At 46.6% G+C, this 139,862-nt stretch overlaps 6 protein-coding genes and 1 pseudogene across 12 annotated transcripts; 5 read left to right on the forward strand and 2 right to left on the reverse strand.

Annotated features, from left to right (window-relative positions):
- The first annotated feature begins 26,937 nt into the window (after nt 1–26,937).
- On the forward strand, nt 26,938–66,904 carry DOK4 (docking protein 4). Of its 3 annotated transcripts, none has more exons than XM_082233514.1 (8): nt 26,938–27,325; nt 46,161–46,268; nt 48,435–48,549; nt 48,714–48,833; nt 51,612–51,801; nt 57,969–58,110; nt 59,420–59,543; nt 62,447–62,932. In XM_082233514.1, exons 1-8 carry the CDS (start codon nt 27,260–27,262, stop codon nt 62,518–62,520), a joined length of 939 nt encoding a protein of 312 aa, XP_082089640.1. In that variant the 5' UTR covers nt 26,938–27,259; the 3' UTR covers nt 62,521–62,932. The 3 variants fall into 3 exon arrangements, with proteins under 3 accessions (XP_082089640.1, XP_082089638.1, XP_082089639.1); XM_082233512.1 differs by having other exon boundaries at nt 26,939–27,325; nt 62,473–66,904; XM_082233513.1 differs by having other exon boundaries at nt 26,939–27,325; nt 57,972–58,110; nt 62,473–66,904.
- Nucleotides 66,905–67,908: 1,004 nt separating this feature from the next.
- Nucleotides 67,909–82,286, reverse strand: COQ9 (coenzyme Q9). The gene is made up of 9 exons (XM_082233517.1): nt 82,128–82,286; nt 80,407–80,578; nt 79,798–79,933; nt 78,962–79,104; nt 78,660–78,744; nt 76,959–77,063; nt 73,894–74,049; nt 69,763–69,816; nt 67,909–68,565 (listed from the first exon to the last, which is right to left on the reverse strand). Exons 1-9 carry the CDS (start codon nt 82,186–82,188, stop codon nt 68,530–68,532), a joined length of 948 nt encoding a protein of 315 aa, XP_082089643.1. The 5' UTR covers nt 82,189–82,286; the 3' UTR covers nt 67,909–68,529.
- A 468-nt stretch (nt 82,287–82,754) lies between these two features.
- CIAPIN1 (cytokine induced apoptosis inhibitor 1) lies at nt 82,755–92,124 on the forward strand. 2 transcript variants are annotated; one of them, XM_082233601.1, is made up of 9 exons: nt 82,755–82,912; nt 85,720–85,895; nt 86,500–86,652; nt 87,624–87,700; nt 88,094–88,256; nt 89,007–89,080; nt 89,315–89,430; nt 90,518–90,587; nt 91,440–92,124. In XM_082233601.1, the coding sequence occupies exons 2-9, from the start codon at nt 85,739–85,741 to the stop codon at nt 91,548–91,550; spliced, it is 921 nt and encodes a 306-aa protein (XP_082089727.1). In that variant the 5' UTR covers nt 82,755–82,912; nt 85,720–85,738; the 3' UTR covers nt 91,551–92,124. The 2 variants fall into 2 exon arrangements, with proteins under 2 accessions (XP_082089727.1, XP_082089728.1); XM_082233602.1 differs by lacking the exon at nt 82,755–82,912 and adding an exon at nt 83,180–83,320.
- A 144-nt stretch (nt 92,125–92,268) lies between these two features.
- On the forward strand, nt 92,269–94,242 carry LOC309538252 (protein S100-A6 pseudogene; annotated as a pseudogene). Its single transcript has one exon. The product of its transcript is annotated as a protein S100-A6 pseudogene (transcript).
- A 6,566-nt stretch (nt 94,243–100,808) lies between these two features.
- On the forward strand, nt 100,809–112,329 carry LOC309538195 (C-signal-like). 2 transcript variants are annotated; one of them, XM_082233529.1, is made up of 6 exons: nt 100,826–101,120; nt 103,470–103,521; nt 109,249–109,436; nt 109,751–109,909; nt 110,426–110,536; nt 112,083–112,329. In XM_082233529.1, exons 1-6 carry the CDS (start codon nt 100,974–100,976, stop codon nt 112,194–112,196), a joined length of 771 nt encoding a protein of 256 aa, XP_082089655.1. In that variant the 5' UTR covers nt 100,826–100,973; the 3' UTR covers nt 112,197–112,329. The 2 variants fall into 2 exon arrangements, with proteins under 2 accessions (XP_082089656.1, XP_082089655.1); XM_082233530.1 differs by lacking the exons at nt 110,426–110,536; nt 112,083–112,329 and adding an exon at nt 110,038–110,110 and having other exon boundaries at nt 100,809–101,120; nt 109,751–110,004.
- Nucleotides 112,330–113,519: 1,190 nt separating this feature from the next.
- On the reverse strand, nt 113,520–118,736 carry TMEM170A (transmembrane protein 170A). Of its 2 annotated transcripts, none has more exons than XM_082233534.1 (3): nt 118,512–118,736; nt 117,507–117,677; nt 113,520–116,299 (listed from the first exon to the last, which is right to left on the reverse strand). In XM_082233534.1, exons 1-3 carry the CDS (start codon nt 118,654–118,656, stop codon nt 116,169–116,171), a joined length of 447 nt encoding a protein of 148 aa, XP_082089660.1. In that variant the 5' UTR covers nt 118,657–118,736; the 3' UTR covers nt 113,520–116,168. The 2 variants fall into 2 exon arrangements, with proteins under 2 accessions (XP_082089660.1, XP_082089661.1); XM_082233535.1 differs by having other exon boundaries at nt 117,507–117,614; nt 118,512–118,674.
- A 591-nt stretch (nt 118,737–119,327) lies between these two features.
- CFDP1 (craniofacial development protein 1) lies at nt 119,328–135,883 on the forward strand. The gene is made up of 7 exons (XM_082233520.1): nt 119,328–119,479; nt 120,932–121,049; nt 121,603–121,834; nt 123,372–123,478; nt 127,190–127,291; nt 133,817–133,975; nt 135,158–135,883. The coding sequence occupies exons 1-7, from the start codon at nt 119,425–119,427 to the stop codon at nt 135,246–135,248; spliced, it is 864 nt and encodes a 287-aa protein (XP_082089646.1). The 5' UTR covers nt 119,328–119,424; the 3' UTR covers nt 135,249–135,883.
- Nucleotides 135,884–139,862: the final 3,979 nt, after the last annotated feature.

Genomic DNA, 139,862 nt, shown 5'->3' on the forward strand with positions numbered 1-139,862 from the left:
TTACAAAGATGTCTGCAACCGTGACATGAACGCTGGCAACATCCACCCCACCACGTGGGAATCCCTTGCAGATGACAACAGCACCTGGAGACAGTCAGGTGGTGTAGCTACAGCAGTGACCAGAGGAGAAATGAGCGCTAGGAGGAGCGCAGAAAGAAGAAATGCACTGGTGCATCTGCAACAGCATAACCGGACGTCTTTACCTGCCCCACCTATAATAAAACATGTCTCTCCCTTATCGGTCTCTACGGCAACAGCTGTTACAGGCGCTATAACGCTCTAACAGTTTGACTTCACCCCCAACGGCGCACTCCTCCATGGCATAGCTGTCAACGTTTCCCTTTTTTTAAGGGAAATTACCTTATTCCAAATAGGATTCCTCACAAGAAAAGGGAAAAGTTGACAGCTATGCTCCATTGTCTCCCGAAACAGATGCCAACCATTTGTGCCTTGCAGTATTTTGCAAGGCTTGCAATAGCAAAAATTACAGGTATGGTTCCTTATGACTCTATGCCTGTGTGTGTGTGCACGCGCGCGCGCACACACACACACACACACAGTATAAAAAATACAGGCAATGCCCATAAACATGACTACACCTCCAGGTTTCCATGGGCACGGCTATGTTTGTTTGCACATGGTAGCCAGTGTAAACATGGCAACTGAGTGAGGTCTCAGCAGACACCTGTGGCAACAACAGATAGATATACAGTGTGTGTGCCCCCCCCCACTGCCAACAAGTTAGCTAGCCTGATGGTCACTTTAAATCAGGTGTGGACAACCCTTGGCCCTCCAGATGTTGCTGAACTACAGTTGCCACCATTCCTATCCACTGGCGATACTTTCTGGGGCTGATTTCTTGGGATGCTTTACATTGTGGGTGCAAATGGGAGGCAGCTGAAATCTGAGTAGAGTTTTCTGCTGCGCATGTGACCATGCTTTCATATAAGGTCCATGGGGCCAACTGGGCCCAGTGGGCCTCCCCACTGGGCTGGAGAGGCTGTCTTGGTCAAGCCACGGCCATCCACCCTACACCTACCATTGCATATGATGCCAGGCATGGGGCAGATAAAGGGGCTTTTCTATCCGAAAATAGAGGTGATAGAATCTACCATCAGTAATTTGGGGGGGGGGTTGTAACTGAACAACTGCATTTGCTGATGGCTTTTTAGTGCTCTTGTCACTCTGCGTATATTACTGTTTTTCAATATGATGCTTGACTCAATTGTCTCCCTTTAAGGACAATATCTCATGTCTGTCACACTCAGTCTCAATGAGCAACAGTAACTTAAGCCCACTGACTACAGTGGACCTACTGCCTTATGACTTAGCTGGAGACCACCCTGAGCCTTTCAACATTTCAATGCCAAGCGGGGTTTCCTTCTCTCCTCCTCCATTTCCCTGTATGTCACATACAGGATGGTGTGAGAGGCCTCAATTTCCGAGAACATGCAGAGGGGATGCCACACCTACGAACTCTGTCCAAAGGCTACCATTTGATAGTGGCCTTTCCCCATTCCTCGGGCGCATAATTCTGGGTGGGGAATCTATTCTATGTGCTGTGCTGAAAAATTATCTTACAGTGGTTTTTGTCTTTTGGCCATTTGCCAACAGATAATAAGAAAATAAATGGCAATCTAAAGTTATTAACAAAGAGTAAACATTTTGGTGAAATTCTGATGGGGGGAGCGTTGCTGAGTTTTTGTTGGCACTCACCTTGCTTTTGTGCTGCCAGAGAGGGGTGTTTGTGAACATTCCTTTCTTTCATTCTGAAATTCATCCCACCAGCGCTGTGGGCTCTGTAGCCTTCCTGGCTGCCTACGCTTCAGTTAAAGCCCAGGGTAAGATGAGAGCCAGTCTGGTGTAGCGGTTAGAGTGTTAGACTGGGACCTGGGGGACGAGGGTTTGAATCCCCACTCGGCCATGAAGCTCACTGGGTGACTTTGGGGAGCCAGCCACTGACTCTCAACCTAACCTACCTCCCAGGTACTTGGAGATGCCACTAGGCTATGCCCCTCCCCCAGGGGTGTATCTCAACAGATAAACTTGAGCTGCCTTAAAAAAAAAAGACATTAAGTATAACAGCCACCCTACTTGCAAGCTTACTCTGGGGCAAAGCAGTCCATTCCAGAGCTGCCAATGGGCTGCCCCCAACTCCAGATGCTGGACAGCATGCGAAGGGTTAAGGGGAGAAATGCTTAGCCCAGTCTGCCTGTCACTCATTCTGGCCAGGCCTGTTTCTTTTCTCCCTGCACCCCCATCTGTCTGCATTAAAGTGACAGGCTCTTTCAACCCTGGGAGTCTGACACACACCCTCCCCAATGAGCTGGGGGAAGTAGTCAACCCCCCAATGGAGCCTGGCTTGAGGTTTCTGATGAAGGCCTTGCCCTTGATCCTATGCCTCTGCTTCCTCTTCCGCAGCAGCATTCCCTAACATGGTGACCCCTTGAGAGGTTTTGGCCTACATAGCCAGCTTGGTGTTGTGTAGAGCCCATGTGGTGTAGTGGTTAGAGGGTCTGACTAAGACCTGGGAGACGAGGGTTCAAATCCCTGCTCAGGCATGGAGCTCTCTGGGTGGCACTTGGGCCAGTCACAGTCTCTCAACCTAAGCTGCCTCGCAGGGCAGGAGAGGATAAATTGGGTAGAACCAAGCACGCCACCTTGAGCTCCTTGGAGGAAAGGAGAAATGCAACAAATAAATGAATACAACTCCCATCAGGCCCGGCCAGCATGACAATGTAATAAAGATTATGTCACGTTTAAAGGGAAGACGTATAAACATCCTGAAAGCAAATTAATGCTACACGTTGAAAAGGTAAAGGACCCCTGGACGGTTAAGTCCACTCCAAGGCAACTATGGGGTTGTGGCACTCATCTCGCTTTTCAGGCCCAGGGAGCTGGCGTTTGTCCACAGACAGCTTTCCGGGTCATGTGGCCAGCATGACTAAACCACATTTACCTTCCTGTCACAGCGGTACCTATTCTTAGCACATCCAAGCGGTACTTGCACTGGCGTGCTTTTCAACTGCGAGCTTTACAGGAGCTGGGACAGAGCAACGGGAGCTCACCCCGTCACGGGGATTCGAACCGCCAACCTTCCGATAGGCAAGCCCAAGGGGGTCAGTGGTTTAGACCAGTTGTACAGCCAGCCCATAAGCCAATCTGGAAAAATCCTCAATAAACAGGTCTTTCGGAGATGCCCAGAGTAAACAGTTGCATGATTTCCAAAATGGTGGATTTGCCTCACGCTGTCTTAGGGTATGGTTGCTGGCCAGGACACAGAACTACTTCTTCTTCTTCTTCTTCTTCTTCTTCTTCTTCTTCTTCTTCTTCTTCTTCTTCTTCTTCATAAACACCACCAAAAATCCCTTGTGAAAGCCTTCAAGATGAGGCTGTGTGTCAGGTCCTCATTCCTCAGCTTCCTATTGAAAAGGTTTTCCAGGATGTCACAAGCTGTTGGTGCTTTTCCTTTTGGGTCCTTACAGGATGTTGCCAGAAATAAATGTTTCAGGAAGCATCTCCATGCTTAGTAGGGAGCCTGGGGAAGGGGAGGGGTCACACACAAAAAACAGGCTTCCCAAGTTTCTGTCCCTGAGAGAGCTCTTCTGCTGTTAAGGCCTGCATAGAAGACAAGAGTTTTACAAAGTTAAGGCTTCCTTATCAGTGGCCACAGAAGATACCACAAGAAACTGGCGATATTATAAAATTAAACTTATTTTTAATTTTTTAGTGCTCAAGACATAGTGGGTTTGCAATGCGCAGCATCAAGATACCAGCAAATGATAATCTTGGCAGATCCTCCCCTTCTTATGTATTTGCAGCCATCCACTTTTCCATGTTCCAGAAACGACATAATTAAAGCTGTACAAGAAACCACAGGATGCTGCGATATCAAAGAGAAAGCAGAATAAAGAGTAACAATTAAAAAGAGGGATTGAAGGAGAGAACGTCTGGTCGGCGTGAAATGGTAGAGGAGTCAAATTTCAGTCAGCCGTCCCAAAACCATTCCAGAAACGATTCCACATACTACAACGGAGGTCAACCAGACTCCATTTTTAAAATGAATTCTCTACTGTTTGGCTACTAAACACCAAACAAACAAACAAAACCCAAAACCTCTATTAAAGGTACAGGAGTAGCCTCAGGCCCTGGGTCTGACAACCCTAATTAAAGGAGGTGGGGAAAGCAAGTTCCTGGCAACTTGTGATTTCACCAGCATGGCGTGGTGGTTGATAACACATATTCCTTCGTGGGCAAACTTCTGGAAGCCGCATGTCAGTGGTAGGTGGGGCTTGAGGTAAAAGTGGGTGGGGTGATATTTGTTTATTTATTGCACTGCACACATTATTCTGTATGACTTTTATCTGTGTACAGTTGGACATGCAAAAGCCAAAGGGTTAATACACACTCATTCAGCATGATTTTATCGTCCATCAAGATGCATTATCACAGTTCAGGGACACAGCCCAGCCATGCAAAAGCACTTCGAAAGGACACCAAGAAGGGCCAGTTACTGGGTGCCTAGTCTGGGAACAGGGACGTGGCTAGTACTGTGGTCTAAACTACAGAGCCTAGGGCTTGCCGATCAGAAGGTCGGCAGTTCGAATCCCCGTGATGGGGTGAGCTCCTGTTGCTTGGTCCATGCTCCTGCCAACCTAGCAGTTTGAAAGCACGTCAAAGTGCAAGTAGATAAATAGGTACTGCTCCGGCAGGAAGGTAAACGGCGTTTCTGTGCGCTGCTCTGGTTCGCCAGAAGTGGCTTAGTCGTGCTGGCCACATGACCGGAAGCTGTACCGGAAGGCCAGTAAAACGAGATGAGCGCCGCAACCCCAGAGTCGTCCGCGACCGGACTTAATGGTCAGGGGTCCCTTTACCCTTTACCTTTAGTCTGGGAACAGTCCCTAGGACTGGATAGAGAAGTCTGGATAGCTTCGTTTGTCCTCTGGAACAGAAGATCCTCTATACTTGGGTTAGAAAACGGATTCAAAACTGGTCATGGACATGAAGCTCACTGGGTGACCTCAGGCCACTTACTATCTCTCAGTCTAACCCACCTTGCAGGGTTGTTGTGAGGATAAAATGCGTGGAGACAAAACCATGTGTGCTGCCCTTAGCTTATTTATACTTAATAAACAAAGTAGCTGGTTTAGGAGAAGTTTTGACTCGAGAGAGCAGAGTGTCTTGACAGATTGTGGGAAGTCAGGGCCACAGCCTGCTAGATTTTGATGTGTCTCAGGTGGTAAACCCTGGTGAATCAAGGTGTGTGGGGAGGCGATTAACAAACAAATTCAGAACTCCACAGCTCAAATACCTGAGTAAGCAAAATATCTTAAAGCAGATAAAATATCCAGGTATTTAACCAACCCTGGACCAAGCTGGAGGTCTACAGGGCTGGTGCTGACACAGCATCCTCCTCCACCCTTTTTTCAAGATAAGTTTTCTAGTCCAGAAATGGAGGCCAAGCAGGTATGTCCTTACTGATAAGCAGGTAGGGTTGCGATGTGTCCTCTTTTTCCAGGACACATCCTCTTTTTCAGGGGTAACGTTTGAGACAAATTGCATTTATTTGCTTTGAATAGCCATCATAGTGTCCTCTTTTTTGCTCTTCAAAATATGGTATGTTGCCTTGCGGGTGCTCGTGTTGTCCTTATTTTTTTATTGTGAAATCGTTTTCAGATACTTCAAAGGAAGGGGTTCATAAGCAAATGCATGCATGAAGCAAAACTGCATGTGCTTCCCAATTGCAATGTGATTCCCAAATGCATGTGCTTACATGGAGGTAGAAGCAAATTCAACGCCAACTCTCCCAACTGTGATGATTTCACTGAGTTTAAAATGTGAAGCTGCACATGATCAGAGCTTACCCCTCCCATATCTTGATTGCCAAACCGATTTTTAAAATTATTAATTTTTTTTGCCCTAACCGCGAGAGCGGTTGTAGCACACGGCACAACAGTTGGAAGGTTTTGAGGAGACGAAGCAGAGAAACGTTTAGCGGGGGCTTTGCCACTGAAGTCTTCCCCGTGGTCGTCTAAAAGCCGGTATCTCTCTTTGTGTGGTTAATAAGGCCAGGAGATTCAGGGCCTAAAAAGACCGGACCCTGGGCCAATTTCTGCAAGCTGCGCAGCCCGTGCAGAGCCTCGAGGGACGGTGCAAGAGGCCCTTCCCGCGATGCCCCTGCCAACCCCCTCCCTGATGGCCCCGGACTGCTCCCTGTTCAGAGAATCCTGCCCGAGCTCGGCTGGGCATCCCCTTCTCCGCTGTGGGTGCCCAGGACAAGCGCCCCCCTCCTCCTTCCCTCTCCTTTGGCGCAGGCTTTGGAGAGCACAGGAGGCGCGGCGAGGCCAGGCGAGGGGCCCTCCCTTCTCCTCCGGGGCTGAGTCTCGACGTGTCTGGGACAGATTAGAGGCGAGCTGCGGAGCCGGGCGAGGCGGCGGCGGCTGCAGGCGGCGGAGCCCCAGAAGCAGCAGCGAGCGCACGCGCTGGCGCCGGGCTCGGCCGCTGCCCGCGCCCCTGAGCCAGGCCGGGCTTGCCACGCAGCGCGGGAGGAGGAGAGGCGCCCCGACTGCGCGCTCCGACGCCAGGGCGCACCACTGCGGGGACGCACTCCCGGAGCAGGGGCGCAGGTAAGCGCGGAGCTGCGGCTGTCCAGGAAAGGTGAGGAGGGGGGCCCGGGGTCTCCTCCCCGTCGCCGTCTTGCCCCCTCTCCAAAGGATGCTCTCCGGAGTCTTCACAGAAAGGTGGGGTGCTGTTTTCTCGCCCTCGCAGCCCGGATCCGGGACCTTCTAGCTCAGCTGCAAGCGATCAGAGGGATCAGTGATCCCCGAAGGGCTGGCAGGAGAGCCCCTCTTCCTGGAAACCGCGCGCATCGCTGCGCGTAATTCTCAAAAATCCTCCGTGCCGTGCGCTCTGTGTGCGTTTTGACAGGACTATAAAAAACTGGTCACCCCCAGCCGCAAAACATAACATGCACCCCACCTCTCCATGCCTTGTTTTTCTATCTTCTGCAACCCTCGTTTCCTCCATGGAGATCAGAGCGACAGTCTAGCTTCATAACAGCCCTGTGAGGTGGGTCATGAATACCCAGCATGGTTCCCGCCCCCGCCCCCCGCGTAGACAATGTCACTTTCCGAGTCCTATCATTTGTGAAATGGGTATCCTGGCAACTTTAGTAGCATCGTTTGTTTGTTTCTTATTTCATTTATTTGAAAGCATTTCTAAACTGCTTGATTTTTTTAATGAAACCTTGTAAGTGGTGTACAGAATGCAACATAAAAACAATATACAGCTCTTTTGAAAAAACAACACAGTATGATAAAAAACAGCTGGGGGAAATAAGAATTCAGGATTAGTTTATGGGTTTGGAGAAGGCTGGGCAAAAAATTCTTTTTACAAGCTGTCTGAAGCCATTTGAGGTGTAGAGTTTTGACACTTGAAATATGTATTGTTAGGACCCACTTTATTTTTGTGATTGTTGTTTTAAACTGTTTTTGAAATTGTGTTGTAACCTGCCCTGGGACCTTAGGGTGAAGGGCAGGTAATAACAATAATAACAACACCAACAGTAATGTATGGAAGTGGGAAGGGGCAATGGCATAAAAGGCTGTTTTTGAGTCATTGGTGTGATAATTTGTAGGGTGCGGTTCTATGAGTGAACTTTCCCCAGATGATCTAAGTGATTTTACAGGTCTACAGAGGTACATACAGTGGTACCTCGGGTTACATACGCTTCAGGTTACAGACTCTGCTAACCCAGAAATAGTGCTTCAGGTTAAGAACTTTGCTTCAGGATAAGAACAGAAATCTTGCTCCGGCGGCGCGGCTGCAGCAGGAGGCCCCATTAGCTAAAGTGGTGCTTCAGGTTAAGAACAGCTTCAGGTTAAGAACAGACCTCCGGAACAAATTAAGTACTTAACCCGAGGTACCACTGTACTGTCTTTCCTTGTTGCAGAGGGGTGAAATAGGCCACTTTGCTGAACTTGGGACACAGCGTAGATCCCCCAAAAAGATCAAGTAACAATAAATGAACAGGAGTTAGGAAATAACGCAAAACCACGTAGTGTTTTCTTTTGGAATAAATGAGTATGTTTTCAAGGTGGGCAGATGAACAGCCAAGTATCCATTTGCCCAGAGGCTTAGTATGGGCAGCAGACATGGCAGATCAGCACTGCTGCAACTTCTCATTATTTATTTAAAATATTTTTATATTGCCCTTTGTCTAATAGATTCCAGGACGGTGAGCAACACAATAAAATATGCAATAAAACCATAGCATGAGCAATGTAATGGGAGGCTACAGTTAAAATATACAACAGACAAAGCCATTACACATATTAAAATGTCTGAGAAGACGGTACTAACTTGGTACTTAAAAAACAAATATAGGTGGCAGGCAGGTTGGAAAAGCAAAGGACACTTCTAATAAAAAAGGCGATTGGAGAAGAGCTTCAGCAGAATATCTCATGACACAGGCAGGCTTATTGGTCGTGTCCCTGCGGCCTAACACAGCAGAGCACATTTGGCTTATTTGTTAGCAGTGAAAGAGAAAACAGGAGTGGTAGGATTTTGCTTTGCTTTGAGTGTTTCTAGATGAGGGCTTAATTTGGAAACGGGACATTGGCAGCCTTAAAAAAAAAGGTGCTGTTTTTTCCTGGAAATGGTAAATCTGAATGAAAGAGAGAAAGAAATATGGACTGACATTTTAATGCCAACGACATCAATCGAAAATCTTGCTTGCATACCGAGCACTGATTGCTCAATGAACACTTCTACAGGTGTCCTTTATTTTTTCAGTATAGTTGCAGTCACATTCAGATTTATTAGTAAGGTAAGCAAATACAGACTGTAGCCAAACAGAAACACAGGAACATACCGTAAATGATACATAAGAATCATACATAAAGATAAAAACTTGACCTATACAATAAATAAAACATACTTTTTTTGAGGGGGTCTTATATCACAAAGGAGGCCACATGGCCTTTGTCTGAGCAGCTTTCACTGCAAATTTAGATGTATTAGACATTACCTGTCAGAAGCGAACAACAGATATTTAATCTTATCACTATCACTGAGGGTAGCAACCACCACTAAAAAGATATTTTTGCCAGGGTGGTGCATACAGCTTACATTATAGCATATAGTGGATGGTGTCTTCTACAGTGGTACCTCGGGTTAAGAACTTAATTTGTTCCGGAGGTCCATTCTTAACCTGAAACTGTTCTTAATCTGAGGTACCACTTTAGCTAATGGGGCCTCCTGCTGCTGCCGTGCTGCCGCCGCCACACGATTTCTGTTCTCATCCTGAAGCAAAGTTCTTAACCCGAGGTACTATTTCTGGGTTAGCAGAGTCTGTAATCTGAAGCGTATGTAACCTGAAGTGTATATAACCCGAGGTACCACTGTATTGTATATGCAAAAGCACTGGTCCCTGGGAATTTTCTTGAACTGCTTCCAGAAAATTAAACTATAATCTGAAAACAACAGTACAGTAGTAGGCCCTCTGAGTAGTGAGAACTGGAAGTTCTGTTTTTGCTTAAAGCAATTTTATTGGGTTGTATCCAGAGTTAGTCATACTCAGAATAGACCCACTGCAATTAATGGAGATGACTAACATACAGTAGGTCTATTCATGTTGGGTTGTCTACTCTGAGTAAAAGTTAGAATCGCTGAATCATAGAATTGTCGAGTCGGAAGGGGGACATCTAGCCCAACCCTCTTCAAAGCAGGAACCGCAACTAAAGAATCCCTTTACAGATAGGTAGCCGTGTTGGTCTGCCATAGTCAAAATAAATTCCTTCCAGTAGCACCTTAAAGACCAACTAAGTTAGTTCTTGGTATGAGCTTTCGTGTGCATGCACACTTCTTCAGATACACTGAAACAGAAGTTGCCAGATCCTTCTATATAGTGAGAAGGTGGGGAGGGGCATTACTCAGAAGGGTGGTGGGAATGGGAGATTGGCAGATAGCTGAGACTGAGCCTAGGGCTTGCCGGTCAGAAGGTCGGCAGTTCGAATCCCGCAACGGGGTGAGCTCCCATTGTTTGGTCCCTGCTTCTGCCAACCTAGCAGTTTGAAAACACATCAAAGTCCAAGTAGATAAATAGGGACCGCTCCGGCGGAAAGGTAAACGGCGTTTCTGTGCGCTGCTCTGGTTCGCCAGAAGCGGCTTAGTCATGGTGGCCACATGACCTGGAAAAACTGTCTGCGGACAAACGTCAGCTCCCTCTGCTAGTAAAGCGAGATGAGCGCACAATCCCAGAGTCATCCGCAACTGGACCTTAAGGTCAGGGGTTCCTTTACCTTTACCTTAGCCATGATGGATATGCTCTGCCTTCACAATCAGAAGCAGCAATGCTGCAAACCACAGTGCCAGGGGGTGGGGAGGGCTCTTGTGCTCAAATCCTGCTTGTGGGCTTCTAGTCGAGCCATCTGGTTGGCCACTGGGAGAGCAGGATGCTGGACTTGATGGGCCATTGGCCTGATCCAGCAGGTTCTTCTTAGGTTCCTTCCTGGCTCTGTTGGCCCTGCTGGCTGGGCCTGTTGGGTGCTGCAGTTCAAAACATCAGGAGGGCACCGGGTTGGAGAAGGCTGGCCTGCCAACTTCTGAAAACAGTTTTAAGAGCCACTATTCAGTGTTACGTTTTACCACCACCACCAGTCTTGCTTCCCCAAGATCGGCAAGAGCCGTAGGTTTGAGAAAATGCTGAAAGTTCTGCTTGGGGATTCCTGGCTGCTTCACTGAACTTCCTTTCCTGGGGAAGATTCCTTGGGGAAAGTCTTGGCAGATGAAATTGATTAGACTTGTGTGATAGACATGTTAATTGTCACTAATTGTTGCGTCCTCTGCAAAGCAAGCCAGGAAATCAGTGGCTCCGGCTGCCTTGCATCTTGCTCTGGATCAGGCCAATGTTTTATTGTTCTCTGTTTTGCGTTTGTTTTATTTTAGTGGCTTTAATGGTGTGTTATATCTTTTTGGCCATGTTGTTGGTACCATGGTGTACCAACAGGAGGCGACTGCCTTGCTGAACTTAAGCAGGTCTGGGTCTGGTCAGTGCCTGGGAATGCCTTGAGTTCCCTGATGGAAGAAAGGCCGGATATAAATGTAACTAAATAAGTACATTTTAAGGCACCTCAAAGACTAATAATGGAAAGTCAGTACTGTATATTGTTTTTTAGAACAAACAGTGGATCTGTGAAGCATCCCATATCAGCCTAAAAATAAGCCAATGGGCACCCATATTGCCCCAGGGCACCCCAGAATCTGTGTTACGAAAAGCTGAATTCTTTGACTTGCACGACTTATAGAAATTGAGTATATTTCCCGATTTTTCTCTTACTTTTTATAATTCTGCTGGGAAATCCTTTGAGATCTCCTGAGTGGCAGAATCCATGTGTTTAGAAGAGGAGGGAAATGTGATTGTCCTTAAAGGGCTGCTATCAAAATTGCAGGCTTCTGTGTTTCCTTCAGTCTTGATTCTTTCCATCTACAGTGGGTCTGGGGGGGCGGCGGGGTGAGAGAAAGAGAGACAAAAAAAGATCCTTGTTTCAAAGCAAGCCCTAAAAGGGCATAGATTAAATTCCTTTCCACTTTGGGAGCTGTTCAGTCTATCTAAGGATCATTCTGGAAAGATGGAGTCCGGGGGGGGGGCCTTCCGGAGTCCTACGGCTGTCTATTTTTCACCCCCAAAACACCGATAAGATCCCACTGGCATGGCAGGCTGGGGCTTTGCATCTGGGAGACAACGAAGTGGGTGTGCGGTGGTAGCTCAGATAAGATTGACAGAGCTGCTCTGGGAAAGGGAACAGGAGATCTGCTGGCTTTTACTATCCCAAAGATAACATCGCAGGGGAGTAAGGAAGAGGAATGTGCTGCCCTCCGGCAGAGATAGCAGGGCTGCTGGTGGGGAGCAGATAAGATAAACTCCTCCTCCTTTGCTTTGTCTTACAGAGTTATTTGTTAACCCCGCAGGGCGTCTCTGCGAGAGTGCTTGTTCTGAAAACAATGTAAGAATGTGTGTGTACACACAAACACAGAGACCTGTGGCTGCTTTTAGCTACAGGTGAAGAGGAAGCTCAGGTGAAATCAAAGGCATCACATCCTCCTGCTCCTAGCAGAATATTTGGGGCTGGTTTTTACCCCCACCCTCCCACCCACCCACCCCGGCTCATCTGCATTTCATTGCACAGTTAAACGTGTAAGCCACCCTCTAGACATGTTGATCCAAAGGGCAGAGTGATAAATCTTGCGATTTCTAACCTTTTTGGTTCATACTTTAAAATCAAAGTAATGTGAATAACATTGTGTTTTAGTTGTTGTAACCCACCCTGGGGAGCTTAGAGTGGAGGGCAAGTAATTAATAATAATTATAATAGGTTTAAGCAATGCCCCCCAATATCTTCCACCCCAAATCACCAGCTATCAGGCTTTCGTTACACATGCATTTATGTGTCATGTAGGTACGTCTTCATAATTAGAATGCCCTGGACTAGTTTTGGACCAAATTTCTGAGTGGTGCAAAACTAGCTTAATCATTGGCAGGGGGCATTCAATGTGCCCCTGTTTCAGGGAAAGATGTACAAATGCCCAGTGCTTTGTTTTTGGGTGCGTTTTTTGTTTTTTTGTAATAATGTGAGTGTCTTGGACAACAGACGTACCTAATTTCAAGGCTCCAATAACTATGGCATAGTTATTTGTGGCTGTGACACTCTCCCCTTTCTCCAAGGGAAGCCGCTTGCCTGAGCCAGAGCAGAGCATATGCAGAGCCAATCCTGCTTATCTTTGGCTGGAGAAGTGCTTCATGTGCCCTCAGAGCATTCTCCCTGGGATATGTTTTTGCCAACTGGCTGTGAGACCATCGTGTGATGGCACGCAAGGGGGAAAGAGCCCTTCGGACGGGGATCTTTCCCAGGATAGGCAGTGATGTAGCTGTAACCTCTGCTTGCTGGGTTTGAGAAGGGCACTGTGGCCTGTGGGGGACCACCTGGGCAGTGTTTGAAGGGATGGGTTGGTTTGCTGGGCATCAAGAGCACACAGTTAAACTACGGAACTCCCTCCCACAGGAGGGGGTGATGGCCACCAACTGTAGTGGCTTTAAAAGAGGGTTGACAAATTCATGGAGGAGACGGCTGTCATTGGCTACTAGCTATGATGGCTATGCTCTGCCTCCACAACTGGAAGCAGCTTCTGAGTACTAGTTGCTAGAAACTGCAGGAAAGAATTGTGCACTTGTGTTCAGGTCCTGCTTGCTAGTTTCTCACCAGTGTGAGACCAGGATGTTTAACTAGATGGGCCTCTGGCCTAATCCATTAGCCTCTTTTTGTGTTCTTATGTTAAGAGCTGATAGAACAGTTGCGGGCAAAATAGATATTTAATTTACACAAACTACAGTGGTACTTCTGGTTGTGAACGGGATCCGTTCCGGAGCCCCGTTCGCAACATGAGCAGAATGCAACCCGCGTCTGTGCGTGCGCAGGTCGCAATTCGCCGCTTCTGCACCGCGTCTGTGCATGCGCGAGCGGCGAAACCCGGAAGTAACCCTTTCCAGTACTTCCGGGTCGCCGCAGGACACAACCTGAAAAGACGTAATCTGAACCGAACGTAATAAGAGGTATGACTGTAACATTGTTAGCCTGGCGGCACCACTACTCTAAACCATGGTCCCAGCTGAAATCAGGCAGGCACCTACAATTGTGATATTTCCTTGACTGCTGAAAACATTTTGCCAAGCATTTTCAGAGAATTAATTTGATTCACTGTTGGTCCTTTTGTTCTGTCTATTGTGGTTTTATAATTTTATGACGGTCTCATGATTTCATTATACACCACCATGAAATTGTTTTGTTGTTTTTGAGTTTGTTGTTTATAAACCTGTCCATTTGTAGAGGTATATTGTACTGGGTGCTGTCCCAGAGCATCAAATTTCCTGGTGCTCTGGCCTCATCTAGGCACCTTTCTTGGAGCAAGAGAGATGCCGCTTCAACTTCTGGGTACCTTTTTTAATCACATAGGTTATGGCCACAAACGTAAGTGATTGGTGTTGAGATTAATGCTTGTGCTCTGGACTGCTGCTCCTCTTGACTGGTAAACACTAGCAGGGAGGGAACAACTGGCTGAGCCAGGGGGGTGGTTCCTCAGGGTTCGTTTTTTATCTCCCATGCTGTTTAACATCTACAAGAAACCACTGAGTGGGGTCACCCATCGTTTTGGAGTTTGTTTTCTTGCCTCAGTAATGGACTGGATAAGAGCCAATAAACTGAATCTCAATCCAGATAAGACCGAGACACTGTTAGTGGGCGGTTCCCTAGACTGGATGGCTGGGAGGTTGCCTGCTTTTGATGGGGCTACACTTCCTCTGAAGGAGCGGATACAGAGCTTGGGGAAACTCCTGGATCCTTTGCTGTCACTTGAGGCTTAGGTGGTCTTGGTGGTGCTGAGTGTCTTCCATCAGCTTCAGCTGGTGGCCCACCTGAATGGACATATTTATGGATGATGGGGCCATCAGTAGCTACTAGTGATGATGACCTCAAGGATCAAAGACTGCTGCGCAGGGTGTGTTTGTGTGGTGTGCAGGTAAACAGCAGGAGGGCTTGAACAGAGAACTGGTTGGACGCTAGTAGCAGGATGCTAGGCCAGGAGGACATTTTGGAGATGGTTTCCAAATCACGATAATGAGGGTCCATGGAAAAGAGATTGCAACCACTGTGCTCCTCCCCCAGCCCTGCTGCTGCTAAGAGCTAAGCTATGGTTTGGTGTATGTAGTGTGTCGCTTGAACCCAGGCTCATGGTTTGTTTCCTCCAGACAAACACCATAAGGTGTAAACTCAAGAACAAACCTTTCAGCTCAACAGTTTTGACGGTAGGCAGACAAACCACGAGCCGAGTTCAGAGGACACGCTAAGCCAAACCATGAGTTTAGCTCACCTTAGTGCAGCGGAAGCACTAAGGGGCAGGAGCAAAGCAGCCGCAGTCGCCTCCTCAAGAACTTTCATGCTCAGCACATTCATGCTAAACCATTAGGGCTAGTCTACCCATGAGGTGTGGCGAGGTGGTTGTCTCTAGTGGCAAACATCTCGGGCTGCCCCTGTAAACCATAGCTTGGTTTACTATTACATGACTGCCAGCCATGTGTCTGATCCGACAGGGCTTATGTCTTACATGCACTTGTAAGTGACCTGAGTTTCCAATTTATATATAAGCAAAGCAGCCTAGGAATCGGGGAGCAGGTAGTTTTAGCTAACATGGCGCACGATAGTGTGAAGTTAATGTAAAGTCCTGAAATAAAAAAGAAAATGGTATTCCAGATTATTTATTTAATAGACCATTGTTATGCCTGTTCAGCATATGATAAGACATGGAAGTGGGAGCACAATAGTTCCTTTGGCTGGAGAAGCAGAGCATATAATACATAGATATAGATTATATAAATAAATCTTAGTCTAGCCTGAGGAGAAGGTGACCCTTAGAAGGTACACCTGACACTTTGTATAACTCCTGTTCCTTTCAAGAGACCTTCCTGATTAATTTTGCGCTGTTCCCGACACAGCATCAGATTACAGAACTGTACAAAAAACATGTTCCAAAGCTGGATTTTTGCACCAGACCAACCCCTTGCGGGGGATGTAGTTTTAAAGGAGACCCGAGAATCCCAGCCCTGACCCTGAGGTCAACCTAGGACAGACATCTCTGGATGCAGGCTTAGAGGGAGGCCTGATATTTGTGTGTGTGTGTTGTGTCTGTGTATTTTGTCCTGGAGTCTGCAGGCAAAGAGAGGAGTGTTTGGCTTTGGAGTGAATCTGTTAGTTTTTGTACGATTATCGCCGCATGAATTATTTAACTTGGAGACTCTGCAACTCATTGTACAAAAAGAGGCTCCAGCTGGGCTGACGCCTTTGGTGTGTTGATGGAGGCGGCATAGAAAATCACACAAGGGGGCGGAGAGGTGATTGTTTTCAGGCAGGGTGTGTGGAATTGCTCTCTGACTCCTAAAGAGACTTTGGTTCAGAGATGATCAGAGCAGCGTGGGGAGGGTGAAGCAGCGGGATGGAGGGAGCCTGAGTTTGTTCTCAGAATGCATCAATTCAAGGTCATCTGCTGGAACTGAGAGGCAGCGGGTTTCTCCAAGAGAGCCCTTGGCTGGAGTCTCTGGGATTTGCGAGGGAAAGCTTTGAGCTTCTGAGGCTGGGATTTGATCTAGTGATCTACTCGGGAGAGACTTGAGTTCTTATAGATTCATAGAATTGTGGAGTTGCGAGGGACCTCAAGAGCCATCTAGTCCAACCTTCTTCAGTGTCTTCAGTCTTCTGCCAGCCAGCCAGCTGTGCCCTTTTCCAAGAGGCTCCATTACATTATCCCCCCACCCACCCAGCTTTCAGTTCCCTACTGGCACTCAGCGATCTGTTTCCTCTGAGCATACAGCATCCTCACTGGCCTGTTTTATGGCCTCTTTAGGTTTGTTTCCTGAAGGGTTATTTTAAATTTTATTTAATGCATGCAAATCTTGGGGCATCCCCAGAGCATGTTGATACCTCCCTCTTGGTTCTCAGTAGCCCTATTTTGGCTACAGTTCTGTCTGCACTCAGCCCTGAAGTTTGCTATTAAAAGGCAAACATCATCCCCTCTGATTGGCAGGTAGTTTCAGCCCTCTGGATTGGCTGTGCTTAGTCGAACCACTGGGTGCCTGCCTTTCTACCTCTTTCTAGTTGCTGCACTTGATATTCATGTTCAAGCCTTTGTCTCGGCGCTTTCGTTCTCATGCAGCACCCTTGGGTGGCTGCCATTGCTCCAGAACAACAGGAGGGCCCACCAGCGGGGTTCCCCAAAGCAGGCACATCAGTTTGTGAGCCCCTGCCTTTTTAATTCCCTACAAATCGCCCAAAGCAGGAGTCCATGGGGCCCCTCCTCAAGTACCTCCTGCAGAGTTGCCTGTGAAAAATCACAGCAAACATCCCCTCCAAAATCCAGATGCACAAGGAAGGGTTTGCTTTTTCTGCTCAGTTTCTGTTTGCTTGGAGAGTTCAAAGGGCTTCCCGTATCCTGTGTCTGTGAATCCCAACAACCCTGTAAGACAGTTTAGTCTTATTAGTATCCGGCTGCTGACTGACAGAGGGGGGGGTATCTTGCCTGTGGCCCCGTAGGAGTGATTTCAGGACAAATCTGAGATATCAATGGGAAAGAGGATGATCCTGGCTGTTGGCTCAGGCTGAAGTCCCAGCCAGTCCAGCATCCTCTTCTCACAGTGGCCCAACATGGTTGGTGCTTAAAGTCCTAAAGGACTCAGGCCCCAAATAACTGAAAGACCACCTCCTTCCCTACAGGCCCTCTCAGGGGCTGAGATTGGCAGATGGGACGCTCTTGGTAGTTCCTCTGCCCTGGAAGGCTTGGTGGGGCAGTGGTCCGGGGGCGAGGGCCTTCTCTGTGGTGGTCCCTAAAGATGAGGAACTCCCCACAGAGGTCCATCTGGTGCCTTCATTGTACAGCTTCCAGAGAATGCTGAAGATGCGCCTCTTTACAGATGCACCTTTTGACACTTGAGGCGTATGTTTTTAGGACCCACCTTGTTTTTTATGGTAGTTTAGATTAGTAAATTGCTTAGATTGGTTTTTGATGCTGTAACCTGCCCTGGGATCTTAGGTTGAAGGGCGGAAGGTAATAAATGAATAAATAATAACAATCTCAACAACAACTCCCACTGGGAAACCCACGAGCAGGACCTGAGCGCAACAGTGCTCTTCTGCTTGTGATTTCCAGTAACCGGACATACTGCCTCCGACAGGGGAAGTAGCACACATCCATCACAACTCTGTCCAGTCACTGATATAGTCTTATCCTCTCTGAAATTGTCTAATCCCTCTTTCCAGCTGTCAAAGTTGGCCGTAGCAGATTCCATTGTGTGTGTGTGTTTGTGTATGTGCGTGTGACAAAGGCCTTCCTTTTCTCTGTCCTGAATCTTCCAGCTAGGGATGTTCTGACTGAATAAGGTTCCTCACGCCACCCCCACAGCCCCTCCAACGCCTGGACGACTTTTCGTTTCTGGGCCTGGTGATTTGGCTCTCTGCAGGCATTCCATCTGGCAAGGCAAATCCCTCTTTTTTTCTTTAGAGGGCGAGTTTCCAACCACAAGTGTCCTTAGTTTCCCGAACGCTGTGTGGGGCCCTGGCTGCTCACTACTAGACACTGCTGTTTTGGACGGCTGCCGGTGGCTCTTGCAAGAGATGCCTTTCCAGCGTTCCTCCTCTCTGGAGCCGAACAATGAAATCTGGAGCTCTGACCTCATTGCTTTCCTGCTCACTTTTGGATCAGTGCAAGTTGGTTTGGGGGAGGCCAGTGTCAGAAAATGCCCCTTTTTGAGGCATTGCCCTGCGATAATTTGTAGGATGTCATGCTATGAATATTTTATTTTATTTTATCAATTGATTGCATTTATATCCCAAAGGACTTAAGGTGGCATACATGGTTTTTTCCCCCTCCTCATTTAATCCCCACAACAACTCTGTGAGGTAGGTTAGGCTGAGAGACAGTAACTTGTCCCAAGATCACACCCACTTAGTGTCCAAGTGGGGATTTGAACCCATATCTCTCCCAGGTCCTAGTCTGACACTTTAACCACTACACCACACTGGCTCTCTAATATTAGAGTAAAGTTTCCCCACATGATCCAAGTGATCTTACAGGTATACTGTACAGTGACAGGCAGTCTTTCAGGTAACCTGAGGACCATTATGGTGGATCAATGAATGGGTGAAGGGCTGATTCTGACAAGCGCTTGCACTCCACTTTCTCTGCATATGGTTCTGCTAAGCGTGATTTAATGAGTCTAGGATCCAGCTCACGAGACCACCCAGACAAACGCTGGAAGGAGAAAACACATTATGACATTAACATTGGTGTGTGCATACTTGCAGAAACCAGGGAAGAAAAGTCATTGCACAAATATGAACCATTCCACTGGAGCCTGAGGGATTCCAGTCAGTGGGGATTGACTGGAAAGAGAGCTGGAGTAGCCTCTGCAGTGGCAGGGCTGATGGGAGTTGTAGTCTGAAAAATCTGGAATGGTACTGGTTTGGGGAAAAACTGGGTGAGAGTGATGGAAGAGCACCCCTTTCTGCTTGACAAGAGCCCCCCATTTTATCTATCTCCCTGGGTCCCACCCCATAGCTACCCAAATTGATTGCCACTTTTAAAAGAGAACAACCTGGATGCTGGGAAAAATTATTTCTAGGCACCAGCAACAACTAGCATCGGAGTCATCTTGTTGTCAGATTTCTTTACAGTTCAGCCCAGACAGAGCTGAGGAAATCTTTCACTGTTAGGTTCCAGCATAAGATCTTAAGACGTTCTGCCACAGAGTCTGAAAAGTCCACTGTGGTTTTCATCTGATTTCTCAAAAAGAGCTTTTGGTTATGGCTAAAGCTGTGGTTTGCTGGCATGCAGGGCTCAGGATGCTTTCAGAGAAGTGAGCATTGGGACCTTCTTGTTCCTCTCTGCCATCTCTTCCCTTTTCGCCTTGCCTGTACCTCCATGATCACGCTGTCCCTGCTCCAGTGGCGTAGCGTGGGGGTGCAGGGGGGGCCGGCTGCACCGGGCGCAACATCTGGGGGGCGCGCTCGCCGCCTCCGGAGTCGCCGAAGAGCCTCGGGCGCAGGCGGTAGCAGAGCCCCATGTCTCGCGGAACCAACGAGCTGGCAGCGGCTCTCAGCGCTCGCCGCGGTCCCCGCGCGTCAGGGCCGCGGAGGGCACGCCAGGCAGCCCCTCCTCACAGCCCCGCCGCCGCCGCTGCTGGGCCATGTTGCATTTTCCTCGCCTCTCTGCTCTCCTCCTCCTCCGGGCAAGCAGTGTCGTTTGGGCGGCAGCGCCAGCAGCAACTCGCCTCAGATCACCTGACACGGACCCGCTGCCGCTGCCGTGGCTACCTTACCGTAAATACCCCAGCCCAGGCAGCAGCAAGAAGAAGCTGGCAGCGGCGGCAGGTTAGGGGTTAGGGGGCGCAAATTACTTGCCTTGCCCCGGGTGCTGACAACCCACGCTACGCCGCTGCCCTGCTCCGCATTTCTCACACCCTGCCATCTCTGTGCTGCTACTGCACCTTTGGTGTAGACACCCAGCTGCTTCTGTGTAGTACCTGCTGGGTTCCAGCTCCTATGTACGTGGTTGGAATTAAGGAGCAGGGTGTTGCTCTGCACCAGAGAGCCTCACCCACACCTGCACAATTAGGGTTTGCGGTGTTATTGCAGGAACTGATGGAAGTGGTCTCCTGACCTATGATTTGGGTCCAAACATATTTTGGGCTGGCAAACTATCTATCTATCTATCTATCTATTGCATTTATAGCCCACCTTTCTCTCCAAGGAGCTCAAGGTGATGTACTATTTATTTATTGCATTTATAGCCCACCTTGCTCTCCAAGGTACATGGTTCTCCCCCTCCTATTCAATCCCCACAACAACCTTGTGAGGCTGAGAGGCAGCGACTGGCCCAGGGTCACCCAGGGAGCTCCATGGCCAAGTGGGGATTTAAACCCTGGTCTCCCAGATCCTAATCTGTCACTCTAACCGCTACACCACACTGATTCTCACTCTAAGTCAGGCTGTATTTGCACCTTTTGAGTTTTGAATGAGGGGCAGCAAATAAGGAGCTAGGAGAACCTTGTCTGGTTGCAGGGGTATAACGAAATTCTTCCCTTCCATTTCTCCACCTCTCCTCCATTGGCAGAGAATTTTGCTAACAAATCAGAGCCAGGAGCAAACTCCCATCCTCCCCTCTGCTAATGTTCTTGGTGCTCTTGTCAAATAGGTGTGCAATCTTGCTGTGTGACTGTCAGGGACACCTGCGGTGCCTGCAACTTTGCTCCTGACACCAGACAAACTCCCTCTAATGCTTCTCCTCCTCTTCTTTTGTTAAAATAATCTGTTTTATTTCTATAAAGAGTTATTGCCCGTTTATAAGGAGCCCCTCATTTGGTTGCCAGTGGCTAGTGAGAATCACCTTCAGGGAAGTGTGGAAATGCTTTAATTTCCTTTTCTTCTTTTAAAAAGTGGTTTAACAACCAATCCCTCTTAAAAAGAACTTTGGGAATTGTAGCCCTGGGAGGGGGAGGGGAGTCTCCTCACAACTCCCAGCATCCTTAATAAATCACCTCTCCCAAAATTCTTTGGGGGAAGCCATGACTGTTGGAAGTGGTATTGTAGCGCTTTAAATGTCTGGTGTGGTTGTGGTCTAAGGCAGGGAAGACCTGAGTTGAAGTTCCTCACTCTGGGATGAAACGGACCTTGAGCCAGTTACTCTCTCCTAACCTCAAGGCTGTACCCCCAACCATTACACAGAGTGAGGCAGACACTTCAGGGGCCTGTATGGTGCAGTGATTAGAGTGTCCGGCGGACATGGGAGACCCGGGTTCAAATCCCTTTGAGCTCCTTGGAGGAAAAGGGGCTATAAATGCAACGAATAAATAATAATTAATAAATGGCGAGAGGCAAAGCAGCAGCGACTTGCCCCATACATATGGACCTCAGTTGGAGGTCAAAGTTGTGCCTACCTCACCTCACACCCCCTAAGCTAGCTGGCTATTCTAGGATCATGTCCTGTCACCACAAGTTTGAAGTAAGTTTTAAGATTTTGTCTTCAAAATGCATCTGATACCATTTTATCTTTTACCTCAGGCATCAAAATATCCTGGGTGGACCAGCCCAGTCTAATGTACCTTGTAAGGTTGTTTGGGGGATAAAATGGGGTAGAGAACTGTGTATGCCAGCCTTGGAGGAGGTGTGGCATATAAGTGTGATAAATAAGGCTGACACCACCCACACTGTCATTTCTGCTCTAGACTGGTTTGGGTTTCCACTCTTAACTTCCAGTGCAGACTAGGCTTTCTCTAGGAGAGATTTGAATGACTCCTTTCATGGAGAAGCTTGACCACTAATCGCTCTCCATTTTTAGCAGGGATTTCAGGCTGTGTGGGTCTCTGGGCATTTCCTATCTCTGTGGCTATGTGTGGCAATCAATTTTTATCACAAGACGACTGTGCTAGCTGGACCCCCTCTTTGTAAACTGGCCTTCCGCAGCCTAGTGCCTTTCCCTACGTTTTGGACTACAGTTCCCACCAGGTTGCAGGGAGGCCTTTTTAAATAAGAGGAGGGTGTTTGTTTGTTGTATGTGCAAGAGAACATATTGCTGTGTTCGTTTTTTAAGCTAAGAGAGGGAATCAGGCAGGTTTTTCCACCGAACAATTTTCTTCCCATCCTATGTATAGAGTGAGGAGTGGATAAGTCAATTCATGGAATCATCGAGTTGGAAGGGACCCCCAAAGGTAATCCAGTCCAACCCACTGTTATGCAAGAATCACTGACAGATGGTCATCCAACCTCTGTTTAAAAACCTCCGAGGAAGGAGAGTCTGCCACTTTCCAAAATCATCTGTTTCACTGTTGACAGCTCTTCCCATCAGAAACTCCATCTTAAGGTTTAAATTTACTCCCTAAGAGGGATCCTTTTAACAAGTGCATTTTTTACTCCTCTTCAGCTTTTAAGCATACAGTGGAAGGGGGTGTAGAGGCAGGGGGACAAGGCTGCCAGGGAGCAGGACTGGACTATTTTATTTTATTTTTACTTGTTGCTGAGTTTGCCCTCATCTATTCCACATTAGGGACCTGGGTCCTCTGAGATGGAAAAGAATGCTGTCAACAAGGGTGGAGAGGGAATAGGGTGGCGCTGGCATGGAAACCACCATCCCTGCCCTCGCAACAGGAACCCCCATGTGGCTGGCAAGAGGGCCTGACACTAATGGCCTGAGATGGCTAAGAATATTTGGGTGCTTCCAGATTGGGCTTGGATTTGCAAAGGAGACTGAGATGTTGCAAGCAGCCAGTTAGTTTTGCAACAGGTGTTTGTTTGTGTCCCCCCCCCCGAAAGGATTTGTCTGGATTAAGCAGGTGGGGGATACAGGCTGGCATTTTGATGCCAACAATGTTGTCTGGACGTTGCAAAACACTTCCATTCATTTAGAGCTCCCCTCCCACAAGAAGCACGCTTTATGGTTATGACTGCCCAGAACTGGAGGAGCAGAGTGGTGTTCTTGTCCCTTTTGTTCCATCCTCCCTCTAAGCCTAAACCCTTTGAAACAGACCTTGCCTGGTAAGCTACAGGGGGGTAGGGGTGAGGGTTAGGGTTAGGCAGTAAGTTCTTCTCATATGGAAGGAGTGGTACTGCCTTCTTGTTATTATTAGGTTGGTTTTGTTAATTATAAAAATATATTTTCAAAAATGGAGAGTAAATATAAGGAAAGAAAATGATATATGGAACAACATAGCAAAACAAGCAAAAAACAAAAAAACCCTCTATAGTACAATGAATAAATTAAAGAGAAAATATTGTCATTTACATTGTTCTTCCAGAAATGTAAAAACGAGGCCCACCTCTCAGTAAGTTTGTTTTCCTCATTGCTAAGTATTGCGTTGCTCTCATTTGTAAGTTTTATCATTAAGACCATTAAATGTATTTTAACAGTGTGTCTGAACATAGCCAGGTGAATTTTGCCTGTTTTCTTGTTTGTTTGCAGGGGAGGGGGGTTTCTGAGGAGGTGGTATGCTGCCTGTTTTTTGGGGAGGGAGGGTTGTCTAAACGTTGTTTCCTTGGGGGAGAGACTGTTTTGCCTTTTTGTGGATAGTTTGTGGATAGTTTTACTCAATTCCATGAGCAAGCTTTTGTCTTTGTGACTTGGGAGGTCCCCACAGCCGCCATTTTGTGCTGGTGCCCAGGGCGGTTTCTGCTTTTGCCAAATGCACACCCCAGAAAGGATGGGGAACCCATGGTATATTCTGTTACATGCCCTGAGAGTTCCTGCCATTTGCTTGAAGTGATGCTAGAGGAATTGCCAGATGATTTTGCAAACATCCTCTCTGTTTCTTTCCCCTTCCATCTTGGTATATTTTTATCAGGCTGTTGCAGTGGAAGGGTGGAGGGCCAATACTCCATTGATGCAGTTGAAACACCTGCAGGTTTTGTTTCCTCTTCTCTTTGAACTGTTTCCATCCTGCTAAATGAACTTGTAACTCAGAACTGGTGCCTGAGCTTGCACATTTCCTCCTCCCTCCTAGTCCATTTTCCTTCTGTGATGTGTCTCTTTGGAATATAAGCCTGAGTACAGGATCCTTCTTGATTTAGTGAGCTGTAAGTCACTGTAGAGAGAAGGGACGCGGGTGGCGCTGTGGGCTAAAGCCTCAACGCCTAGGGCTTGCCGATCGAAAGGTCGGCGGTTCGAATCCCCGCGGCGGGGTGCGCTCCCGCTGCTCGGTCCCAGCGCCTGCCCACCTAGCAGTTCGAAAGCACCCCCGGGGGCAAGTAGATAAATAGGTACCGCTTACCAGCGGGAAGGTAAACGGCGTTCCGTGTGCGGCTCTGGCTCGCCAGAGCAGCGTTGTCACGCTGGCCACGTGACCCGGAAGTGTCCCCGGACAGCGCTGGCCCCCGGCCAATAAATGTGAGATGGGCGCACAAACCCCAGAGTCTGCCAAGACTGGCCCGTTCGGGCAGGGGTACCTTTACCTTTACCTTTACCTTTAAGTCACTGTAGAAGTGGCTAAAGAGTGGGGTAAAAGTTCTTTAAATAAGGTGGCCTGCTTTTCCCTTCCGTTTGCAATAAGGAGGTGTGATTTCAAGGGTTCCCGGAGGGTGGAATGAAGCATTTGTGCAAACTGGGTGGAGATTCTGTGCAGCCACTGTGGAGATGCTTGTTATCCGTAGAATAAACCTTGTTGTTTCGCATTTATGCTGTCTGCTTCTCGCAAATGGCAATATTTCAGGAGTGGTTTGCCTAAGGCCACTCAGTGACTGCTTCATGGCTGAGATGAGATTGGCAAGAAAGCCCTTGCAGATCCTTGAAAAGGTCAGCAGGCCTAGAGAGGAAGCGGAGGCATCTCAGCTCCTTCTGGTGGAGCCCTAAGGTCCTTGTTGCCTCCTGGTGTAAATTTGCATTCTTAAAAAACAAACCCCAATCAGCCAGGGAGCCACCCTGCATGTTGCTGAATTACAGTTCTTAGTCACTGGCCCTGCTGTCCAGGGCTGATGGGAGTTCAGAGACCAACAGCATCTAGAAGGGTTCAGGTTAGCCACCGCTGCCTTGTAGGTTCACTGTTAGGACAAACAAGAAGCAGCAGTGCTGCTTGCTCTGAGCTGGGGGTGGGTGGGCTCAGGCCAGGAAATAAATCCAACATCAAGCACAATCCGCCCAGATCTGCCCACACATCCTTGGCGTCCGGGACTGTGTCTGTGCTGGAGCCAGCAATAAAATTCCAGCACCCAGCGCAACATCCTGGGGCTTAGCAATTCAGGGTGGTCATTGTGGTCTCTCTGTGTGTTTGTGTGTGACCTCAGAGCCCCACCTTTCTGAGTGGGCAGCAATGTTTCTGTTGCTTATCAGACGGGAATCCTAACGTGTCTGTGTGATGTGCCTGTCCATGAAATGGGAAGGCTGACTCAGCAAGCCGGCGAGTCCTGTGCATTTCCTGCCTAAGGCTTAGCTGCCGACTCAGCTGTAGGTTGAGTGGTTCAGAAACAAAGAGCAGCAACAAAGTGCAAAGCTTTTGCTAGAGTTTGCTGGTCAGAGAAGGTGTGCGGCGGAATTGGAGGCGTAAAAAAGCCCTGCAGGGTCAGACAAAAAGCCCATTTAGTCCAGTATTCTTTCTCACAGTGCCTGACCAGATGCCCATTAGGGGAAACCTGCAAGTAGGATTCGAGCACATGAGCATCCTGGGATTTAGTTGATGGGCCTGGTAAAAGTAGTGGGAGTTTCAACTTTCAATTGTAAAGCCTTCTAATGCCCTGCTTATAAAGGTAAAGGTAAAGGGACCCCTGACCATTAGGTCCAGTCGTGACTGACTCTGGGGTTGCGGCGCTCATCTCACTTTACTGGCCGAGGGAGCCAGCGTACAGCTTCCGAGTCATGTGGCCAGCATGACTAAGCCGCTTCTGGCGAACCAGAGCAGCGCACGGAAACGCTGTTTACCTTCCCGCTGGAGTGGTACCTATTTATCTACTTGCACTTTGACATGCTTTCGAACTGCTAGGTTAGCAGGAGCAGGGATCGAGCAACGGGAGCTCACCCCGTCGCGGGGATTCGAACCGCCGACCTTCTGATCGGCAAGTCCTAGGCTCAGTGGTTTAACCCACAGCACCACCCGTGTCCCTGCTTATAACCTGCTTCAGATTTGGTCTAGCCCATACCAGGGATGGGGAACCTGTGCCCCCCCCCAGGTGTTGCTAGACTCTAACACCCACCCATTAGCCTGGACCAGAAAGAGCAATGGTAAGGAAGAATGGGAGTTGTAGTCCAACAGCATCTGGAATTCTGGATTTTTTTAAATGGTATAATTTGGGGCAGGGGAGGGGGGCACTTGGGAGGACTTCACCCCAACTGACAGCTCAGGTGGGTGAGAACTGAGCAGTGTCTGTGCTTCAGATTGCCGTTGGCAACCTGGCCATGAGAGACCTGGGTCCCAGGAGAGTAGAAAGCAGCAGTGGAGCAAGCAAAATAGGTTTGCCCCTACGAAGCAGCTGTCTTGTGTGAATGTGGCTACAGAAGACAGCAGCATTCTGCTGGAAACTGGCTTCCCAATTCACATTCAAAGGCCCGTCTGGTCAGGCAGAATTAAAAACTCAAAACAAGTAGAAGAATCCCTTTTAATTGCACCTTTTGAAATTATAGACTTAGTAGAGTACATTCTCTCTCTCTCTCTCTCTCTCTCTCTCTCTCTCTCTTTCTCTAAGAAAATGCATTCTTGCCTGATTCCCAAGCTCAGTGCAAGCATCTCCTTTGTGAATTTAGGATCAAAGTATCTCGTGGGTTAAAAGCTGGACCGTTCCAATTTTTTTTTCTCAATTGACTGCACAAGCCACCTTGGATTCTCCTGAATGGTTTAGCCGAGGTGGGGGGGGGAGGAGGGGAGAGGACAGGAAAGAGGGAGGGGGGAAGCGGAGCAAGAGAAAGATGTCACAATCTCTAATCTATCTGTCATTTTTATTTTTCAGCAGCTGGAGAGGAGCTCCCGACTAGAACAATGCTGGAGAGGAAGGGAGGGGAGAGGGCCGGAGTGGCAGCCCAAGTCTGAAAACAGGTGAACAGCAGTGGCAGCAGCAGCGGAGGAAGAGTGGAGGGGAAGGAAGAGATTTGTCACCGCTGCTGCGGGGGAGGCGAGCCAGCCCCACCGGGAAGAGCCTCCTCCTCCTCTCGGCTGCGCGGAGGTGGATCCTGGCTGGGCAGCAGCTGAGCCATGGCTACGAATTTCAACGACATTGTCAAACAGGGATATGTGAAAATGAAGAGCAGGAAATTGGGGGTAAGTGCCGGCAGATGCCGCCTTGTTGTTTCCGAGTGGGCTCTGTCTGGCTGGCGTCCTTTGTAGGCATGCGGGCAGGTGCAAATTGCGCAAAAAACCCCGGTGCTTTTGTGTGGAAGAATTCTGGCTAGAGCAGCATAGCTCTCTCTCTCTCTCTCTGCCTCTGCTCTAGGCATCCCTCCTGCATGGACCTTCCTCCCCACAGGCTCTGCCTGAGTCCTGGTAACAGAGGTGTCAGTTGCTGGTCATTTCTGGCGTTGCCTTGGTGGACGTGGCGACCCCAGAGTTGATGGATTGGGTGGGTTTTGCAAGGGCTTGGGTGGGTGGTGGTCTGTATTTTGTGCCATGGGGATTTCCTTGACAGCTGGTTGCAGATCTTGAAGCTGATAAAAGAAACAGCAACTCTTTGCCTTTGTGTGCGTGTGAATATAGTACGGATTGACTCTGCCTGGCTACAGTGGACAGGTTGTGTTCTCCTGTTTCAGATGCTTCTGTGGCACTCCCTTCCCCAGAGACTCCTCTGAGCCTGTGGCTGAGCAGCTTATGCAAGTGCAGTTAGAATTCTTTTTCTCTCAGCTGGGTTTTGGTCGCTGGGCAAAATCAGCACAATCAGCAGCAGGGCTTCATTATTTATTTTTTGCTTTGATTGTTTTTGGTGTTTGGTGTTTTTTTTAAAAAGCTGTGTGATTTTAGCTGACATTTTTAACCATTTTGCTCCTGCCTTTGGAAAGAGGAGGGCTAGGATTCAGCAGGGGTAGGGAGAGGGAAATTGTTGGAAAGAGGCATTGAGATTTTCCTCATTCCATCTGGACTGCTTAGCTGCAGAGTCATGTTGTGGATACTTTCTCCGTGAGCACCTCTGGCCCATATGAGGAGGACCAACTCGGATACTGGGTCTGGCTCTTCCTTTGAGCACAGCCACCCCCAACAAGATTTCTCTCCCCTTCACTCCTGGGTTCTTGATGCAGACCTAGACTTGCTCCAGGCACAGTTGCATCTATGGATCTTGGCTTCTAGGGTGTGTCTTTCCTGGGCCTCTGAGATATCCCTGCTTGCAACAGGGGCATCTCGAACACAGAACAAGCATTGATCTCCCCTTTCTCTTTTCCAGCCGTCTTCTATCGGCAGGGTGACTAAACTCCACGCTAGAGATTTCTGGATTGCACATGAAAGAAATCCACATTTCCTCCTTGGAATAAATATTTTCTGAAGGGGCATTGAACTGATCCTCTGTATGCAACATGAAGGGATTTCTTTACTTGGATTTTGAAATATGGTTATGAGAAGGATTCTTTTGAAGCACCTTTCTTCAGCCTTGGGTCCCCAGATGTTGTGCGCATCCTCTCATCCCTGACCGCTGGCATGATGGGAGTTGGTACCCAACAACATCTGTAGAGACCAAGGCTGGGGAGAAGACTGCAAGGATGCAGAAAGCCTGGGAGTGGATTTCCAAAGGACGGAAGTTGTCGGACAGGAGGCACCTGGGTTTGGTGGCCTTGGGCAAGCCTCTCTGTTTCAAGTTTTCCATCTCTCATTTTGGCAGCCTGCAACTGAAGGTTATTGTGAGGGTTAATAGTAGCTGTTGCCTGCTGTGAGCCTGGGAGGATAATGATCCACTTATGGGTGTGTTTCTGTTTAATGACAGGATTGCTGTGTGGGCCTCCACTGGGTGTCCTGGCCAGTCCCAGCTATTGCATCACAATCTCTCCCAGGGAGCATCTTGGGGCTGAACCTGTGAAACTTTGATGTGCATGTACATGTGTGTGTGTAAATGTTTTGCTTCCACAAAGCTTTTAAAACAAGTTGGGTGGGCATGTACCTTCAGATGTTGTAGAACTTGCATCATCGCTAACCCTTGTCCATGCTCACCATGAGAGCCAGTGTGGCGTAGTGGTGCTGGACTATGACCCAGGAGACCGGGGTGCAAATTCTCACTCACCCATGAAGCTCACCAGCTGTGATCGTGGGCCAGTCATGATCTCCTAGCCTAACCTACCTCACAGGACTGTTGTGAAGATACCACAGTGGTGTGGAGAACTGTGCATGCCACCTTGAGCTCCTTAGAGGAACGTTGGGATAGAAATGTAAATATAAATAAAACATGGCTGATGGGAATTGGGAGTCCCTCAGACCTGCTTCTCCATCCTTGCTTTAAAACATGCTGTTGTCATCTCACTGATACCCTCCTCCTCTTCTTCATTTGCCTTTATTCTGCATGCTGTTGTGGTAAAAGAACCAGGATGGGTGTGTATCCTGAGTCTTATGACTCTGTTCCATTGGAGTAACTGATTCTTGGAATGGACTGGGTCCCTTAAAATAAAGAGGCACCTTTCAGTAAAGGCAGAAAGAACAGATTTGAGACTGAGCTGCTGCTCCATATAGAAGACTCTGCCTAAGGCTAATCATTGCAGAAGCAAAATGAGAGCTCTGTTCTTTTGTAGCACCCTTGGAGAGCCTTGCCCTCAATAAGGTCAACACTTGCATCATAAGGACACAAGACAAGTCTGCTGGATCAGGCCCATCTCTTCCAGCATCCTCTTCTCACAATGGCCAACCAGATGCCTGTGGGAAGCCTGCAGGCCGGACATGAGCACAATGAGCTGCAATTCCCAGTGACTGTTATTCACAGGCACAGTGCCTCCAACAGTGGAGGTTGAACATAGCCATTGTGGCTCATAGCCATCGATAGCCTTCTCCTACATGTATCTGCCCAATCCTCTTTTAAAGCCATCTAAGTTTGTGGCCATCATTGCTTCTCATGGGGGTGAATTCTATGGTTTAGCTCTGTGCTGTGTGAAGGACTTTCTTTTATGTGCCCTGAATCTTCCAGCATTCAGCTTCATTGGATATCTATCAACGCTAACCTCCCCTGTATTGAGTGGGGAAGGTCTGTTTTGGGCTTTCCTTGAGTTTGCTTGAATGCAAGTAGAACCCTCCATCAGATGGGAGATCCATGATAAAGCTGGGCTGCCAGTCCCATGGCGCAGTCTGCTTGCATTCAGCCACAGTGAGTAAAAAGTCCTCTGCAGACCTTTCCTGTGCAACACATGGAAAAGTCTATGACTGATGGGGGGCTGAGGGTGTGAGGGCTGTGCATGTGTCCCTGCCCCTCTCCACACTTGGAACATTTTCATGCATTGCAGGAGAGCTGTGTTTAGAAATTATTTGTTGCCATGTAGGTGCAAGGAGAGCGGGGAAGGTGTTGTGCAAACTGTGCACCAGACTCAAGGAGGCCAACAAAGCCTTCATGTACATGCCCATCTTGGCTTAAGCCCATGTGTGATTCCACACTCAACCCCTTCCCAAATTTAAGATATATTCATAGAATTGTGGAGTTGGAAGGGACCACGAGTGTCATCTAGCCCAACCTCCTGCAAGGCAACCTTCTTTTGTCCAACATGGGGCTCAAACCCACGACCCTGTTTTAAGAGTCTCAAGCTTTACTGACTGAGCTAGTCTATATTGCTGCATCCTGTGTTCTTACTGGCTTTAAAAGAGCCTTAGAAAAAATTGTGACTACCTGCCATGGTGGCTGCGTTCTAGCTCTGCTGTCAGGGGCAGGATGCTGGGAATAGCAAGTGGGTCCTCAGGGTCTGCTTGTGAGCTTTCCATAAACATCCGGTTGGCTACTGTGATTATGCTGGTCCAGATAAGCCTTTGGCCGAATCCAGGAGACTCTTCTTGTGTTCTCAGATGGCCCGATAACAGTGGTGGCGAAACTATGACATGCGTGCCAGAGGGGACACTCAGAGCCCTCTCTGTGGGCTCATGTGCCGTTGCCCCAGCTCAGAGCCAGCAGAAGGCGAGGGCGGCGTGTCGGGTTCTCAGCTTAACTTGGGCAGCCGGAGAGCCATGTGAGTGGCAGGTCGGTGCAGGAAACTGCGAGGCGGGAGCAGGATGCAAGGTTGAGGCTCTACACACCCTCCGGCCAGGGCCAATGAAAGGTGCCAGGCAGGGGAGCATGGCATCGTTGGTTCCAGCGCCAGGTAGCCAGACAGAGCTGCCTCCGCCCCATCCTCGTCGCCCCTCATCCGGCACTGGGGCTTCGGACCCCACCAGCCCCGCTGCACCATGGTCGTCTCCCACTTGCTGAAGTATTTCTTCACCGAACTCAACCACAGCCAAATGCAGTGGTACACCCTGTGCTAGCACGTGGGGCAGCCCCCAGGGCCTTTTCAGGGGACGGCATGATGAGCGGGGGGGTGCCTCTCTGCATGCGCTCACAGGGCCATGCCAAGAACACTTGCTTGCCCAGGCTGGAGTTTAAAAGCAGGGAATTCCCATCGACGTGAAGATCTTGTGAAAATCAAAATGAAATCCTTAAAGTGTGGAATTCCTTGCCAAATAATTTTAAATCAGTGAAAGTGCTTGGGATTGTTTCATTGTATCATTGAAAGCTCTGTTATTCTGTTTTTCTTTTAAGACAAAAGATGCCTCGTGTTCTCTTCCCCTCCCACCCAGGTTTTTTGCTGGCCACAAAGGACACTTTTATTCTGGTAGATTTTTGTAGCATGTGGCACATCAGGTTTTTATGTTCAGGTCCTGATACTGCCTACTTGGCTGCTTTGTTTTATATCAGTGGTAGTGGTGTGTTTGTAAGCTGTTGCAAGCTGCCCTGAGTGGTGGCTTTGCCATGAGGAGAGCAGGACAGAAATGTTTTAAGGAAGAAATATAGTAAAATAGCCAGCTCAGTGGAGGGGGGAAGATCTGCTGATGTTGTATTCAACCTCCAGGTTCAGAAGCCTCTTAGTACCAGCTGCCGTGAACCAGCAAAAGGAGAAGGATGTTTCCTTCAGACCTTGTGTGGGGGCTTCCTGGAGGTGTCTGGCTGGCCACTCTAGGGGAGACTGGCCCATTAGAACACCCCACCAACCACAGCTAGCTCCCACCTGCTTCCCGTCTCATTTTCAACCAGTTTGAGAGGTGGCAGTGCCTGCCAACTTCTTCCTTCTCCTCTGTCCCCATGCTAAACCTTGTTGAACTCAGCAGGAAGGTGAGAAAACTAGAATCAGTTGCCTCCGGCACCACCTACTTTTGGCCTCCCTGCCTTCTGCCCTACCAGTCCCACCAATGGACTTAGATGGACCTTTGGGTCTGGTTCCACATGGCTCCTCTTGCCTCCATCTGTTTTCCTGTTTTGGCGAGGCTTTCTGGAGAGCACCTGCTCTGGAAGAGCATTTGCGGACCAGTGTACTTGTGCTTGGACATCCCTCCTATCCCCACCCTTGCTTGAAGGATGCCAAGTTGGCCAGGACTCTGTTTGCCTACCAGCTGGAAGTGGCCACGCTAGGCTCACTTGGCATCGGAGCGCAGCGTTTTCCATCACAGCCCAGCTCCGGTTTGCGCAGCTCCTCTCCGGGGAGCCCGTTGAGAGCAGTGGCATGGCCCAGGGCCCTGTTGCCAAAGCAGCACCCTCCCTCCTCCCTGACTCTTGCATGACTTCTCCGAAAGCCCCGCTCTGCTCCAGCAGCCTCCATGCCCCCGAGGGCTCTGCTCCAATTTGAGGACATTTAAATTGGAGCTCTGGCTTCAGGCAGAGGACGTGGAAGTTTGTTGACTGCACAGAGAGGGGAGGAGGTTTCTTTGCCTCTACTTCTGCTGCTGTAGCGGCTTCTTTTTCCTTATTAAATAGGGAGGTGGGGGCTGTAGGAGAGTTCATAGCCTAGAATTAATGAGTGGGTCAGTGGGGGAATTTCGAATAATGATTGGGTATTGCTGTAGGTCTAGAGCAGGGGTCTGCAACCCGCGGCTCTGGAGCCGCATGTGGCTCTTTTACACCTTTGCCGCGGCTCCGGGACGGATACTAGTGAGGGGAGGAGGCGCATTGTGCGCCCCGACACTCCCCACTGTGGCGGGTGCTGTACTGGCTGTGACGTCGCATGGGGGCGGCGTGCGTTAGTCACGCACCGTCCCGACGTCACCTTCCCGCCCACCCGCTACATTGTAAGGGGCATGTACACTGGTCACTGCATTGAAAGGGGGCATGTACGCTGGTCACTGTTTTGAAGGGGAGTGAAGAACACACACAAAAGGTAACTTGTTAATTTAACGTTTATTTCTATGAGGAGGAGTAATTCTGAGGGGTCAAACAAAGAAATAATAAAAAAGTGACAAAAAAGTTATTTTTATAATGACGAGTTTTGCGGCTCCCAGTTTTTTTTTCCTTCGGAAACAGGTCCAAGTGGCTCTTTTTGTCTTAAAGGTTGCAAACCCCTGGTCTAGAGTAGCTATCTTTGTCTTGAAGGTGACTGGGAGAAGCCACGGAGACCACATAACGCTGGTTCTGAAAGACCTACATTGGCTCCTGGTATGTTTCTGAGCATGATTCAAAGTATTGGTGCTGACCTTGAAAGCCCTAAACGGCTTCGGCCTAGTGTATCTGAAGGAATGTCTCCACCCCCATCGTTCAGCCCGGACACTGAGGTCCAGCACTGCGGGCCTTCTGACAGTTCCCTCACTGTGAGAAGTGAGGTTACAAGCAACCAGGCAGAGGGCCTTATTGGTAGTGGCGCCCTCCCTGCAGAACGCCCTCCCATCAGATGTCAAGGAAATAAACAACTATCTGACTTTTAGAAGACATCTGAAGGCAGCCCTGTTTAGGGAAGCTTTTAGTGTCTAATGTTTTACCACTTTATTGTTATTATTATCATTAATTCTGTTGCGAGCCGCCCAGAGTGGCTGGGGAAACCCAGCCAGATGGGCGGGGTAAAGGTAAAGGGACCCCTGATCATTAGGTCCAGTCGTGACTGACTCTGGGGTTGCGGCTCTCATCTCGTTTTATTGGCCGAGGGAGCCGGCGTACAGCTGGTCATGTGGCCAGCATGATTAAGCCGCTTCTGGCGAACCAGAGCAGCACACGGAAACGCTGTTTACCTGGAGTGGTACCTATTTATCTACTTGCACTTTGACGTGCTTTTGAACTGCTAGGTTGACAGGAGTAGGGACCGAGCAACGGGAGCTCACCCCGTCGCGGGGATTTGAACCGCCAACCTTCTGATCGGCAAGTCCTAGGCTCTGTGGTTTAACCCACAGCACCACCCGCATCCATTACTATTATTATTATTATTATTATTATTATTATTATTATTATTATTAATTAAGGCCCTCTGTGTTCATCCCTCTGAGAGCTGCATGCTGCCAGTCTCTCTCTCACACACACATGTACAGTACCCACTTTCCACACATGTAGACAACACACATGTATGCAGGCACACATCAAACAGGCTCTCTCTCCTCAATCTCACCCCACCATCATCATTTGTATGCCGCTTTCCAACGAATTAATAAAGAGCTATAAATCATATATATAATCAATCCATACAAAAGCTGCAGCAAAACATGTCTCTCCTGCATTGGTCTCTACAAGCCACAGCAGGCCATGCACAGCCTTATAACCGCTTGACCTCACCCCCAAAGGCGCACTCCTCTATCATCTCCCGAGACAAGACAGATGCCAACCAACCAACCTAACAATATTGTGTAAAGCCGTACCAAAAAGCTAACCTAATTTATAAGCTTAAAATTAAATAGGAGAGAGAATAATGTCCAACAAAGAAATAAAATGATATTAAAATCACTGTTCATAAATAATCCACATAATCTCACAGCAGTTAGCTTGCACGCATTGCATGGTAGCCACGCACCTTACTGGTGGCAGCCTTCCCGGCACACTTGGCACACACAGAATCATTGAATCGTTGAGTTGGAAGGATCCCAAGGAGTCATCTAGTCCAGTCCTCTGCAGTGCAGGAGTCACAACTAAAGATTCCCTGACAGCTAGCCTTCCAACCTCTTTTCATTTTTATTTTTTTTAAAGCTCCAGTAAAGGAGATTCCACCACCTTCCGAGAGAGCCTGTTCCACTGTCAGTTTATTCTGTCAGAAAGTTATTCTATACAACATGCACACCGGCTACGCATGCAAGCCATGTGCACAGGCACACAGCACACACTCACTCATAAATAACACACCGCACACGCAGGCATGCGCCACCTCTCCTCTCAGTGCTGTGAAGTGGTGCTTGGCTGTGTGGAGAGGTTTAAATCTTTGCTTTCAGGCCTCCACGATGAGGAGACTCTAGTGTAATGGATAGCCTTGCTGGAGCTTCACACACATCCCACAGTATCTGTTGTTGTTGTTGTTGTCTGAGAGTGGAGCCTCTGAAACACACAGAAAAATATATATTAAAACTAAAATAAGTATTTAATAAATTCCTTAAATATTCACCTGTGATGTTACAAGTGCTGACTAGGTGGCCTGACTTCCAACATTGCATTTCTCAGTAACAGTAAAGAGATAGAGAAATGATTTTCTTAGGGAAAACATTTATATTGGCTGCCAGAACTAAATAAGAATGATGCATTTACTGCATGATGAAAAGATTGTCTGGAAGTCTTCCACTTTGCTGATCACTGAAAAGTTCTTCAGAAACGATGCATGAAAATGTCAAGGCCTGATACTCACAGCCATATTATTTCAGGGCTTTCCTTCTTCTTCTCTGCAGACCTGTGAGTGGGCCTGACTTGCCCAAGGCAACCTTCATGGATGAGCAAGTATTTGACCCTGGTGTGCTGGCTGCCCGGGGCTGATGGGAATTGTAGTTTCAAATAGCTAGTAGGACCAGGTTGGTGAAGGCTGCACTATCCCTTAAGATCCACTGCAATATCTACTTTATTTCTTATTACAGCCTTTTGGTTTACCTGCCAGAGCCCTGGTGGGTGGAATCCTTGTTGAGGAGCAAATCCAGACGGAAAATGGTGGCTTATGACTTGGAACCAAATACTTAAGCGCACCTCTTGAACTATACCTTCATATACAAGTACACATCCATATCTGAGTCACTGCAGATCAGGGTTTCTAACATAGAGAGCCAAAACTGGCCAGGTTTGGCCAGAAAGCTGGTCAGCAGCTTCCATTTAACGTTCATGTGAGGAACCCGGGAGACCAAGAGGAAAGCCATTCGTACAAAGCTGGCCATAGCAGAGAATTTATTTTTGTTGCTCTGCTGTTGTTGTCGTCACTTTTTTCTTGCCATGGCAACTCTAGAGGAAGTTACCACCCCCAGCCCCAACCCCCACATACGGTACATACATTAAAAACAAGTGGGGGAAAATATATCAAAAACATACCACCCATTCTAAAAGCCCAATTTTATCCACTAATTTCAAAACTGCACTGGTTTTGGGGGTGGGGGCATTCTGGGAATCCCTGAGCAACGCCAGCTATGAAGCTGCTAAGGTAGTTCATAAGTTCATTGGTAAAAATGAATGGATACCAGCTGGAAATAGGGTAACAGGCAAACTTTGCAGTTTCAAAGCTTTTAGCTGTGTTTACTAAATACAAGTAAAGCAAAGCAAGCTAAATTAGATTGCTGTCAAGGGCTTCAGAAAGTTTCCCAGCGTAGATTGAAAATTTTCCAATCAGATTGTCATATACAAATTTCTCAAATTCGCATAGGGAAATTCAATCCCCCCCCCTTAAAAAATCTGCATTACTGCCTTTGAGGGAATGTATGGGGACAGTTGTGCAAATATCTACATAATGTCTTTTGTTGGGGGTTTGAAATCTGGCATCTCCCCCCCACCCCACCCCCAATTCCTCTGTGCAACTTTTTGTCAGCGAATATGGCTGTGGAAAGAAGGCTGGGATTCATTAAAAGAAAATGTGTGCATGTACATAGGGATGGGGTGGGGGATGGAACAGGCATGCATGGACAGCAAGATAGGAACGGAGGCCCTCGCCATGCCTGATCTTCATTCTGGTTATTGCAATCCATATCTGTGTAGGCCATAGCTGGCCCCGGGCATTTTTCTGCCTGAGACAAAGGGCATGATGCCTCTCTGCCCCACTTTCCACATACAGAAGCCCACTGGACAGGCTGTTAAATCTTATTTATTTCAATTAAGTTTGTATTAGTTTTCAAAAAGTTCAGTTGCAGCATATTATCAAACAAACAAGCAAACAAACGGTAATAATAAATAATAACCAGATCAGATACTCTGTATTGTGCCAAGGGAAATTTATCACAGCATTCAGCTTACATTCCATCTCTAAATGTATTAGCCACATTTGTTCATAAACAGGAGGAGATTCTTGACCGTATTGCTCCTTACCTGAGAAAGAGATATTAGAAGTCGGACCAAAACCATCTTTCTTACTTAGGCCCTCCTGGTGATTCACATCTCTGGTGGGGGATGTGCTGAAGCACAATTTTGGGCTGTAGATTTTAGGGAACTACAGTGGTACCTCCGGTTACGTACTTAATTCGTTCCGGAGGTCCGTTCTTAACCTGAAACTGTTCTTAACCTGAAGCACCACTTTAGCTAATGGGGCCTCCTGTTGCCGTCGCGCCGCCAGAGCACGATTTCTGTTCTCATCCTGAAGCAAAGTTCTTAACCTGAAGCACTATTTCTGGGTTAGCGGAGTCTATAACCTGAAGCGTATGTAACCTGAAGCATATGTAACCTGAGGTACCACTGTAAAACAAAATCTTAATGTTCCAACCTCCCAATTGGCACTTTTTTGATGGAGGCTAACCTAAACTTGATAATACCATTATTATTGATGGCAGCTAGAATGACTTGTGCACTTTAAAATTTAATTCCAGCACTAGTGAAGGGACTTGGATGGTCACACTTAGCAAACATAATTGTACCTGTATGCCTCACTTGTGCACTGGCTAAAAAAGAGGAAATAATTCTCTGCAAAAGAGGGCATAATGGGAATCAGATTTACATAACATTTGCATACATTGACTTGTATGCACAGATTAATAGCGGATGGCGGATGGTGTGGAGGGGCAGCTTGACCTCGCTTGACCTCTGGGTGGTTGTGTCGCTGCTGCTTCCTGGGAGGTAGAAGGGGGAGGCAAGCACTACCCTTCCTCTACCTCCTCTCAAGCAGCCGCAACATGGCCACCCAGAGGTCAGGTGACATAGATAAACATTTAGGAATAATGTCTATAATTTAAATAGTAATGCAGTACATCTCACTGTAGTGTGGAAGACACTGACTCGGTGACCAATGTGTCTGATGTCCAGGGAATGATTGTATAGTAGGACACATGGCCACCCTCAAAGGGACGGATTCCTCCACTGTACAGGGGGCAGCAGATACAGTGGTACCTCTGGTTAAGAACTTAATTTGTTCTGGAGGTCCACTCTTAACCTGAAACTGTTCTTAACCTGAGGTACCACTTTAGCTTATGGGGCCTGCTGCGCCACCACTGCACAATTTCTGTTCTCATCCTGAAGCAAAGTTCCTAACCCGAGGTACTATTTCTGGGTTAGCGGAGTCTGTAATCTGAAGCGTATGTAACCTGAAGCGTCTGTAACACGAGGTACCACTGTATAGCTTAGGAGATACAGTAGGGCAGGCTACGTTGTGCACACAGTTGTGCCCTCCAGGAGAGGAGAACAACAAGGGGGCTCAGGAGGAATGGCCAGTAAGTGGTCGCTCTTCCCCCTGACCCCTTAGCATTGGCTGTCTGAAGTTACCACAGCCAGTGTGGTGTAGTGGTTAAGAGCGGTAGACTTGTAATCTGGGGAACGGGGTTCGCGTCCCCGCTCCTCCACATGCAGCTGCTGGGTGACCTTGGGCTAGTCACACTTCTCTGAAGTCTCTCAGCCCCACTCACCTCACAGAGTGTTTGTTGTGGGGGAGGAAGGGAAAGGAGAATGTTAGCCGCTTTGAGACTCCTTCGGGTAGTGATAAAGCAGGATATCAAATCCAAATGCTTCTTATTATTATTCTTACCAATGGTAGGGCTGGCCCTGATCTTTCACAAATGAATGCATCAGTGTTTTCTTTTTGCAAGGCATCATTTGGCAGAGATAGCTATTTGCATCCAGCTCTTTTTTTTTCCAGGGGGAGGAAACCTAACATGGGGCTCCAGCCCCAAATCATCTTCTTCTGCCCACCTAGCAGACAAGAAAATAGCCCTTGGTCTTCCAAACTTTATCTCTTTCTGCAACCCTCAAAAACTGTATTTCTTTATGAATAGCAGTCCAATCAAGTATTTTTTTTATATTTAATCTCATTGGTTTCAACAAGACAGAGAGCTAAGCATGTGCTGTTTTACAGGAGGGATTCAGCTGCATAATGGGAATTTAGGTTTGCACAATTAAAGGGGATTAAAGCTTCCTGATGGAACAAATCCACTTAAGAAGAAGAAGAAAATGGGCAGGGGAAAACACTAAAAAAAAGCTGCAGGGGGAGATAATTATGGACATGGGAAGACGTCTGATGTCCCTGCAAACAAATCAGAACAAATGCTCCAGAAAGAGTGGGCATCATATTAATAATAATAATAATAATAATAATAATAATAATAATAATAATAATAAAAATTAAATTTATATACCGCTGTATACCCGCAGGTCTCAGGGCGGTTCACAGGATAAGGATGGTTCTATAATAGTAGGGAAGAGAGAGAGCAGAGTCTGATTGTGGACCACCCTCCGCTTTAGCTTTATTTAGATAACAGGTGAAAAGGAACCACTAGCACCGTGAACACCTCCCTCGTTCTCTTAGAATGGCAAATGGCGCCCACCTGAGAGGTGACAGAACTGAGTTTCCAGTGAGTTCCGGCTGAAAAAAAGCCCTGCTTGCAACATTGTGGTGGGGATTAAGTGAGGAGCAGGGAGAACCGTGTATGCCACCTCGAGTTTCTTGCAGGAAAAGGTGGGTCGGGAAAGCGATAGATAAATAAATACTAAATAAATAAATATTAAACTGCGAGAATCTTGCATTCTGAGGCGAGTAAGACCAGGAAATAGCCAGAGCTGCTCAGCTTCCTGCATGGCCCTGTCCACATCATGCTCCTTTGTGGTGATGACATGTGGGGGGGGGGTAGGGACTTTGCCTGTAGCCCCACCAAGCCTCACAGGCGGCAGGTGCTATAGGCTTTGAAGCCCCTGTCTGGACCTGCCTCCATGGTGGAGACGCTTCCTTTGAAGAGCAGGCCCTCCTTTGAAAGCGCCAGGGATGTGCTGGAGGTGGACCGTGTGGAACGTGCGTTCAGGAAGCCACGCTACATGCCAAGCAGGCGCTGGGCTCCCAGGGGGCTCGTTAGGTATCTGCCACAACAGCAGAGGAACATTGCTCTCCCCTCTTCAAGGCAGCCCAGCAAACGCAGCCATTTTGCACAGGGCTTCCTCCCTGTGGAAGACAGCGTTGGCTGACATCCGCCATGGTTGCCCCTGCTCCGGAATGTTTTGCAGGAGGAACAACGACCCTTGTGTGCTGGGCTAGCTGGTCAGCCAAAATGTCTAGAGCTTCACAGCGGAGAGTAGTTGGGGCGGAGGCATTTTCCTCGTTAAGAATCCAGGCCAGCCAATGTGAGGTGGTGCATAATTAATGTATGGAATTAATTGCCTCAAGTAGTAGCCTCTGCCTGAGGGCCAGTCCAAGCATTGTGAGGCTCCCTCATCTGTACTGCAGAAAGGTAGTTGTCAGGGTACTGCCATCGGAACAGGGTAGGGAAGCAGAGGGGCAGTTGGGTTACAGGGAACCTCCGAAAATTTTGCGAAGCGGTTCCTCTTCCTGTGGTGAGGAAAGCCACACCTCCAGTGGGGAAGAGGGGAAAGGACCAGAGAATGTGCTGGGAGTCTCAGCACTGCTCCTGGCCAAGCCGGCCAGAAGGGAAGCACGCCCCTTCCATCGCCCACCCTGCGCAGAGGTGTAAAACGCAAAGAAGGAAGGAAAAGGCTGGGGGTGACGAAGCTCTTACGTTGGGGGAGGTCCCGGAAACAACCACTCCCGGATTCTGCTCGCAATTGAGGCAGACTTGAACTTGTGGCTCTACACTGTAAATAGTTTTGCACCAAAATAAAACCTGTAAAAGACAGGTCGGAGTCCTGACTGGTTACTCATGAGCAGCCACCATTGCCATCTGACAGTAGTAATGTTACTTTTCTGGGAGAAAATGCTTCTTCATGAGGCGCATCATTAAACTACGGAACTCCCTCCCACAGGAGGCAGTGATTGGAGCCAGCCTAGATGGATTTGAGGATCAGAGGAATTCATGGAGGAGAGGGCTATCGATAGCTACTAGCCACAATGGCTGTGCTCTGCCTCCACAGTCAGAGACGGCAGTGCTTCTGAATGCCAGTTGCTGGAAGCTGCAGGCAGGGGGAGGGCTCTTGTGCCCAGGTCCTGCTTGCAGGTTTCCCACAGGCATCTGTTTGGCTACTGTGAGAGCAGAATGCTGGACTTTGTGGGCCGTTGGTCTGATCCAGCAGGCTCTTATGTTCTCAGTGTAGATATCGCCGAGCCTAATGCATTTGCTTGGTATAAAGCAGGGTACGAGCTTCATTCCTGTTCCTCCCCCTCCACCCCCTTTTGCCTGGCGCTGCAGTTGCTGGAGGAGACAGATCCCCATTAGCCTGCCTCTTAAACTGCAGGAGAGCTGGGGCTGTGCACTGTATAAATTCATGCTAATAACACAAGAGAAGGAAGGTGGGAGGTGGGAGAAAAGAGGCCAGCACGGAGCAAGGAGGTGGCCAAGGCCAGACTGCCTTTCCCACCCTGCAAATCGTGTGGTGGGCTGAGTCTGGGCAGGATCAGGTGTGCAGCAAAGGGCCCTGGAACCACCCAGGGCAGGTGACCCGCTAGATAGAAATGGGAAAGGGGGTGGGTGAGGCCCTCTGAGGTGCCCACACCACTGCTGCAGCCCATCACTGCTCCTTCTGCTGGTAATTAAGTGGCAGCGCTGTAATTAACACTGGCGTTGTGACAGGTAGGGGAGTCCCAAGGGAGGCAGGAGGGCAGGAAGGGAGCTGTTAGGCAGGAGCTGTTTTTCCTTCTCTGCTCCCCCCACCCCAGCTGCTGGGAAGGACTTGCTCATTTGGAGGCAGCCCCTTCCTCTCTCTCTCTCCCAGAAGAGCAGCAGCATTGCTGTGCTGGTGCAGAGAGAAAATGGGATTCGTCGGCAGCACAGCAGCGATTTCCCCAGATATGCCACTGCAGAGATGGAAAGGGCTTCTTGCTCTGGTTGCATCCTTGGCTCCCATTAGCTGATGGGGATGATGGTGCCGGAGGCCAATTTGGGGGACCTCACCTGCTTGTAGGGCCTCTCAAACATGCTGGATCGTTGGCCGGCCACTCTCCTTCCCTGGCTGCATTCTCTGGGCCACATCACTGCTCTGTGGAATGATATCTGAGGTGTAAAATGCAGCAGAGCCCACAAACGCTCTGCCCAGGAATACTCAGAGTCAGAACAGAAATTTAAAAAGCAGGCAACACACCTTTGAGAGCCTTTCTCTTAACCTTGAGCAACTGCAACCAACCCCACAGCCCCAGGGCTCTGGTTGTTGGTTCACTGGGCAGATGGGCCCCTGGCATCCCTTGTTAGAAATTGACCACTGATCATACTGCTCTCTCCATGGTGTGGACTGGTGAGCAGGCAAAGGCCCTGTCCAGGGCAGAGTTGCTAGTACAGGCTGACATCCTTCCCTTGGAGGGCAGCCATTTACCCAAAGATGGCATCATTTGCTGTTCAGCGTGACTGTGGCCATGCAAGGTTAACTTGCTTGACTTCGTGGTGTCGGTTCCAGAAAAATGCATGTGTGAGTAGAGGCCAAACCGTGATTCTTGAGCTGCTCCAGAGTCTCTGCGCAGGGCTGTAGGTTTACCTTAGCTTGGCAAAATTGCACATAATAAATGCAGAATGGGATGTTGGCCACTGCATTCCACTATCCAATAATTTCAAGCCACCTCCCACTATTGGAAGCTATTTTGACATTAATTAATTAATTATAATAATTACTACTATTATTTAGTCAGTGAGGCAGAGTATTGTACAGAGCAGTGATGTCATGGCATGCTTTTCCCAACCTCAGTGCTTCCAGATGTTGTTCTCATACAGGTCCCATCAGCCGCAGCCAGCATCTGGAGGCCCCCAGGCTGGGAGAGGCTGAATTAGATGGTCCAAGGAAGACACTGAGGGGAGGAAAGACGGCACTGGGAGGTCTGAACATCTGGGGATGTCTACATCCACACTTAACCAGGAGTCTGATCTTAGAGGGACATTTTTAGTGAATGCTAAGACATGCACTTTACATGGGAGCTGCCTTTGAAGAAAGTGGAAACATATTTGGGGGCAAAGTGTGGCTGCCAGAGGTGCTGGCTATAGCAAGTTGATCGAATTACATTATGATTCCAGTCTTAGTCCTGACCAGCTACATTAAATTGAGCCTGGGAAACAAATTAATAACCAATGTGTTCTTGTTGTTTTGAAAATGCTTTCCCATTTAAAACAAAAAACACACTGAAACACCCCAGGTTGCTTACATCCTATAGGCTTGGCCTTTATTGTATCTCTCCCTCCATGCAAAGTCCACTTCAGGGGCCCCTTTCTAAGTCCCCATCAGGTGTGACTTGGGTCTTTCACAGTGGTGGTGTTCATAGTTTGAACAGCTTTCATAGGGTTAGGGTTAGGTGACTCTGTTGTGGCTTTTTGCATTTTGAGAGCAAGCAAATATTATCTGATTTCAGCCTCTGCTGGGCACTGCTTCTGCTTTGTTTAATTTTACAATTTTACTGAATATTCATTTATTGCATGTTTCAAAGGTGACCCTGACTCCATATTTAAAAGAAGTATAAATGCTATGACTAAATTCACAAAGTCTGCAGCAGTCACCTCAGTGTATCTCTGAGAGGAATCTTTGCAGACGCACACAGTTTTGGTAGGACAGCTCTCCAGAGCTGTGCCTCTCAGTCTTCTCTCTGCTGAGTCCAGCTCCTTGCTGTTGTCTCGTGTGTGGGATGACTGTTCCCTTTATTCCTTCCTCCGGCTCCTAGGCCCCAGTCTAATTAGTCTGCATCTGCCATCTGCTGACTTGGAGACCTGAACCACTGGCAATCTGTATCCAGCCATCATTCACCGGGGTTGTCCTTTGTTGTGAGCTCTGCCTCAGGGTCTGCTGTCCCCCAGGACAAACCTTCAGATCCCCTTCCTGTTGGGAATGAGGCTTCTCCTGGGCTCATGACTTCCTCCAGAGCCTTTGTTGTCTTCCCTCTTCTTCCACGCTGGCTGGCCTTCGTCCTTATCTCCACACTTGCCCAGCCTGAGCGTCACCTCTTCCTCCCTCACGCACCTTGCCTCTGAAACATCTCTCCTTCCCCTTTGTCCAGATGGACAGTAATGCTTCCAATGCAGGCATCAGAGGCTTAGGCCGCATATGCACCAATTAGGTAAAGCACTATGATACCACTTTAAACCATCATGGCTCCCCCCCAAAGAATTCTGGGAAGTGTAGTTTGTTAAGCGGCTGAGAGTTCTTAGGAGATGCTTATTCCTCTTCTAGAGCAACAATTTCTAGAGATCCCTGGTAAGAAGACGTATTGATTATTATTGATTATTAAACCATTCTGAGTACTGTAGCTCTGTGGAAAGGAGTAGGGGTCTCCTAAGGATTCTTGGAGCTGTCATTTCTTAAGGGTGCTGAAAATTGTTGGGAAACCTTTGTTTCCCTCCCAAAGTTACAATTCTCAAAGTTTCCTAGGAAAACTGTTAAAGCACTCTGAACATTATTTTCAGGAGAGGTTAAATTCCAGAGTCCACTAGAGGATGGTGCAGTGCACTGTGTTATTTTGTTTTTATGGCAGGGTGTATGGAAGATTTGGTGGTATTCATTCTCTGTGCATTGTTACTTCATATATTTGACAGGTTTTGGAAATATTTGACTGATCAGTGAACTAGTTTTAATCTAACAAATGCCAGCACTGATTTTGGGTGCCTTCGGGCTGTCACAATGCCTTCAACAATAAACCAGCTCTGTTCTTTATAGGAACAATCTGCAGCAGAGAGGTGGTCATTCATAATGTATCACCTGTATCTTCTGCAGTCTGTGACTAGTTCCTCATTAACTAGTACTAGATGCAATTGCAACAATATTCACTTTATTGGGTATCAATGGATTGCATGGGACCCCCAAAAGCACCTTTTTATTGCACATTCATGATGATTTCTGCTCATGATGCTATCAGGGCAGTCACACGTGACCCCACTTTCAATACTGTTTGCTCCAGCAAATGTTTTGGGGCAAAGATCCTGCTTCATTTAAGTGTGGAGCCAGTGTGGTGTAGTGGTTAAGAGCGGTAGTCTCGTAATCTGGGGAACCGGGTTCGCGTCTCCGCTCCTTCACATGCAGCTGCTGGGTGACCTTGGGCCACTCACACTTCTTTGAAGTCTCTCAGCCCCACTCACCTCACAGAGTGTTTGTTGTGGGGGAGGAAGGGAAAGGAGATTGTTAGCCGCTTTGAGACTCCTTAAAGGGAGTGAAAGGCGGGATATCAAAACCAAACTCTTCTTCTTCTTCTTCATTTCCAATCGGAGCATGTGCTGTATTTTCCTGCTGAAATCCCATTATCGTTTGGACCAGAGAGGTTCTCGGTTTGGGGGTGGGGGTTGTCCTGCTTTTGTTCTGCTGTAGCCCCTCAAGGTGGCAATAATGCAGTGGCACTGGGAAAGTATTGCAGAATGTCTACAGAGGAGAATAAATGCACCACATGCCCTATTATTGCGTTGATAATATGTTGCCAAACACAACCACAATAAAACTCTAACGATCCTTTGGAGGTAAAATGGAGGGGAGGCTGATGCATATGCCCTCCCTCCCTATTTTATCCTCACCACAACTCTGTGAGCTAGGTTAGCTTAAGGCTGAGAGTCTGTCATTGGCCCAAGGTCACCCAGTGAGCTTCCTGACCAAGTTGACAACACAGGGAGGGTCGGGCTGATTCACTTGTGTTCATGTAGGTGGGTGTTTTATCCTTTGGATGAGCAGGCCCCCTTCCCCTGGTGTTTACTTTCCTTCCTTCCTTCTCCCTCCCAGATTTACCGGCGTTGTTGGCTCGTCTTCCGCAAATCTTCCAGCAAAGGCCCTCAGCGGCTGGAGAAATATCCGGACGAGAAGTCGGTGTGTTTGCGAGGATGTCCAAAGGTTAGCCCCAGTTTCTGATGTGATGGTGCTGTTGCTGCTCCGTGGGGGGAAAGGGGCTGGATAGAGCCTTGTGGGCAGAGGGATAGCTAATACCACAGAAGATAGAATCCGGATTCAGGATGGCCTTAATGGATTGAAGAATTGGCCCAAACTAACACTATGAATTTCAATAGGGCAAATGTAAAGTTTTACACTTAGGCAGAAATAATCAGATGCGCAAATACAAGATGTGGGGCACCTGCTTGCCAGTAGTACATGTGAAAAGGAGCTAGGGGTCTTAGTAGAGCACAAGCTTAACATCAGTCAACAGTATGATGCAGCAGCAAAAAAAGGCTATTCTAGACTGCATCAAATCTAGTAAGAGTACTGCTCTAGTCTGCCTTGGTTAGACCCCACCTGAAGTTCTGTGTCCAGTTTTGGGCACCACAATTTAAGAAGGATATTGGCAAACTAGAACATGTGCAGAAGAAGGTGACCAGGAGGCTCAAGGGTCTGGAAATCAAGCCTTAGGAGGAGCCTTTGAGGGAGCTGGGGATGTTTAGCCTGCAGAAGTGGAGACTGAGAGATGATAGGATACCCATCACCAAACATCTAAAGGTCTGTCGCATGGAAGATGGAGCAAGCTTGCTTTCTGCTACCCCAGAGGGTAGGACCCAAACCAATGGATTCAAATGACAAGAAAATGAAGTTCTGATTATGCTTTAGGAATAACTTTTTGATGGTAAGAGCTGTTTGACAGTGGGATTGACTGCTTTGGAAGGTGGTGGACTCGCTTTCATTGGAAGTTTGCAAGCAGGGTTTAGGTGGCCTGACAGGGATTCTTGAGCTGTGCTTTCTGCATTGCAGGGAGTTGGACTGGATGACCTTTGGGCTCCCTTCCAACTCTACAATTCTGATTCTTGGTCAGCATCTCGTACTTTCCTCCTTCCCCTTTGGGGAGGCTGGGGGGTGGGCAACCTCCTACGCAGAGCCAGCTTGCAGTTTGCCTGCTCTAGTGATGAAGATTGGCCACCGTTTCCTAGTTCAGCGACATTCTCATTATCCTTAAATGCTTCCCCAGGGCACTCTTGTGGTCTGTGTGACATTGCGTGCTGGAAAAAACGTCCCTGCCCAAGGGAGTCATTGTGGCAAAAATAAACCTGTTTATGTTCTAGAAGCAGAACACAGTCCTCCTGCTTGAGTTCTCTCGCTGGCCATCCTTTCCACTCTTTCACCCAACCTCCTGGGCCTTCCTCTCCTCACCACCTTAGTCACCCAGTGCAAGACCCAGTTCCACCACTCATATGCCCTGCTGCCCATCTCAATGCTCTAAGGCTCCTGGAAAATGGAGGTGAACAGCCAGGGCACCTGCACAGCTCTCTGGACCAATGAATGCCCCTCCCCTCAACAATGACATCCTTCTCTCTTTACGCAGGGTACCCAAGGAGGTCTAGGCTGCTTGAGACACTTCTGAGTTGCCATATCCCACCTCTTTAAGGGGAATTGCTGTCTCAGAGTCCTCTGTCCAGAGAGTCTCTTTTCCATCCACCAGCATAAATGAGTAACTTCTGGAATTGCTGGTGAACGAAGCCACCCTCCCCATTGGCTTCTCCCTACAAAACAGCTTTTGCTCTCCCATCTAAGCTGCTGCACAACTCCCTGTACAGGAGTTGGGAAGTATTCTTTTGAGCATTAGGGGTGGGCAACATTTTTCAGGCCAAAGGCAAGCTTTCGGGGTCCCCAAGTCAGTGGTGGGGCCAGAGATTAAAAAAAAGAGGATGGAGCAAAACTTGCAGTTTGGAAAGTGCTGGGGAAACGCATTGAAAAGTGCACCACGCATTCCAGCATTGCGTTAAGTCAGAGGTCTATATGTGCTTGCACACACACACACCCTCCAGCTAGCTAAGCAAGAGGCATTATCACAGTTCAAGAACAAATTCCCAGCCAAGCGAAATCACTCTAGGAGAGTGTGAAGCAGGAGCAGGGGGCTAGGGAGACTCCTGAAGGCTTTATAAAGAGTCCTGGATGGCCGCATTGAGACCTGGGGCCCAAGTTTCCCCCCTCCTGCTCAGCATGGAGCTGCCCCGGTGTTCTTGGGTGGAGAGCCAGGGATCCCTTTCCTCTTCTCTGCAGACAAAGGTAGGCTGTAGGGAGGTGCTCCCCTTAAGGCGTGTGGCTCTCCTGCAGGTCACTGAGATAAGCAACGTGAAATGCATCACGAGGCTACCAAAGGAGACTAAGCGGCAGGCCGTGGCCATCATCTTCACCGACGACTCGGCTCGGACGTTCACCTGTGAATCTGGTAGGAGCCCCGCTGCGGGATTTATGGGGGTGTTTGTGAGCAGCAGCGTGCGGGCACATTCTACGAGGCTGCAATCCACTGGCAAGTGTATGTGTGTTGTGCTGAACTAAATGGCAATGGGGCTGAATGCTGGACACTAACTGAGGGCGCTTCCCATCTTGCAGAGCTGGAGGCTGAGGAGTGGTACAAAACTCTGTCCATCGAGTGCCTGGGGGCACGGCTCAACGACATCAGCCTGGGAGAGCCAGATCTGCTGGCACCTGGAGTGCAGTGTGAGCAGACAGGTAAGGGGGCACGCTGTCCTGAATCTGCTATGGTGGTGGGGTGGCCGGGGAATGAGGGTGGTGGAAGGACTGACTGGAGAAACAAATGGCCTGTTATTATTTATTGATCTTATTAGCCGTTCTTTTTCTCTCTCTCTTTTTCCCCCTCCCAAAAGTAACTTGAAGCAATAAAGACATAACCCATACTTTGAAACCAGCCCAAAATGAAACACAGGAAGATCTAAAACTCATCCACATTTTTTTAAAGGCAGGACTGAAAAATCTCACCTGTCGTAGGAGGCCCCAGATAACCGAAAGCCTGGGGGAAAGTCTGGGGCGGGGGTCGGCAACCTGCGGCTCCAGAGCCGCATGCGGCTCTTTAAAGCCTTTGCTGCGGCTCCGGGGTGGGGGCGGGGGCGAGGGGAGGGAGCGAGGGAAGGAGGCGAGGGCGCGAGGGAAGGAGGCGAGGGTCGAGGGGAGGGCGCGAGGGAAGGAGGCGAGAGGCGGGCGTGAGGGAAGGAGGCGAGGGGTGGGGTCGAGGGGAGGGCGCGAGGGAAGGAGGCGAGAGGCGGGCGTGAGGGAAGGAGGCGAGGGGTGGGGTCGAGGGGAGGGCGCGAGGGAAGGAGGAGGCGGAGGAGTTAGTTGCCTGAAGCCACTGTTCAAAACTGGTCACTGTTTTGAAGGGGAGTGAAGAACACACACTCAAAAAAAGGTAACTTGTTAATTTAATGTTTATTATGTTTACTGATTTGTGCTTTGTGACTGTTTGAGGTGGGGTTTTTTTCTTGGGAGGCTGGGCGGCGCGAAGAGAGGGAGGCTTGTGGTAGCGTCGGGGCTTGTCTCTAGCAAAGTAAGTCCTCGCTATTTGGTCACATGCGCAGCATTGTGGCTTCGGAGCTCCAACACTTGCTTTGCCGGCTGCTTTCAAAAGCGTCGGAATCAGCTGTGCTGTTGCTGGGTAACCGGATCGTCCCAGCAGCCATCTTATCTGCCCATGTGGTCTTCTGAGGCGGCCGCCATCTTACTATAGGAAATTCCACGTGGGAGTTAGTTGCCTGAAGCCCCTTTTTAAACTTAAGCAGGGGGAAGTTTGGTGAATTGTTTTCCTTAACGTTATGCAACAGCTTATTGCTGGTCTTTGTCGTCCCGCCTTTGTAAGCAGGCTGCATTGAAAGGGGGCATATACACTGGTCACTGTTTTGAAGGGGAGTGAAGAACACACACTCAAAAAAAGGAAACTTGTTAATTTAATGTTTATTTATATGAGGAGGAGTAATTCTGAGGGGTCAAACAAAGAAATAATAAAAAGTGTCAAAAAAGGTATTTTTATAATGACGAATGCCTCATTATTATATATTATTTACATCAGGCACTGATTATGATTTATGGTACACTGGGGCCCTGATTAATTTTCTATGGCATTTTGGGGCATTGGTTATTGGGCATAGCAAGTTGTGGTCGCGTGGAATTTGTGCTTTGTGACCGTTTGAAGTGGGGGTTTTTTCTTGGGAGGCTGGGCGGCGCGAAGAGAGGGATTATTTTTATAATGACGAGGATGACATTGGGCCCTCATTATTAATTATTATTTACATCAGGCACTGATTATGATTTATGGTTCACTGGGGCCCTGGTTAATTTTCTTTGGCATTTTGTGGCATTGATTATGCAGTCGCGGTCGCGTGGAATTCCACGTAGAGTTAGTTGCCTGAAGCCCCTTTTTAGTTGCTTGAAGCAGGGGAAAGTTTGGTGAAAGTTTGGTGAATTGCTGCCAAGGAGTGTGGTGGAGTCTCCTTCTTTGGAGGTCTTTAAGCAGAGGCTTGACAACCATATCTCAGGAGTGCTCTGATGGTGTTTCCTGCTTGGCAGGGGGTTGGACTCGATGGCCCTTGTGGTCTCTTCCACATATGTATGTGAGCAGGTCTTCTCCAACATGAACTATATTAAAAACAAACACCGATCACGCCTCACAGATGACAGCTTGCAAGCCTGTGTGAAAATGAAGGTGACGTCTTACAGCCCTGATGTGCAGACACTGAGCACTGGGGTTCAGGAGCAAAAGTCCCATTAACCTGGTTACCTGGTTGTAAATTAAATATTTTAATTAGCTATTAATTTGTCCTTTTTTCTTGAGATTGACAGCTGACTGCACGATCCTGTATATATAGCATTAAGGCCAGAAACAATATATGCAGTGTTATATTTGTTTTAAATGTTGCAATGTTTTTGCGGCTCCCAGTTGTTGTTGTTTTTTTCGGAAACGGGTCCAAGTGGCTCTTTTTGTCTTAAAGGTTGCAGACCCCTGGTCTGGGGGGAAAGAAATGTATTTACCTAGTGCCTAAAGATATGCAATGGTGCCACCAGGTGAGCCCCTCTAGGGGAGAGCATTCCACAGGCAGGGAGCCAGGCATGGCAGTGCAGAGAGCAGCTTCTTGAGATGGGCATTGCAGGCACTGCTGCCCAGGGCAAGAGCAGCGATACCTGGAGGAAGCCCTGGACACTGAGCCAGGGCATGGGGATGCAGCAAACAGCAGCCCTGTCGAAGTGTGGGACCTCTGTGCGGTGTTGGGGTTTAAGCTGCAGATTGTGGCCAGGGAGTACATGGCGAGGCTACATTTAGGCTTAGGAGGCAGCTAATTGGAGCCACAAACATCGAGCCCAAGAGGTGGCAGACTGGTGAGTTTTGCTGTTGCTCAAGCAAAATCTTGGGAAGGAGACAGATTGGAGGGTGGCAAAGGGGTGGTGTGAAGCAGAGAAGGTGCCAGCAAGCCTGGCTCAGCAGCGCCCCTTTCTCCCCCGCAGATCGCTTCAACGTCTTCCTCCTGCCCTGCCCCAACCTGGACATCTACGGCGAGTGCAAGTTGCAGATCACACACGAGAACATTTATCTCTGGGACATGCACAACCCCCGCGTCAAGCTCGTCTCCTGGCCCCTGTGCTCGCTGCGACGCTACGGGCGAGATGCCACGCGGTTCACCTTTGAGGCTGGCCGGTATGCATGCAGGGACGTGTGACCCAGAGGGCTTGCAGCGCCGTGCTGGTTGTGGGAGTGTGTGTGTTCTGAAACTTGGGAATAATTTAAAGTATCAGTCCAGCTCTGCACAGTGGCCATCACCACTGAGAATTGGCGCTGTGAAGCACATCACATTAGATGACTTAGGGCCATCCACAGTATTTCAGCTTAACCTACCTGTAAGGAAAGATCTGAAGATTTTTGTGAAAGAGGCGGGATTTCTTATTTATTTGTTTCTTTTCAAGGTTTGTACCCCATGCTATAGCAAAAAGAGGCTCCCAGAATTGCTTGCAGATCAACAAAATGGAAGGCTTTTGCAATCTGAAAGGCAGGATACAAAAGGAAAGAGGCCAGGGAGGGAGAAGAGGAAAAGAAAATCCAGGCACCACTCCTTACAAAGTTCTTATAATGACCTGCTGAGACTGAAACCAGTCAGAAATGGATGTAAGGCGGTAGCAGTCATAAAAATGAGGCAGACAGCGGATTGTTACCACATGTAGTTCTCTGGAGCTGCTAAGGGCATGCTTATTTCAGTTAGGGTTGTTGCTGGGCTTTGCAACTGGGTGGGAATGATGAGGCAGATGAGAGATGCAGTCCGAAACATCTGGATTGGGGAAGGCTGCTTTGGGGCCTAAGAAAAACCCAAAGAGCAGTCCTCTTTCCCTTCAAATTGCCTCCACCCACTAGGCCACAGCCACTGGAAAGGGAAGGGAACTGGCCACAGGGAAGGCTGGAGGGCACTGAGGGGCTGGTTGGGCAGCATTGGGAGTGGGTCAGGCCTTCCCATGATTTCAGCTTTCCCCAAGGATTTTCTGAGAGGGAAATCCCCAAAACACTGAATCTATTCCAAAGCCATTTTCCAAGCTGATGTTTTCCACATGGATATTTTACTGGTATATAATCAAGATCTCCATAAAGCCTCGGGAGAGGCTGGCAGGACTTACTGTACTAAAAGGAAAGCAGGGGGAAAGGGAAAAAGTCAAGTCTGTGTGGATTCCCCCACCCCAAAGTGCACAGTGGAGGCTGGTCCATTTGGATGAATGGGGCATTGCCTCAGCAACCTCCATCTCCCTTCAGCCAGCCCCCACCTGCCTGCCTCCTTACCTACACAGAGCTACAATATCCAGAGTTCCTTGGGAAGAGGGGTTGACCATTAATCCATTCCGAGAACTGTAGCTCTGTGAGGGGAATAGAGGTCCCCTAAAGGATGGACAGATAGACAGCATGTGCACCAGCCCTGTGACCCTGTGTGTGCTGGGCATACCCACTGCAACCATCCACCCTGGACTTCCCACGATGAACAGGAAGCTCTGAAGAGATGTTCTCTGTGGTCTTGGATGAACACACTGAAGTCTGAACCACAACCAGGAAGCCCACCTTGAAAAGCCTTCTAAGCACATTCATCCAAACACACATAGCCCCTTCAGAACTTCCTGATGCTTCAGCTCAGAGGTGCAGTGGGCACATTCCATTCCCCACGTTGTGCCTCCCACATGCTTTCTGAATGCATGTAGAGAGGGCTTGTTCTTCCACATCCTCTCTACTCCCTTAGCCATGCCAATTGACTGGATGGTGTGGCAGAAGATCCAGGTTTAAGCCCTGGCTTCTCTAAGTGGGATGGGAAAGATCTGAAACACAAGAGAGCTGTTGCCAGTAAGTGCCAGCAATACTGATCTAGACAGGGCCAATGTGTAAAGCAGATTCCTATGTCCCCAAAGCCCCATATGGACTTTGCTTCCCAGAAGTGCTCTGTGCAGCCAGACAGAAATCCATATGGATGGATTTTCACATGCAGTGATTGTGGGTGGGTGGGGCAGGGGGAACAGCCCTGCAGTCCCCACTACAGCCATTCAATGAAGCCCAGTAATTTGCTCATCTCACTCCATGGCAGGATTTTAAACCCCAAAAAGCCTTTTCCCAGAAACTCTCGGACTTTTCCCTACCTTGTGAACTTTGCAAATTGATTTAGACCATCCCAGTCTGCACCTCTTAGCGACTCCAGCTAATTACCATCTACAAAGGAAAGAAATTTGATCTTTCCCTTTTATCCCAGACCTTCACTGACTCATTATGCCTGGCTTTTATAGAGAGATTAGAGGAACTCTTCCAACAAGCCCCGTCCCACCCTGCTCTGAGGCTGTGGAACAGCCTGTTCTGACAATAAAGCTGTTTGTTTCTTTGGCAGGGTAGTGGGGGAGAAGGGGAATAACCCACCCACTATACTATAAGGATGAAAAACTCCCAAGCCAGGCAGAGGTCCCATTCACCTCTTTCTTTCCCAGTGTGGGAGGATCTCAGATCTTTGCCATAGAGGAATAATTCACAACCCGTTCAAAAGATTTATCCAGGTGCAATACTATTGCATCAGAGTGCCTCCAGACTCTTGGGACTTTGCAGCAGAGGCATAGCATGGGTGGGGGCTGCAGCCCCGGGCACAATTTTTTTTGGGGGGGGGCACAAACAGGCTCCCCCACAGCAGGCTCCTTCATTGGAGCCTGGCTTAGAGTGATTCATCAAGAATCACAAAACAGAGAAACCAGTAGGAGAACACTTCAATCTCCCAGGACATTCTATACAAGATCTCAAAGTAGCTGTTTTACTACAAAGGAATTTCAGAAATAGACTGGAAAGAGAAGCTGCTGAATTGCAACTCATTACCAAACTTAAAACCATGGAGAGACCTGGTCTGAACAAAGACATTGGATTCTTATCCCATTATACACAATTAAGCCATTTCTCACCTTCTCACCCCTTGCCTTTTCCTGTAAGACCTATTACAGTCGTTAAGAGTCGTCAACAGGCTCATCTCAGCTATCTGCCAATCTCCCATTCCCACCACCCTTCTGAGTAATACCCCTCCCCACCTTCTCACTATATAGAAGGGTCTGGCAACTTCTGTTTCAGTGTATCTGAAGAAGTGTGCATGCACACGAAAGCTCATACCAAGAACTAACTTAGTTGGTCTTTAAGGTGCTACTGGAAGGAATTTTTTTATTTAGGCTTGCATGTTTAAAATAGATTAAAGTGTTCCGTCACCCTAGCACAATAAATCCACTAAAAAAGCGGGGGTGGGGCGAAGAAAATCAATGCAGCCTGCAGGATCAGGCCATTGGCCCATCTAGTCCAGCATCCTGTTCCCACAGTGGCCAACCAGATGCCTGTGAGAAATCCACAAGCAGGATTTGTGTACAAGAGCCCTCTTCCCTCCTAGGTTTCCAGCAGCTGGTATCAGACATGCAGCCATTAACAGTGGAGGAAGTCCACCATTGTGGCCAGTAGCCACTGATAGCCTTTTCCTCCGTGAATTTGTCCCATCCTCTTTTAAAGCCACCCAAATTGGTGGCCATTACTGCCTCCTGCAGGAGTGAGTTCCATAGTTTAACATTGTGCTGCATGAAGACGTAGTTCGTCTTATCTGCTGTGAATCTGGATGTCCACGAATTCTAGTGTTATGAGACAGGAAGGAAAACTTTTCTCTACCCGCTTTCTCCATGCCATGCATAATTTTATAAACATCTGCCTGGTCAAAAACAGTCTTTGCGCTGTTTGGAAAGTGATGGGGAAGTGCATTGAATGGTGTGGGGAGAATGGTTTTTACACTGGAAAGGCGTGTAAAAACCCCACAAGCAAATCAGAATGAATATTCATTTTCATATAACCTCGCCGCAAACAAATCAGAAGGAAAGCTCAAAAAAGGTTCGATATAATCTAATCTCTAAATAAGCTTTGTGCAAGCAAATCAGGATGAGTGCTCAATAAAGAGGTTGTCTGGAGAGGCCTTCAGACTCCCTGGGCACCTTTGGGCAAATGCTAGGCTGCAGTTCTTTGCACATACAGCTCAGTGGAACTGTTTGCCTCAGAGCAAGCCATACTGTGTGCCGATGTCAATGCTAATCATGCTTAGCCCAAGCCACACAGTTTGCAAATCTGCTTCTAATCATATTTGCAAATGGTTGTTTGATGCTGATTATCGTTAGGGAAGATGCTGGGGCAGATGTAGTGCTAACTATAAAGGTAAAGGTAAAGGTACCCCTGCCCGAGCGGGCCAGTCTTGACAGACTCTGGGGTTTGTGCGCCCATCTCACATCTATAGGCCGGGGGCCAGCGCTGTCCGGAGACACTTCCGGGTCACGTGGCCAGCGTGACAAAGCTGCATCTGGCGAGCCAGCGCAGCACACGGAACGCCGTTTACCTTCCCGCTGGTAAGCGGTACCTATTTATCTACTTGCACCCAGAGGTGCTTTCGAACTGCTAGGTTGGCAGGCGCTGGGACCGAGCAGCGGGAGCGCACCCCGCCGCGGGGATTCGAACCGCCGACCTTTCGATCGGCAAGCCCTAGGCGCTGAGGCTTTTACCCACAGCGCCACCCGCGTCCCTCATAGTGCTAACTATAGTTAGCTCCAAAACAGAAGAGGAGCAATGCTTTCACAAGAGGGGCCAGGATCAAAGGAGCAACTGAGCGAGCCTGCAAGATGCTCCCAGTCTCCCAGCCTTGGTGGAAACAGCACCAGGCTCGAAAAGAGGATGGACTCTGCTATCACCAGTCTATATAAACAATCCCAAATCAACTTCAAAAAAAAAATTCAGCTGTCCTTGGTTCTTCAAATAGCCTGTGGCCCATTTTGCATGAAACACCAAGGCATGGTTTAGTATGGATGGGCAAAGGTGTGGACTTCTTCAAAGGAGATTGCAGCCAGATTGTTGGTTCCTCCCTGGCCATTTTTGCTGCTGCTGCATTGCACCAAACCATTGTTGGATTAGCCTGAGTTCAAGCTTGTGTTGTCTGAACACACACTTGTGGTTTAGCTCTCTCTGGCCAAAGTATGAGCTGTAACCAAAGTGTGTCGTGTGGTTTACAGCTCGTTTGTCAGGGAGAACTGGACCTGAGCCCAGATTCAAACAATATGCTAAGCAAAACCATGGTTTAGCTTAGTTTAGCTTGGCAGCAGAATGACCAAGGAGGAGCTGAGTAGGTTCAATTTCCTAGCTGAGAGCCTGCCCATTTGTGCAATCTATCGTCTGGCTTCTAAGTCCGAGTTCTAAGAAGTAACAACAAATGAATTGTTTTAGTTACAGTTTCAAAAAGCAGTGTTTGCTATGGGATTGTGTTTGGATTACAGTGGATATAGGGTGGCCTTGTGTCCTAGTTTAGAGGACAGTCCTCTATTTAGAGGCATCCTCTACTTGCATGACTACCTGGTCCAAGTCCAGTTTTATGATGAGAGAACCAGAGAGACCAGTAACCCCCTGGTCTGCAGACTAAGCAGATCACCAGGTCACTGTCTTCCACAGTAGGGTGAGATGAAATGTATTTCTGCTTAATTCTACCTTTGCATGTAAAAGTCAGTATGTGCCATTCCTGTGGCCTCTTTTCTGGGGGTGCATTAGTGGGCAACTTCATTGCAGCCTGTGTGTGTTACACTGGGCCACAACTCCATGCTCCACACACGTCATATGGGTAAGGAATGGATTGTAGCCCTGTCAGAGTTGATGAGCTGGTGGAAGCAGGCAGGCGTGGACCAGTTGCTTGGGCTCAGAAGGCACTTTGTATGAAGGACCTTTTGGTTGCAGGCACCAGACGTCAGCAGAGCACAGGAGAGCTCTGGCAAGCTACCACAGTCTCACAAGCCCTTGAAGCGCATCCCTTGGCTCCTTCCATACTTGAAATCTTTCCATTCTGCCTGGTCATTACAAGAACTCTGTAACTAAGAAATAGCTCCTAAGTGTTTTTCCTCCTCCCTCCCAATCCCTCTTCCTTTTGTGTCATGTCTTTTTGATTGCAAGCCTGAAGACAGAGCCTCTCTTAGCACTGGCATTTGTAAGCAGCTCCGCAATCCTTTTCCATCTGAAGAGTGGGATTGAAAAACTGTAAGCAAACTCAAAAACAAAACAAAAAGCAAAATGTATTTGTGAAGCTCTTATACTGGATTTTCAAGTGGGGCAGAGAGAAAGGGATGTAAGCATACACGTTTGTGAAGTCCATGCAGGAGTGAAGTGTAAACGGTGCAAGGGTGAGTTTGGGAGACGGGAAAACTACAGTATGAACAGCACCAATGGGGTGGAAGCAGCCGGTATGAGGTTTGTGCACCCCTTCACTGGGGTTCCGCTTTTGACCTCTTGCTCTCTGTCGCCGCCCTTTTGCTTAGCAGGATGTGTGATGCCGGCGAAGGCCTGTATACCTTTCAGACCCAGGAGGGTGAGCAGATCTACCAGAGGGTCCACAGCGCCACCTTAGCCATTGCTGAACAGCACAAGCGCGTCCTTCTGGAGATGGAGAAGAATGTGAGGGTGAGCTCATGGCTGGAGGGGAGGTGGATGTGGGATGTCGGGGGGCTTTCATCGCCTCTAGCCATCCCTTGGCCCTGGGGATATGGAAGTGGGTGTCTCCAAAACAGCTGGTGCTTTGCAAGAACAGACCTGTACACATTCAGCATGCTCCAGCACAGAGGCAAGTGTGAAAGGGAGGTTGGCTGGTTTGTTTATTTTATTTTGGAGCATTTGTGCTTGCCCCTCGGCCACACAGGCTCCCAGAGCAGTTTCTGTACAATCCCTACCCGTGTGCTTAACAAGCTAAACGAATGAAGGGAAAGGAAGAGGAAAATCCAAATCAAAACTCAGGCACCAATTTCTAAACAGTTCCAGGAACTGGATGAAAGCTGATGGAACAAGCCGCCCTCTTCCCATCTCTCCCCACTGAGGCAGCTTGGTGGAATGGCTGCCCCCTGGTGACCGTTGAAGGGAGAGGAGGCCTGGTGGGGCTAGCTGCTTCCCAGCTCTCCACTGCAGGAATGGTTGCCCCCAGGCGGCAGTTGAGGGGATGCCTGGAGAGATTCCTTGACTCTTGTGACGCCTTTAAAACACTTAAGTTCGCCCACACACTTAAGTTCAGTTAGTCTACATTCACCCCATGCATTAAAGCAGTATCCTGCCTCTCTAAACAGCTGCCGTTTGTTGAGGGTGCTGAGAATGGTTAGGAGACCCTTATTCCCCTCTCAGAGCTACAATTCCCAGACAGTTCCTTTGAACAGGGATTGATTGTTAAGCTACTCTGAGAATTATAGCTCTGGGAGGGGATCAAGGGTGTCCTAGCAACCCACTTCCCTTTTTACAAACTACAGCTCTCAGAATTCTTGTGGGGGGAGCCATGGCAGTTTAAAGCTGTCCCATAGTGCCTTCAGTGTACGGTGACTTTGCCAGCCTGATGCCCTCCAGATGTAAAAGGTAAAAGGACCCCTGGACTACAAATCCCATGAGCTGGTGCAAATTGCAGTCCAAAACAACTGGAGGGGCCAGCTTGGCAAGACTGTGCCCCCACCCCTGGGGTCTTGTGAGGCTTTGACAGGGGCGGCACCTTTCCATTTTGCCTCAGGCAGCAAAACGGGATGGGCTGTCCCTGCATAAAACGTATGCAAGATAATTGGGTTCTGGACCACCTTCCAGACTCCAGAAATTTGTACCAGCTTCCACTCTCTGCCAGTGTTGGCCCTATTGTTATCTCAACTCTTCCCAGACTGCAGCATTCCTTACCTGCCATTCTATCTCTCCCCTGTTCACAACTCTGATTCCTAAAATCTACACTCCCCCTCCTCTTTTCCAGCTGTTGAACAAGGGCACAGAACATTACTCCTACCCCTGCACACCAACCACCATGTTGCCACGCAGTGCCTACTGGCACCACATCACCGGCTCACAGAACATCGCCGAATCCTCAAACTACAGTGGTGAGTTTCTGCTCTGCAAGGGGGGTGGAGCGGATCTGAGCTTCCCCCAGAATTCAATTGTCCTGTTGTCTCCCACCCACACCTCCAAAATCTATAGGCACTTTGTGTTTCTGGCTTTGGGGTGGGGGTGCAGGGAGTCAGCCACTTCTCCTTATCTCTCCCCCATCCATCCCCAAAAGAAAATCTCTCCAAATCCAGCTCCTGCATTGGCTCCAACAAGGACCTCGTTGCATTACGTCTCTGTTCTAAAGATTTCCAGGGTGTGCTAACAGAGCTGCAGCTGATGTTCAGGGTTTGCGATTCAAATTTGGTACAGTTGCTGCTGGGTGGGTGGGTGTGTAAAAGAAAATGGATTTGCAGACCAAATCTAGCCTTTCAGCTGCCAACTGGCGATCCCTGGATTAAAGCTGCCCCTTTAAAAAAAGTTAAGATCTCGTTTTCCTGAGATCTTACAAAATCGCTGGTAGTTGGAGTTTCACTTTTTTGAAAAGGGCTCTACATGTGTCATGTTGAATCAGAGCCTGCTTCCCTTGCTTTCAAGGAACTTAAACTTCTTTCCTCCAGGGCTCTTCATCATGCAAAACCGCACAATAATTTTGCTTCTGGTGGTGATCTGGAGTAGATCCTGAAATCTGTAACGCTGAGCTTAGACCTTTTTGTAAATAGGTTTTCACTGAAAGGCAGCTTTGCTTTAATCATCCTGCACCTTTTAAAACTTTAAAGGTATTAACTGGTGCCATTTTTAAAATTAGCTCTGATTAACATTTTTAATTTTATATGGGTTATTTTATGTTAATCACTCTGGGCTCTGTTTCGGTGGAAGGGCAGGATATGAAGCTAAGAAAGCAGAGAGGTAAAATAAGGCTGCAATCTTGGTTGACCTGTGGCTTTCCAGATGTTCCCAGGATACAACACACATCATCCCTAACTATTGGCCACGGTGGCTTTGGGGGCTGGCTACCCCGGCCACACAGGCGTACCTGCGAATAAGTCCTGCCAGATTCTGAGTGGCTCACCTCAGTAGAGACGTGTAGGATTGCACACTAAGCCATGTTTCTTATTTAAGTCATTTATAGCCTGCTTAGTATTGATAGATAGGAAAGCACTTCCAAGTATAAGTATGCCGCAGACACAATTTCAACAATTTAGGAAAAAATGATAACTGAAGAGCATAGATAAATGATACAGCATAGTATCCATTCATTGATCCATTTCATTTGTAGCTCACCACCTTCTCCGAGTTTCTCAAGCTTGGCATACATGATTCTCTGCCTCCTCATTTAATCTCCCAACAATAATCCTATGAGGTGGGTCAGGCTGAGGGAAGACAGTGGCTGGCTCAAGATCGCCCAGTGACGTTCATGGCCAAATGATTTTTTTGTGGATTTAGGATGCCTCTACATATCAGAAAGCTGACAGGGCAACCCTCATTTAATGTCATGTTTTGATGCTGCTCTGCAGTCAATTACGTTAGATATTGTATTGGCATCTTAAAACACCATGGCCACAATCCAAAGAAAGTTAAGCACTTTTAAGCCCTATTGATTTGCACAGGGGGCCTTGAGCTCATCTCTAAATCTCTCTCTTGAAATCAATGGGACTGAAAAAAAGTGCTTCAACTTTGGCAAGATTGTGCCCAGTGGATTTGTGTCTTTATTTGGGATGTTTCTGTGCCGTCCTTCAGCCAAAACGGTGCTCTATCTTGTGGGTCGATTCATCTATGACATAGTGCTTCTCTAGCCCACAATTCCCTGGACAGTTTTACAAGTGTACACCATAATTCTTTTAGAATATCAGAATACACCAACAAAAAGGAATCCAAGATGGCCTGTGTTTAAACCAGGCTTTGCCAACCTGGCTGCCTCCAGCTGCTTTGGACTGCAACTCCCATCAGCCCCAGATAGCATGGCTGAAACAGTCGGAGGGCACCAGGTTGACTAAGTCTGGTTAAAATGACAATATAATGAGTAATCATAAAAACTGAAAGTTATGTAGCGCATGAAGAAGCATTCTGAATGCCTCAGATCCACTGAAATGAATGAACCTAAGTTAGTCACCCCTGCTAATTTGACTGGGTCTCCTCTGAATAGGACTAACATTATCTGCATCTCAGATACTTTTGCAATGAGCCTGTAAGATAAGTCAATATTCATGGCAGAGCTGAGATTCAAGCCAGGGGTTCTGGGGTCACAGCTTACGCTATGTCAAATAGCCTGACCTGTCAGTCAAATTGAAACCCCTGTGTCAGAACATACATGGGTTTGTTGATCAGATTCACTTCCACCATCATTTGCTGTACAAATCTAGGGCACAACTTGGGCTAGGAATGCTTTGTGCGGTTCTGTTAGCCTCATCTGAAAGAGGATGTTGCAGAGTTTTAGAAAATGAACAGAGAGAGAAGGGCAACTAACATTATGAAGGGAATGGAGCAACTCATCTATGAGGAAAGTTTACAATACCTGGGGCTTTTTTTCAGTAAGGACAAAAATGAATAGCGAAGGGAACATGATAGAAGTGTGTGAAAAAGTGGACAAAGGGAAACTGAATGTTGAAAGAACTTCTTCACATAGCTCATAGTTAACCTATGGAACTCACTCCCACAGGAGGCAGTGATGGCCACCAACTTAGATGGCTTTAAAGGAGCATTGGGCACATTGATGGAGGAGGAGGCTATTGATGGTACTTGTTGTGATAGCTATCCTCTGCCTCCACAGTCAGTGCCAGCGATGCTTCTGCATCCCAGTTGCTGGAAGCCACAGGAGAGGTATTTGCTCCTGCCTTTGAATCCTGCTTGCAGATCAGCCGCTGTGAGGACAGGATGCTGGAGGAGATGGGCCGTGGGCCTGATCCAGCAGGCTCTTCTTGTGTCCTTCTTCTTAACGCCAATGCATTTCTCCAAACAGAGACGAGGTCTGCTCTCTGCCCACAGGTGACTCGTACTCGGGGCCCCAGGCCAGCTCAGAGACTGACCTCTTGAACCGTTTCATCTTGTTGAAGCCAAACGCTCCCAAAAGCGGGAAGAACGACAGCAAAGACTCCAGCTCGGCTTCACAGTGATGCAGCCCTGGATGGAGGGAGAGACCCGGGCAGAGGGCCAGCTCAGCCCACAAGTGCTGTTGCTCAGCACCGAAGATTTTGTGGTCCAGTGCCTGCTCCCGCCTTTCCGGAAAGGGTTTGGGGACAGCTTTTCAGCTACGGGGGGAGAGTCCGACGTTTGCACAGAGGCTGCCCCCATGGAGGATGTTCACAGCAGAGGATCTGAGCCCTGTCAGCCTGGAAGGAACTTCAGCCAAGCAGGCAAACTCCTACCAGGCCTGGGATGGAAGGAAGAGCCTGGATGTCAGGGGGAGGACTAGCTATATATTGTTAAAACTATTTTAAATATATAATATTGCTTGTGCATATTCTATATATCAAGAGATTCCCCCACCCCCCACAGGAATGCACATTTCTTAGCCATCCTGGCGAGATTTTTAAACGGACGGCGGGGTGGGTTGCCCTTTCCCTCTCTTCCGTTGGGACCGCGGCTACGAGTCCAAAGGGGAGAACTTTCAGGCGGACGGAAAAAAGTCTTCCCGAATGGTAGCCAAAGCACCAGGTTGTGCAGCAGAGGAAAAAAAGCCACATGGGTCTCCTTGTGGCAGGTGGGGCTTGTTGCTGCTGACCCAGGACTTTCTGCAGAACAGCCTGGCAAAATCTTCTCTCGCTGGACTTCGGGAGGCCAGAAAACAACCCTTCCGTGCCACAGCAGTCCTTTTGCTGGCGACAGAAGTGTTTGTCCCTGAAAAAAATAATGATTTCATAGAATTGTGGAGTTTGAAGGGACCACCCCCGAGGGTCATCTAGTCCAACCCCCTATGATCTTTGGGAAGATTTGCAGATCTAAGAAAACAGAGCTTAGTTTCCACTTCTTTGAAAGGCTGACCAACACAGTTGACCTTTGTGGCAACGTCTCATGAGAAGGAGCTGCCACTTTCCTTTCCAGGTTGTGACTTCTGCACAAGCGTCCTTCCGAGGGATGCACAGGTGTGCTCTCTCTCTCTCTCTATCTCAGTGTGGGCTGCTTGCTTGGAGCAGGCAAGGCCCGGAAGGTCTGCACTGGGCAGGCAGTGATGGTGTTTCACTCAGTCTGTGCACATGTCGGCTGTTCCTTGTGGATATTTATTGACAGCTCATTGCCTGCAAGGGGTGGGCTCACCATCCTTTTCCAACGTGGGTGCTAGATTATAGAGCCTCCCCCAGACAAGGGCAGTTCCCAATGGATGTTTGCGGGTGGCGGGGCTGAAATAATTTGGGGCTGCCTTGTTTACCATTGGCTTGTCTTTGCTACATTCCACTAGGAAAGCTTCTCTCGCCCTTAGTTCCACCCCCAGTGATCTGCCCCAGTCTTCACCAACCCGGTGCCCTCCGGATGATTTGGACTACAACTTCCATCAGGCTGTGCTAACTGGGCCTGATGGAAGCTGTAGTGAAGGCTGGCCTGCCCACAAAGCAAAGTTAAGCTTTCTGGTAGGTTTTACATCCTAAAGGGCCCCACCTTCCACACAACCTGTCCCCCACCAAGTGTTCTCTACAAAATGGAAATCAGTTCAAATCTTCACTTGACTGGCTGCAGACAATCAAATGGTCGTCAAGGCCTTTGCTTTCCCAAGGCTCCCCTCACCCACCCGCTGGGGGAAGCAGCTCCTTTCTCTGTCCTGGAAACAGCAGCAGTAGCATTGAAGGTAGGCAGCCATGGGGTTGCCAACTTTTCGACTAGCCCTTGCTGTTCTGCCCTGGATAGCAACTTGATCTGCAGGGCTTAGCTCGTGATGGTGCTTCCGTCAAGGCTTTAAAGTGCTTCACTTGCTGACATCTCTAGAGCAGGCTGGTGACAGGAGTGCACCAGTTGGCAACCCAGTTTCCCGTCCTCCAATCCTGCCGTTCAAAAGGCCCAATGCCAACCTCTGGAACAGAGTTTATTCTTTACCTTCCCACCTCTTTTGTCCCTAGTATTTCCCAACTACCCCAATATCCCTCAAAAAACCCACCTACCCGTCCTGGCCCAGTTAGAAATTTAAAGCGGAATTAGTGAAACACTTTCACAGAGTGGCTGGTTTTATTCCTATGCTGAAATTTTTTAAAGAAGCAATTGATTTTCTAGTTTTACTATTTATTGAATAACTTTGAGAAGGGCTATCTTCTTTTTATTGTAGTACAAACCTTGGTATTGTGTTGTTTTGTGTTGTTGTTGGGTTCCCCTCCCCCCACCCGCCACCCTGTTTAAATAGCACTGGAGTTAACATCTTACAATCTTGTGCTCTGCGTGTGTAAATAACTGTATTTTTGGATCTTGTCTGTACCTGAAAGCGGGAAAGATCTCCCAGGACACCTGTGAATTGGACCAGCAAATGTCCAAGCAGCCTTGCTTCAACAGCACTCCCAATTCAAAGTAGGCCAAAGTACCAGTAGGGCAGGGAAGTTGGATGAGAGACCCACAGAACTTGGGATCACTGGAGATATTCGCCCGTAGTATCGATATGTCCTGGAAGCCTTCTAACCGAGAGCTCAGTTTTGTTGGTAACCGCTATTCCCAGTGACTGGCCCATTACATAGGGAACTGCCTTTTACTGAGTCCATCTAGCTCAGTATTGTCAACACTGGCTGGCAGCAGCACTCTAAGCTTTCAGGTGGGAGACATTCCAAGCCTATCAGGTATTTCTGGACTAAAACTCCTTGGTCAAGCTGGCTGAGGCTGATGGGAGAAAGAAGAACAGCAGGAGGCTCCCAGGCTGTAGCTTTTTTCTAAGCATAGTTCTCCCTGAGATTTGCTGGATTCCTAACCTCAGCACAGTTTGGGGTCCTTTCTCTGATGAGAATGCATTTTCATTTGATTCCAGTGGTTTGGGTCCTCCTCTCTGGAGCAGCAGAAAACAAGCTTGTTCTGTCTTCCATGGGACAGCCATTTTGATATTCTGAACCCCAATCCAGAGCCTCTCACTCACCTCCCTGCTTTTATCTGTCTCCTGCTCTCTTTTACATCTGCTCACTTCTTCCAAACCTGCTTCCAAAATAGCATCCCTCTCTTCACGCTGGGAAAATGCTTTGCAAAAAAACATTGCCAGCATAGAGAATGTGTTCCATGTGTGCAGAGGAACTACTGAGTTCAGAGGTGGGGAACCTTTTTTCTCTCTCCTTTTACCGCAAGGGCCACATTCAGTTCTGGGCAACCATCCCAAGGGCCACATGCCAGCATTGGGCAGGACCAGAGGCAAAATAGAGCAACAAATGAAAAAGTTTACCTTAATAAAGAACACTAGTTTCTACACAGTCTGTCTTCCATTCTGGTAAATAAAAGACACCATCAATGTTCAAGGGGACATTCCAGCTAGGCAAAAACACTCAGGGTGAGATACAGAGTCAATGAGGGAAGTGGGCTGGGGAGAGTCCAGAAGGCCAGGTATAGAGATGTGATGATCATGGAGCTATACAGAACCCAGATCCTAATTATTAGCAAAATACACACATCACATGTCTTGCAAGTTGAGGAGATGCATGGATGCATGTTTATGAATGGGGGGGAGAGAAAATGTCTGCCCCCAACCAGCCCACTTTTGCCTCTTGTTCTGCCCACTACCAGTGTGTGTGTCTCCCAATTATTCGCCACAGAAATGAGCCATTAACCCCAAAAATGTTCCCCACCCATGGCTTAAACTAGCCTTTCCCAAACCCGGAACTCTCCAGTCTTTTTGGACTACAACTCCCATCAGCTCCAGCTTTATATGACCACACTGGCTGATGGGAATTGCAGTCTAGAGCATACAGGGCGCAGCAGCTTGGCAAAGGCAGGCCTGTTTCATTACTAAGATGTTCGTATCATTAGAGGCACCTTGCAGATACTTAGGAAACAGCCCTGTCCTCCTGCCACAGGCCACATTGGCCCTCTACTGGGCAACTCCTCCCCCATAGAATTTGGGCATGTAAATCTGAAGACCCAACTCTGCTAGCCCTTTTCCTCTTGGAAAAGCCTTGGGAGGGGCAGCCAAAACAGCCTGGCCTTTCCAGCATGAGGAGTCTGGAGTAGCAGGGAGCCAAGGGGGAAGAGTGGCAGAGCCAGGCAGCTCTGTTAAGGACTGTCAGTAGGGGGCAGGGGGCAGTTATCCCAGAAATTAGTTAGTATCCTATGGAGGAGGATGTGGCGTTAAGGCTGGGACATGCAAATGCTTGGACAGGCTGTGAATAGAGATGAGGTTGGCTCAGGATTATTTGATGCACAGATTGTGGGTTGGGGGGGTGAGGGCGTGGGGGGTTGCCAAACATGTTTTGGTTGTTTTGTTTTTTAAAATGGAACTGCTTGGTCAATAAACAAACATTACTCCCTATTCCAGTCTCAGATTATTATTATTATCATCATACAATTATACCATATTTACTCAGATGTAATGCACACCTTTTTTGGCCAGATTACGTCGTGAAAATTAGGGTGCATTAGATTCGATGGCGCATTGTATTATACAAAAGACGATAACAGTTTAGAGAGAATGATACAATGGGGTGTGAATGAGAGGGTGTTGACCCTTTGAAACCATACAGTTGCTTCAGTTTCTCAAGGACAAAGGGATGCCAATACACTAGCACCTCAGCCCCTTAAATGTCTGGCTAAGATGATTGACTTGTGTCTCTGTTATGAGTTGGCTATGAAATCACTGTGATGATTTTGCTTGATGAGCTCCATAAGCAACCAAAGGCTTTCATTGTTAATTGTCTAGAATTTCCAGCCTTAAAAATGTGACACGCATTAGAGCTGGGAAGGGACACAGAACCAGAAGCAGTTTTGGTTTGAATCAGAATGCAGGGAGATAGAAGTTTTTTTAACCAGGCTTGAAGAAGCCTGTGAGCTCTCTAGGACTCTTGGGGTTTTATTTTATTGATTAGATGTATATCCCATCCTTCCTCCAAGGAGCTCAAAGTGGCATTGTTCCCCCACATCCCTATAAAATCCCCCACAACAACCCTGTGAGGGAGGCTAGGCCAAGAAACAGTGACTGGCCAAAGGCCACCCAATGAGCTTCATGGCAGAGTAGGGGGGGAAAAGAACTGACTCAAGTAAAATTAAGCCTTGAGTCCAACACAACTAGATTAACATAACCGGCAGCTGAATTGCCTCCCTTGATGTTCGAAGTGACTTGAGGCAACATTCTGTGACCGCTCATTCATTCACGCAGGGCATGAAAATGTGTATGCATGTTTCAGTTCTTCCCAAAATAGCAAAAGTTGCATTTGTTGTACCATTACTGTGGATCTTCTGAAATCTCAGATGATACTATTTATGCCAAAAGACTGAATGAATCTCAGAATGAAGAAGCTGCAAACTCTCACACAGAAGGCAGTTTGAATTTTTATTATTATTAATTTACAGACGTGTCAGTGTCCAGGAACAGCAAAAAGTATACATTTGCAGTAGAACTCTGATGGCTATTCGATAGCTGGGCTTTCAAGCTACAGTTGCCATCAGCTTTCATGCAAATACTCCTGGAAGAAAACTGAAAGCAGTGACAAAACATCAACAGAAGCCTACAGTGATGATGTGATCCTTCCTGAGCAGAAATGTATTGAGAGTTGGAGCAGAACCACACAATTTGGCACAGTGCTGGCCATGTCTCCCAATGATGCAGCAACCTCTGAGTCAGACACATAGATAGCAAATGCGGGGGTGAATGAAAGCAAGACACTTTTGGTTACCAACTTTCATTCACATCATCTTCTAAAAATGGACCCTAATTTGTTAGTTTTTACTAACTGGGTCAAGTATCAGGAGCGGCATCATCACCAGAAAACCAGGTTGTGACATTTACACAGCCCAGGAAAAAAGGTTCTCACACTAGGCTGACAACCTTTAATGTGTGTTTTAATAGTACTAGAAAAATCGTGGAAAAAGTTTAAACTTCTTGCGATGGGATTCCTCCTCTTTTTGGGTCTTGGAACTCCCTCTCCCAACTCCTCCATCTTATCGACGTTGGTTCAGTCCTGTGAGATTCCTTATCTGTTTGGTTCACAAATAATATGTCATTAAATATAAGGCCAATGAGAAAATTACTAGCTGCAAAGAGGCAGCATAGGAATATGTCACTGCTCCTTATGACTGGGAAAGGTAACTCTAGCGTGCTGTGGTTTACAAATGGTGTTACAGGGAAGGAGTCCCTCAATGAGAATAAGATCAATAAGGTGAGCAAACTTTTCTGGAAAAAAGCTTGCTCCCACCCCTTAACAAAATTTCTCTGAAACATGCACCATGTGTTTCAGGGCATGTTCCCATTCACTTAGGATGGAAAGTGAGGCCCAAATAGGTCTGGTCAGTACTCTGGAGGACATGAACATGTTGCACCAAAACATACACCAGAACCCTGCATAACACACACAGATAGCTTGGCAGGAAAGTGGACTGGGAAGATAAAAATTTGAAGGCAACAGCTTTCAAGGAAGGGCATTGGGCAGCAACAGATTATAGAGAGAATTCCTACACTTCTTGTGATTGCTCACTAACTAAGCAATTTAACATTTTAAACTGGATTCATTTAACAAAATGTATATGCTGCAGGATTTGTAATAAACCTCTTAAGCGGTTTAACAATATATAAAACAAAACACTGAAATTATCTGTAAAAACAGTTATTTAAAATAGAATTAAAATCAACTATAGCAAAAAATATAAAATACATGTTGATATTCTACATGGGTGAACAGGCTTACCTAAACAAACATGTTATACGCAGGCACTGAAGGGTATAGGGAAGGTGCCTGCCTAATACAAATAGGCAGGGAATTCCAAAGTTTAGGTGCTGCCACACTAAAAACCAATTTATTACAAATGCAGCTCATGTATTATGTGGCCTCTGTAACAGCTCCAGTTCTGCAGATTGAAACAGCTGAGTAGGCATATATGAGTAAGGCGATCCTGCAAGTAATTTGATCCCAAGCTGGCTTTATATACCTCTGTTGTTTGAAGGATTCTTGAGTAATGAAAAACATTGTGTGCAAACGCATCCATACAGATTAACCTGGGAAATTCTGCAAGTAAGACTACCTCGCAGATCCTCTCTTTTTTTAAAAAAAAAAAATCATACAAGCAACCATTTCCCTTTGCATTCCTCCACATCCATTATTGCATGCATAATTTCCCAGGGGGGAAGCTGTTTGGTATGCAACAACCTGAGGAAATCCTGTTTCTGGCATTACTTACAGTGACAGCAGCACCCATCAGTCCCTGGACAAGGGCTTCTCCTGTTGCCTGCACCTAGGAAACAAAACACAGGCACTGAAATCTTCTGCTTTGTGCTGGTTTTGCATTGGTGGACCAGCCCAATATGGAAAGGCGCTAGCTCAGTAGCAGAGCATCTGCTTTGCATGTTGAGTGAGCCATGCTCAGTTTCTGACAGGGCTGAGAAAGAGTCCTGTCTGACTCAGCATAAGGCTGCTTCCTAAGAGTTATTCTACAGTGATAGAGCTGACAGCAAGTACATGCTATTTGGCCGGCAGTATCTGTAGAAACCTGAAACAGCACTACAGTGACATACAATCTTAGGATCTCAGCAGAATCCAAAGACCTGCACGTATACAGCAAACACCAGGCACAACTGGAACAAACGCAATTGATTAACATCACAGCAGCAGCTCCAACACTAACAAAAGACTTGCTTAGAAATCTCCAGGAAGATTTTCTAAGCAAATTAGTCCGATTTAATTCAGAGACCAATAAAGTGTATCGCACTGAGTGCCACTTCTTCTCCTTAATGTGAATAATTAACTTACATTCTCCACCAGGGCCTGTATGAGAGCGAAGCATTGCAAAGTTATGAGAAGCTGCACAGATGGATTGACTGCAACTATGTGGGTGATAATATAATGGTTCTTTGCAATGCTATCACCACAGCACGTAGGCAGGACCTAGTATGTGCCACCAGAGCCCTTTTCATATGTTGCACAGATGGGGGTAGTGCTAGACTTTGCCCGGCAATCTGTGTACCTGTCTGAAAAAAGGTTCCGACTTTGTCAGCAAAATGCTGCATGTTTTTAATGCAGGGGTTAGAATCTTTGGCCATTTCCCCCCAAACTACACCTACATGCCCCCTCACATCTGATATCCTATGCAATGTCAGGTGCAGGTGGGTAGAGACCTGGCTGCCAATGCACATTAAGGAGTCTTAAAATGCACTCCTAATTGGAAGGCAAAGCAGGTTTCAGCTCAGCCAAAGGGGGACCTACGACCTGGCAGCTGCTTAATTACATGTGACCCTCCAAACACTGCAGGTCTACTCTTGTTCTCTTTGCCATCCCTCTGGGTATCACTTCCCCATATATGTCAGGTGTATGTGTGTGGGAGAGAAACAGAGAAAAAGAGACAGTGTGTGCCCGGGGAAAATACCATAAATGGGACAGAGCCAAAATAGAAAGAGCAATGAAAAGGGTGAGGGAGAAAAAGACTGTGACAAACAATTAGTTCCAACCTGTGTTAATGGAGGGGGTGGGAAACAGAAGAAAGCTGAAACAGAGAGTGATGGAGGAGAGAGGGGGAGACCTATTAAATCCTGTGATGCTGCAAATTCCACTCACTTTGGCTCTGGCCCCTAACAAACTAGCCCTGAGGAAATGCACCCTCAGCAAACAGGATAATGGTTCCCTAACCCTGGACTAAGGGATGGGGAACTGGTGGACTGGACTTGGTCTGCCAGAGCTTCTTCATCTGTGTATCCCAGACTCCAGGGTCTCTCTTCTCACTTTAAGTCTCTCACATTCCCCTTGCTGCAATATAGTCACAGCCACAAGGTGAACCAGATAGACAGGACAAGAGCCCTGCAGGCAGGCAGGCAGGCACACCAACAAAATGAGACACCTGAGAATAATGACTAGACTGGAACATCTTTCCAAAAGGCACTCTAGCTACAGCACTCTGTTGCCATGCCTCTGACCTCACATGCATGCCTTCCACTCTCTCTCTCTCCTTCATCTCTCTTGCTCTCACCATGATCAAACTGCAGCCACGAGAAAAAATGAGGGAGATGGAAAGAGAAGGCAGAGAGAGCTGGAGGCAGGCAGATAGGTACACAGGGAATTCTCATAAGATAACAGCATGTGGAGATTGAATCAGTGCCATCTGAGAAGTGCCTGCCAGCCTCCAGCACTCTCATCTTTCTGATGGATTGTGGAGAGGAGAATGAGAGAGAAACTTCAGGTAGGCTTTGGCCCATCCACTTTAGCTGCCACCATGAGTTTATATACATGAATGGTTGTATCCACCTATGTTTTACTTAGAGCTGAAATTAATGGACTCTAGTTAGTCACTTCCATTAATTTCAATGAGTCTACCCAAACCTGTCATAGGACCTCAGGACTGTGCGCATGTTCTTGTGGAACACCCAGGAAAGTCTGAGGATTCTGGAGGCTAGATTGGTGCACTGGGCAGAGAGGAGTGAGCCAACAGCCAAACAAAATGGTTGGTTTGGGGCTATAAAAGGCACAGTTCCCTTCCCCACACCCATCTCCCCAAATCTGAATCAATGAAAACTTGTTTCTAGAATTCCCAGTAGCTCTACACAGAACACTCTGTGACAGCAGCTAAGCATTAAATCTCCTAAATTAGACTAAGAATACAATTTAGCATTCATAAGATGTAACAATCAATTAAAAAGATATTCTGAACCCAAATCCTAATTATTTGCAAAATATGTGTGTCATAAATGTTTAGAGGTATGTGAATGGATGGATGTGTGACTAGTTGTATGTTTGCAAATGGGGGAGATCATAGAATAGAATAGAATCATAGAATCATAGAGTTGGAATAGACCACAAGGGCCATCGAGTCCAACCCCCTGCCAAGCAGGAAACACCATCAGAGTACTCCTGACATATGGTTGTCAAGCCTCTGCTTAAAGACCTCCAAAGTAGGAGACTCCACCACACTCCTTGGCAGCAAATTCCACTGTCGAACAGCTCTTACTGTCCGGAAGTTCTTCCTAATGTTTAGGTGGAATCTTCTTTCTTGTAGTTTGGATCCATTGCTCCGTGTCCGCTTCTCTGGAGCAGCAGAAAGCAACCTTTCTCCCTCCTCTATATGACATCCTTTTATATATTTGAACATGGCTATCATATCACCCCTTAACCTACTCTTCTCCAGGCTAAACATGCCCAGCTCCCTTAGCCGTTCCTCATAAGGCATCGTTTCCAGGCCTTTGACCATTTTGGTTGCCCTCCTCTGGACACGTTCCAGTTTGTCAGTGTCCTTCTTGAACTGTGGTGCCCAGAACTGGACACAGTACTCCAGGTGAGGTCTGACCAGAGCAGAATACAGTGGCACTATTACTTCCCTTGATCTAGATGCTATATTCCTATTGATGCAGCCCAGAATTGCATTGGCTTTTTTAGCTGCCGCGTCACACTGTTGGCTCATGTCAAGGTTGTGGTCAACCAAGACTCCTAGATCCTTTTCACATGTACTGCTCTCAAGCCAGGTGTCACCCATCTTGTATTTGTGCCTCTCATTTTTTTTGCCCAAGTGCAATACTTTACATTTCTCCCTGTTAAAGTTCATCTTGTTTGTTTTGGCCCAGTTCTCTAATCTGTCAAGGTCGTTTTGAAGTGTGATCCTGTCCTCTGGGGTGTTAGCCACCCCTCCCAGTTTGGTGTCATCCGCAAATTTGTTAGCCCACTTCTGACTCTTGTCCTCCCCACTTTCTCCCCAAGTGAATGAGTCCTTAACCCCATAAAAGTTCCACACCTATGGCTTAAACTGGCCTTTTCCCAACCTGGTGCCCTACAACTCCCATCAGCTCCAGCATTATATGACCAAGCTGGCTGGGGCTTATGAGCATTGTACAGTGGTACCTCAGGTTAAGTACTTAATTCGTTCCAGAGGTCCGTTCTTAACCTGAAACTGTTCTTAACCTGAAGCACACATATCTGAGGAGCTGAAGGACCCTTTAACGGTCCTCCTCCAGCTTCAACAGGTTTTTTGTTTGTTTGTTTAAGTAATCGCCCAGGACGATATCTACCTTTACCTCCCCACCCCTATTTTATGTTGTTATCTCAATGTATATCATGCTATGGCCACACGGCTAATGCAATAAAAATAAACATGGAAAATAAACAACCTGAAGCACCACTTTAGCTAATGGGGCCTCATGCTGCCGCAGCACCGCTGGAACACGATTTCTGTTCTCATCCTGAAGCAAAGTTCTTAACCTGAGGTACTATTTCTGGGTTAGCGGAGTCTGTAACCTGAAGCATATGTAACCCGAGGTACCACTGTAGTCCAAAAAAATTGAGGACAGCAGTTCACATGTGCCACAGAAGACTGTGCTGTTTATAAATGGATTACCTGCTTAGCTGTGTGTCCCATGTTCATGGCATCAGCTATTCTGTTTTGTAAGAAGGACCAAGTCTCCTCAAAGTCAGGAGAGGAGTCCTGAATCATCACTAGCTCTGTAGTGTTGTAAATGCCAGCAAGCACTGCTCGACGAGTGTACCAGTTTATCTGTAAGGGTAGAAACCAAGAGACAAAGTTACATGAGTACCTGTAAGAAATTAAGACTTCACAGACAATACCAATATGAAACTATCCCATCCATGACCAGTAGTAGCACTTGAACCCTGCATTATTATTTTTAAACCTAGATTTCTGTGACAAGTGAACCCAAATTATTCACCAAGAATTGCTGGATTCTGCAATGAGTTCTTTTGGGAGCTGCCCAGAGTGGCTGGGGCAAAGCTTTCAGATGGGCAGCATATTATTATTATTATTATTATTATTATTATTATTATTATTATTATAACGCAGCAAATGTAGAACTGTGTGATTATTTTGCACTAAAGCATTACTCCTTCCTTGGACTGACAGATGAAAGATTCTAGTATGTAAATGGGACCCAGCAGATTTTCATGGGTCTCTATTGCACAGCCCATTTATTTCTACAGAATACTGGATCACAGCCCAGTGCAAAATCTCTCTATTCACCATCCTAGCTTTAAAAACACCACCAACCACCACTGCTGAGCTGAAAAACAAACTGGCCTTGCTCCATGTTAGCCTAGTAACTAGCCCCAAAGCACAAAGTTCAGTCAAACTACCTGGTAAACCAGCCGCATGAAACCCCATGGACAATAAATGTTGAAGCTGTCACAATATTCTGTCTTTTTATTGCAACATACAAGGATTGCAATCCTATATCCATTTATATGGAAGCATATTGCATTGAACTTGGTGGTACTTACTTCTGTATACATATGTTCAGGATTTCACTTGAACAATTAAACAACCCTCTGAAAATAATTCAGCACATACCTTCTAGTAGAATAGAAATTTTGCCCAAGAAATCACCCCAGTACCTGTCTATCAAGCATGTAAACCAGGGATTAACACAAAAAATACACAAAGGACAGCCGGGATCCTCCAGATCAGCAAAGTAGAGATTATTATTGAACCAGCATTTGTTTGGGGCATTTATCAGTTCACAGGTTACATAAAACTATGTTAGGCACACCACAGCTGAGAACCAATTACTATCTCATTCAGCCTGTCGAAACTTCAAAAAACACGTTACTCAAAATCCATTATAACAAACGACATTCTCCTATTTCTTTTTATCATTTCTCGAACTGTCGTTAACCAAAGTGGAAAATTGGATTCTTTTGCAACTACCTAATGAACATATCTGGTGTCATCCACAATAGTTGCAATGAAGTCCTGCCAGCAACGCAAAGGCACTATTCCAGTTTCCAAGAAAGCTCAGGGGGAGGGGGAGAGGGAAGAAAATTAAGCACTATTTGTAAGGCTGAATATTTTAACAAGTTCATCCACAATTTGCATACTCCAAAAAGAACCTTAGTTTCCTGGTGTGAGCACTGTCTTTTATTTGGCTTTCTGGTTTATTCCTTTAATTTGTCTGTGTGCTACTTATTTGTCACTGCAGTGGCTGCTATTTTATCCTCACACAAGTTTATTAAAGTCATTCATTAACAAGACCCACTAAGCTTTTCCTACCCCTTACTTATGTAAATGCAATAGGTCAAGTAATTCATTAATTGCTTTAATTAAGATATAATTTACTTTGCTATTATTTCCTGCCGGAAAGTTGATGGCTCTCATAAGCCCTGGGTATTTTTAGGGAGCTGCTTACGAGTTTTCAAAGAACATCCATCACTTTCTGTTGTCCCTGCTGGAGGTGGGATACTGAGCAGCAGAACTGTGGCAAATGGCCAGTTCAACTCTCTGTGTGTGTCACTTAAATAAATACATTCCACTTTGTTTCTTTCTATAAAAGGAAAACAACTTTATAATTAAAAAACCTTACACAGTACTGTCAGCTAATATTCTGTCAGTTTCAAATATATCCAGTTCTAGAAGTGCTTTCTGCTTTGATTTGGTCGTTTTAGTTTGCATTATTATGTTTCTTTTAATAGTTTTTATAAGGCTTTATTTTCTCACCTTAGGTGTCTTCAAAAAAGGTGATATATAAACATTATAACTTAAGTCTGGTTTTTGTTTTAATTTGCTGACAGCATGACTGGGCACACCACTAAGCAGAGGGCCAGTGAGAGCCCAGTCACCCATTATCCTTACCTGGCCAGACACACTTGGATGAGCTGCATATTTAATTTTAGCTTATGCAGACTGACAATATGTACAAGGTGCTTGCAACTCTATGCCCAACCGCATGGCCTCTTGAGCCCTGCCCTTATTGCTTTAGTAAAACTAGCAGAGGGGATCTGATTAGCTGGGTGTGATTAATGAGCAGCAGCAGTGCAGCCACTTCTAAAGAAGCCAGCTCTCGACCTGCTGGTTTAGTCTGAGCTAACTACCAACCAATAACAAATACCCACTTTTAAGGAAGGTAGTGGAGAGTCGTGGCAGGGCAGCTGAAGGCACTCTTGGCTTATATGGATTATCTAGTCCTGTTTCAATCTGGGTTCAGGTCTGGTCATGGGACTGAACTGGCCTTAGTCACCCTGATGGATGATCTTTATTGAGAACCGAACAAAGGGAGTGCAACTTTCCTCCTTCTCAATCTTGCTGCAGCTTTTGATACCACTGACCATGGTATCATCCTAGATCAGCTCCATGGTATGAGTATGGGGGGACCCTGTGTTACAACGGTTCTGATCCTACCTACAGGGCTTTTTGGACCCTTGGGACTTAGAGTTGTATCCTCCTTGTGTCCTCCTTTTTCAGTGAGTGACTGTTGCTAATGCAATAAAGAGGGACCATCACACCCACAAGCTCTTTGGAAGACAAAATCCTGAAAGCTTTTTAGCACTGCAAGTGTTTGAACTGCATAATTTTCCCAAGCACAACCCAGAATGTATTTATCGTGCAAGGCAGAACATTTGAAGCTTTCCTGTTGCTCCCCAAAGCCCTATCAACATCTGTGTCTTGCTCAGACTTACATCGGTGGACTGGTCTCCTGCATAGTGCCACATGTCATCCACCATGCTCGTCAGGAGGTTTAGGCTGGCTGGGATATTGTGCGGCAGCAACAGCACACTAATAGCCTAGGGAGAAGGAAAAGCCAGATAAATTAATGAGGCAAGGAGAAACACTCTTCACCACACTTTCCTCCCCTCTTTTCTATACACCTTGTTTTCATCTGCAGCAGGAGTAATCCAACATCATGTTTTTGGACGTCTAATCAACCCCAGATAGCATAGCCAATGGTCAGGGGTGAGGGGAGCCGTAATTCAGCAACAACTGGAGGGCACCATGTTTGCTATACTAGTCTTCCCAGTACTGATTCCTTGCCATTTCTGCATACATGATAGCTTCAACTCCACTGCCTCTGCCCATTTTATGGGCCAGAAAACATTGGTAATGCTTTTTATTACCATAAGAACCTAGCAATGGCAGCCACCAGAGCCCTAAAGCAATTCACAGAGAAATCCAGTTCAAACTTTGATACCAGGGGCAATCTAACTCAAGCTTGAATTTCCTATCATACTTGAATAGGAAAAATAAGTTATGGATGTTTGCTATTTTGTGATTCCAAGAAGATGACTGCTACTAAAGGCCCTTAGGATCTGAAAAAGTGAAAGGAATTGCTTCCCCACCCCGCACTCCGGTCAGGTTACCATCTCTCACCCTAATCAACATGACAGCACTGTTGACTGGATAAACAGAGAGAGGTATAAGAAGCTGGGGAAGGAGATGAGGACAGAGGGTGAAGAAAGAGCCATTGAGAGTGGAGGGGGCCCTCTTTCCATCCTCTGGACCCCCTGGGAAGCTCAATAAAGCTGTTGTATCTGGAACTGGGTGTGGAGAGTGGAGCTGAATGGGACACAGCTATGGGGAGCCTGAGGAAGTATCATCCACTTTGGACCCACCCGCTGGTCAATTTAATCAAAAAATTCAACAACTTTGGTCGGCTCTCACGCATGTTCATTTCATCAAATATGGCCCTCTTTGAAAAAAGTTTGGGCGCCCCTGGTGATATCTGCTGTTTCCAGGAACTCTTCTCATAGTGAGACTTTTGTGGGTAAGCTGAATTTGTTTGGTCCCTGGATGAGAACTCGGAGGCTGAGAGGGGACAGTGTGTCAGAAGGGAAATGAACTGATACTGATTTTTACATATTAGAACCTTTGTATTAATGTAACATTTTTATATGTAACTGTGTATTTTTTTGAAATATTTTGTTTAAGTTGTCGCTTCAGTTTTCTGTACACCACTTAGAAATATTTTAAATATATTAAGTGGCACATAAATTAAATAATCAATCACTCTTCCTTTACGGAATTTGGGGTGACAACAGCAAGGGTGATCTGCAACTCAATGTTGTAGCATATCCCTGCCCTCCATAACAAGTACTTCTGTTCAAGGTTCCATCCATCCTAGGATAGCAGCCTAGTAGTGCTACTCATGCCTCCAGGGGGAGAGGGACAGCTGTTCAGGAAGGGAAATGGGGTGGGGAAGACACATTATTTCCCCTCCACTCTTCCAATACCTCCCCAATATGTGGAAATCCCTACTTTAACTTCAACCACCTAGCTTCCCAGGGAATTATAAGAAATATACCAATTCTGCTATACAAAGCAATGAACATAGGTGACACTCTAAGGGATATCCCATGCTTTCAAAAATAATGTTAGGTTTGTACCTGGGGCCATTTTTCAATATATGGAATCAACATTCTCAGCCTGGCCTCCAAAGCATCCTTCAGAAACTGGTCTGTCTTCTTCTTCCTTTAAAAGGAAAAGAGAATTTATTGTGATTTTATTCTTTAATCAAAAATTGGTAGCAAGATGCATTAGGGAAACTACCTCACAAGTGCCCTCCTTGTGACCAGATTCCACGGTTAGGCTTTCTGTGTCAACATACAATTGTCACCTGTTGTGTTTCTGCCTGAAATGGTGGCACAATAACTAACCTCCCACAGCAGCAGGGGTGACCAGTACTCACTCTGCTTGACCGAGCTGCACCAGTTTGTGTTGTTCCTCTAAAAGTTCAGTCAGCTTGGAGTTACACTGTGCTACAAAGTGCAGGATCAATTCGCTGCCATCATTGTGAAAGAGCCCTGCTGCAGCAACAGAGAGACCCAGTGACTAAAAGGAAGAAGGGAAACAGGTTGAACAGGTAAATTACCCAGGAGCCAGAAAGCAGGCAATACTGTTCTACAGCCTGTTTGGTACGAGCATTCCAAGCAAAGCAACAATGCTGTGGCCAACACTGTCATTCTACATTATGGCCCTATCTCATGTGAAGAGTAGCTTTCATGCTGCTGCTAAGACAGCTCTGCTCTACACTGTAGGTTTTTGAGGACCCTACAGCTAATCCCTCTGCATTGGAACGATATCATCCAAAAACATCCTCCAAATTACTGTTTTCCATCTGCAGAAAGTAGAAACATAGATTCCTAGAATGTAGGAGCCCTCAAGGCAAGACTTACGTCATGTCTTGCATGTGCTTTGTGGGTAAAGACCCATTGTGGCCAACAAACTTTAAAATGGGTTAATTGCAATGGCTCCCCACAAGGCAACTCTCAGAGTTATAGCTCTGCAAAGTTTTAAGTTCTTTGTCGCAAACCTCTCAGCACCCACATAAAATAAGAATTGTTCTAGGACCACAACAGTTAAAAACTTACTAAGGCTGTAACTCTAACTCCTCTTACTTGAGTTTAAGCCCCACTGAATTCAACAGAATTTACTTCTGAGTAGACATGGTTAGCATTGCTGTGTATAGCACCTCATGCAGATGCTCCCTGCACCTCTTAGCACACCAGTCCTCTTAATAGCTACCTTGGCTCCCTCTGCAATAGCATCTGCTGTCCAGCCATGAGTGGGGACAAACTCCAGAGCTGCTGTCAGGATTTGATGCTGCAGCTGTTCCTCACTTTCATAGCCCTCTGATTCTTCACCTCCCTGATCCGTGTAACTACGAGAATAAAAATACAAAGTTACACCCTCAAATACCAAGGAGTCTCCCATTTTGGTCTTCCATATCGCTTTTCCATTGCCTTCATAATTCCTGCAAACTTAAAAGCTGCCCAGAGTTTCCTGTGCTCAAACTTTTGCTTGCTCAGTGTACACAATGCTGGTCTGTTAACATTTACAAGGGCACTGATGCCTCCTCTGATAAATCCAGGGATCTGCTCATCACAAGATCAGTATGGATTTTGTGGGGGCAGTAAGAGAAGACACACTGCAATGCTGCTCACGTCATCCTGGGATTACAGGCATAGGAAGGAGATGCCAGCTTCAAAAGAACTCACAGTAACATGCCTCCCCAGGGATGCAGAAATATCACACCCTGATTGCAATACAAAGCATTACGCCAGAACTTCTTGTGCGTTTGTGGGAAATGAGACCTCTCAGAGCTTTAAGTGGTGGTGGGAGCATGCAGGTTACCTGGGGTGTAAGTGTGGATGCTCTTGATCATGCTGCTCCCCCACTGGCTCTGACTCCAAATGCTGCTGGGTGGAAGACTGTGGGGGCTGTTGTTTCTGCTCATCTGATGCTCTCCGCAGCACAGCTGCAGACTGAATGGCACGTTGCACTGGGTATAGCTGGCGTCTGAAGACTGAAACAGAAACCAGTTCAGTAAGACAAACTATCGTCTTTATTAACCACATCAACTTCATTTTTGACGTACAGTTATAAAAATTTAGAATCAAAGCAACCCAATGAGACTAGCCATTGAGATAGGAATGCCTGGTACCAAGAGAGAATAGCTTATTCAAGGCTACCTTCTAAATTTGCAAGGATGAGCAGAGATTTGGACCTAAACTAAGCCTGTATATGCTCTAGTCCTCTCAAAAGGGCTGGGTTCTGTTTGTACAACACATCACTGATACTTCAAACAAGTATTACCTTTGAAAGCCTCTTTCCTAACATGCCAAAAGAAGTTAGCCAATGCAAGTGGCATGTTAGCCAATAATTGCCCCATACCCAGATTACACTGGCAATTATCTATATGTTTGTCAGTCCAGGCAAATATGCTTTTTATTTGATTGTTGCAGAAGGACATATTTCTGTTCAATGAAATTGAACAAGTGAATGTGCTGAGCTGCCTTATGCCACTGCAAAAGTCTGGGTTAAACAAATAATCATTTGATTGTGAGTATGCAAGAAACTTGGTTGATTGGTTAGCTTTGTTGGCATGTCCATCAGGCTCCTTCGGTGTAAGTTCCTGCTCCTTGGTGAACAGATCAGTAGACATTTGGATAATGCATATATGTAGACACAGATATTCATCTGAAGCCATACTCCCAAGAAATCATATTAAAGCTGGTATTTGCATCATAGACCCTTTAGAAACTCAGAATTAAACTTGCCCAGGATGTCAAAATCTTACCCTTCCTCCAAATTCAAGAGGCGTGAGGAATGGCTGCAGTAAACTCAGGGAATTGCATCCTGCACACCTTGATGAAGTGGTGTGTTAGACTAGAGCTGTGTTCAAATCCCCACGCAGCTATGAAGCCCACTGGGTGATCTTGGAGGCCAGTCACTACCTCACAGGGCTGTTGTGGGGATTTGAATGAGGAGGGGAAGAAAACCATGCATGCCACCTTAAGCTCCTTTGTGGGGAGGGGAAGGTGGGATATAATTGCAACAAATAAATATGAATAAATGAAACAAATAATAGCGGTAACAATAATAATATTTTAAATGGCCAAAGTTTAGCTTTGGCTTAGCGTTCAAACCAGGTGTAAAGAGGCTGAAAGCAAATATATAAATGATTTATCATTTTGATTGTACATGATTAATAATAATAATAAATAATGAGCAACAAACACAAGCCTGACAAGGGTTGACTTTCGGAGGGTTCAGAAATCCCGGTGGCTCTTTCCCTTCCCAGAGCGTTATTTAACACAACAGCGTATAATGACTGCATGAACTGCGCAAATGAGCCACACTTAATCGCCTCCCCGGCCCCTCAAGGCGAGTTCAGGGGCGTCCTTGCCCCTTGGGTGCCACTTGCCCTTCGCCTCACCTTTCCCCGCCCCGCCCCACAAACCCCGCTCAGGCCCCGGCCGCAGGCTCCGTTTCCCGGGCGCGGAGGGAGTGGGGGGTAGGCAGGCGGCCCCCTCCCTTTCTCGCCCTCACCCGCCGCACGAGCTGCTCCTCACCCGCCTGGCAGCGTAGCAGCCCCCAACCCGCTCGCCTCAGACCCGCCGCGGCCGCCGCCATCTTTACAGTGGGCCAGGGAGCAATAAGAAGCGCCTTGGAGTGGGAAGCTCGAAGGGGCAGTCGCCATCTTTGGGGAGGGCAAACAGGCAGTGGGAGGAACCGCCCCCGCTGGCAGGTTTCAAAGAGAGAGAAGCAGGAGCTGTCGGATAGAGTTGTCTTTATAAGCCACACTTCTGGGCTTTACTGACTTTCCGCTGCAACTCACATTGCAGGCTATAGCTGCGTTGCATCACAGACAGATCATCGCTTTGAGAGGCTTTTTATTTTTACAATCAAGCTCCCTTAGAACATAAGGAGCTACCTGTTACCCCCCCCCCAGATAATTGTGGGATTCCAGCTCCCAGATCACCCAGCCCAATCAATGGCCAGGGGCGATTAGAAAAACACCCCCCACTCATGACTCAGAGAATCACGGACAATGGCGGCTTTTGGAAAATTCAGACTTGTATTCCTTTTCCATTCCCCGCCCCCCTCTTCTATCTCTATGTTTCACAAATGTCCGCCCCTTGGCCGCCATCTTTGGAACGGGCGAAAGGGCGTCAGGAGCCGCTCTTTAATTGCTCACGCCATCTTTGCAAAGGGCAGCTGGAGTGGGGGGCGGGCTTAGCTAAGGGCCGATCGAGAGCTCGTGACGAGTCGGGAAAGGTCCGTCCCGAGCGGCTGGAAAGGGGAGGCGGCCGCTGCTGCTGAGCTCACGGCTCCGGGAAGGAAAGCGGGAAAGGCGGTACGTAACGAGACGCGGGCGGGGAGGGGCAGCCTGGGCACGTTCTCTTCCCCTCCTGCGCTTGAAATGGGCGAGGGTCTTCCTCGCTGCCCTTGGGTCGCCTCTAGACCTTTGCCTAACGGAAGGCGGGGGTGTCGTCGTCGTCCGTCCCCCCCGGCCCACACAGACGCACACGCGAATTGCCCCGAGGCCGCCCATTTCCACGGCACCTGGGCGGCTCGTGACGTCACTTCGGCCCTGTTTGGTGGAGGAGGAAAGAGAAGCCGGGGGGGGGGCTTGAAGGAGCTCGAGGTGCCATGTACATGGTTCTCTCACCCCCCCCCCATTTAAATCCCCACAACAACCCTGTGAAGTAGGCCAAGCTGAGAGACTGGCCGTGCCAAGGTCACCCCGTGAGCCTGTTGCAGGGTCAGTATATGAATTTGGGTCATTCAGCTTCTAGTCCAGCCTTTGCCAAGCTGGCCCCCTTCCAGGTGTTTTGTACTCCTGCTGAGGCTGATGGGTGTTATAGTCCCAAATGCCTGGATGGGGCCAGGTTGGCGGACTGCTAGAAATACTTTTATCAGCTGTGCTGCTCTTCAGACGCTGCCACCTCCTCACTAAGTACAGTGGTGCCCCGCAAGACGAATGCCTCGCAAGACAAAAAACCCGCTAGACGAAAAGGTTTTCCGTTTTTCGATGCGCTTCGCAAGACGAATTTCCCTATGGGCTTGCTTCGCAAGACAAAAACGTCTTGCGAGTCTTGCGATTTTTTTCGCTCCCCCCCTTTTTTCTAAGTCGCTAATAGCCTTTTAGCCGCTAAGCCTTTAATAGCTGCTAAACCGCTAATAGCGCTAATCCGCTAATAGGGTTGCTTCGCAAGACAAAAAAACCGCTAGACGAAGAGACTCGCGGAATGGATTATTTTCGTCTTGCAAGGCACCACTGTAACTTCATATATCCCCTTCCTCTTTGGTTCACCAGAGAGCGTCCTTCAGTTTCTTCTTGGGATTACCGTATTTTTTGCACCATAACACTCACTTTTTTCCTCCTAGAAAGTAAGGGGAAATGTCTGTGCGTGTTATGGAGCGAATGCCTGCGGGTGGCAGGGGGGATCTTCTGCAGTCGTGAGCAGAGGATCCATGGTTCCCCTTCCTTCCCTCCTCCGTGGTTACAAAGCATGGATCCACATGGATCCTCAGGATTTTTGCATTGGGCTACTCCAAACTCACTGTCAGATCACATGTCTGTGGCCACAGCATGAACCACAAAAATCATATATCCACTATTTCGTTTAGAATATTTTTTTTCTTGTTTTCTTCCTCTAAAAACTATGTGCGTGTTATGGTCTGGTGCGTGTTATAGAGCGAAAAATACAGTATATCTTTTCCCTCCTGCCTACCTAGTCACTGAATTTAATTGCAGCCTTACTCACCATAATAATTGTTGCTTAGCCCAAAGCATACTCAGGTTCAGGCGCCAGGCTACAAAGTTCTTGCAATGGCCAGCTGGAATGCAGCCATTTGAGGAAAAGGAACCCAAAGTTGCTGGTCTTTCAGCAGAGGTGATAGAGAAACCTCACAAAGGTGGTCTTTCTGCAGCAGCAATGAAGAGGCCCTACAGTTGCAGCCCTCCCTTGATAGAACTGCAGAGGGAGGTGATAGCTGAGGGAGGAACCTCATGGAGAGGCCCCGCAGGTCTTTTTGGAAAAAGGCATCACCTTCCCAGTTTGCATAAAAGTCTCTTGCTTTTCGAGTTGAGTAGCTTAGTTTCCGTGTGGTAAGGATGCTTCGTTTGAAGCTGGCCACAGCTGAAGGTGCAGAACGTGAGCAAAAAGTCTTGAGATGGATCTTAAAGAGATGTGTATGATTGAACTCTTTACCAGGCCCAATTACTTTCAGCAAAAGGGGGAGAACCTTGGTGGAAATGGAAGACCCTGATCAGTTGATGTGCAGACATGGTCTCACTACTTGCTACCCACTGATTCTAGACTTCTTATTACTCCATTTTCATTGGTTGCTTAAGATCTGCTTATCTGTAGTCGAAACAAAATTAAAAAATTCCTTCTGATAGCACCTTAGAGACCAACCAAGTTTGTTACTGGTATGAGCTTTCGTGTACACGCACATGTTTTGAAACTCTTATCTGTACCGTTTGGGGGAGAGTAGTGACTTCTACAGATCTGTGGTTCAAATGTGTGCAGATGAGATAAGAATAAAGAAATGGCCTCGGTCCAGTATATCTGAAGGAGCGTCTCCACCCCCACCATTCTACCCGGACACTGAGGTCCAGCACCGAGGGCCTTCTGGCGATTCCCTCACTGTGAGAAGCCAAGTTACATTGAACCAGGCAGAGGGCCTTCCCGGTAGTGGCACCCACCCAGTGGAATGCCCTCCCACCAGATGTCAAAGAGAACAACAACTACCAGACTTTTAGAAGACATCTGAAGGCAGCCCTGTTTAGAGAAGCTTTTAATGTTTGATGCATTACTGTATTTTAATATTTTGTTGGAAGCCTCCCAGAGAGGCTGGGGAAGCCCAGCCAGATGTGTGGGGTATAAATAATAAATGATGATGATGATGCTACTCCTGTATTCTCTAGATCTTGGTAACAGTGCTGTAACTGAAAATAGAAGCAAAGTCCCCTAAACTGAAACCATCTTTTGTAAGGAATCGTACCATTTGGGGAAACTGGCTGACACGTTCTCTTTAGAGAATGCTGTCAATATTAACAACCAGGAAATCTCCAGAAATTCCTGTTGATTTAAGTCTCTGTTCTTTGACGCTTAATGTATTGCACTTTGTTTGTTTTGTTTTTGTTTCTTTCAGGTTCTGCATTGTTTCAGACATGGCTGCTCATGGGATCTCCATGGGCCAGCAAGTGGCAGTGATTTGGGATAGGCACTCTCCTGCTGAAGCTCTGCAAAGTTTTGTGCAGAACATCCGGGCTGCTGTTGGAGTTGAGGGTCATGTATCCGTAGAAAATATCAACCAGCTGCTCCAATGTAAGTGTTGAAAAAGTATTCATTGCTGTGTTTGGTTTCAAGGTCTCATCGTAGCACTGAACCAATACATGTTGGACATCATAGAGTGTTGTGTGCAGAGAAGGAAACAGCACTGAGCTCCTTGTTAAGTCACTAACAGCCTGAGAAAAGCCCTTACTGCTCTTGTGCCATGGCGAAGTTGCTAAACAGGGATGGGGCAGTGACTGCTGTCTCTTTGCCTGTCTGTCAGGCTGCTTGTGACACACAGCAATGACATCCTGTACAACATGGGAAGATTTTGTGGCCATGCAAAGGATGTTATACTTTTTTTAGTGTACCTGGGTTTTTGCCATACAATATGTGAATTGCCTAAGTGTCCTGATTCTGACTGCAGCATGCAGAGGCAAGGAGACAGCCAGAATAACACATTGCAGCCTTGTGTGTAGCAATCTCAAGAAATCTAGAAGTTCTGTTCAGTGACTGACTCAGTAAGAGTTTTCCAAGATTCCCACTTAAAATGGCTTTGAAAAAATACTGCTGAGGTCATGGTGTAAAACCCTATCAGTTATGACAGCATGCATATGTATGTAGAGGGATAATGTGTGCTCTTCTTTTAACTCTTCAGCATCCCATAAGGAATCCAGTTTTGATGTGGTTCTGTCAGGCCTGTTACCTGGCAGCTTGACTGTTCATAGTGCAGAAGTATTGGCTGAAATAGCTCGGATAGTCAAGCCAGGGGGCCGTGTCCTTCTGAAGGAAGTAGTGACGACAGAAACAGGTAAGGGGGTACCTTTTCTCTTACCTCTGGACTGTGGGTGTCAAACATTAATTTGACTGATGGGGCTCTGTTGAGTTTATTTTTATTCATTTTTTCTTTTAACTTTTTATTTGGAAATGCTTTTTATTGGTTTTAGTGAATACATATTAATAACAAAATTCTTTATATAATCAATCCATGAGATTCTCTGAAACTCGTGACTTCCCCCCCCCATCCCTAACATGGGTCCTAATAACATTTTTTTTTACCAATCTACATAATATATTCTCCATATTTTTCATTACTATGTTATGCATAAACCTCATTGCTTTACAAGTGATTCTTAATGTCCCGCTAATGTTTTAATTTGCTTACAATGTTCTCTTAGGTAAATTATTATTTTTCCCCATTCTTTTTTAAAGTCCTTATCCTCTTGATTCCTGAGTCTCCTGGTTAGTTTTGCCCGTGGCTTCGTTGAATTTAAGCTGCCATAGCTTAGAGCTTGTCTACACCTGAGCATGTCAGATGGTCACGGCAGAGTTGGTTTAACCAGGTGTTGATACAGCATCTGTAACTGAATATTACTGGGTATCAGTGGAAGCACTGCTGGAAGTTGTGCGTTCTTGAGTTAAGTTATACCACGTTCAAGCCGGGGCCAATATTCCTGCTTGTGGTGCAAGAGAACAAGATATTTAAACAAGTTAATTCAGTGTTTGACCTAATAATCACTTCCTTATGCTAATTAAGATCAGCTAGAGGGCTTTAGGGATTCAGTTACTGGGAGATTGCTAGAAATAGCCCATTTATATTAGTGAGGGCCAGAGCCCACTATATTTCCTAATTAATTGAATTGATGTCTGGCAGTTCCTAAAGTGATTCAGGAAATGCAAAGAATGAGGCCTGTGGGACACTCTTCTGTGGGACAGTCATACTTTGAGCACTGCACATAGTTGATTATGGATGCTGTTTCCTCCTTGTCCTACACCTCCCAGGTAACAACAATGGGCTCAAGACAATCCCCAAGCTACCTGCAGCTTTGACACTCTCAGGGCTGGTGGAAATAAAGGAGGTACGTATGTGGATATTGAGACTTCTATAGATCATTTATCCCAGAAAACCTAACTATGCACAATATATTTGGAGACAAGAAAGCTTTGGGTTTCCCTAGGGAGCAAGCAAAAGTAGCCTTGAAAATGATTGCTTTGGGTGGCATTCACTGCTAGTCCTACTCAGAGTATACATAGTAAAATCAATGGGCATGGCTAACTAAGGGTCATTAATTTCAGTGGGTCTATACTTAAGAAGGACTTAGTTGAATACTACCATTAGGTTTCTTTGGATGAGGTTTCTACAAAGGGGAAACATATTGTGTGGGTATCATGGTGCTAATGTGCCATTTCTTCTGGGTACTCTGGGATGGATTTGGCACCAGGCTAATACTTTGCTTTGTCTTGTTTTTTAGTTACAGAAAGAGCCCTTAACCTCTGAACAAATCAAATCTCTTCAGGAACGTCTGGGGTTCCAGTGCAATGAAATTTATTCTGTTCAGATGGAAGGCAAGAAACCCAACTTTGAAGTGGGATCTTCAAGTCAACTCAAAATTTCTTTTGTCAAGAAAGAGAGAGGTGAATAGGGATCTCTCCTCTTCACAGCGTAATCTTAGGAAATACATTCACTTGTCCATAGAATGTGAATTCACTCTGTTCTTTAGAAGTCAATATAATAACCAAGGTGGTTACTGACACATGGTCTTTGAAAGCAATGCTCTTTACCCTCTAGCTTATAAGCGTAGTGTCTGTTGGTAGCCTTCATTTCAGCCTCCAAAGCAAATTGCTAAACTAATGATGAACATGTTCACATTGCTTTATATTAGGGTGTGGAATCTACATTCCATTGGCCAGAGTGGTTTGTGGCTTAATTTCAGCCAGCCTTCTAGGTCTCTTGCCCATCATTTGTTCAGTGGGGAGCAATTAAGGGAAAAACAAGCCTTTATGTTGAGCACCCCCTTTCTCTGTAAGAGGATCTGCAAGAAAATCAAAGCAGAAAGTACAATATCTCAGCTGTGGCAGCCCTATTTTATCATGACAGCATCTCACAGAACTTCACAGAGTGATGTGCTTCAGAGCACAGTATAATGTGTTTTCATTGTCATGCCACCACGTTAGAGGGCCACGTAAAGATTTTATATCTATATTGGGAGCAGACCTTATATTGGATGCATTATAAGAGATTTTCCATAGTTAGATCTGAAAATACGCTGAGGTGCTCTCTAACAAAGTTTGAGCTAAAAGTTCCCAAGAATGGATTAGACAAAATATGTGCTATGACCCCACTGTTGTTCTGTTCTCTATAATTCCTTATTCTGTTCTCCTTAGAAAAGCCGGCTGTGGATCCCATGGCTGCAAAGCTCTGGACTCTTTCTGCCAATGATATGGACGATGATGATGCAGTGAGTATGAAAATCACCTAATGCAAGCAAAGGAATGCCCTTACAGTATTTTATACATTTCTCTGTGTTCTGACGGCTATGCCAGTGCCACATTATTTCTGCTGTTTTGTTCTGAGATATCTCTAGGACTGTGCAGAAGCACACCTGGAACAAACATCCCAAAATGGGGACTGTCTTAATGGAGAGGGAAACATATTAGTTTCATATAGATCATGGTGGTCTTCTTCTTTCCAGGATCTTCTGGATTCAGATGAGCTTTTGGACCCTGAGGATTTGAAAAAGCCAGATCCAGCTTCCCTTAAAGCCCCTTCCTGTAAGGACTCTGGAAAGAAGAAAGCGTGTAAGAACTGGTGAGTACTGAAATACAGTGGTACCTCGGTTTTCGAACATAATCTGTTCTGGAAGACAGTTCGAGTTCCGAAACGTTCGAAAACCGAAACCTCAATAGCCCACAGCTATGCCTCTGGATCTTTCACACAGCAGAAGCCGCATAGCATGTTCGACTTCCGAGGCTTATTCGAAAACCGAAGCATTTACTTCTGAGTTTTGGGCATTCGAAAACTGAAACGTTTAACTTCTGAGACATTCGAAAACAGAGGTACCACCGTACATGGACATTCTGGCCCTAAGATGAATTTGATTCCATGGTCTTAGGCCCAGCAGCTTGTTACTCTCAAGAGAAGTGACTTTTTTGTGACATGAACAAATGTTTGTGATGCTGCAAACAAGCTGCTCGAATTGCATGTGGGTTTTTCAGGTTTAGATGTTCTTCTTTTTGTTTTGTTTTTATAAAATTTGCTTTGTATTAACTAGTAGGGATGTTTTATTTATTTATTATGTTTATGTTTTATTATTTATTATGTTTACAAACTTTCTGAACTTTATTGCTTGAGATCAGTTATGCAACTTATCTGAAATAAGATAGTGGGGTGGGGGGTGGAATCAGCAAAATATAGCCTTGGGGGAAATCTAGGTAAAAAATGAAGAGAGTGAACTGCAAGCTTATGTACATCAACTTGGAAATGAATCCACATGGAAACCAGGACTTCCAAATAATGGTACATAAGGTCAGTTTGTTGGAAATGTAGTTTCTCCTAAGTTTGAAACCTAGGCCAGGAGCTGGAATTCTTCAACTAAATTTATTTTATTGAATTTATATACAGCCCTATGCCCAGAGATCCCTAAATAAAAGGGAAGATCTTGGAATTTGCATTTCTCAGTGTTCTGTCCTGTTTGTAGCAGTTGAGATACTCTCTGCTGCACAGCACCGCTGTGATCTGATTGGAGAGAAATAAGAAGTAGCATGTCTGGAGAGCTATACAGACACTCTAAGGAAGAATAAGCCACCCACTGCCTGCTTGCAAACTGTTATATAATGATTTCTTTGTTAAATAAATAGATTTATATGTAGATTTATAAAGCCTCTCCCTTCTGCAGTACTTGTGGTCTTGCTGAAGAGCTAGAGCAGAAGAAGAACAACATACAGCCCAAATCCGCATGTGGCAATGTAAGGATGTACATTTACTTGCTAATCAAAACACTGGATTTATATCTAGGTCAGGAGTGGGGAACCTTTTCACTCTGCTGTGCTGAATCCTTTGGTCCCCCATCACGGCAGCCCCTTTTCATCCTGGCAGGCTGCCTTCCTCCCAGTCACTTGACAGGTAGCATGGTCAGCTTGGATCGGCTAGGCTAGATTCCCTGACTGCCAGCTCCAGATTGTAGCTGATCCTAGCAGGGTTTGAAGCCATTGCAAGTCAGCTGGTTGCTGCTGTATTTGAAACCCGCATTCAGCAAAGATCAGCTACACTCCGGAGCACTCACATGTGCTTTCCGCCATTTGCAAATGCAGAGCAAAGCACGGTGATTTCTGATAGCTTGTATACATGGCAAATTAGTTAAGTGTGTTCACCATAGGTGTACGTGAAGGGTATATACAGTTTCTAACACAGAAGAGAAAGCCATAGAATAATTTGTCACGTGAAGATGTGTTGTGCAAGATGAGTGTAAAAATGTAACTCCTATCTTGCCTGTTCCCCAAGCCATGTGGACTGCTCCCTAAATAGCCTTTGGTTCAGATTTGTTCAACTGCTATGGTTGAGGTGGAATGAGAATTATCCTGGAGGATTATATGCAGCCACTAAAATATTTTTTCCACCTGGGGGTGGGGGGAAATGTGGTGCATTGAGCCTCAATACTGACTGACTTTGTCTCGTTAAGGCCAATTCTTCCCCTCGCCCCTTGAGACAAACTTTGAAGTCATATTTAATGCAAGCCCCTTCCCACTTGGAAAATGAACAGGAACTGTGAAATGTTCCCCTTTGGCAGGACGCTGACTTGGCCTCTCTTCTCCCTGCAGTGTTACCTGGGGGATGCATTCCGGTGTTCCAGCTGCCCTTACCGTGGCTTGCCAGCCTTCAAACCTGGCGAGAAGATCCTGCTGAATGAGAATAACCTCCATGATGCCTAAGAGAGGGACAGAATCAAGCCTCCTTGTGGGGCACATACACAGCTGTTCTTTGCCTTTTTAGGCGGTGCATTGTTTTGCTGCCATAGCTCTCGCTCTGGGAAGGTCTCTAATAAAGGGAAAGGGACTTTAGTGGGATCAAGGAAGACAAGCAGATGGGCTGCTGTAAGCTAATGGGAAAGGCCTGCATTCTAGGCTCATCTCTGACTAGCTGACCTAATACTTGTTCCTTGGTGTCCTGTTCATGAACATAGATTAGTGGACATCGTGGTTTAAAAAAAATGAGTATGATTTAACATTGAGGCACTGGCCATCCTAACATGCTCTATAGACAAAATGGCTATACTGGCAATTGTCTTCACATTATCCTGGGAATTTTGAAGCAGCTTCAAGTGCTGGCTTGTCTTACCAAGAACCCTTTTACGTATATTTTTTGTGGCCAAATGCAGCACCACAAATTACATTTTGGGGGTGGGAGGAGAGGGATTGATTGTGAAATCCCAGTTGCACAGTTATGTGTTCCAGGGTTTTGTGCAACTGAAATGTATGAGGTTCTGAAATTAAACCTGTGAAACTAGCTATCTCATTTCTTCGGTTCTTCCGGTATATCACTGCCAAGAAAACTTCTCTATTGTGGGTGTTGGAGGACTCAGTTAGGGAGAGGGAGATGCTACCTGAGCAGGGGCAGGGTTTTTCTTTGAGCTGGTGACAGTCTTATTGAATGGAGGCTTTTAGGAAGCATTCCTGCTTTCCTTCCCCTCTTCGTAATGTTTCCTTCTTTTAGAAAGGGAAAGCAGGAGGAGAGTCAATTATATGGGCTGGTTCACAGCATGCTTGATGGAGAACTATTTGTTTTGGAGTGTTTTGCTGGACTTCCATAGGGGACACTGATATCCTCTAATAATGTCTGTGCAGGCAGCAAATTGAGAATTTCCAGCAATACTCTACCGTTCCTCTGATGATTAAGGTCCTATGTCACGTAAGTTGAAAGGCAGGCTGAACAGAGATGGATTTAGTGCTTTTCAAGGTAACAGTGGTTGCTTCTTGAAAAAGAAATAAGCTTTGACTAAACCAAGAAATGTTTTGTTCTAGACATGCAGATCCATATGATGGCCCAATTGACACACAACACTGAATCAAACCTTATTTTCAGAGAGAAGACTGTGGTTGCTGCACTCCTCCCCAGTGCTGCTGTGCTCCCTAGCACTAAGCCATGTTCTGGCTTAGCATTGCAGGTGAACCTAGGCATGTGCTTTGTCTCACTTCAGACAAACCATTAGTTGTTGCCAAGGTTTGTTCTTTTTTTGCCACTTGTCGTTTGTCTGGAGCAAAACTAACTACAAGGCCATGTTCAACCAGACCAGGTAACTTGTTCATTTACACTAAACCAAGCAAACTGGGCCATTTTGATCTATCGAGATGAGTGCAGGACAGCAGAGGCTAAATTAATCTGTTTCATTCCCTGCCTTGGTTTGACGTAACAGGGGGATCATTGAGACAATTGGAAAGCAGTTCACAAGTGGTATTGGCCCATTGTGTCAGTATAAGTAGGAATCAGCCAGCCTTCACATGTTGCTTACTTTTCAACCATCATCTCACTTTGCTATGGGGTGCTCAACGGTGTCCAAAGCCTCTTGAACCTTCTTCCCCAAAAACAAAAGAATGTGGAAAACTGGTCCCCTTGGAGACCTATTCATTTTAGGAGCCAGATGGAGTAAAGGTATTTAACTTGTAGAAGTAGCAATAACTTTAAATGCCTTATGTTTTCAAAGAGCTGGGAACTACCTGCTATTTCACCTGCTGAGATGCTGAATTTTCAAACCCATACTGTATCAACTTCAGTCACTGGTATTGGGAAAGGCTTTAGAGCAGCAGATCATTCCCTCCTACAGAGGTTGCTACCGCGGCACCTATGAGTGCTCATGTATCCACAGAGACCTTCACTAGCTCTCCTACTGGAATTGGAACTTGAGAGGTATTCTATGGTAGCCAGTGGAATAGGTGGCTGTGTGGGCTGTGTGCAGTGCCCACAACAATTTTTCTTGTTTGCAATTGTGCCAAAAAGGTTGGTGACCCTTGCTAACTCATTCCTGCAGGTTTCAGTTCCTATGCTTTGAAACTTTAGTGCACAAACTGGTGTCATATAATAGAGGTTAAAATAGGGTGCATTTGACCACTTCCTGCCACTCAGCACTAGACCATCTTACTTAGATCTCTCACCATGGCAGCACCTCTTGACCCAAGCTATTGGTTTGCTGGTTGTCACCTTCCACAAATACGCTTGCAAGGATGGTGATAAGAGCAGCCTATGTAAGGAGGAGTTGAAGGAGTTGATCCAGAACGAGCTGACCATTGGGCCGAAACTGCAGGACGGAGAGATACAGGCATTAATGAAAAATCTGGACCGCAATGGGGACCAAGTGGTGAACTTCCAGGAATACGTCACTTTCCTGGGTGCCTCAGCAGTGATTTGTAATGAAGCTTTGACTTCTTAAATGTACGCCCCGGTGGAGCAAGGTGTCATGGTTCAGGATTATACCTCTGTAGACGATTTCATGTCCAATAAAATTTTAAGTGTTGTAAAAAAAATTAAAATTAGGGTACATTTCTTCAGGTTTTCTTCCTTACTAATTGTGTAATGATTCTTAAAACAGCTTTAAAATGAGGTTGAGTAAAGAAATTTTGTAACACTGAATGATTTTTAAAAAAAACACTCTAAAGAACACTGTTGCTTGTTCAGGGGGTGGCCTGCAAAAAGATTGGTAAAGTTGGGTCCTGGAATTGGGACATGACTTTCTAGGTTCCTATGGAAAACTGTAGTGCAGGCAACCCCAGTGGAAAGCTGGTCTTGAAGTCGGCACTGCTCAGTGTGGAGATTGACTGCACTGCAGAGTTCCTGTTGCAGAATTCTGTAATGCAGACAACCTGCTGAAATGAGGGCTTCAAGCCAGGGCCGGCCAGCTGAACAGTCAAGACTTCAACCCCTGCTTCAGTTCACTGGGAAGTTCCTCTGCAGCACAGTTTGAGCTCAAAGGGGAAAAGGGTTGCCTGGCATGGTGACATCAGATGACTGTGAGTGGCGCCACCTACTAGTCAAATTGGCTCACTGCAGTCCAGGATCCAGCCTGAATTCCCAACACCTGTTCTAAGGTAATGTAGGGATTTCAAGGTAGGCCTGGTCCTTGATGTTGTTATTTTGATTTAACTGCAGCATATTCTTAGAATTTGGTTCTCTATCCAATCCAAATTGGTGTCTTTATTAATTTAGCTGGTCCCTTGGCGTGGATCCTAGTTACTTTGTGTATTTATAGAAAACATAATTCTTCTTTTCTGCATAGAATGCATTATTAATAAATAAGCTTATGTGTTAATGCACTTTTTCCAAACAGAAAGTTTTAATAGCAGCCAATTAACCGGCTAAGTAGCAGGAAAACAATGTTGGTCTTTAATCATGAACTGCTTGCTTGTTCCTACTCCCCCCACCCCTTACCTCTTAAATTCTTTAAATATTTTATTCTGTTGGCATCACTTCCAAATAGCTGATGAGATTAAAACATTAATCTGGTTTTAAGAGCCACATGTTGAGAAGGGAAAAGGAATCCCCAGGTATTTTGGGTGTTTGCTACTTTTTCTTCCCATCGTTCACCAAATAAGCAGTCTGTAGCTACCCTTCCTGCTTCTCTCCCAAAGTCTAGTTAGGGCTTGCCCAGCTTTGGGAAGGAGGGCTCTAAGACCCTGTGCCAGAGTCTTGTGCCTCCTTCCTAAAGCCTGTGCCTCCCTTAGCCAGCTTTGGGAAGGTAGCTTTGAGCTGTGTGTGTGTGTGTGTGTGTGTGTGTGTGTGTGTGTGAACTTCTGGCCTCGCACGCACAGGGTGCTACCAAGGTCCGCCCCTCCTGCAACTGGGTATGGCTTTCGTTTTGTTTATTTTCTTTTATTCCATTTCAGTTCTTTCATCTTAGACCTGCAGAAACCAACATGCCCTCTGGGTCCATTAAGGGTGGGGAGCTGAACATTCATTTATTAAGTGCCTCCTGTCACAATGTGTTCGTTGCGCCCCAGGGGAAAAGACTTATTCAGGGAGGCCACCTATAGAAATGGGGCAAGGCCATCTGTACTCACAAGTACTCGGTGTACAAGATCCTCCACTTCTTTTGGACTACGACTTCCATCTGCACTGTACATTTAAAGTACTACTTTAGCCATGGATTTCCCCCAAGGAATCCTGGGAACTGTAGTTTGTTAAGGGTATTGGGAGTTGTTAGGCAAGACCCCTCATCTCCTCACAGAGCTGCAGTTCCCAGAGTGGTTTAACAATCCACCCTTCTTCTTGAAGACTCTGGGAACTATAGCACTGTAATAAACTACTGTTCCCAGGATACTTTGTGGGAAGCCATACTTGTTTAAAGTGGTGCAAAGGGGGCCTTCGGCAGGTTTTTAAATAAATAAAGGTAGGATTATTTGCCAGGCACAAGCATGTATCTTAAAGAGGATTATAAACTTTGTGCCAGTTTACTACCACTCCCAGATTAACTGAGTGGCTTCCATACAAAAGGCTGTAGCTGTTCTGGCAGGCCTTCATTACAATGCTCAGGGTGGTGGTTGTTTTTTTAAAGCACAGTATAGTTGGCAGCTGAATCTTCACTCATTTTCCTGAGAGTTGTATTAGGTTTGCTTGCATTAGCTGAACGTTGAAAGATTCAGGGCACACAACAGAAAGTGCTTTTTCACGCAGTGAATAAACTTTGGAACTTGTAACCATAGGAGGCAAAAATGACCCACCAAAAGGATTAGACATGGAGGACACGGCTATTGATGGCTACTACGGGTGGCGCTGTGGGTTAAACCACAGAGCCTAGGTCTTGCCGATCAGAAGGTCAGCAGTTCGAATCCCCGTGACAGGGCGAGCTCCTGTTGCTCGGTCCCTGCTCCTGCCAACCTAGCAGTTCAAAAGCACGCCAGTGCAAGTAGATAAATAGGTACTGCTCCAGCAGGAAGGTAAATGGCATTTCCGTGCACTGCTCTGGTTCGCCAGAAGCAACTTAGTCATGCTGGCCACATGACCCGGAAGCTGTATGCTGGCTCCCCAGGCCAATAAAGCAAGATGAGCACCGCAACCCCAGAGTCGGCCACGACTGGACCTAATGGTCAGGGGTCCCTTTACTAGTTACAGTGGCTAATGCCTCTGCATGCCAGTTACCGAAATCACAAATGGAGGATGTGCTGTTGTGTTTTAATAACTATTCTCCTCCTGTGAGTTGTAACATTATTTAGAATAAAGGTTCTCTACAGGCCAGATATTTGCATAGACAGATGACACAGAGTGCCTCAGTATTTGTACAAGAAATAAAACCATGCCATTAATGGAAAAAAAAGTCATTTGAGCTCTGCCCTTCCCAGGTTCTATATCCCCAGCTCAACATGACTTGCATTTGATATCCTTATGATAGGTATTACTTGAGTCTGACCAGTGGCTCATCCAAGTCGCATCTCTATGTTAAATGATATTTATTAAACATTTTAGAATTACAGAAAAAACAAAGAAACAAAGAAGAAGAAGAAACCAAGGAAAAAACAAACAGCAATCAAACAATACAAATCAATCAAAAGCAAAAGCAAAAAGCAAAACCAAAACACCTAACACATCCAAATCAAAAAACAAAAATAAACCACAAAAATTTAAAAACAGATCCAATATTCTCAAATCCTTAACTGTCATTACCTTATTTCATCGACCTCCTCACACCTCCCTTTTTTGTATTCTAGTTATTAATTATCACAGCAAATCCTTCCCATTTTTCATAACATTCTGTCATTAAATTACCTTAATCTATTTTAACCTTATCTTACTATAAAAAACCCTAAAACTTAAAACTTAAGTCTTATTTATACCAATTTCTCATAACCATAACATATTCTTGCATAGTTCTTTTTATCATTTCTGCTAAAGCCAAATAATTTCGTTCCAACATTTTTCTAATACTCATTAATTTTACAAAACAATCCTACATAATTTTTTTTAAAAACTTTCTTCCAATCTACATCCAACGTCTCTTCCTCCTGGTCCCGGGTTTTGTCAGTCCTTTCTATCCCATCCATCTAGTTCATTAACCTGGTAATCTTATGTCCGAGGCCCTTAAGTCTCTTCCATGTCCCTTCCGCAGATCTTCTTCATATTTATACCTGTACTTTACTTTGTCTCCTGGTCCTTTCACTCGTGGAAACTCCAACTTGACAGTATTTTTGTCCCTTCTCGACAGATCAGCCCCTTTTCCATAGTCCACACTGAGCTCCATGTGGTATTTAAAAGCATGTTTCAAGGTCCCTCCAGAGTTGAGGACCCCCACAACCCCCACAACCCCAAACTCCTCACGGCCCATTGCCAGACTTGAAAAGTCAAGACATCCCTGCATGGGGGGGGTCTATCCAGCCCCCAATCTCCAAGCCAAACAAAACTCTATCTCTCCAAATCTGGCTTTTTCCAACTCCATTTGCCAGATCCAACAACTCATGTTCCTGCTGGCCAAGTCACACATCCAAATGAATTGATGCTGCAATGGCCTCAAACGTGAGAATGCAAAGATCTATTTTCCAAAGATGGAGCAGTAAACACCTGCAATCTCCACCCCCCCCCCAAATCTCTGGGTTCATTTCTGAATCTGCAGATAACAGGTCAAGACTGCGCAAGATAGCACTTGAGGAGTAACCATGGGCTGGCAAGAGTAGTAGGACTGGACTCTGGATGAGGGGCAAATTGTCCAGGCACTTGTAGGGTTCCAAAAAGAAAGATCTGAGATGGAAAGAAGACAAAATTCCTACTGGAGAGGAATGGCAAACCAAGCCCTTGGGAGTATACTGAAATGGCAAAAGTGACCTTGACAGATTAGAGAACGGGGAAAAAACAAACAAGATGAATTTTAACAGGGAGAAATGTAAAGTATTGCACTTGGACATAAAAAATGAGAGGCACAAATACAAGATGGGTGACACCTGGCTTGAGAGCAGTACATGTGAAAAGGCTCTAAGAGTCTTGGTTGACCACAAACTTGACATGAGCCAACAGTGTGACGCGGCAGCTAAAAAAGCCAATGCAATCCTGGGCTGCATCAATAGGAGTATAGCATCTAGATCGAGGGAAGTAATAGTGCCACTGTATTCTGCTCTGGTCAGACCTCACCTGGAGTACTGTGTCCAGTTCTGGGCACCACAATTCAAGAAGGACACTGACAAACTGGAACGTGTCCAGAGGAGGGCAACCAAAATGGTCAAAGGCCTGGAAACGATGCCTTATGAGGAACGGCTAAGGGAGCTGGGCATGTTTAGCCTGGAGAAGAGGAGGTTAAGGGGTGATATGATAGCCATGTTAAAATATATAAAAGGATGTCACATAGAGGAGGGAGAAAGGTTGTTTTCTGCTGCTCCAGAGAAGCGGACACGAAGCAATGGATCCAAAGTACAAGAAAGAAGATTCCACCTAAACATTAGGAAGAACCTCCTGACAGTAAGAGCTGTTCGACAGTGGAATTTGCTGCCAAGGAGTGTGGTGGAGTCTCCTACTTTGGAGGTCTTTAAGCAGAGGCTTGACAACCATATGTCAGGAGTGCTCTGATGGTGTTTCCTGCTTGGCAGGGGGTTGGACTCGATGGTCCTTGTGGTCTCTTCCAACTCTATGATTCTATGACCAGAAAGCTCAGGAACCAAGAAGACAAAGACTCCAATAAAGAAAAAAATATAATTAATTTAGGAGACCTCTGTAAGCAGATGAAAACATTAGCAGGATTTTCATAACATTTGTAGCAATTATCATGGACAATACGGAGAGATATAAAACATGGATTATGAAACAATACAGTGGTGCCCCGCAAGACGAACGCCTCGCGAGACGAAAAACTCGCAAGACGAAAGGTTTTTTCATTTTCGAGTTGCTTCGCGAGACGAATTTCCCTATGGGCTTGCTTCGCAAAACGAAGCTTGCCCCTGCACCCCAGACCTCTTTTGAAGCAAGGGGCGGTGGGGAGAAGATCGCTTCTCCCCGTTGCCAGCCCCGCAATCTCCGGGGACAGAGGACCCCCCGGACCCCTTTTGAACCAAGGGGCGGCAACGGGGAGAAGCGATTCTCCCCGCTGCCCCTTCCCTTGCTTTAAAACAGGTCCAGGGACAGAGGGGAAGGCCCGCGGCGCTTCCCCTCTGTCCCCGGATGGTCTCCATAGGAACGCATTGATTGATTTTCAATGCATTCCTATGGGAAACCGTGCTTTGCAAGACGAAAAACTCGCAAGAAGAAAAAACTTGCGGAACGAATTAATTTCGTCTTGCGAGGCACCACTGTATACAGTTGAAAAGGTTGACAAAAAGACCCGTGGAGGGGAGGGTGGGAAGTCTGGAGATCCAGATAAATCTCTAAATATGGATATGTATTTTGTATTTTGTGTTGTTATAATTCTACACTTGTAGCATCAAATAAAAATTATTTCAAAAAGCAAAGCAGAAAGAAAGATTCAAGCCCCCACAGCAGGGAGCTGTCTGCAGGACAATTAGTATTCCTATATACATCTAAAATTCCATGGCAGGCTTGCTTTGTGCTGGATCCAAAGCTGGGACTAATGGACAAACAAAATCTGTTGGGCGTTAATGCAGTGAGCCCTACTATCTTATCTGCAGGTTGTTGGTATGTGTAAATAAAACCATATTTCCTAAAGGCACTCCAGTCTCTGTTGACTAAACTCTGGATAAGCACCTGAAAACCCTGGAATCTCTCACCGCTCAGAGATTGGGGTGGCAAATGCAATTTTTCAGCTTTAACTCTCTAATGCTGGCAGAAGTAGATTTATGCAGGAATTTCAGATTTTAATCCATTGGTGGTCTCTCTCTCTTTTTATTATCTCCCAGTAATTTCCCCACATGTGTTTTAAACCTCCTGCCAGTCCTGTGCCCTACTTTTTAGAAATGGTACCTTTTATTGTGCTTTCTGTTTCAAGGATCGTTGCTTCAAGCTACAGTCTTACGGAAATGTGTGCTTGGGTCCCAGGGCAGCCACCCAACATTTTTCTCTTTCGGCTGAGTTTGCCACAAATTGGGGTTGTTTTCCATTCCAGAAACCCTTTAGTCTATAAGGATTTCTGCTGTATTTATGAACTAGGCTGCATAGATTGCCATGCCTAATACATTCAGTACGCTGTGATTTCCTGCAGAGTCTCCTTTCAGCCCAAAACTTCCAGTGTGTGTTTGTTTACCCAGAGATTTCTGCCATGAGTCATAATTACGAAACGTAGCATCAACTCCCTTAACAAATCCCTGAACAAAAGCTGGTCTCCGTAGCAGTAAGTATAAATAGGCAGGGACCAGCAAGGGCAAACAGTGCCAGCTCAAGTTTAAGTGCAGAGAAAATAGACGGATAGCAAGAGGAGAGGGTCTGCATCCAAGCCGGTGATGTCTGGGGCCCATTTCCACAGCGTCCTGGTCACAGGAGCCAATCGGGGTATCGGGCTGGAAATGGTGAAGCAGCTCCTGGGACTACGAGAACCACCAAAATGGGTCTTCGCCACATGCAGGGATCCACATGGAGGAAGAAGCCAGGTGAGACCGTAGGGATGGGGAAGAGGTTAGTTTCAGTTAAATGCAAACGCACCTGCTTTGCACTTTCCTGAGTAATCCATGAAGTAAGATGCAGCCACCTTTTTGGAATTCCCACTTAATGAGCATCCCCAGCCACATGCTATGGCAAAGTGTGCATATAATTGCATAGAGCAACGAGAAACAACATACCAAAACACATTCTATTAGGGGAAATTGCTTTGCAGAAATGGTTCATGTTAGAATAAATCCCCACTGAAATTATGATGCATTCTCATGAGGACTTTTAAAACAGAAAAATAGCAAACTGGAAATATGGGGCTCTGCTATACAGCTGCAATTAAAAGGTCTGTAAATGTGTGGTAAAGTGAAATATACAATTGTGGTGAGCTATAGCAAATTCAATGTGTTTTTAAAAACAATTTTTTAAAAAGCATATTCATGACATTTTTAACGTGTGTAGATTCCATCATGGAGAACTAAAGATTGGGAAAATGAGCAACTGAAATGGACAGATTCACTCATCCCCAACTTCAGAGCTGACCATCCTTTTTAGGAAGTGACAGTTTTTCAGGTCCAATTCCAGGCTGAGAGAGAGAAGAGATGTGCAAGAAAGTTAGTCTACTCCGTTCAGAAGTTTCATGGAGCAGTGGCTAAGGGAGAGGGGGTGTTCTTTGTAGCAGCCCCTGAGGTATGACATCTCCTCTCCACAGAAATGCATCCAGCACCTTCAGCTCTCATCGTGTGCCGAAGGCGTGCACCTCTCGACCCTGGCTGTTGACCCCTGAGATGTGTGTTTTTAGGACCCACCTTATTCTCTTTATTGTAAATGGTTTTTACCTCATTTTAAAATTATTATCATTATCTTTATAAGCTGCCCTTCCTCCTAAAGAAGCCCAGGGCAACAAGCAGCAAGCTATAATACAATTAAAAAACCCCACATTTAAAACATCTTAAAAACCATTCAAATACAGGTGCAGGCTGGGAAAGATCTCAGCTTAAAAGGCTTGTTTGACAGATTGTGTTTTTATAAAATAAGATTGTGTTTTTCCATTGCTGCAACCTGCCTTGGAACCATATGGAGACAGGTGGGTAAGAAATGATGATGATGATGATAATTAGCAAGCGTTTAGCATCTTTTCTGGCTAAAACTGCCCAGCATTAGTAACAAAGGGAACGCTCTCCCTTACACCCTGCATGAGAGGCAGGGAAGGGAAGATCTTCCAGGGAGGCAGGCTGGGAGAAGGGAAGCTCCCAGGTGAGAGCTGGGAGGGTCCACCACCTTTTGTGTGGTTCAAGGGTTAAGATGCATCTCTGATAGAGGCCTTTGTGTCTCCACCCTTCCTTTTGTGTGTTTGCCTTGTTTTGTTTTCTCCTTTCTTTTCTGTTTTCATTTAGATTAGTTTGGCTTTTACTGTATTGTATCATACATTGAAAAGCTTTGAGTTTTTTGTTTTTCAAAGAAAGCTCTCTATTATTTTATCCTTTATGTTCCGAATGCTCCATCAGAGAGAGAATCCACATTTTCTGGTTTCCATCACTGGTCACTCTGTTCCTCTTTCTTTTGTTCCTATATTTGCCTTGTTGGGGTTGGCAGGGGCGGAATGCCTTCTTAACATTTTGTTTAGTGCAAGTTTCCATAGTTCTCATTTAGGGTACAATTCCTTCCCTGGGGGCGGGGGGACAGAGAGAGAGAGAGAGAGAATGTACTCTACTATGCTGGCTGTGTGGTATTGTGGTTAGAGTGCTAGACTAGGACCTGGGAGACCAGGGTTCAAATCGCCATTTGGCCATGAAGTTCACTGGGCGCCCTTGAGCCAGCCACTGCCTCTTCGCCTAACTGACCTCACACAGTTGTTGTGGGGATTAAATAAGGGGGGAAACAATGTACTTCACCTCAAGCTCCTTAAAGGAAAAAGATGGGCTATAAATGCAATTAATAATAACAGCCATGTATGTCCGTTCACAGGTTACACCAGAAGTCCGTGAGGTCCTTGGGGGCCTGGCACTTATTCAGTATCTGCAGAGTTGTATGTCTGCTGTGATTCTGCAGCAGCAGAAAAAACTAGCTTATTGAGATTCTCACCTTTCTGACTCCTGTGGCTTCGAAAAAACTGTGAAGCCAGTCGATGTCTGCTAAAATCTCAGAAGCCAGAGGCTGAGTAACAGTGAGCAGTCTAGAGTGCCCCATATAACTCAAACGAAAACAAAACAATTTGTGTAAAATAAGTGAAATTATGCAAACATGCTCGGGCTTCAGACTTTTCTGGGTCTAGCATTTGACATTTTTACAGCAGCACTGAGGAAGCCTTGGGGTTTGTTTCGCACATGACCCCCTTTTTCTCCTTTTAGGAACTGAGATCGCTGGCTTCTAAACATCCCTGCCTTGTGATTCTGCAGCTGGGTATGACTTTCGTCTTATTTATTTTCTTCTATTCCATTTCAGTTCTTTAATCTTAGAACTGCAGAAACCAACATGCCCTGTGGCTCCATTTAGGGTGGATAGCTGAACATTCATTTATTAAGTGCCTCCTGTCACAATGTGTTAGTTATGCTCCAGGCAGAATCCTCACATCTCTTTGCTCTGTTCATTTTGAAGGGGAAAGACTTATTCAGGGTGGCCTCCTGCAGAGGTGGGGCAAGGTCATTTCTACTCACTCAGGTACTCAAGGTAGATCAGTCTCCCTCAACCTGGAATCCTCCACTTGCTTTGGACTACAACTCCCATCTGCACGGTACATTTAAAGCACTACTTTAGCCATGGAGCCATATGTTCGTTGCGCCCCAGGGGAAAGACTTATTCAGGGAGGCCACCTATAGAAATGGGGCAAGGCCATTTGTACTCACAAGTACTCAATGTACAAGATCCTCCACTTCTTTTGGACTACGACTTCCATCTGCACTGTACATTTAAAGTACTACTTTAGCCATGTATTTCCCCCAAGGAATCCTGGGAACCGTAGTTTGTTAAGGGTATTGGGAGTTGTTAGGCAAGACCCCTCGTCTCCTCACTGAGCTACAGTTCCCAGAGTGGTTTAACAATCCATCCTTCCTCTAGAGGACTCTGGGAACTGTAGCACTGTAACAAACTACTGTTCCCAGGATACTTTGGGGGAAGCTATGCTTGTTTAAAGTGGTGCAAAGGGGATCTTTCGCAGGTTTTTAAATAAATGGGTAGGATTATTTGGCGGGCCCAGGCATGTATATTGAAGAGGATTATAAAGTTTGTGCCAGTTAACTATCACTCCCAGATTAACTGAGTGGCTTCCATACAAAAGGCTGCAGCTGTTCTGACAGGCCTGCATTACAATACATCTTCCTGAGAGTTGTATTAAGTTTGTTTGCATTAGCTGGATTTTGAAAGATTCGGGGCACACAACAGAAAGTGCTTTTTCATGCAGTGCATAAACAGGAGGCAAAGATAGCTACCAAGAGGATTAGACAAATTCATGGAGGAATCGGGTATCAATGGCTACTAGTCACAATGGGTAATGCCTCTGCATGCTAGTTGCTGGAATCGCAGGTGGGGGGGGGAGTGGTGCTGCATTTTATAAAAATAACAGTATTCTCCTCCTGTGAGTTCCAACATTTTTGAGAATAAAGATTCATTTGCACAGACTGGTGGCACTGATTGTGTAAAAAAATGATACTATGCCATATATGAGAGAAATGTAATTGGAGGTCTGCTCTTTAGTTTCTGATGTAGCTTTTCATTATTATTTTTTTAATAATATTTATTAAAATTTTCAAAATGTTACAAAAAGAGAAAACAGAGAAAATAGCAGCAAAAGAAAATACAAAGAATCCCCTTCCCACCATGTAAAAAAGAAGAAAGAAGAAAATTCCAAATAAAAAGACAAAAAAGTGACAAAATTGCAAAAATCCCAAACTTTTAAAGAAAAAATTAAAAAAATTAAAAACAAGTTCATTATTTTCAGACCCTTAACTGTCATTACCTTCTTTCTTAGACCTCCTCCTCCTCCTCCCTTCCTTTGTATCCTAGTTGTTAATTATCCCAGCAAATCCTTTCCTTTCCATGTTTCATAAAATTCTGTCATTACATTACCCTAGACTATTTTAATCCTATCTTTCTATAATAAGATAAACCTTAAAAATTTAAAGCTTAAGTCTTAACCTTGCCAGCTTCTTATAATCATAATATTCTTTCATAATTCTTTGAGCATCTTTGCTAAAGCCAGGTGATTTCTTCCAACATTTTTCTATCATTCATCAACTTTATAAAACATTCTGATAATGATAAAGGGGAAAAAAAGAAAGGTATAAACAAGTCCAATCTTTATCCAACGCTCCTTCCTCCTGGTTCCGGGATTTGTCAGTCCTTATTCCCATCAGTCTAGCCTGTTAACCTTATGTCCGAGGCCCTCAAGTCACTTCCATAGCCCTTCCGCGGCTCTTCTTCATATTTGTAGTTGTAATTTCCCTTATCTCCTGCTCGTGGTAACTCCAGCTTAACAATATCTCTTGCTCGTGGTAACTCCAACTTAACAATGTTTTTAACTCTTCTCGACAGATCAGACCCTTTTTCATGTTCATCGCTGAATTCCATGTGGTAATTAAAAGCATATTTCAAGGGCCCTCCAAAATTGAGAGCCCCGACAGTCCCAAACATTTCGCAGCCCATTACCATATTTGAAGAGTCCAGACATCCCAACATAGGGGGGTCAATCCAGCCCCCCATTTCCAAACCACACCAAACTTTTCCTTTCCAAATCTGGCTTTTTCCAAATTCATTTGTCCAATCCAAAAAATCATACTCCTGTTGGGTCTGTTCTGTCAAAACACACTCCTGATTAAATGCCACAAACTCCTGTTCTGTCAAAACACACTCCTGGTTTGAATCCTGAGTGAGCTCCACATATTTTCCCGCTGTCTGGTCAAAACATTCCACTGCCTGTTTAAGATTTCTAGTCGAAATGACCATCCAGTTCACCTTTTCGTATAATTCTTCCAGTAGAGCATTTGTTTTGTAAAAAGCACACACCAAGGCTTCTGGATACATTGTCCTACAAGGTCAAATACTTTCCCGCAATTATTCTGTAACAGCTGTCAGTTCCCTGGAGTTAGTTACAGTTTCACAAGCTCCCCCTAGGGGGAAGACTTCTGTTTATTCTTGCTACGTAGTTTCCTTTTTTTTTTTTTAATGCTTTAGATACTTTGTCCATATATATTCCTTTAAAATGCGAAAGGGAGCAGTGGGATCGCAAAGTTTCTCTTCTTTTAGCTATCTGTCAAAAAGCAATTGTCTTGGTGAACTTCCACGTCGGTCCTGACACCCCGCTCCAGGATCAGGACGGAGGAAAGTTACTACCCTTTAAAGTCACTTCAAACAGTCCAAAAAAAAAAGGTTCACAATTTAAAATGTTGAAATCCAATCTTTAAAGACAATTTTCTGAGCTCTAGTATAAATTGCCTTTGCTTTATTCTGTTTACAAAAGAATGGAAGGGTGACTTCCTGTTTAGCCCTTCCCGCTCCGTACCCAACTTGATAGATTTTTTTTTAATAGTCCAATTCTGTCCTTCTTGTAAAATCTTTGTTTAATATCCAATTGTTCAAATTCTAAGTACTCACGGGTGCTTGCTTTTAGAGTCCAAATTGTCCCAGGAAAAAAGGCAGCGCTCTCCGGCAACAGCTGTGCGGCTTCGCTCCACGGAAATAGCGATCGACTCACAGCACCGCGCCACTTCCCCCTCCTCACTTCGGAGCCCGTTGGTGGGTTCCTTAGCGGATTGGGGGGGCGCTAAAGGTGCCCGCCGAGTCCCACAGTCACAGGCTTCATCCGCCTGTGATTTTAAAAGGGTCCCCGCTTCGCCGTAGCGGAGAAGACCCTGTTTACCACGGAGCCAGTCCCTCCAGTTCAGAGGGAGTCCACCATTGCTGGTGGCGCCACCCCGGAAGTCCTCTGATGTAGCTTTTCAAGAAAGGTAATTTGCCAAACCCTTGAATACCAACAATTAAATCTGAAGTTATTCCAGGATCTGACAATACAAGCCCCAGGCTTCACTGAAGAGATGAGAAACAGGTTGTTTTCTTTTCAAAAACCTTCTTTTCAAAAACCTTCTTTTTAAAAGCTTTTTTTAAGTGGAGTTCTTTAATCTGGTCAGTATCCGTGCTGGATTTGAAATAGCTTTTCCACATGGAATTGTTTTTAGTTGTTTATATATATATGGAATCCCTTACATATGGAAATGGTTTTATTCCTATTGTCATTGCTTTTATTGTTCAGGTTTTTACTATGAAATCACTTTGAGGTTTGTGGCTGTGGTTCCCAGACTCTCCCCACGCCACAAGACTATTTGAAAATCACTGAAGGTGACTGAAAATCACAGACCACTTAACGATATTTCTGCCTCTTGTCCCAATCTTAATGTGCTGGGCTGGATGCACGACTTTTAACTGAATTTTAATTGCTTCTTTTATTTCTTGTATATTGTGTTGTTGTTTTTATTGTGTTACAATCTGGAACAAGATGATGGAGGAAATAGTGGAGATGGACTGGTGTAGATAAATGGCAAGAGGGGCATCTGCCTGATATGCCATGGCCCATATATAATAACAGCACAAAGAGCCTGCCTGCTAGATGAAGCCAGTGGCCCATCCAGGCCAGCACCCTGTTCTCACAGTGGTCAACCAGATGCCTGTGGGAAACCACAAACAGGACCCAAGCACAAGATCCCTCTCTCCCAGTGGTGGAGGAAGGGGGGTGTGGGGGTGTGGCCGGGCCCGGGTGTCATCACTGGGTGTGGATGTGTGACACAATGAGTTTAAAAAAAAATGGGCTCACGAAACTTTTTAGGAGTGGTGTGGTGGCTTAGGTGCCTGCAGGTTCCGCGCTACCTGAAATGGCAGCATGGGACTTGCACCTGCCTACTGCCTCTCCCTCAGTCGCCCTACAGCTGAGGAGGAGATGATGGCTCTCTCCTCCTACGGTTTCCAGCAACTGGTAGAGGCAGAGCATAACCATCATGCCTAGTAGCCATTGATAGCTTTTTCTTCCATGTTCACCTGTGACTTTCCCTCTCTCCAAGGGCCCCCTAATGCCTTTTTCTCCTGTGTTGCTGTTTCCCAGGTTCTATATCCCTGGATTAACATGACCTGTATTTCATACCATCATGCTGGGCATTACTTGAATCTGATCATGGGCTCATCCAACCCAGTATCATCTATTATTATTGTTATTGTTATTATTATTACCCTGCCCATCTAGATGGATGGCCCCAGCACAGCTTCCAACACATATAAAAACATAATAAAACGTCAAACATTTAAAACTTCCCAATACAGGGCTGCCTTCAGATGTCTTATAAAAAGTCATATACAGTGGTGCCTTGCAAGACGAAAAGAATCCGTTCTGTGATTCTCTTCGTCTAGCGGTTTTTTCGTCTTGCGAAGCAAGCCCATTGACGGATTAGCGGATTAGTGCTATTAGCGGCTTTTAGCGGCTTATCTGCGGATCGGATCAGCTGATAAGCGGCTTAGCGGCTTAGAAAAAGGGGGGGGGAAACAGCAGGAACTCACAAGACATTGTCGTCTTGCGAAGCAAGCCCATAGGAAATTTGTTTTGCGAAGCACCTCCAAAACGGAAAACTCTTTTGTCTAGCGAGTTTTCCGTCTTGCGAGGCATTCGTCTTGCGGGGCACCACTGTAGTTACTTATCTCCTTGACATCCAATGGGAGGGTGTTCCGCAGGGAGGGGGCCTCTACTGAGAAGGCCCTCTGCCTGGTTCTCTGTAGCTTTACTTCTCATAGGGAGTGAACTGCTAGAAGGCCCTTGGAGCTGGATCTCAGTGTCCAGGCTGAATGACAGGAGAGGAGATGCTCCAGGTATACAAGGCATTGTCTGCGGTTGACGGGCAGAGGCTTTTGCCTTGAGTAGAGAACTCTTTTCTCAGTCTTGATGGGGACAAGGCTGAGGAGGATGAGGGAAAGAACAAATGTGACCAAACCCATGGAGAACAGCTGTAGCTCTTTGCCATGCAGATGGTCCCAGGTTCAGTTCCCCGGGCCCAGCTTTTCCAGGTTGTCCTGGGAAAGTCTTCTCTCTGAAGCCCTGGAAAGCTATAAAGGAGAGGAAGGTGTTTCCATGACAAATCCTGTGCCCTCTTTCCACAGAGTCCACAGATGAGGCTAGCATCAAGGCTGCTGCAAAGGAAGTTGAGGTCCACCTGGCCGGAAGTGGACTAAATTTGCTGATCAACAACGCGGGTGTCATGCCCCCAAGCACCCTGGAGTCGGTGGACAAAGAAGATATGCTGAGTGTCTACCGTATCAATCTCATTGGCCCAATGCTGGTGACACAGGTAGAGCTTATCCTCATACTTTGCTAGAGGTGGCATCCATTCTTCTGGGCAAAGAAGGGAGCAGCAGGTGAAAGGAGATGTTAAAAGGCTCCCACAACTTTAACGGAAAGCTCTCCATGCTTATTTCCTTACATTGAATTTCCTGAGACAGGGGCTTGTCTTCCTAATACCCTGCCACACTCATAACGTATTGATCAAGGAAGAGAGGGGGGCAAAATATGCAGGAGGGGTCCAGCCAAGGAGAATTTGGGAACCAAGGATGGAAGGCCTTGGAAGGGGACAAAGGGACTGCCCACGCCTGTCTTCCTTTGCAGGCATTTCTGCCCATGCTGAAGACGGCTGCTAAGAAGAGCAACAGGAAGGGGCTGAGCTGCAGCAGGGCTGCCATCATCAACGTCTCCACCATTGGCAGCTCAATCGGGAGACCCCCTTCTATGGCCACGTTCCCCGTCATTTCTTACCGCTGCAGCAAGGTAACGTGGGCAGCACAGCCTCTCCTGCCTGCCTGCATCTTGGCCAATCTGTGCAAGTGGGGCAGGGGCAGCAACAGGGAGTGGGGCCGGGGACAGTTGCCCCTGACATCACTGTGGCCTCCTGGGAGGAGTGAATTTATAGTGCATAATCCAGCACTGACCGCAGCCCTTGTTGCACATAGTTAGGAATTGGCTGCCACAAGGTGCAGTGTGATGGCCACCAAGCAGGAAGGCTTCAAAAGGGGATTGGACGAATGGGTGGAGGAGGGCGGAGCTACACGCGGCTGCTAGCCACAATGGCTATGTATTGCCTCCACTGATGAAGGCAGCATGCCTCTCTTAGCAGCTGACAATCCCAAGGGACAGCCCAGCTTCTGGGTTCCACGTTGGAGCATCTGGTTGGCCACTGTGGCAAAGAGGATGCTGGAGCAGATGGGCCGCCGGCCTGATCCAGCCGCGTGACTCGCTAGTTTACCCTGTAACCTCTACGCTGCTGCTGCTTCTGTCTTTCTTCAGACGGCGCTGAACATGCTCACGCGGTGCCAGGCGCTGGAGTACAAGGATGACGGGATCCTTTGCGTCGCACTTCACCCAGGATGGGTGAAGACAGAAATGGGAACAGAGAAGGTACGTGATGGCAAAATCGCAGTTGGTCATTAGATCAGAATGTGGTAAAAGACCGGAGGAGGAGGAGCAAGAAGCACAGCTTGCAAACTAGAGCAGTGGTTCCCAATCGATTTCGGACCACTGCCCTGTTTGTTCCATAAACTCATCCCCAGGGGCCCCTACCCTACCAAAAGCCAGAATAGTGGTTTGCATGACCCACCAAAGAAGATAGTAACACAATAAAACTCATAGCAGTAATAACTAATTGCACATTCATACTGGCTTTTCAGAATCTGATCATTCACACCCCCAGTACTCCCCCTGCCTCTCCTAGGTCACTGGTTTTCAACCAGTGTGCCGTGGCACCCTGGGGTGCCATGGTCAGGGGTGCTGTGGGCAATACTGGCTTCTTGTCTCTTTCCTTCCCTCCCTCCTCTGATGCCCTCTCACGTCTCTGCCTCCCCAAGGCTTGCATGGCTGTTTGTTGCAGCAGCCCTGGCTACAGGTTCTGGAGGCACATGGTGCCTCTGGGGCTGACCAGGGGGTGCTGGTTGCCAGGAGCGGGGGGAGCCTTGCAGTAAGCAAGCAAGCAAGCAGGTGAAGGAGCCCAACCAGCCAGTCCGCCAGCCCTTGCTGCTGGGAATGAACAGACAAGGGGGAAAGGCACTGGCCTTTCTTGTGCTTGCTGTGTGCCATGCCTGCCTGGGAGCTGAGTGCCCAGTGCTGAAGGGGAGCCTTTCTGCCAAGCAGGCCTGGCAGCACCTGCTGCTGCCCCTCAAAGTAAAGTGCTAGCCCCATGTTCACCTCTGGCCAGTCTTGGTTGGGCCACTAAGGCTAGGGGCATCCTCTTCCCAGGCCCGTGGGGCAGTGTGAGGAGGCTGAGGAAACACTCCACAAAGGAGGGTGTCTGAAAAGGGTGAGAGGCTGCCAGCTCTGCGGGCAAGGGGTGGCATAACTGGACTCCTGAGCCCTACAGGGGTGTCACAGAAAGAATGTAGTTGGTCAAGGGAGCTGTGGACTCAAAAAGGTTGAAAGCCTCTGCCCTAGGTAATCCTGCCATCCCCCAGAGGGCAATACTGCCCACTTAGGGAACCACTGAACTAGAGGGAATTAGAACCAGGGGTTGGGCAGCATAGCTTGAACCAATACCCAGAATCTGGCCATTTTCACCCAAGTTGCCAGGAAGGAGGTGGCTGGGGTCTTTTCCCTGCAGAAAAGTCTCCATTCTTGGGACCTTCTCACATTTCCTCCACTTGGCCCTGCTCAGAAGTGAAACTTATCCAGCCCTGTGGAAGGTTGCTTCCTGGCAATCTGAAGCCTTTAGCAGCCATGGCCCCCACCCAGGTCTTCTTGTGATTTTTTTTTTAAATTAGTAAACTGTTTCCCCATAACTATGTTCAAAGCAGCAAAGAAACTGCCCATCCATAAAATAGAAGCTTCTGCAGCTCAAGGTGTCTGGAAACACCTGGTGCCCCCACCTTTCCTTTCCCAAGTGGCCCAAGTCTGGTGTCCTCGTGGCGGGTTTTGGTTTGGATTTTCAATGCAAAAACATGTTTGCACAATGCAGGCGGAACTGACGGTGCAAGAGAGTGTGCAGGGGATCATCCAAGTGCTTTCCAGCATCAACGAAGAGAAAAATAGCCGACTGGTGGACTGGGAGGGGAGGATTGTGCCCTGGTGAAGCCAGCAGCCAAAGAGGGATCTCTCCCGATGGATGTGTCCGTGTGTCCCAACCCAGGTCAGCTACAAGTGATGTGCTTGCATCTAGCTGCCATGACAGCACTTACAAGAAATAAATCACATGGCTTTCATAACCTGTCCTGGTCTTCCATCATTTCTTGCTAGCCATAAAAATGCACCAGAGAAGCAACAGAGATTGAAACGCACTGAATGGCTGTCAGGGCTGGAGTCAGGCGAAGGTTAGCAACAAATCACCCGAGGCCAGTGAACTCTTTATTCAAGGAAACAAACCACATCTCAGGCCTAGTGGTCTCAGAATCTGAAGAAGCGTGCATGCACACAAAAGCTCATACCAAGAACAAACTTACTGGACAATTTTTTTATATATTTCTATTGTGTCAGACCAACATGGCTACCTACCTGAATCTAGTGGTCTCAGCAACTCTTTCCAGGTCTTGCTCCAAGGAAGCAGTTGTGAGGACTGATGGCCCCTGTCTTCACCCCACTCCCTAAGGCTCTTCCCCTGGTTCCTTCCCCCGTAGCTTAAGGCTTCTTTGCCTTCTTGTTTCTCATTTGTGTGTGTGTTCTGGGAGACCAGGGAGAAGGGGTGCTGGACACAGCAGGAGGGGAAGACTTTGTGTCTTCTTCCACAGTCTGCCCACGCTCAGTCTTGGAGTCTGCACTGCTCTCTGCCACAGCCTCTTCCTGCTCACTAAACCCTGTTGCCTTGTATGCTCCTAACACCACCTCCTCCCAGTCTGCTCCTTCCCCCATTGACACCACTCATCATTCTCCCACCACCAGTCCCTGGGCTCTGAGCCTTCGTCCCCTGGTGCCTCCTTGCCTGGTGCCTCCCACCACTCCTCTGCATCCAGCCAGTCCATGACAATAGGCAAGAGAGTAGGGATAGGAAAAAGGAGTGGCTGTGGGTTGTAGCTCAAAAGTCCCAGGTTCAGTCCCTCCCATCTGAAATCATGGAGAGCCACTGTCATTGAGTGTGATACTGAGCTAGATGGCTTAATGGCCAGGAACACTATAAATACAGTTTCTTAAGTTCCTATGAATCCAGTCCCTTGCAATTAGAATACTTGCAATTGCTTGCTATGCCCAGAAACTAGTGGGAGTCTTCTTTCAATGGGAACCACTACATAATATTGAGGCACAGACAGCACAAATTTTCATAGGAACTGGGTGCCTCATCTTTGGAAGTACTAGGCAAGAGATGCAGAACGCTGTAAAAGAAGTATTAGCCTCTGCTGAATCAGCAACTTCCCAGATGCCCACTGAGAACGACCATAAAGAGGTTTGCCAGTCACAAAAGACACAAGGATCAATTGGGATTTTATTAGCTAAAATACCAAACGTGAAAATCAGAAGTGTTGGTAGAAAAATAAAAAACTGATATTCACAGTCCTGTTCTCCCTGCCTTATAAAGCTTTGTTCACGTTTGCCGCAGCAGTTAGTGGAACAGTTCAGGGAAAAAGAGCTTTGACGCGGCCTCTCCATCTCCCGCACAAAGTTGGGCTCACGGTTGCAGGCCTTGGAAAGAGCTTGCTGAAGAAAAGGGCATTCCATCGGCCGCAGTCTCGACATACGGTGGGGTTCATGAGAACAGTAAACAGCATTGATGCATTCACAAGAGATCCGCTTTTAGGCTCCACTGGAATTCAACAGGTTTCACATTTGCTAAGCATTTGGTAGACCCTTCCCCTACCCCAAAAAAACTTAACAGGAAGTTAACATATTAAACTGAAGAGAAGAAAGTTAAGAGGAAAAAAGATCAGAATATGATATCAACGTTTTTCAGATCAGGGGAAAGTTAAAGTGACAAATTATAGATCTAAAGTGCTCAACCAGCCTTAAGGCATGGGGAAGCCCCAACCAAGTGGTTGGAAATTCTACAATGTGGTTAGAGAATCTGACTGGCTAATCGTGATTTGTTACCTACAAAAAAAGACAGCTATTCCCTACCTACCTGCCACAACCCCCCTCCCCCGGTCAGCCTCTGCAATTGAAGAAATGAAGGTCTGTCATTGCTTGGCAAAGCCAATCACATGACCCACGTTCTACAATGGAAGGGTGACATGGGGAACGGGAGAGGTACTGGACAAACGGGAGAGGTACTGGAACTTGGATTATATATATTTTAAAAGCCTAACTGATCAGAGCCAATTTAAACATTCAGGGAAACATCATCTCCTAAAGGATGTAGGGGAAGTTTGTTTCAAAGCATCCCACAACCGTCTCCCTGTAAGAGAGGAGTTGTCTAGATATTGACAAGGGAGGCATTTTTAAACAAGCAATTCCCTGCTTGTATTTTGACACTGTACAGTCTCAGGAGAGGGCTGTCCATCTCCTCCCCACCCCAAATACGAATTGATGCTGCAGTGGCCTCAAGAGTGAGAATGCAAAGATCTATCTTCCAAAGACGGACCAGTAAACACGCAGAATCTCCGCCACCCCCAAATCTCTGGAGGAAGCATTTCTGAATCTGCAGATAACAGGTCACGACTGTGCAGAGGATGGCACTTGAGGAGTAACAATGGGCTGGCAACAGTAGTAAGACTGGACCCTGGAGGAGAGGCAAATTGCCCAGGCACTTGTAGGGTTCCAAAAAGAAAGATCCAAGTCCCCACAGCAGGGAGATGTCTGCAGGACAATTACTGTTCCTATATACATACTTCTAAAAATCCAGGCCTATATAACAAGATTTAAGACAACAGATGATCACAATACTCCTCACGTAATACAAGTGTTAAGAAATGTTTCACACGGAATCTGCACAACCTAATCAACAAGGACATTATTAACAAGGGAACAACCCAGCGTTCAGGAACTGATTATCGTAGCATTTACTGGATTTCATCCAACTACCATTTGTTTCGCAAACAAGAGACACAGCAAGAACCTTCATGGTTCGGTAAAACTGCACTTCATATCCATGCCACATATTTTGAGGTAGCAACAAAGCATTCTCCCCACCACCACTTTTGTCTCAGCCTTCGCTGCAGTCTAAACACAGCAATGACCAGAATCCAAGAAGATTTTTTGCAGAAGAAGCCCCTCACCCTCTCTCTTACAGCTTCAAATTCACATTCTTCCATAAGAAAAGGTTTAAGTCCATTAAAGTGCATTCTCCCTGTCAGGAATCAGATTTAGTGGTGAAGTTTCTCCAGCGGTACTATCCTAGGATGGATACTTTCGGTTACAGTAAAACAGCTTCACCATCACACATTTGTTTGCTGAATAAAAAAAAAATTACCCCAAAACAGAAAAGCTTGGCACTTAAGGTTACAAAAACGTTTACAAAATATAAACAAAGAATTGGCTGAAAGCTTGTTCAATGGCGGATGCAAACATTTCCAGGCTACATGGCAGTGCTCCAGAAATATTCAGACCGAGGGTGGGGAACCTGAACTCTAACAATATCTGGAGGGGACAGCTCTCACCGTTCCTGGCTGTTGGCCATGCTGGCTGGGGCTGATGGGAGTTGTAGTCTAACAACACCTGGAGGGCCACAGAGTTTTAGACCTTCTATCCATCCCCCACTCACTCACACATTCCTTGTATTGTTTGACAATAAGAGACTTGATCAAAATATTCTGCACCAATGTCTCATTTTCAGTTAGAAAGCAGCCAGGGTTGTGCCAGAATGTCATCTGGAGACTATAAGATGTGTTTGTAGAAGGATGGTTTCCTCCAAGATCTTCAGCCAGCTGGCCAAGGATGAGATGGGATTGCTCCAGGCTGCCAGAGATAATTACCGGAGAAAAATTGCACGGATCCACTGAAGTTCTCCCCAGTGAAATGAATGGGGCCTGTGTCAGAACATGGCAAAGCTCTTCTGTGGCTTCCATCCATTTCAGTGGGGCTTGCATAGAGGAACTTCCCCATGGACATGCCTTTTGACCTCTTCACCCTCCGGAATCCTGCATGGTGCTGCTGTGTTTGCAATGGCATCTGATGCGGGATGCTAAAGGGTGGCTAAAATCCGTAAGAAAGAAATCATCACCACACCGAAGGTCTGCCCCACTCCAAAAGTCATGGCCACAAAGGGGATCATGTCCTTTCCAGCAGCTTTGTAAACACCAGCAATTGCAGCACCTGTTCAGGAAGGGGGGAAAGGAACATCATAGGTTGGTTGCTCATGTCCCATCATCCCTTTCTTCTCACTTGATAATACACAGCAAAAGAAATGAAGGACAACTGTCATTCACTTTCCTTGTTCCTCAATCTGGTGTTCTCCGTATGTGTTGTATTGCAACTCTCTTCAACCCCAGCCAGCATGATCTGGACTCATGGGAGTTGTAGTGCAACAGCATCTGGACAGAACCTGGTTTTAGGAATGCTGCTAAGCCAATAGTTAAAAAACACAATATCAGCCTGCTGGGCGAGTAGCTGTTTTCACATTTTAAGCTCTGCTCCTCTTCAGGGAACTCAGAACAGCATATACGATTTCCTCACCCTCCCCTTTTGTCCTCACAATGTCATCCATGGAGCTTCAGCCCTGAGTTGGGGATCCATACCTAAGGCTTCCTAGCCTTAGTAGAAACCACAACACCACTAGTATGAATACCAAAGGGTCGTCCAAAAGCAGGGCACAATAGGGATAGCTTTCTGCTGTTGTTAACATCAAGCATCTTGGAGTCACATACATACACCCTCACTGACAGCCATACTTCTGACTGTCACAGGCTAGCAAAGAGAAGAATGGGAATCCCCAAATGGCCTCTCAGCTTTCAAAAGGTGTCAAACCGTCTCCATGACAGATGTGATTGACAGGTGGCATTGTCCAGCCAGCCAGGACCCACTTGGGTCAGAAACATTTTTAAACAGCCCAAACTCGCTCAGCATTGCTCATCTGACCACCTACACCGCTACATGTGAGGACACGAGAAACCCGCTTGTAAGTAGATTTGATAGGATAGATAGGCTTGAATGAAAGGGCTCTTTTTGTTCTTTGACTATAGCAACATTCTGCCTCTTCCATTTATCCTCCTCCTTTCTTTTTTATTTTTAACAAACCTCACAAAATGTGGCTGTTTAGGTCTTGAGTGTGTTTCTGCGAAAACTCCCAGGATTATTCCAAACTCTCCTGTGCCTAATGGGTCATGTTATGTGGGGGGATGGGGGAGAGAAAGACAGAGAGAGAGAGAGTGCTATAATGTAAACTCTCCCTCTTCTAGCGAGATTTTATGAGTCTGAGATTGGGAATCCCAGATTTGTTCCCAATATGTCCTGTCATTGGACACAGAAATAAGGAGATTGCTAGGCTGCTGGGGCAAAGGAATGTTTCAAACAACCAACCTACTTGATAAAATCCCAGCTGCTAATGGCCCCACGAAGCCCATCAGCAGGATGCTCACCGACATGAACCTGCCGTATCTGTGCCGCCGGAGAGTGAAGAGGGCCAGGAGTGCTGCGGGGATGTGGAAAAAGAGAGACGACACCATTGCCCACAGGAAGACGCCATACCACATCTCTGCCATGAGATAGGAGAGAAGAGGGTAGTAAGAGCAGAAGAGCAGCCAGCTGGATCAGGCCAAAGGGCCCATCTGGTCCAACATCCTGTTTTCACAGTGGCCAACCAGGTGCAGTTTGGTAAGCCCAGAAGCAGGACCCCAATGCAGCAGCTCAAAGTAATGATTATGTGCTGTTCTTTTTTGATGCTGCCTTTAGTTTTATTACGGTTTGAGCTTCAGCAGTTGGACCATTGTTGCTTTTTAACTATTTTAAGCAACTCTAAGGAAGGAAAAGTAGGGTATAAGTTTTTTTTAAAGTAAGAAAGATAGATTAGCTGCTTTGTCTCATGCATTAAAGTATCTTGGGGGCAGCCCTGGAGTCAGAAACCCTTGATTAATCTATATGTGGGCCCCAATCCATAGCTGTCAACGTTTCCCTTTTTTAAAGGGAAATTCCCTTATTCTGAATAGGATTCCTCGCAAGAAAAGGGAAAAGTTGACAGCTATGCCCCAATCTACCTGTTGCCTACCCTCGGGCAGCCTTCGGCAAAGCGATGGCCTCCCTCTTTGGCTTTGGGCTATGAATTCCGGGCTGGGGCTGATGGGGGAAATTTCCAGGATGGTCTGCACACACTTTGAGTGGTGAAGCAGTAGCAGCTTTCCCAGGTCTTGCCCACCCCACCTGGAGACTCCAGGGACAGGCGCCTCCCTTTCCTTCAGTGGCACCCACAGTGACCTTGTCCTACCCCTCACAAGTGGGACGGGGGAAGGAGGCGACCCGGGTATGTGCAGAGGGCGCCCAACCCCTTCGCGGGGCCCTGGAAGGCAGTCGTGGCGTGAGTCCCGGAACCTACCTGTGAAGTCGCAGAGGGATTCGGCGCACGCGGCTCGGGTGACGTTTCCCGAGCGAGGCACCAGGTGGAGGCTCAGGATCTGGTGCAGGAGGCCCCCCGGGGCGGGAGGGACCGAGTCGTCGCCACCGCCGCCTCCTCCCTCCATGCCTCCTTCGACATCAACATCCGCTCCGCCACTGCCACAGAGAGGTAATGCTAGAGCGGCCCCAGGCAAGAACTTCCGGTGAACGAAGCGGAAGCCGCCCTTTTATTGCTGTACTGTAATGTAAACCGCTTTGAACGTAATTTTTTATGACACAGCGGCGTACAACTATTTTAATAAATTAAAAATGAATATAGGGTCCAGGTTTTAATAATAATAAATGAATAAATTTATTGAATTGTCGACGCCTGAGCTCGACTCCACATTCAGGCAGGCTAGGCAGCTTCGTCCCGGGCCTAGCCTACCTCGTTAGGGTAAAGAGGGGCAGTGAATATAAGTCATAAATGAAAAATAGGAACTAGAAGTAGAATCTGTCTCAGTGGGAGAAGCCTGTTGTACCCTCAGACTGCAACTCCCGTCGTGGATTACTGAGTTTATTAAAAATAAGTATAGAGCCATGACCACTCGCTGCGTCCTTTTCTTCTTCTCCATGGGATTTAATAGCGCAGCAAGGCCGAGGGAAGGGCCCTGTCATCGTCACCCACTGGCAACAGTACGATCGCACTTCACTCACAGCCTTTTAGGGAGCCTCAACTTTTTCACAAGCCGCGATTAAAAAAGTAAAATCTAAGCGTTGTGTCACTCTACACTTGGTTATCTCTAGGGTTCATATAGTGAGGCACTCTTGCTCAGGAAACCGGATGTGTTCTATGGTAGAAGAAGTACTTCCTGCCCTTTACTGAGGGAGCGCTTGAGCTTCGCCGAAGAGCCATGTCGGACTCGGAGGAATATTCGTCGGAGGAGGATGAAGATTACCTACCCTCAGGTGGGCGGCCCGGTCCCCGCGCTCAGGAGAGGACCGGGCCCGGGTGCTCGGTCCCTCCCCCCAAAAAGAGAATGCCTGGGAGGGCTTCGGACTGGGGTTCCTACGCGCAGAACGCCTCTTACATCCGGGCTACACGTTGTGTTCATCACGTGACAGCAGCCCCGGCTCAGCAAGTTGAGCTGTTGAATGAGGTGGACGGAGTTTGAAGGGGGTGGAATGGGCTGGACCACTTCAGGCTACAAATGGAGGAGAGAAATCAACGTTTCAGTGCTCTCTTATTGTTGTCGTTTTTATTTTATTTTTATTTGTTGTTATTATTTTATTGCCTTTATATCCCACTTTTTTCTCCAAGGAGCTCAGGGTGGTGATATTTTCTCCCTCCTTATTTAAGCCCCACAACAACCCTGCGAAGTAGTTTAGCCTGAGAGGCAGTGACTGACACAAGGTCGCCACTTGTGAGCCTCATGGTTAAGCGAGGATTTGAATCCTGATCTATCAGGTCTTAAAAGGTAAAGGGACCCCTGACCATTAGGTCCAGCCGTGGCCAACTCTGGGGTTGCGGCGCTCATCTCGCTTTACTGGCCGAGGGAGCCGGCGTACAGCTTCCGGGTCATGTGGCCAGCATGACTAAGCCGCTTCTGGCGAACCAGAGCTGCTCATGGAAACGCCGTTTACCTTCCCGCTGGAGCGATACCTATTTATCTACTTGCATTCTGATGTGCTTTTGCTATTCCAACACTAACCACCACACTGGTTTTCCAGTGAGAAAAACCCTTTGTAAGTAGAAAGCTAGGACCACAGAGTGTTTCTTGCTGATGTGCTGTTTTTCTCCTTGCAGGGAGCTTTCACCATTTAAAAAAAAGTTACCTTTTTTTGGTAACAGTATTAAAGTGACATCGCACTATAAGGCTAATAACAAAAATGTTTTTGAAGTTCATTTTTGTTAGGTTGCTGTGTGATATTATTATGTTTAGTTTTTCTGAAAAGACAGCTAATAAATATAAATAATAATATCACAATCCTTTTGGTCATGTTTGATTCAAAGGCTTAGAATCCTACTCTGGACTTGATTTATTCCAATCAAACACACTCAACAAATATGCAGGCAGTAGCTTCTCTAAGGGTGAGACATAAACCTTTTGATGTGTAAGAGTGCAGTGTACCTCCAATTTTAATTTAGAAAAAGAATATCTAGGATTTTACATTAGAATAATAAGGAATGGTTTCTTTATGAAGTTGACATAAAGGAATGCAAGACCATGGGCAGGAGTGGAATATTGAATGATAAGAGTTGGGTGGCCCAGAAGGACCACTGTAGTACAGAATACTGCCCAACTGCAATCCCATAGGACCCTTTCCCCATATAACATGCAATCCCAGCCTAACTATTGCTGCAGGCACAAAATCTGTTCAAATGATTAGTTTTGATAACTAAAGCTGTGTTGATAACAGGTGAAGAGTACAGTGAAGATGATGTAAATGAATTGGTTAAGGAAGAGGAGGAGGAGGAGGAGGAGAAGCCATCACACAGGGAAAAATGCAAGAAGAATTCCAAGGAGATCACATGTCGGTAGGCACCAGCTTCATTTGATGTCAATGGAAGTGAGTGAGCAGATTAAGAACCCTGTGGCTGGCTCTAGGAATGTACATATTTGGTTCTGCTTATGAAGAAATAGCTCAGGTCAAGAATCATGCCTTCAGAATAGGTGGATCCTTAGAGAGTGATGACAGTGGAAGAGGGAAACTATCAGTAACACAGCCAGCTCAGCAACAGTTCTCAGCCGGTTCAGCAAGGAGCTGGCTGAGAATTCCCCCAGTTTTCTCTTTCATATCTGCCTAGGTTTTCTTCTTTATCTGAGATAGTAGCCATTAAAATGGCTAATTATACCTTGACTGAGTTTTTCACATTCGTGTCTCCATTCTTGTTTTTTTTTTCATTGTAGGGGTTGCAGTGGTGCATGGGATACTGACATACTGTCATTTATCAAGCTTTCAGTCTTAACTCATGATTCCACATTGCAACTACTGGGCTTTTAAAAGATCACTACCGCAAAAGTATAATGTAGGCAGTGGATGTAAATCATTTGCTAACGTGAGTATGGTTTGGTGACATTCATTCCTAGGAAAAGGAACAAAGGATGTGGCCTCTTCTTAGAACCAGGTGGAGGAGAGGCATCAAAGGATGATGAAAGCGACAGTGAGGATGGCGAGTCGGCAGAAAGCAATCCACACATGAAAGAAAGTGATAAAAGACAAAAAGAGGATGCTTTGTGGGCCAGTTTCCTCAGTGATGTGGGCCAGAAACCAAAAGCACCTCCTGCAGTTCAGGCATCTGGCTGCACACAGAAAGACAAGGTGAGAGGGCATGTGTCATTCAGGCATTGCACTTTGGAGAGGGCACAATAGGGGTAGTATATTGCCTTTGATAATTAATGTCTGCAAGACATTTGGGTTTTCAACTGATCAAAGACGTCCAGAGCAAGGGAGATTCCACACAAATGTCCATTCAGGGGTGGTCGTTGTTGATTCTTTCTGACTATCCTGGTTTGCTCTTCCAAGAAAGTAGATCAGATTGATGATGTTACAGTGGTATCTGGGTTTATGAACTTAATCCATTCCGGATGTCTGTTCTTAAACCAAAACCATTCTTAAACCGAGCGTGCTTTCTCGAATGAGGCCTCCCACCGCTGGTACCCTTCCACCGTTTGGATTCCATTCTTAGACCGAGGTAAACTTCGCAAACCGGGACACTACTTCTGGTTTTGCAGAGTTCGTAAACCGAATAGTTTGTAAACAGGCTGTTCTTAAACCCAGGTACATACCACTGTATAGAGATTACTGTAAGAAATGGGAGGAGAGAGAGAGATGGAGGAAGGTAGTTAAGGTAGATCAATACCAGTTTTGCCTGGAAAGAAATTTACAAATGGTGCCATGAATGCCATTATTTGCAACTTAGAAAAGTCTTCAGAGTACCCTTGCATAAATGGCATTATATTAATCAGGTCTTTAAAAGTTTCAAAGGATAGTTCATTTGAGGTTTGAGATCTTGGGATGAAGAGGCCTGTTGTTCTTTTTCATGACTTTAAGCAGGAAGTAGTTGAACCCATAACATCTAGGCATGAGATTTGTTGATGTCAGGGAATGGCCTGAAGACGAGGACTGGGGAATGCATTCTATGGCAGACCAGCTTCTCTCCGATGGAGAGGGGGAAGAATTCCCCCACCCCCCGCTCATCCACAGCATGTTCGTAAGCAGAGAGAGAGAGACAGCTGAACAGTTTAGGGAGGAGTTACCCAGTTATGAGATAATGACAACAGAACCAGAAGGGAGAGGGAAGCTAGTTGAGACGTCACTTGAGAGTGTGTGAGGGGGACCCCCTCACCACAGACTTGGAGGTCTGAATGTATCAGAGAGCAAAGGAGTCAGAGGAAAGGAGGAGCTTTCCGTTGGCACCTAAAATGCTGCAGAAGTCAGAAGGAGGATTAGACTAGCCAACTGCCCTCCTTGCGGAGAGCTGTGTATTTGTGCTTACAACATGATGCTATAATAAAAGGACTATAAATCTATCAACTGCTTGTTAATTCTTATCTGTGAAGCTACTGAAGGGAGAGAAGGACTCTCCACACCTGACAGTTGTGTTGCAAAACTTGGGGTTCCAGATCACACTTGTTTTCATGCTTGAATTACCAGGGGAAGTGAATTGTCATTGGAAAATCAAGATTAGATAGGAGTAAAGTTTGAATGGAAGTGGAAGCTGATGGCAGAGAAGCTACTGTTGGTATTGGGCATGGCATTGCAAATCTAGAACATCTGAACTTTAATGAACGTGAAAGAGAATTTGGGCTGGCTCTGATGTTTGACAAATGTGGTTTCTCATAATTTTTTTGGCTAGCCAGCTGAAGAGAAGAATTCATGCAAACCTCAGGAGGTGGTAGAGGGATCTAAGAAGAGCAAAGTTGCCATCACCAAAGTCTTTGACTTTGCAGGTGAAGAGGTGAGGTGAGTTTGGCCTCTTGCCTTTCTAGCCACAATGAGCCATATCCCTGGTCCTTTTTGAGCAATTGCATTTAACTGTTTGCCTCAACTGTGTCTGAAAATATCAACAGTATTTTATTAAAATATGCATATCCTTATTTCTGTCCCACTATAGGGTCCCCAAAGCATCTTAGCAACATTCACATGAAGATTTAGGTTTCAGTAGAACAGAAAAACTAAAAAAAAAAAAAGGCATCAAAACAGCAACATAATGGGTGGATAAGACAGGACCACTAGACGTCCTCCAAACACAAGGCTGAACAGTGCTGTCCCCAATGGGTTATGAAAGGTTGAGGGGGCAGAGAATTTCACAGTAGGGACACCACTGGCAAAAAGCTCTTGACCCCTGTATGCAGATATTGTGTGTTAGAAGGGACCCTGGGTTGTATTTCTAAACCATCTAACGACTAGAGCAGGGGTCAGCAAACTTTTTCAGCAGGGGGCTGAAACTTTTTCAGCACTGTCCCTCAGGCCTTGTGGGGGGCCCGACTATATTTTGAAAAGAAAAAAAAGATGAACCAATTCCTATGCCCCACAAATAACCCAGAAATGCATTTTAAATAAGAGCACACATTCTACTCATGTAAAAACACCAGGCATGCCCCACAAATAACCTAGAGATGCATTTTAAATAAAAGGACACATTCTACTCGTGTAAAAACACACTGATTCCCGGACCATCCGCCAGCTGGATTTAGAAGGCGATTGGGCCGGATCCAGCCCCCGGGCCTTAGTTTGCCTGCCCATGGACTAGAGTGTGTTGGCAGGTTCATATAAGAGGAGACAAGTCTTCATATATTCAGGCCCACAGCAATTACCTAGTGATATAACATTGACCCAGGGCCAGGAACTGGATAAAAATTAACTCTGCCTTGTCAACAGGAGCTGCTGCACAACAACAGAACCTTGCTTCTGTTTCATGCTTCAAAATTCCCATTGCTTGTCTGGACTTTTTCCTGCATTGATATAAAAGTGGTCTAGACACCCCCCTCCCCACATTAACCACTGAAATATCTAAAGAGAAAGTCTTCTCAGCAAAAGCGAACAATAATTTCTCATCCTGACACAGATAGCACTAAATGTGTTATAAGCCCCTGCACTGATGTAAATTGAAAGAGTGTGCAGTAATTGAACCAGTTGTTTTGCATAGGAATTAATCTATCAGACTCTCGACTGTAATTAATGACCAGAAAGAAAATCTGAAAGCAATGAGACAGTCTCATCAACAGCCAATATTCTAGATGTCTGCTCTGACATGAGAAATTATGGAGGTTCCAAAGTACCTCACCCTTTGCTTAAGCCTGCCTGGAAAATGCCAGAGACTTTCGTATCTCATTAGAGAAAGGAGGTGAGCAGAAGAGTTTTCCAGATCAAACCAAGGGCTCATCCAGTCCAGCATTCTGCTTCCCACAGTGGCCAGCCAAATGCCTTGTGGAAGGGAAAAAGCCGGTTTTAAAGGCAGTAGGTCTTCTCTGATGTTTCTTCCCAGCATGTGATATTCAGAGGCATTGCACCATACAGACATAAAATAACCATATGACAGGGTACACACAGGTCCCGCTTTCTGAACACAATAGGTTCATAGGAAATTGTTCCTTAAGCGTGCATTTGCATAAGAAGCTGATGATTTCCATTACTTCCTATGGAAACATTTATAATGTGTGATTTTTCTGTTCTCTTTTGCCCTTCCTCCCCCCATAGTTTGTGCCTGAAGTGGCTTCCAATCTGCAAAAGCCAAACAAAGGAAAAACTGATTAGTCTGATCTCTCCCTCCCTGTGTTTTCTTCCCAAAATGGCTGCCCATGACCAGCAAAACACAAACAAGTATGCAACTGAGCAAACTCCCACTGTCTGGATATCTGAACCAGCCATTAGGGTATAATTCTTTGTGATTGGTTAACTGAGATTTTGAATAACATGTGTCCCAATAGCAGGACCTGCATGTACTGGTAATTGTTCATTTTGACTAGTCTTTATCTAGTTTATATGTTCTGTCCTGATTCCACGGGGAAAAATCTTGGACTCCTATCAGGGATGCTGCCAAGTTGCAGTTTATAAATAAGAGTGTTCCTCCTGTTGCAAACCAGAATTATGCAAATATACCCTATAGTTACTACATATTCCATTTATGAACAATCAAAAACCAAATGCAACCTGTTATTCTTAGCGTACGAGTGCTGATTGGATTTTTATCCAAACCTTGGCCATTCTGCAAGACCTCTATCGTCAGTCCCAAAAAGAAAAAACACAGCTCCCAACTGATCTTAATTTATATTTGCTGTAACAATTACTCCCTTAGACACAGTAAGTGTAATAAATTGGAACTGGAAACAGATGCCATTTAATTGTCAGTGACCTTATAAATGAGCAGCCAGGACTTGGTATTGCTTGTAGTGTTTTGTTGGGATCCTTATTGCACAGTGGTTACCTGTGGAGGGGTTGGCTAGATGGGGAGTACTTGGTCCCGGGAGGCTTTAGTAAATAGCCAGTTCAGTATGAATCAGTAGCCTGATGCTTTGGTTTAAAGGGCAAATGGAATCTCAGTTTTCTTAAGACACACTGTTTCAGGGCTTGGCAAGTAGTACTGTTACTGATGAGACTTGCATTACGCATAGATTACCTGAGCCTGTAATTCAAGAAAGATATTGACAGACTGAAGAATATTCCGAAGAAGATAAGATACCTTGAAAGCACATTATATTTGGAAGAAACTTGAAGGAACTGTTCATGTTTACCCTAATGAAGAGGCCACAGGGAGGGAGTATGTTGACACTTCATGTGTTTAGGAAGGAAGGGAATCATTGTTCGCCAGGTCCACTGAGGATACTCCAGGAAGTAACAGGTTTAAATAACAGGAAGGTAGATTTCGATTAAATGTTGAACAGAACTTCCTAAGTAGATGATCACTTCAGCAACGCCACAAAAACCATCGTTCTAGGGATATTGTAGATTCTCCTCCAAACTTTTTGAAGATGGTGTCTGTTGAGGATGCCAAAGCAATAGATTTTGAACTGAAGAAACTACACTGTCATGGATGAAGGAAAAAATGACTGCATAAAAATGGGTTAGATAGCATATCTGAGGATGGATTATTTGGCTTGTATTTTTTCCCTGGACATTTTCTTGGTAGGAATTAAATTTATGAATGACTTTTGGAATTAATATGAAAAAGCTGTATATGAATTAGTCTGTTAGCTGTGACAGCTAACGTTGGTATGTTCACTGGCCAGTAACCAGATGCTGTGGATGAACTGGGTGGATACCACAATCGTGCTCTGCTTGTGGGAAAGATTAGCTCCTCGAGGCATCTGACTTGCCACTATTGAAAAGAAAGTGCTAGGCCTTTTTGCCTTACTTAGCAGGATAATTCTTTCATTCCTATGGTCTTTTTCACTATGCCTCTAGAAGTTCGATGCTTGGTGGTTGTCTGTTTCTTAGCTGAGAAGAAATGTTTTAAGAGGGCTGTGCATCTTCAAAGCTGAGCTGTTGAGAAGAGTCACCCAGTGAACTTCATGGCATACCAAGAACTTGAACCCAGGTCTCTGTAGTCATTGTCTGTAACACCACACCGCCTCTCACAACATTATGGCCACCAGCTGCCTCTATAGTTTCTGCTCTGCAGAAACTTCCAGCTTTAACATATGGCTTTGGTATTCTTCCCTCTCCTTGTGGCAGGGTCACAAAGGAAGTCGATGCTACGTCTGAAGAAGCCCGGTTCTTTCTCAAGCAGCAAGAGCAGAAGACTGTCGTCCCAGCATCCTCGCCTACTGTTTCTGGGTAAGCCCTAGCCGCCTGGTCCTACAGCTCCAAAGCTTCTGTGGACATTATAATTCTGCTGGGAGATTGTAATGCTTGCATCTTTGGTGTCGGCAGGTTCTTGGGACCTCTGTACTCATCAATGAGTTGCTTGGATTCTACTTGTGAGACTTTCCCTTGCTTGAGTCACCCTCGGGGGAAGTAAATGAATGAATGATCTAGGCAGGGTTTCCCAAAGTTGGGTCTGTAGCTGTTTTGGGACTACAATTCTCATCATCCCTGACTACTGGTCCTGCTAGCTAGAGTGATGAGAGTCTAAAAACAGCTGGAGACCCAAGTTTGGGAAGCCCTGAGCTAGCGCATTCTTGCCAGGGGAGGAAGGAGGTTTCACATTCAAATCACAGTGAGCTCTCATCCATGAAGGAACCTGAGGTCTGCTGCCATTCTCCTTGAGAGGACAAGTGGCCCCTGAAGAGGTTCTATGGCTGCACACAATATTCTGGCTACTTCCCTCTTGAGCTGAAGTGCATTGTTTCTGCCCTTCTCTCTTGTATCCTGTCTTTCAAGCTGAAGTTGCAAGCTTGACAATTTGAGGCCATTGCAGAAAGTGCTTCCTGGTCTTAATAAACAGTAACCATACAAATGGAGTGTGAGTACTTGGCAAGAAGTTGTGATGGTAGAACCAGACATACAAAAAGCATAAATAGCCATGTTATTCCATTGTGGTGGTGAGGAGTATAAAATCCACAGTAGGACAATTTTATTAGGACCAACCCAAATCACTCAAAATGTCTTCAAGTTCTCTATTGTTTTTATTATTTTGAAATATACTCTCATTGTTCTGGGTTTGTGTGTATTACTGTATTTTGTTTTGGTATGATTAGCTGGTCATGCTCTCTGTATATCAACCATGATAGCTGCAGGGATGAAGGGTGATATAAAAATATTTTAAATGGTAGGATGTTGAGCAAACTTTTGAATTCTGCAGAACTCTCCTTCAAGCTGGATGATAGGCAAGATGGGATGCTCACCCCCCCAATAAAGTGGGCATGCCATTAAAGCAATGTCATTTGCAGGTTGAAGCAGAAATGTAATAATTTATTTAATAACACAATATGCCATTCAGTATAAACATTCTCAACCATAAAACAGTTGTAAAATAAGTGTTATAAAGTTATGCATTGACCCCAAGACTGAAGACAGTGTTTGACACCTAAGGTTATAAGTTTTACTCTGAGCAGACCCTTTGGGATCACTGGACTTCGGCTGTATTCCAAGCACAACTCTACTTCTGAGTAGAGAAGCTTAAGCTTGTGCTGTAATAAGGCCAGTTGACATCAAACAATCAACTTAACTTAGAACAACCTGTAAAGAGCAGATTTGAGCATTGCATGCCACTGGACTCCCATATCAATGAGCATTTACCCCATTTCTAAACTAGCCTTCCATCACTTAAGATCCCAGGGTGGTTTTTGCAACGCAAATATTAACAATACATATAGAACAACTGAAAGCCATGTAAAGTTTGGTTTATGGATGCAGGCATCTGGGCGCCAAATTCCTGTCCTGCTAAAGCCTGCACATAACTCCAGGCAAGGGTCTTGATGGAGCTGATAGCTCTTCAGTTCCATTGCTGCGTAATAGTTGAATCGCACCTGCACTGTGGACCTGCTGCTACACAGTGTGAAGGATTCCTTGCTAATAGTTAAATGAAATGTTCTCAGATGTTGGGTTTTAAGATGAAGGAGTTTGGTTGTGGGTTGGGAAAGTTCCACCTGCCCCCTCTCCCTGCCATGCTGTAATCCTGGCAGGTCTGATTGTTCCCACCATTCAAGCTGCATTAGCCAGCGCACAGTGACTCCACTTTGGGAACAAAGGTTCCATTTTCAGTCTAGATTTCCCTGCTTTTGTAACCCAAATTCAGTGTGCTAATCACAGCAGAGGCTATGAGAAAACAGCTCCGGTAGCAATATTGTTAGAGCCTGGCCTTTCTGTTTGGGCTTATTATAGAGTTGCTTGCTGCTAATAGCAGCCTTGGTCTCTCACTCTCATCTTGGTGTTTTCCAAAATGACAGCCCTGAGTTTGTGACCTCTGTGGCCTCTTGTCACCTCCCAGGTTGCTGTGAATTGTCAGCAGGTGAAATTCAACATTAAAGCAAGTTGGGCAGCTTCCTTTTCCTTAAGCATGGACTGGATTGAAGGGTCAGTCTTACATAAGTTGAATCAGTGCATCAGATCAGTGGCCTGTTACAAGATGCATTCCTTTCTAGCATTTGAGAGGTAAAGACATGCATCTTTGCTTCCAGGAGCTCCCTTGAAGCTTTGGTTTATGTATCTCTTTTGGTCTTCACCCTGCTTTGTGCTGAGAATTCAGGAACCACTCCAAGAATTATATTGGATCACCTAAAGAGGTCATGGGGTAATCGAAGCCTTCTGCTGTAGCTGGAGAAGCCTCTTGATTTCTCCTGTATATATGCTGATGCTGCCGTCTGTCTCAGAGCAGAAAGCTCTTCAGGAAACAGCCTGGGTTGGGATTGTATCCTTCAGGGGCTGGGCTGCGTCTGGCTCCATGAAAAGATGGCCACATTTCCTGCTGTCAACATCCACTTTCAATGCCTGTGTTAATTCTGCTGAACTGCTGCTTTCTTTCCTGGTGGCAGGGGGGCAGTAGAAAAGAGGTGCAGAATCTGTGGCTGGGCTGCAGCTTCCATCATCCCTGGGGGTGTCTGCCCCAAAACCTTCTGTCACAGGGATATCATCATGTTTATAGACTTAATTTTGGAGCAATTTGAAATATTATCTTTTGGCACTAAGGCATGTGGTGAGATCAAAGTGTGGTCCCTGTTTGTTTGCAAGAGAGTCCTCTTCAGCACCCATGGAGCGGGAAGCTTCAGGTTTTTGGTGTGGAGAGATATTTTTTTAATGGATCACAGCCACCAGGGGGCGCAGAACCACTCTGAGCCATGAAATCAGTTACTGTCCAGGTGATGTCATTTCGTCTACAGATTTAATAGCAATTAGAAAACTCTTTGTCAGGCTAGAAGAGGCCTCATTCCTCTGCATGTCCCTCCAAGAGCTCTAACAGCACTTCAGAGGCCAGCTGCTCCAAAAGTCCCACAGCCAGTTTGAGCAGGCTGCTTTCCAGACAAATCACCTTCTTCTTTGCTCTCTGTGTGCTGTGCTGTAGTTCCTATTAGCCTGCTGCATCACCCTGAGAGCTCACGTCAAGAGGAGGCCTCTTGCTGAGAAGACTGCAGCCCTTTCAAAACACTGTCTGCTAGCAGCTAGAAATGCCATTAAATGGAGTGGAGACCTGGAGTCTCAACCAAAAGCCTGAGTGCTAGACCTTTGGGCCAGCACTTTGCTCCTGTGTGCGTGGCGCTGCTTGGTCTCATTTGCTGCCCTTCTTTGGAAGGGATATGGCTGGAAGCACACCCCTGTTCCTGAGCGGCCAGCTGTGGAAGCCATTTCCTGTGGTTTGAGACATGGATGCTTCTTTCTGCTGTTTTTGGTGGAAGCAGTGCTCTTTCTCTGGATTAGCACTCCCCCACTCTCCCTGCAATCCCAGGGATTTAGACCCTTCTGCTGTGATGCTGCGTGTCGATTCCACGCCAGACCCGGGCAAGGCGTAGCCATTAGGAGGGAGCTGATTGGGCCAGGCCTGGAGGGGGAGGGGCCAGGCAGGGAGCATCTGTCCTTCATTTAGCTGCTCTGTGCTTTGTGGAGGCTGGGAGGGAGCACAGCTGCAGAGCACCAATTCTGCAGGCACCAGCCAAAAGGGGAGCTTGGAGCGGCTCTGAAAAATGTGCCTTGGAACAAAATATGGCTCCTGTAACGGCAGGCGTTTTGCCCTGAAGCACAGCGGTGCACTTTGAAAAGAGCAACGCTGGCTTGGTTGAGAACTTTTGGGGGGGGGCGTGCAGGGAGAGCGACAAGGGACTTGGATTCGGGAACCAGCCAGTCTCAGTAAAAGTTGGAGCCCTGTGCTGTACGCTGGACCAGAAAAGTGTCCTCTTTCAGCAACCAGGCCCTTCAGATGTTGTTCTAAACTTATTATCTCAGCTGTGAAAGTCCAATGACTAGCCATGGTCTTAAACAGCAGCTGTTTGGCAGAGGATGAGAGTGAGATCCTGATGATAGTTGCTGTGCTGCTCATGAGAAAGGGCTTCTCGTGTTACCTTGGGCAGGTCACTCATTGGGCTTGTTTTCCAGGCAGGGCACGTTTCCCATCTCGCAAGTGCCAGAGACCTCTTTCTGGGAGACTGGCTGTCCTCGGGCTTCTCATACCTTTTCTCAGCACACCTAATCACACAGGATTGTGCGGAGGATAATAAAGAAAATGGGGAGAGACAGGGGTGCTCATCTGAGGAGCTGGGAGAAGTGGTGAAATTAAAAACGTTGCAAACTAGGGGTGGCTGACCTATGGCCTTTCATATATTTCTGGACTCCTTCTCCCATCATCACCCCTGCCATCTGACTAGGGCTGACTCTGCCCACACCTGAAAGGCCACAGGTTACAAGCAAGAAAGGCTACAGGTCAGCCACCCTTGTTACAAGCAAGCATTTAGCCTGGCTGTTGAACTGAACAGAGACATCTGGATTGTGTTTCAAATTTTGCACTAGCTACACAGGCAGCAAGGAGTGCAGAAAGAGTGAGAGTGTATTGTTGTACACCTTGAGGCCCTGAATTTGGACAGAATCTTGAAAACAAAAGGGATGGAAACTGTTTTCCTCTGACTCATTGTTTTCCAGTAAAATATCCTGAATGCTGGCCTTAGCCGTCCATGGTTCTTTCCCCTCGGCCTTAGAATGCAAGTCGTTTCCGCTCTGACTTCTCAGAATGGCCCCTGATTGGCAGAAATGAAGTTATCCCAGGAATGCAAATAAACTGCAAGCTACAGACTCTGCTGACGGGGTTCATGGGAGTTTGCAATACCGTTTCCACGTCTGCAGTGACAGATCTGCAGAGGCCCCATTAAGGCCGCGTGGCGTTTCCTGCACACCCTGGGAGTTGGAGGGCCATGCTGTTTCGTTACTTAAGGGCTAGAATTTCCCACTGGGCAGATGGCTGTGATGTAGACTCTTTTCCAGGACTGGGCCTCATTCATTAGGAGACTTCTGCTGTCCAAAGAACTGGCTTCAGAAACTCCAGTGACATTTGAGAAGCAGTGGAGGATTCTGCTTTGGTGGTGCTCGGAGCAAAGGAAAGGGAGGCCCAATAATCAGTGTTCAGACGTTCTGCATTTTTTGTAAAGCCTTCCCACGGCACTCCAAAGTTGTGTGTTGGCAAGGCAAGCTGACTGTGCACCTGTGGGCACTTAATAACCTCGTGACTCACTTCCTTGTGGAAAGTTGGAGAGGAAAAAGTAAAAAGTTTTGTTAGCTGCAGGCAGACTTTTGACATTGTTATCATAAGTGCATATATGTGGCAATAGTTTTATCAGAATGGACCATGGGAGGCACTTTGGTTCAAGAGCTAGATGGACTTTTGGATGGTGAAGCCTCTTTGTGCTATGGATTATTCTTCTCTCTGTGCTCCATTTGTAAAAGGAAGCAAATAGGAGCCTTGTTTGTGGGGTGGTTGTTGTGGCTACATTTTATTTATGTGCTGTTTTTTGGCCCAAAGCTATGAGCAGCATATTGAAATTAACAGACTATACAGTAGAGTACAGTAAAATGCTGTAAAGAAATCCACAAACAATTGATATAAGACACCAGAGTAGCAACCTAGGAGGGCCAGGGGAAGGCCTTCCCAAGCTCATGGATTAAAGGGTGCTCTCACCTATCATACATCCCCACACACGTGGGGAATAGACAAGACCCTGGGGAGCTGCGGTTGGGTAGAGCTGTAGGTAGCACTGGGCTAGAGACTCCAGTGACCTAACATGTACTCCGACATACACTGGGGTTTCCTAATGCTGTAACTGAGAGGAGGACTTCAGGCTCTATGACCTGAACAAGTCCAGTGTATAATTGTCTGGATGCATCCATCAAGTGTTAGGTTCTCAAAAGATGCTGTGCAGATGCCTTCAGCCATCTTCCTCTTCTCCAAGGGACTTAGAAGTAGTGACCATAATACTTAAGACTTTATAGTGTACTTTAGCATGTTCAGATGGTTTTGCATATATTCTCCAGTAACCCTTAACAACAGCCCTTTAAGTAGACTGGTATTATATCTCCATATTGGGAAGTCACCAGCCTGATTCACTCTTCATGTCTTAGGCTATGACTCCCATCAGCCCCTGCCAGCAGCTCTGATGGGAGGTGTGGTTCAAAACATCCGGAGGACACCAGGTTGTGAAGACTGGTAGAGAGTGCATTGGTGGCAGAAAAGAGAGTTGAACCACAGCTCATTCCCTAAACTGCTGAGCTACTGCAGATAATGACGGCTTGGGCCCACCTGTAGGAATTTTCACCTGCAAGGGGAAGAGCTGCCAGGTTGCTGGACTCTGGAGGAGCTCTGCATCCCCCACTTGGGCTCGTCTGCCTTGTTTTGCTGGGATTTCCTTGAACCTCCCTTGTAACCTGCCTTCTTGTCTCTGCCAGAGTGAAGCGGCCGAGTGGCATGAACAGCCTCCTGGGGAAGATAGGCACCAAAAAGCAGAAGCTCAGCACCCTGGAGAAATCCAAGCTAGACTGGGAGACCTTCAAAGAAGAGGAGGGCATCGGGGAGGAGCTGGCCATCCACAACCGAGGGAAAGATGGGTAAGAGGGCAGCATCCTCCAGCAGGCATAGCAGCATATCTTTTCCAGGGTTTTGACATTTGTGGTTCTTTACACAAACCTTGAAGCTTCAGATAAATACTTCAAGCAGGGAGCAGATTCCCAGCTGTCCCTTTGGTCTGGCACTGCCTGTCCCTGTGACATCAGGGGTGGGCAGTTTTTAAGCTGGTATCAACTGTGTGTTTTTGCTGGAAGTTTAAGGTCCACCAGGCAGAGCCTGGAAACTGGCCAGTGGAACAACACACAGTAATATTTTATAGGACTGGAATAGAGAGACCTATAATGCAGTTAAATTGGGAATTAGAAACCCTTGCTGAGCTAATGCAGATCGCCCAGGAATGTACCAATAATAGATCCCGGGGCACCCCAGTGTATTCCACACACATCTCACCACCAGTGTATCTGCAGTGAGCTCCAAGTTTGTGAAACCAGAACACTCTTGTTCTGGCCTGGCCTGGTTTTGCAAGAGATGAGGAGGATCTACACAGAGAGAGGGAGAGAGAGAGAGAGAGAGAGATTCTTCAGCTGCTTCTCATTATGGTGTTATGTAGGGCAGGCCCCACAGGAAATGCCCCTTTGGTTTTGATCTGTGTGCCTGGCAGTATGTAGGACAGGCCATGTGAGAGCCGTGGGGTGTTTGCGGAAGGAGAGATAGGTGGCCTTGTGCTGCCCCACTGAGTTATGGCAAGGGGTTGATGAGGCACAACTGAAGGTTCCACAAAAATGCACTTGATTTCATTCGTGCTTGTCTCCAGTGTCATTATTGGAAATTATTTATAGCTTGCAATTAGTTGGACAATTTGGGTTATTTTGTTGGGGAAGGAAAGTCAAGTGAAGGACTTTAGCTCTGCCTGATTCTTAATCTTTCCCACTCTCTTAAATCCATGTGCAAAGTTGTTGCCCAAGACATGTTGCACATGGAACAGGCTGCAAGAACTTACTGGCGACATGGGAGCACCAGTGCCCACCATCTGCCAGGGGAGCCTTGTGCAACAATGACTGCCTGGGGCTGAAAAAGCAAGGTGGCACTTGAGGCAGTGAAGCCCCTGCAAGGGCAGCAGCAACAGGGTCTTTCCGTAGTTTATTTCCTGGCGTCAAACTGGAGGCCAGACTGGCTTGTGTTTTGGTGTCTCTGGAGCTAACCCACTGCCTCCTTCTCTGCAGGTACTTGGAGAGGAAAGCGTTTCTGGAGAGGGTTGACCACCGGCAGTTTGAGCATGAGCGAGACATACGCCTGAGCAACATGAAACCTTGAGACTGCTGCAGAGCCCAGTCCGAATCATGCCTCTGATCTGGCTAGCCTCAGAAGGCAGCAACTCATAGAGTTACCTATATGGATTTTCTTTTTCACCACACTAGTGAATAGGTGAATGGAGGTCGCTGTGGCAGGTGATTTGCCTGCCAAAGGGCTGCTGTGTGCAGGAGACACCAGAGTGGTTCTGCTGGGCGCTTGTCAGCAGCTGTGGTGGAGGTTTTCCAGATCTCCCTGCTCCTGGTGGTTAGGAGGGGCAAAGCAATCTTTATGCTGTGGCAGTAGCCTGCTCATGCCCGCTGCCTGGGCACCACTTCCCTGGGGCATCAGCTCCATGGGTCTCCCAAGGGCTGCAGACTCACAGAGCACCTCCGTGCAGCTGGAGGGCTTTTCTTCCCAAGGACACAATGCACTCATGCATTGTGTCTGCATTAGGCCCATTAACCCACTTTCTGAAGACACTTCCTCTTCTCCCTGTGGGATCTCCGCTCTCGTTTTTTGGTAAACACTTTCACCAGGATTTTTTTTAAAAAAGCAAGTCCTCTGTCATGCTCTGCACGAACATCGGAGGAACAGCAGCGTGCATGTGAGGAAAGTCGGCATCCCTTTGTTCCTTTGAATAAAGCGTAAAAACTTTATTGTCGGGTGTGTCATTCTTCATCCATTGGCAGGGAACCTTAAGACAACTCCTTTTATCAAAGCAAAGGCTGGCTGCTCGGACAGAGTCCAAACCCGTTCTCACAACCTTGATCCTATGTGCTAGGAAAATGCATGTGGAAAGCTGTAAGCTGTCTTCAACATGAGGAGCAGGACCTGGTGCATCATTTGGTGCTTTTTCTCCCCATAATCCCCTATGGGGATTCACTTGGAGACCACCTGGAACTCAGGTGAACGTTGATCAGCATTGGGAACTGGCGCGTGTGTGTGTGTGTGTCTAAAGTCCACGTTCTTGTAGAGAACATAACCAATAAATAGAGGAAGCAGTTGGGGAAGAGATAAGGAGGCAGCACCATGAACTCGGGATGCATTGTACAATCCTGCAGGTGCAAGCATGCCTTGAATTTGACCCATCAGCCCCTTTCATGTGGGTGGGGCAGTGGACTGGTCCTAGTCGGACCAACAGAGAGAAATGTAATAGTCTCACAACTTTGGGAGACTTACTTTCTTTACAAGTGAAACTGGAGGCAAAACTTTTTATCTGTAATCTGGTAGCACCATTGAAGGAAATAAAAAGGCTTCCAGGGCCACAACTGGCGCAGAATTCTGCAGCCCTGCTGGCACTGGATGTCGGGCTGTGCTGTTCCAGTACCCCTTTATCTATCTGCTTCCTGTTGTTCAAAGGTATTTTTTATTTCTACATTTTAAAGCCTTAAAATGATCTGGGACCAGCACAGTTGCTGGACTGCCTCCTATTTGAACTTTCACACAATCCAAGAACATCTGTCAGGTTTGTGCTTTGGGGCAGCATCCTGTTTTTTTATTATTTATACCCTGTATTTCTTCAAAGGAACTCCAAACTTCTTCAAAGGAATATCCAAAGTGATATTAGTTTCCCCCTCTCTTCCCTGCCCCCAGCTCCATCTTATCCCCACAGCACCCCTGTGAGGTAGGTTAGGCTTACAGATAGTGACTGGCCCGAGATCAGAGAGTCAGCTTTGTGGTTGAATGAAGATATTCTCAGTAGCACCAATAGTGTTAGAGAGGACTCAATAGGCCTCAGTTCTACTTGATTTTAGGCAACGGGTAAATTTTTCATTTATTCTCTCAGGCTTTTAAAAGGTGAATGTTAAAAATCCCCCCTCCCCCTGGGCCAAGCTCTTTCTGGATGTTTATCCAAATTGGTGCCTTTTTAGTTGGTGTTTTGTTTAACAATTGTCTTAATTGAGGGGTTTTTCTTTACGTCCCAAACTGTTGCATCAGGAGTGCATTTGTGGAAAAGAGTCTGAGGACACAGACAGCTATTTAAAATCCTCCAGGCCTCTGCCTGGGAGAAAGCAGAGCAGACTCCTTTCACCTCCTTGGCTTGCAGGACCTCCTTTCCAGCCAACCCTGGATGCTGTAGCGCTCTCCAGCAGCTGCTGCCACGCTGGCCCTGGCTTGGGGGCGCCTCTGCTTTTCCAGCAGCTTGTCACAAATCCTCACACACACCCCTTCAAGAAGGAGGGCTCTTCTCCTTCTCTGATACAGGGGGAAGGAGTGGCATGAGGAGGCCGTTGGTGGTTGAGGAATGGAACGGTTTCTGTAGAACTTCTCGGCCAATGCAGCCCTAGGGAGCCGTCAAAAAGCAAGCCAGAGAATGACGTTAATGTTCATCCTCAGCGAAAATGTTGTGGGGCTCCCCACCACCATCACATGGTTATTTTTGTCTCGGTGGTTTTATTGCATGGTTACCTATTCTGAGACGCAGACACAATATGTGCCATGCCTTGAACTAGGGAAGGGGGAGAGAGAAATGAGCCAGGATCCACAATCCAGTGATTTAATTTTTTCGGGGGCGGGGGAGGAAAGTTGGTATATTTTATAATGCCCCCCCCCCCGCATCTCCAGCGAAACAAACCTTCCTGTGTGTAATGAAATTAGCACAAGGTAGTACTTGGCAAACTAGGTACACCAAACCTCCCTGAAGTTCCTTTGTGACATGCAAGGAACTTTTCAAGAAGGGAGTCTCAGTTGGTGCAGTTGGCAGTTGACCATTATTACACCTCCTCCTGCACTCAAGTGTAGAACAGCTGCCATGTGGGGAGAGGAAGATGTCTGTGTACACCCCTATTTCAAACCCTCCCTTACCATACATGTAGCATTATCTGGTGTTTTCACAAATTCCTATGCCCCACAAATAACCCAGAGTTGCATTTTAAATAAAAATGACACATTGTACTCATGTAAAAACACGCTGATTACTGGACCATCCGCGGGCTGGATTTAGAAGGCGATTGGGCCAGCCCCAGCCCCCAGGCCTTCGTTTGCCTACCCATGGGTTAGAAATATGGACCAAATTCATATGCTGGGGATAGAGGCAAGAGGTTTTTAATGGAGTTTGTTCCGTACTATGAGATGCTTCTGACGTCTTGGCTCATAAACTGTGTGTGTGTGTGTGTGTGTGTGTGTGTGTGTGTATGAGATACACTCCATTGATTTCAAGAGCATCGTCAGCTTTAACAGCTGCCCTTGGTTCTTACTGCCATAAGCAGTTTCACCTTGAAAGATGAGCTATTTCCTCGTGCTGAATAAAGTGGGAAGGATATCCCTTCTTTAAAGGTTCTTTTTCATCCCGTTTGGTGGAGGAAAAAGAAGAGAGAGCCAGAACAATGATGGGCCCCCTTCGTAATCCTGACTCCTGCGAGGCTCTGCTTGTTGTCGCTGCTCTCTGTTAATCAGGGGAAATATTTTAATCTTGAGATTCAAGCTGCAGTTGATTAACCAAAGCAGTTAATCAGTTCAAGCCTTGCCAGCCCCGTTTTCTTCCATTTTTCTCTCTTCGTTTTTCTAAGCTCGCTCCAGAAATGTGGGGAATCTTGGAAACCGTTTGACAGTCCTGGCAATGCAAATCACAGGACTTGGCTACTTTTGCTCTGGGCTACCTTCCCAGGAGGCAAATTGCTTCCAGCATCCCAAATAGCGATGCTGCATATAGAATGAGGCCTGTCAGCACACTCTGGCTGAAAAGCTGAGAAAGGCCACAGGTGACACGAGCCATGCCAAGATACCATTTCCAACTAATATTAATCTGGTTGGATTCAGTCCAGCTTTGGAAAGAAACTACCTCTAGGATTTGGTTGATTGCAGGGCAAGATGACAGCAGTGGAGACTTAAACTACTAAGCCAGGCATAGGCAAACTCAGCCCTCCAGATGTTTTGGGACTACAATTCCCATCATCCCTGACCACTGGTCCTGTTAGCTAGGGATCATGGGAGTTGTAGGCCAAAAAAAAATCTGGAGGGTCGAGTTTGCCTATGCCTGCACTAAGCGATGCAAGGGAACAGGTTGCACAACTAAGTACCCCAGAGGATTTTTTTAAAAAAAGAAATAGCCTTTTTCCATTTTAAAATTTAAGCTTTTCTACACCACTCTTAATCTATCCATGCAGGGAGGTTTACACTAAAAAATTAATTCAAACAATAGTAACATAGGTAAAGGTAAAGGGACCCCTGACCATTAGGTCCAGTCGTGGCCGACTCTGGGGTTGCAGCGCTCATCTTGCTTTACTGGCCAAAGGAGCCGGCGTACAGCTTCTGGGTCATGTGGCCAGCATGACTAAGCCGCTTCTGGCGAACCAGAGCAGCGCATGGAAACGCCATTTACCTTCCCACTGGAGCGGTCCCTATTTATCTACTTGCACTTTGAGGTGCTTTTGAACTGCTAGGTTGGCAGGAGCAGGGACCGAGCAATGGGAGCTCACCCCATTGCGGGGATTCGAACCGCCGACCTTCTGATCGGCAAGCCCTAGGCTCTGTGGTTTAACCCACAGCGCCACCCGCATCCATACAATGGCACAAACAAATAATAAGAATCACATTATTCGAACAGCTAAACAATTCAGTGCAATGGGTTGGGGTTTTTTAGTATTTTTTTATTCAAGTAAAACAGCAGATTACAAAGTGGTGTTGTAAAACAAA

Source organism: Podarcis vaucheri (genome assembly GCF_965113315.1).
Source record: "Podarcis vaucheri genome assembly, chromosome: 7".
NCBI lineage: Eukaryota > Metazoa > Chordata > Lepidosauria > Squamata > Lacertidae > Podarcis > Podarcis vaucheri.

What these genes read in the sequence shown, in the direction of transcription:
- LOC309538195 (XM_082233529.1), top strand. Translation starts at nt 100,974, where the DNA reads ATGTCTGGGGCCCATTTCCACAGCGTCCTGGTCACAGGAGCCAATCGG. An exon ending in CACATGGAGGAAGAAGCCAG is followed by an intron (nt 101,121 to 103,469) that starts GTGAGACCGTAG and finishes TTCTCCTTTTAG; the next exon opens with GAACTGAGATCGCTGGCTTC. An exon ending in GCCCAATGCTGGTGACACAG is followed by an intron (nt 109,437 to 109,750) that starts GTAGAGCTTATC and finishes CTTCCTTTGCAG; the next exon opens with GCATTTCTGCCCATGCTGAA.
- CFDP1 (XM_082233520.1), top strand. Translation starts at nt 119,425, where the DNA reads ATGTCGGACTCGGAGGAATATTCGTCGGAGGAGGATGAAGATTACCTA. An exon ending in TCCAAGGAGATCACATGTCG is followed by an intron (nt 121,050 to 121,602) that starts GTAGGCACCAGC and finishes ATTCATTCCTAG; the next exon opens with GAAAAGGAACAAAGGATGTG. An exon ending in CACAACCGAGGGAAAGATGG is followed by an intron (nt 133,976 to 135,157) that starts GTAAGAGGGCAG and finishes CCTTCTCTGCAG; the next exon opens with GTACTTGGAGAGGAAAGCGT.
- CIAPIN1 (XM_082233601.1), top strand. Translation starts at nt 85,739, where the DNA reads ATGGCTGCTCATGGGATCTCCATGGGCCAGCAAGTGGCAGTGATTTGG. An exon ending in AGTAGTGACGACAGAAACAG is followed by an intron (nt 86,653 to 87,623) that starts GTAAGGGGGTAC and finishes TACACCTCCCAG; the next exon opens with GTAACAACAATGGGCTCAAG. An exon ending in ATATGGACGATGATGATGCA is followed by an intron (nt 89,081 to 89,314) that starts GTGAGTATGAAA and finishes TCTTCTTTCCAG; the next exon opens with GATCTTCTGGATTCAGATGA.
- TMEM170A (XM_082233534.1), bottom strand. Translation starts at nt 118,656, where the DNA reads ATGGAGGGAGGAGGCGGCGGTGGCGACGACTCGGTCCCTCCCGCCCCG. An exon ending in ATCCCTCTGCGACTTCACAG is followed by an intron (nt 117,678 to 118,511) that starts GTAGGTTCCGGG and finishes ATCTCATGGCAG; the next exon opens with AGATGTGGTATGGCGTCTTC. An exon ending in AGCAGCTGGGATTTTATCAA is followed by an intron (nt 116,300 to 117,506) that starts GTAGGTTGGTTG and finishes CTTCCTGAACAG; the next exon opens with GTGCTGCAATTGCTGGTGTT.
- DOK4 (XM_082233512.1), top strand. Translation starts at nt 27,260, where the DNA reads ATGGCTACGAATTTCAACGACATTGTCAAACAGGGATATGTGAAAATG. An exon ending in TGAAGAGCAGGAAATTGGGG is followed by an intron (nt 27,326 to 46,160) that starts GTAAGTGCCGGC and finishes TCTCCCTCCCAG; the next exon opens with ATTTACCGGCGTTGTTGGCT. An exon ending in CGAATCCTCAAACTACAGTG is followed by an intron (nt 59,544 to 62,472) that starts GTGAGTTTCTGC and finishes CTCTGCCCACAG; the next exon opens with GTGACTCGTACTCGGGGCCC.
- COQ9 (XM_082233517.1), bottom strand. Translation starts at nt 82,188, where the DNA reads ATGGCGGCGGCCGCGGCGGGTCTGAGGCGAGCGGGTTGGGGGCTGCTA. An exon ending in GCTGCTACGCTGCCAGGCGG is followed by an intron (nt 80,579 to 82,127) that starts GTGAGGAGCAGC and finishes TTTCTGTTTCAG; the next exon opens with TCTTCAGACGCCAGCTATAC. An exon ending in CTATTGCAGAGGGAGCCAAG is followed by an intron (nt 79,105 to 79,797) that starts GTAGCTATTAAG and finishes TCTTCCTTTTAG; the next exon opens with TCACTGGGTCTCTCTGTTGC.